The 121,896-nt window shown below is 47.1% G+C and overlaps 3 protein-coding genes and 1 long non-coding RNA gene across 4 annotated transcripts; 1 reads left to right on the top strand and 3 right to left on the bottom strand.

The window, feature by feature from the left end:
* Positions 1–351: 351 nt before the first annotated feature.
* On the bottom strand, positions 352–33,879 carry LOC134517713 (uncharacterized). The gene is made up of 4 exons (XR_010071714.1): positions 33,246–33,879; positions 8,174–9,442; positions 6,950–7,123; positions 352–5,833 (listed from the first exon to the last, which is right to left on the bottom strand). It is a non-coding gene; the product is annotated as an uncharacterized LOC134517713 (long non-coding RNA).
* Positions 33,880–46,160: 12,281 nt separating this feature from the next.
* On the top strand, positions 46,161–80,659 carry SLC7A14 (solute carrier family 7 member 14). The gene is made up of 8 exons (XM_063338740.1): positions 46,161–46,300; positions 60,354–60,757; positions 67,347–67,583; positions 68,375–68,592; positions 70,488–70,634; positions 71,696–71,904; positions 72,461–73,338; positions 75,819–80,659. Exons 2-8 carry the CDS (start codon positions 60,454–60,456, stop codon positions 76,139–76,141), a joined length of 2,316 nt encoding a protein of 771 aa, XP_063194810.1. The 5' UTR covers positions 46,161–46,300; positions 60,354–60,453; the 3' UTR covers positions 76,142–80,659.
* A 2,327-nt stretch (positions 80,660–82,986) lies between these two features.
* On the bottom strand, positions 82,987–94,460 carry CLDN11 (claudin 11). The gene is made up of 3 exons (XM_063339702.1): positions 94,025–94,460; positions 90,635–90,799; positions 82,987–84,169 (listed from the first exon to the last, which is right to left on the bottom strand). Exons 1-3 carry the CDS (start codon positions 94,248–94,250, stop codon positions 83,937–83,939), a joined length of 624 nt encoding a protein of 207 aa, XP_063195772.1. The 5' UTR covers positions 94,251–94,460; the 3' UTR covers positions 82,987–83,936.
* A 6,673-nt stretch (positions 94,461–101,133) lies between these two features.
* SKIL (SKI like proto-oncogene) lies at positions 101,134–116,583 on the bottom strand. The gene is made up of 6 exons (XM_063338934.1): positions 114,824–116,583; positions 109,809–109,906; positions 108,166–108,404; positions 107,717–107,958; positions 106,425–106,649; positions 101,134–103,520 (listed from the first exon to the last, which is right to left on the bottom strand). The coding sequence occupies exons 1-6, from the start codon at positions 115,928–115,930 to the stop codon at positions 103,359–103,361; spliced, it is 2,073 nt and encodes a 690-aa protein (XP_063195004.1). The 5' UTR covers positions 115,931–116,583; the 3' UTR covers positions 101,134–103,358.
* Positions 116,584–121,896: the final 5,313 nt, after the last annotated feature.

Below are 121,896 nucleotides of genomic sequence, written 5' to 3'. Positions count from 1 at the left end.
CCGCCTCTGCTGCAGCCCACTTGGCTCTTTGGAGGAAAAAAAAAACCTTAATTAATATTTGCACGGGACCAACCCGAGCTCAAGTGCAGAGCCCACAGCTGGGCACAGCCCACACCACCATGGCACAGCTATATCAAAACCATATATATTTTATAGATAATTATTAAATACAATAGCTATTATTTATAGTAGTAACGTATACAATATAAAAAAATATAGATAATGTATAAATAAAATATATAGATAATATATAAATAAAATATATATAGATGCAGATTATATGTAAATACTATATATATAGTGTATATGTAAATACTATATACACAGTGTATATACATGTATAATCCCCAGGGAAATTGCCTCTCAGAGGACAGGGGTGACGGCATCAGGGTGCAGACAGCGCAACACCGCGTTCGAGCTTGCAATGAGCGCCGGGACACTGCACGGCTCCAAACACGGTCAGGGGATCTCCATAATTACACACCGCGGCCAGAGAAGTACAATTGCGTATTTGGTGGCAATCCTGAGCACCACACCTTGGCTCCGGGACGAGCCGTATGCACTTGGAGGTTAGCAGGCGGAGGAAATCTGCGTTTTCTCACTGACTTCTGACCTTCAAACCCACCCTGGAAAGCCCAGGAGGGCTCTTTTCCTCTCCCCCAAGCACAATAAAGCGGCACAAAGCGACCGATGTTTTTGCAGGTGCAGAGTTATCTGTTGGGAGAGCGAAACTGCAGAGTTTGCGATACAAAGCTGCAACTTCTCCGCTCACCTTTAGCAGGAGCCTGTTTCTAACATCAGCCCGGTGATCAAAAAAAAAAAAAAAAATCAGTAAAGCCCATGAAACCAGAAACGGGCCAAAAAAACCACCCAGTTTTTATTCCAGCACATTTTGGGAGGGGCTTCTCTGAAGCTCCTTAACAAAGCGATGCCATTAGCAGGGCTGCCCTGGGAGGGGAGACGTTACTGCTGCTGCTTGCCTAATTCCTTTGGGTCTCTTGTGTTGTACGTGGCAAAGTAGAAAGGGTCATGATTATAAGAATATTTATGTGCGTTATACTGAGTTTTGCTGAGCCCCAGGAGCAGCTGGGACGCCTAATTCCCTTTAAAACAAATGGCATTCGTGTGCCAGCCCCCCCCCCCCAGGATATTTTTGCAAATGGAACTTATGGATACGAGCTCAAAAACTGAGTCCTCCAGGGCAGGTACAGCCGGAACCATCATCCTGCCCTGGGGAAAGAGGGAAGATATGAGAGTTTTTGCAGTTCAAGTGCTGATCTCAGACTAGGATGGGCCTGACGGAGGGACGAGTGAATATGGGGTGCGTTTAAGGTCCCCCCCAGTTTGCCCATTGGCCTGGCCTGCAAACCGAGCAAGCTAATGGCAAACCGGTCGCAAACAACCCGTGGAGCGAGAGTTCGTTGCTGAAACGCTTGAGCAAATAACATCAAAGCAACGCACTTGGAGAGTTACAGCGGGCAATCCGGACGAGGCAACAAGGACTGTTAATTCATTATTTACCCCAATATTTGGTTCAGCTCCGTGGTTTATCTTTCTATTTGAAATTCGCTGCAGGAGCGTTTATCTGAACCTGGGAGCAGAGGTTGAGCGATGCTGCACTCGTTTTTCATAAACCTTTTCCTGGGGTGTATCTGATCCATCGCTCATGTCAGGGTGCGATAACAGGAGAGCTCGCTTCCACAGTGTAAAACACAGCGGCAAACGCCATCTCTGCTGCACAGGGGAAAGATCAAGGGGGAAGATCACATTTTGTTCTGAATAGCCACAGCCGTGTCCTGCCCAGGGCACCCCACTGCAGGCAGGAGATGACCCAAATCACCCAGCTCCAGCCTGGATGGGCAAGCAGCCTCCGTGGTCCGATGGTCCAGCTTGTCCCCACCAGCGGCTGAGATCCAGGACTCTTTGTCCTCGCTCGTGTTGCTACTCCACCGCAGCAAAATGTCATCTCGGTTCACACTGGGACACTGATGGGGATGAGACACTGACCGCGACACCTGGGTCCAGCGGAGCGCAATTGCTCTCACCTTCTGCCATCAAATCTACAAAAGCACAAGGTGGGCTGGAAATGTGCGGGAACGATCCAAAATCAGCCCAGCAAAACGAAACCACAAAGAGCAGAGGTTCGGCCAGCAATAAAAATAAAATTCATAACAACAACGCCTGCACCAGGGAGCTCCCTGCACTGGTCAGGTGTAATTACAATTAAATTGGTTATTCTCAGGTCACTGGTGGATTGGGCCACTGCTGTCATCAGTACTAAAAAAAACAGGGCTTGATCAACGTACATGAAAATTTCTCTCCTTTTTCAGTTCCTAAGTGTCGGTGGCAAAGCGCACGGCTCTGACAATGTCTTGCCGATGAGCACAGAAAGATGCTCGTGTTTCCCACGGCGTGTTCACCTGCAGCTGCAGATATCGACGCTAAAATGCTTCAAGACCCTACTATTAATGAGATCCCACTTGGAATCACTGCAGACGCAAAAATAACAACTGAATGAAAACAATAGGCAAGCGAGAAGCAGAGCGAGGATGCAAATTGACATCCGCACCACGGGATGTTGGTCTATTAACTGTGACAGCCCAGACTGACACAGACGGAAGCACAATTACTTTATGCCAAGCCTTTACAAACCAGAATCACATGGAAGAGGTGAGATATGGTGGCGCTACATCCCGAGTGATGTAGTCTAGATCTGAGCAAAATGCTTACCGAGAACACGCTGATGGGATGCTCCAACTCATCTGCAGAAGGTGCTGCCCCAAAGTACCACATTTATGGGAAGAAGCGTGTTAGCACAGCCCAGGAGCAAACGATGGATCTCCAGAACCAAGAGCTGGAGGGAATTGTTGACAGACTATTTCTTGGTTGATTAAGCAAAATCAAAACATTCCTTGGAAACTCCTCAATTTTGGTTAAGTGTTTACATAAGTCGGGGAGGTTTCCTCCCATATCTATTTCCCTGGACAGTTTATCTCACTGATTGGAAATTAATATTTTTCCTAAGGTTTTAAGCACCCAGCAGACACGGGAGTCTTCCCAAGGTGGCTCCTCAAGATGAAGAGGAGGCATGGGAAGAACTGTGATCCGTAGAGGCTGGTCCCAGGCCGGCAGCATCCCGACAGTGCACTAGCCTCAAACACCCAGAATAAGGCACGGGAGTTTTGTTGTCATGTTTGGCAGACTAATTAAATGCCTTGAAAAAGCCTCACAGCTGCAATCAGGACACACCAGCTCTGTTTGCCACCTCACCAGCAGAGACCCCTTGCCCATGTGCCACTCTGTGCCAGCTCCAGGAGGAGCCGCGTCTAGCAAACACCATCATGTCCAGCTCCATGCCTGGAGCTTCCAACTGCCTGGAGTCATGGAAGGTGCACCAAGAACCCCCCCCCTTGACTTTGTGCTGGGAAGCAGTTAAACAACAGCGTTTGTTTATAGTAGGGATATTTAAAACGTCGTGACGAACTTATGCCGGCTAACCCTTTCCCTGAATGAACTTCCCAAGCCTGGTGGGGTCCCATCACAGGAAGGTAAAGAGTGGCATGGAGAGGTCTATGTGATACCCACTTATCCCCCTGGATATAGCAGCACTCCATGGACAGTCACACACAGGTTTCATCGCTAGACCCAGGCTGTATTAAATCCGTTTCTCTAACCTATGTGCTCAACCACTGAAAGAGATGGTTGTGCCTCTCTCCTTTGATCCTGAATCCGAGGGACCAGGACGAATGGAAGATGGTTGATCGCCCAGCAGATGAGAATTCCTAGTGACTGTTGTACCTCTGTGACTCCCTTCAAGGTCTCCGCCAGCACAATTTAGGTGGATGCATTAACATGTACAAACAAAAATGCACCGTGAATTAAGAAGCATTGCCCTGATGAGGGAATATTTGCTGTAATTTGTTTTGCAGGCACTTAGCAAAAGCACAACTGGGAGAAACGGGGAGAGCGCCCAGCAAAGTAATATGAAAATGGAGCCTCTGGCAGCCTCTGAGATGCACAATTTTAATACAATTAGAGCACAGAGTGGATGATGGACCCTGGTCCTGAAGTAGTCAAACTCTAGCTGGGGGTTTTTTATGCTGTGAAAGGAGTACCCACATGTCTGCACTTCTTAGTGTCTTACCTCTTAGCATGTCTTAGCTCTTCTTCCAGCCAGGAAGCCCAATGCCGATCCATGGGGCAGAGGTGAACACCTTCTTTGCCAGCAGCAAACCGTGCCCGGTGCCAGAAGGGAACTCTCCTGTGGTTCCCTGTGTGCAGCCTGGCCCCAGCCCCGGCGGTGGGAATACTCGCGTTAGAATACTCACGTTGGAACACTCATGTTGGTCTGGAGGAGGCAGCTCTCAATGCCCAGCTCTGGCACACGTGTCTGAGCCCACTGAGTTCAGGAAAACCCCTCTGCCTGGGCGCGAGGCCTTGCCCGCAGGTGGAATTATTCCTTAATAGCCATTCTGATCAAAAACCTTTCTCAAAAAAGGACTCATAGGACAAAATAGCTCAATCTGTGTGGCATCTACTTGGACATATTGCTCTGGGACAGGCTGTGCAGCCAGGAGCTGACCTGCCATGCCCGACTTCTGCGCCGGTGCCAGCTCCAGCTCATCTCCTTCTGCCTGCAGTGTCCACATCCAAGGCTCAGCCAGCCCAATCCATGGCAGCCACGTGCGCCACCGGCAAGGGCAGCTTTGCACCACAATATCCCCAGGGAAAGGATAATCCTAGAGCAGGAGCACCCTCCTTGGCTGACCACGAGCCAGGAGCCCACCAGAGACACCTCCAGCACAACAACAACCACCCAACACCTATGGTGGAGCACCTGAACTGCAGTGAGCACTCAAATGCTTTGGACTCAAATGAGCTATAAAAACCCACAAGACAAACAAAACTTGCAGCAGCCTGGACACACCACACTGTGCCGGAGGAAGGAGAGCATCTAGAGCACAGCCTCCACCACCTCCATCCCCCTCTCAGTTGTGTCAGTGGTTAAAGCTGCAGGTCTGAGCACAATCTGTTCCACAAGTGACTGGAAAATACATTACAGCTGTGCTGAAAATGGATTTTTCTTTTCTTCTTCACCTACTGTGAAATATGAATTGGGAATTCATTAGCTATGAGCTGCTGCAAAATAACGTTGCTCTTAAAATATTCAATAGTCTCCTGGCTCCAAAGGACCTTGGTTAACTAGAGATACAGCAGAGGCGTTTTTCATTTTTTAAAACGTCCTGGAAAGGATCATTAGAAATTACTTACCGTTTCTTTCAGAGGCTTTTTTGTTTCCATTCGCAGACCCTAAGTGGAGATGTGGAGAGAGAATCTGCAGCGGCGTTGAGTCACGAAGGAGACGGTGCCACAGGCTCTGCTGCTCGCAGAGGCAGGAGTGGGGAGGCAGAAGGAAAAGCATTGGGGAAAGCGACTTGTGGCTGTGGTTTACCAACATCCCAGCACCCTCCTTCGGGATGCTCAACAGCTTTAGATGCAATGAGCAGCATCGGTCTTTGGGACATGCTCGAGTTCCTGCAGGTCCACCCAAGGGGCAGTAAGACACAAGACTGCATGAGGACAGGCACGTGCAGCCTGGACGTTGTCAAAGATGTGGGGCCGCTGCCTCAGGTGGGGTGTGTGTGCCCCCATGTGGGCTGTGCTCCATCACTGCAACACCCAAGCAAGGTTTTGGAGGTACAGGGACCACAAAGATCCACCAACAATGGACACGGGCAGTAGGGGTGGGATGGATGAATAGGATCCGTGACTTTAAAGCCTTCTTGCTACTAGAAGAGTTTGGTCTTCATGGCTTTGGCAATACTGGATACTCCTGCCAAGAAATCACTTATTATGGTTAAGTCGGCTTTTCAAGCAAATGATGAACAGGTCTGTTACTCCAAGGTCTATTCAGAGACGGTTGTAAGCCATTAAACGTAGGTGGCTATACATCTACCTGCTCCGCCCAAAGTTGGGGCACAGTCTGGCTCCATAGTCAGGTCCCAGCTATGTTTTGCTTCCAAACAACCCAAAACTCCCAGGAGAACAAGGTCTGTGGTTTTGACCCATGCCCCTCGCAGTCACCGTGTTAAAGAGCTGCTGGGGTTGTTATCCAGAGAGCCCAGCGAATCCGATGGGCATGCTTCCAACATCATCATACAGTTGTAATTAAACAGCTGTACGATGAAGTGGACCATGCAGGAGTAACTCAACACCACCAGAGCCAGAGCAGCCTTTGAAGTCAGCACTTATCACCTCCATCCACCGCACGCACAATTAAACCTTTTTTCTTCTTTCCCCCCACAAAACAGCGGATGCCAACACAAACAGAATATCCCCCCATGCCTCTCTGCTAATCATTGAACAAACCCGCTCCAAAGGCGGCCCCAAGCCCTTGTGTGGAGCGGGGACGGGGATGCGCTGGGGCACGCAGGGTCCTGCAGGTGGGAGGACTGCGCCTGGGAATGGCTGCGCTGTGCTCTGCAAAAAAAGGGACGCAGAGGTCCTCTGGTGTGCACCAAGCAGGGCAGGAGACTCCCTTGCCCCAGCCCATCTGCCTCCCACCACACTTCTAACGGGCTTTGAACCTATTTGCCAGTGTTTTTCCAAATTTGGCATGGCAGTAGTGCTCCCAGAGTGTTGCATTTGCTTAGATTTCAAGAAAGTGGTCACGAAAACGAGAAGGAACATGAGGAGAGGTGAGAGAACCTCCTGCCCCCCTGGCTCCATGGCACCAGGGGACACGGCAGGAGCACTGGAGATCCATAGACACCCATGGGGACCCATAGACACCCATGGGGATGTGGGGAGGAAGAGGAGGCAGGGCAGGACAGGGGACCCAGGGGACCAAGCAAACCACAAGCTGTCAGCTCAGCTGCTCACAGAACAATTTCTTTTCAAGGGCTTTGAACAAAACCACAGAGGAGTAACATGATGATTTCACAAGTACCTAAAAGAGGAGCTGTAATCTCCTTTCTCCTGGCTGACGGTGAATTGATTTTCCTTTGGGTTTAGAGGCCAAACAGCTCCAAACGTCCAACACTTCTTGACAAGTAGGAAGCTGTGGGCTGAGAATTAGAAGAAACCTGTGAGGTCTTTTTCAAAGCCAGAAAGATCTTCAAACCTGTAAAAAACAAGATCTCCTTGAGCAAGAGTGGCTCCCACCTCCGCTGTCACTTACCTGACCTTTTTGTTTGGCAAAACTTTGCTGTCTGGAGAGCTGATAAAATTCACATGACGACACCTGCCTGGTGAAAAATCCTGGCTTACAGGTTTTTGGTAGAAACAATACGCTTCCCCCCCAAAAGAAGTTTGAAACCAACCAATTAAAAAAACGTTTTAAATGAATTCAAAATTTGCATTTTGGTTTTTAAAAGTTTTTTCAGCTCTTTCCAAAAGGAAAATACCCCCAAAAATGGTAATTTACATTATTATGGATATTTACTTCTGCTGACGTGGTATCTTCATACCAGTCTTTTGAAAATGGTGAATAAATCCCCATCTGGAGAGCTTACAGTGAGGAAAGGGAGACCCTAAAGGAAAACTAACGCACATAACAATAAAAACAATTTTATTTTTTTTTCCTGTGAAAACGCAAAGTGAAAAAATGCCTTTTCCAGTGGAAAAGCAACTCCAGAAATTCAGTCCCCGTCGAGAAGTTGTCCCTCCCACCCCGGAGCAGGGCCACAGGCGGAGGTGAGCTGAGCACCGCGATGCTCAGCCACCCAACCCAGCTCTTCTGCCTCCCCCTCCCTTCTAAACACCCACTGCCCTCCAGACAGGCTTTTTTCCCTTTTTTTAATTATTATTATTCTTCTTTGCATTTGCCCGGGGCTCACCTCCCAGAAGGACTTATATTTTACACCAGCCTGCTGATGGATATTAAAGTCCCACCAGGTTCTTCCCTGCCAGCTTTTCCCCAGGTCGTTTCCCCACCACCCCTTGCCACCACTGTTTGATTCAATTTTCCCCAGTGCTTTCACTCAGATGCAAAATGCTTAATTTCCAACCCACCCCGTCCACCCACCCACTGACAGGCACCGCCACCACCAGCGCTGAGCTTCCCTTCCCCTTCGGGCATCCTCCCTCCGGGTATCATGCATCTCCAGTAACGAAGAACTGGCGTTATTTTAAATGAAAACCATCTCCCTCATACATATTCATAGCCACCAACCGCGGCAGATGCTGCATCTCTCGACGTATTGGGCGAAGGGAAAGTCTCAGCAGCAGCTTTGACTCTCCAGATGCCAGCGCAGAGGTGCCTCCTCCCGCTCGCTGGCCCCGGCGAAGAGGAATGATTGATTTTACAGAATCCCAGCCAGATCTGCAGTCGCAGATGACAGCTCTGGGGAAGGTTTTACTGCCGACTCCTTGTGAGCTTTGAAAGATGCGTAGTAATTATTTTTCCTTAGGAAAACAGATGAATTAATCTTTCTGCTAGGGTTGCGGTTAGTTTTCCTAAAACCGATGCTTAAAAACGATTTCAGAAAGCAAATAAGGCTGCCTAAACCGATTTTTTTCAAAAGCATTCCCAGTCACGTATTGCAAACACTCCGTCAGATTTTCAGAAGAAAATAGATCAGATTTCCGAAGTGCTCGGTGGGTGCTTGCCGGCTGCTAGGGAAAATGGGGACGTTGTCTTGGTGCCTCAAAGGAGAGCAGCAGATTTTGCACAGACCTAACACGTCGGAGATGGATGCCAAATACGTGCTCTCCCTGAGTTTTAGTCGCATTTTTTTTTCTGAAATGGTCCATTTATAGCTCCAAATATGAAATACGGATAAATGCAGGAAAGAGAACAGGAGAATCAAGCATGGGATGAAGTGTCGTGACATGGTTCCCATCCTCCTGATGCCAACAAAACAAACCACTCTGCTCTAAGCCTCAGGAAAACACGCGAAAAGGTTAAATTTTGCAACATGCAGACCTCACGACGCAACTGAAAAGGTTTGGCAAAGGGGTTTGAGGAGGGAGCGGAGGAAAAGCCTTACCTTTTCAGATGGAAATGCCTTCTGTGAAAGGCACTGTAGAACTAGCTCCCACAAAAATCCCTCTGGTTCCCTACAATTTAGTGTAAATTAGTTTCGCCAGCGACACTTAAGCAGAAATGCAACCTGAAAGACATCAAACCTTTGAAAATCAGGCTTGGGCGTCAGCGATGCAGATGGCTCCTCTCTGCACCTGCTCTGTAGATAATCAAATGGGGTAACCCCCTTTCTGTGTTTATACATGTATAACCCCGCATCTAGATAGCAGTTTATTTATTTAAGCTTCTCCGTTTGACTTTACAAGCACTTACCCTTTGGCAGGGGGAATCGTGGTGAAGTTCAACCCAGCGGAGGTTTGCTCAGCAGCTCCACGCGGCGGCGTTTCACCCGCTGAGCAGAGATAATCTGGGACAGGTCATCAGGGTCTTCATTTAGGGATTTAATCATTTTCTTGCCTGAAATAAGAAAGTACAAGTTTCTTAGGAGAATGGAGAAGTTTAGCTTATTTAGCTGAAAAAAGAAAAAAAAAAAGGGCGGGTTGAGAGAGGATACAATTGCTGTTTACAAGTGTATAAAGAGTCACAGCAGGAAAAGAAAATAATTAAGCTAACAACACAAGAACTACTGGGAATGTGCTGGCCATAAATAATTTAGGATGGAAATGAGAAGAAAGTTCACTCCGTAAGAACATCAATTTTTGCTTCCAATTAGTCTAAAATATCGGGGAGTTGGGGGTGCGTGCTGTTATATTTTCCAGCCATGACCTGAATGCCTCCTCCCAAGCTGCTGAGCACCAGAGGACAGACAGACCTTGGAGACACCCCGGTCCCATCTGAGGCTCATCCGCGTTGGCAAAGGTTGGATGCAGAGCTGGGGACCCTTCCTGGGAAGGGGCAGCCACGTCGGGGCAGGTACCGGCTGGAGGCTGAAAAATGATTGCAATTTCATTCTGAAAGCTTTCAAAGACACTGAAAGGCACACACCTGGCTTGCTTTCTCTAGGTTAAACAACTGAAATTTGTTTGCCAATAAATGGGAGCTGGGAAATATTCATATGTATTTTACAACATGCGTCCTGGCATTTCCCTTTTCGGTCCCAATTTTACCATCCCTTGAGTTGACATTGCATTTTACCACCAAGGGGCCAGGCTGGTAATGAGTGGAAATGAGGCAGTACCTCAACCTATTGTATGTGAACCAGGGTCTAAACTTGTGGCTCAGACTGTTCTGTAATTTATCCTCTGCTCTGACAAACGAAGCTCCTCAACGCAGTAATCACAGAATCAGAGAATCGTTTTGGTTGGAAAAGACCTCTAAGATCATCGAGTCCAACCGTTAACGCAGCACTGCCACAAAATTTTTCTTGAGCGGGTCCTTATTTTGATGATGCCTCAGTCCATAATGCCACCATTAACACATCCAAGCCCCCAGACACCTCATTTGAGCTCCAGGGATGGCCAGACCCCCAGCACAGCAAGGAATACCCCAGGCAGGATCAGACCCTGGCACCTGAAGGTCTGTCAGCAAGCGCAGCAGCAGCAGCAGGGTAAAAGCCTGTTTAGTCAAGGCAGCAAGTACACGAGCACGGCCCAACACACAAATGCTCATGCCATGGACTAACAAATGGTCTTGGGGAAGAAATGGCCAACATCCTTGGCTCCTCTGAGGTTATGATTTCTTTATCACTGCCATTGAGCGTCCTCAGGCGTTTTGTAGGATGGTCCAAGGGCAAATTACAGGATAGTCAGAGTAAAAATAGGTTCATTAAACAAACTGTTATTTTCTTAAGCTGTTCTTTATGAAAAGAAATGTCTCCATGAAACTTTAATAAGACAGCACTGTGGCCCTCATCTAACCCAGGGTCAGGGCACGGGAAAGACTGGGGTGGCCAACTGCAGTCTGAGTCTAATTTAAATGCCAAAAATGGAAGAAAGTGCTTGAGAATGAAGGGTTCATTAGTATAATCTCAGTCACACCGTCTTGAAAGCAGGCAACTCTGGTCACCTGCGATCTTCTGAGCAGAAAAGATTTCTAGAAAGCAGAAAATAAGCATAATTAGCAGGCGGAGGGTGGTTTTGGGCAACGTCCCTTCTGCTATCGTGCTGTGGGCTTGACATTGTCCCCTCCCAGCAGCAGGCTTGAAGGCATCCCCCTCACTCCCAGGGGTCTGGATCCTACCGGCGGGGTTAACAGATACATCTCCCTTTGCTCTTCAGAAAATACAGCATCTGAGCGACAACCGCCAGCAACTTGCAATGTATTCCCAACCTGGTCGACTGTAACTCCTTGAAACTGCAGAACATCTTTAATCGTGGCACTCATCAAAGCAGTTTTTAGATGTTAATTCTCACAAAGCCCTGGTAAGGCTGTTACACCCAGAGAAAGCGAAGCCAGCAGAGATTAACTGATTAGCACAGGGTAAGTGTGTATATATATATATTAGGGACATGGTTTAGAAGTGGCTTTTGTCAGGGTAGGTTAAAGGTTGGACTCGATGATCTTAAAGGTCCCTTCCAACCTCAGCAATTCTATGATTCTAATTCTATGTCCCAGCTCAGCAGAAGGAACCCTGCCCAGTCCCAGGTCAGCTGTGTTGGTATTTTGTAACGAAAAAATGCAAACCCACACCAAGCTAGGCCTGGAATTCCGTGCTCCAGCAGGAAGTGTCGAGCACCAAGCTTTGCAGCTCTCACTCATCGTGCTGCTCAAGAGCAGGTCATTGCAAAAGCAAAAGGGGCAATGCAGGATGGAAAAACCCAGCTGGAAAGGTTTGGAGCTCGCTGTGTCCCTTTCTGAGATCGTTTGGTCCTAAGAAGTTCTACCAACCAGCTCCTGGTTTGGTCCTAATGAGTAATGGTGACCATTTGGAGGTCCCTAAGGACACGGAGGTCCCCTGGGTATACAGTCCCCTCCTTACCACCACAATGAATTCCCCTCTAAAACCAGATTCCCCCAGACAAGCCCACCAGCTTCCCCATGCAGAAAACATGACATGACCAGATTTCTCTACAGCCATCCCAAATTCTTTCTCCTTTAGCCACTGCAAACCCAGAAGGGCTTCATGGCACGTTCCCACCTCCACATGTCACTTGGCAGATGAAGCCCTGATGTTTGGCCACAGAACTTTCACTGATGATAAATCCTTCCCCGCACACCCAGATCATCCTTTAATGAGCTGCTATGGATCAGCCCCTGTCCGGGGTCAGGCGGTGCCGGTTAAGCATGAGCTTGGCAGAGTCGCCTTCATCCACCTCCATGGAGGACCTGGCCCGTAGAAACGCCAGGTTTGCTTAGCTCAGCATATCCCTTATCAGCAAGGACACTCCTCCCAGTGCTTTCCGTCCCTCTTGCCTAAACAAGAAACATTTCTGTGCAAGCCAGGAGATGTGTCCGGGGGAGACGATTCCAGCCCGCAGATAACACGGACACATCCGCCTCTGTTCCCTGGGAAATCTGCTGACGGGAGAGAGGGTCTCACGTTTGGGGAGCTGCTGTTTGTGGCCATTCAAACCGATGTTGCTGATGATTTGATACGAGGCGGCGTGGGCCAGGGTTGCTTTCCCAGTGTGCAGGAGAAGCGAGGCTGCAGGGAGTCAGCGTTCGGTATCGCACCACGCAGAGTTTATCTAAGGAAAAGGCACCAAGGACGGGCTGCAGACGAACAGCGGATGGCGGGAGGAGAAAAGCCAAGCACAATGATATCATAAAACGCTCCCTGAGTCATTAGCTACGACTCATATCTTTGCTCAGGCTAAAGAGACAAGGGGCTGCAAATAGATGCCATGGATAAATGCCAGGAGAAAAAGAGTTTCCATTTTACTCATGAGGCTATTGCTGATTAACAACTCTGCAGCTTGGCCCGTAGCGAGGGCTGGATCTGGGCACAGAAATCCTTGGATTGTTTCCACGTCAAGGATGGGCAGCTGGGGAACCATAAACTTCGTAACAGGGACCTCATCCCTTTCCAAGTCCGTAGTGCCCTGATGCTGGCCAGTGTCTCTCAGGGTTGGGATTGAATGGTTAGAAACACGCACACTGGCGTAGGTACATGTTGACAGGAGCTAATTAGTGCCATAAATACATCCTCCTTCTGAAGATATCTGAACTGGTTAGTGATTTTTCATAGCTAAACGGCTTTGACAGCTTTTTCAAGATAACGAAAATCTGTTTAACCAAGGAGTAAACATGTTTGTGTAGATCTAAGGACAGAAGAGTGAGGATACGTCTTCAAGATGAGCTCCTCCGCAGGCTCAAAACCTGAAAGTTCCAGAACCCATCAAGTAATGAACAATAAAGGAGTAAGTAACAAAAGTAATAATCCATAGAGCAAAATGCTGCATTTCGGCTCTGAAGCAGCCCCAGTGCCCAGCTTGCTGTGCTACCGTACCTGAACACACTTTCTGCTAACACAGGCACTCCCTCCCTCCTTGGGTACCGCACACCGTGACTTTCTCTCCAAATCATTTTCCCCCATCATTGCTTAGCAACTCAGTTCTGCTTATCAATAAATCCAAGCAGTTCATCCTAATGACCATGCTGGGCTTTTCCTTTTCTTTTTTTTCCCCCCCAACTCTTCCCGTGCTGCTTCTTCCAGCGAGGAACAGCAAGCAGTAACGATTTGAAAGCTCTGGGCAGGGACCATGGTCTCTGCAGGTCAACCTGTTCCCTGCTCTCCTTGCTGTGAGTGCAGACCTGCAGGACACTCCTGGGCAACCAGCACGGCTTCCCTGGGCCAAAGCACCCAAAAAGGCTCCATCCTCCTGTAAGGCTCTTCCTCCGCATCACTCCATCATCACCTATCTAAACCTTTCTATAATTTTTAAAAATTGCTTGAGCGCTAAATGCCAAAATGCCTTGCTGGTGGAATCGCGGGCTGCAAAATGAGATCACTCTGTCTGATGCTCCCACCCAGCCCCAGGCGCTGGGAGAGCAGCCCCGCAGGACAGGCAGCAGGTCTCCCGCCTCCGAGGAAGGGCTGCGGCATAGACTGACACACAGGGTCCTCCTTTGTTCCGTGCTATAGCAGGCTTTAATTAACATGCACATGCAAATTATGCTGGAGAATTGTGTGAGAAGAGACTGTCATCCAAAACAGAAGGAAAAGTAGGAGATGTCTCTAATTACATGCATTTATTCCGTCAAAGTGTGCTCCTGGTCAGCTCATTAACTGCAGAGAGACGCTCAGACTGCAATCTCATATTCAGAGGTTTCAATGTCTCATGCCTTCTTGTGCCAGAGGAATATTTCAGCTCCTGCATCAGTCCCTCTCTTTCACCTTCCTCGTCACCGCCACAATGACAAGTCCCTTTTCATGGTTTGTAGCGTCTTGCCAGATTCATCAGGCAGAAAATTTCCCTTTCTGAGTCACGGTAGAATATCGCAGGCTGCAGAGCAGCCAAAGCCTCCCCTCGCTTCCCAACTTGCTGGTTTACAGTTTTACAAAGTCTTTGTCCCAACCTGAGGACAGAATTCAGCCCCGTAAACAGCATAAACATCAGGAAACATCTGCCAAACCCTGCTCTTTGAAAGACACAGGCAAATTTATATATACACTGCTGGTCAAAAGTGTGGTATCTGCATGGGCAAAGGCAGGTCACGAGTGCTGTGGCCTCAGCTGCTGAGTTAAGGAGCCCATATGGCAACGCACATCTTATTTAGGTGGCCTGCAGGTGAACATGTGTGGAGTACGCAATCCTGGCTCCAGACAGATCAAACGTTGAATTTCAGGATGGATCTAGGGTCCTCCGAAACATGAAGGCACCCTGAAACAGGTCACCTCCACCCTGAAACTCAACTTCTCTGAAGCTCAGAGTTTGCACACAAACCCGTTGCTAAAATTTTATTTTACTGGGACGAACAGGTGAAAACAAACAAACCCTACCTATTTTTTGAATGACCCTGCCTGAAATCCACAGGGACGCGGTAAATGAAGCCTGGCTTTTCTGGGCGGGATGCTTGCGGCATCGAGCAAGCAAGGGCTACCCCAGCACCGCCGTCCCCTCCAGGTTGTGTGACCCTGCTCCAGGCCGGGCAGCCTCAGCATCACACGGCAGCCTGTGCCGGGATATGCAATAATTGCTTGTTTAATGCAAAACCAGTGGCACACAGCTGATAAAAATTACACTGGGAGCTTCCACACAGCCCAGCATCGCAGGAATTGAGTGATTAAAACTAGAGATTTCCTTTCTGCAGGTCATCTGGCTCCATTGTGGCATTAAAAGCAGCACATAACATGAAAGGGCGGGTGGGGGGACTCGGCAGCCCAGCCGGGACCCTCAGCAGGACAGTGGCATTCCAACACCAGCAGCTGCTGGTGCTTCCCTGCCCAGCCTTGACCTGCCCCACGCTTCAGTGGGGAGTGATTCTGGGGCAGGATCTGCCTAAGATGTACACGTTGGGGCAAATAACTCGGTTTTCTTGTTTCTGTCAACCTGTAACACCAGCTTCTTGTCTACATCACAGAGGTGTTTTGAGGATGAAGGTAAGAGAAAGGACTCTCAAAGGATACAAGGAGTTTGGTACCCACCTCCCACAGATACTCAAGTATAGCTGGCATCTGGAGACAGAAGTGCAGAGGAAAAGAGCTGAAAATAAAGCCATTTTCCCTTTCTCCTTTAAACAGCATCCTCCTTTGTCTTTTCTTCTATTATATTTCTGCATGTGGAACCTAAAGAAGATGGGGAGCAGCACGACATTAAACCCCTGTACGTGCTCACTGTACCTTGCAGCAGTGACCGCATCGTCCCGGCTGGCAGCGAGCCACGGGTCCCAGCCTGTTCCAGGTCACAAACACCAACCCCTGTACAGAGGGAGGCCAAAATCCAGCTAGAAAGCTGCAGCCATTTGGTGAGTAGCTGCAGTTCGTGGTTATTTCAGCTGATAAAATGGTAATCCTCTCAATGGCTGGTCCAAAAATAGGTTACGATTTTGGAGAGAGATGAAAAGCATTTATCCTGCTTCTCGGGTCATTCCCTGCCCCACAGCTTCACTCTGCTTTCCAAAATAACGAGCTTTGCCAGCAAAATATAGCTGCAAATGCTCAGCTGGAAGGTAATTAGGGCAGGAGACAAATATGCGTGGTGGCCGTCGGTCCCCCGCCATCAGGGGCACCTTGGGACAGCACATCTTTTAGTGTAAAAATATTATTACTGCAATCTCTCCGATCTGCAGCTTAATGCACTAACGTCTCTCTCGAGCAGAGCGCTGGCAGATGCACAGCAGCTAAATGGATTTCGCAGGCTGCACCAGCCACCCAAACAGCAGCAGGAAAAAGCGGCGCCACGGGACTGGCGGAGAAGACGGCAGAGCCCAGCCTGGGAGGCTGGAGGCACGCGGGGAGGGTCGGTGATCGTCGGTCCCTCCATCCTGCACCCTCGGGTGAGGGCAGCACCCCCCCAAGCCAGGAGCTGCCTCCCTCCTTCAGCCTGGGCTCATCTGCTTGACGGCAGACAATGTATAACACAAATCACAGAATCATAGAATGGTTCAAGTTGGAAGGGACCTTAAAGACCATCCAGTGCCACCCCCTGCCCTGGGCAGGGACACCTCCCACCAGCCCAGGTTGCTCCAAGCCCCGTCCAACCTGGCCTTGAACCCCTCCAGGGATGGGGCAGCCACAGCTTCTCTGGGCAACCTGGGCCAGGGGCTCACCACCCTCACATAAAGAATTCCTTCATAAAATATAATCCAAATCTCCCCTCTTTCAGTTTAAAACCATTCCCCCTCATCCTATGGCTCCCCTCCCTGATCCAGAGTCCCTCCCCATCTCTCCTGGAGCCCCTTTAGGGACTGGAAGGGGCTCTAAGGTCTCTCCGGAGCCTTCTCTTCTCCAGGCTGAACCCCCCCAACTCTCTCAGCCCGTCCTCACAGCAGAGGGGCTCCAGCCCTCTGATCATCTTCGTGGCCTCCTCTGGACCCGCTCCAACAGGTCCATGTCCTTCTTTTGCTGAGGGCCCCAGAGCTGGACACAGGGCTCCAGGTGGGGTCTCACCAGAGTGAAGAAATGCATTGCCCTGAGGAATTAATTTAAATTCCTGCAAATTGAGCAAACTGCAGCAGGATGAAGAGCATGAAACAAACCCTGAGCACACACGATATTGCGGCATCACAGCATTTCCTACACGTGGAGACCCCAAACGCAGACCTGCCCCCCGGCTGCGCAAGAGCTGGATCCGCGTTTCACCCTTCTTGTTGCCTCAAGCTTGAGGTGGCTCCTCCAGTCCAAGGCTGGAGGATTGCTAAAGGCTTTACAGCAAGCAAAGAGTATCTTAGAGGGACTCTGAAAATATTAGTCACAGCATTATCCAAAAACGTTAAATGCATTAGGTAATTAAATCATACAACGGAGTAATAATAATTTTAAATGTAAGCTGTAAGACAGTGTCATAGTCTGGATTCCCAAGGCAATGCATCTTTTCCAATCTCAAAACAAAACCTTTCTACATATTGTCATCAGCACAGAACTTAAGACTATTCAAAGTTCTGTTAAGAGCCTCCCATATCCCCCCCCCCACCCCCAAACATCATCCATCGCTTGCATTTTAATTGGGGCCCATCACGACAAAAGGCTGATGCATTTCACTTCTGATCTTCAAAGCAGGCACGCATTGCTCAGACACCCAATTAAACAGGAAACCTGAAAGCTGCCAATACTTCCGGAGACACCGAAATGCGCGGAGGTCAGCAGCGAGGATGAAGAGTTACATCCCATGCAAAAAAAGCGAAGCGAGAGCAGGAGCAGCAGCAGAGACCGAGTGACAGTGGGTACAGCACAGTGACACGTGAAACTACGTTTGAGCCAGCGTCAGGGCACTGAGCAGAGAAGACGCACTCCTGACTTTAAGCAGCAAACTCTTCCACCCCCTTTTCTCCAATAAAATTGTTTTCTCCAAGACCCGCAAAGGTTACAAGCACACTCGTGTTTCAGCGCCAATCCCTCCGTTGGCAGCTCACCTACCCAAGCACAGAGGGGCCACTTGCCGGCTAAATTTTGAGATCCCTTTGTGAGTCTAATTAAAGCTTTCTTTTTTTTTTTTTTCTTTGATGTGAGCAGCAGAGCTGCTAATTAACTGCCGAAAATTATGCTGAGGATCCAGTATCTGCTGTGCAGCCACCTCAGTGCTCATCAGCTTCCCAGGGTGATTGCAGCATGGGCGGAGCGGCAGCGGAGACACAGAGAAAAGGGAGGGGGGGGAAATCCAGCAACTTTTGGAAACAGTATTGGCTTGGGAGTGTCTCTAACCTGAACTTTGCAGATGGGAATAAATATATATATTTATACACACAAATATATAAAAATCGGATATCGATAGTAGAGTGCAACCCGAATCCGCCAAGCGTTACCCTCTCCGCACCCTCTCCAAATGCAGGGGGATGCAAAGGAAGGGGAACAGATGAGATCTACTATTCATTAAATACTTATAAATTCATTACACACAATTCCATTTTTTGTCTGATTCCCCTGCAACTCTCTTCCTTAAAAATGAATAAGGAGCAAGCAATGTCAGATGCTCTCCCTCTTTGCTAAAAGCACTTTTAGTTCTCCTTCCTCTCTGATGGCCCTGGCGTGGTGAAAGAGGGGAAGGCTTGTTTAGATGAAACTTTATATGCCGTGAGATCCATCCTGTCTGCAAGCAATCCCAAATCCCTGGGACCGGGATACTTTATTTCTGATGCAAGGGACTCTTCAATAACAAGATCCCTGTGGGAGTACAGGAAACACACACCAAATCCCCGTGGAATACAGGAAAACGTGCAACGGCAAATGGCCCCTCAAAATGTGCCGCGTTCGTATGATTTGTGTTAATTTCCTGATTTATCATCTCAACTGGGCTTCGTGAGCAGGAGAGGAGAGGGGTCAGGGGTAGCTAATGGCTCATGAAGGGCTGTTGCTTGAGGAGCATTTCGGGAAGAGCTGCAGCCAGGCTGAGGGATGCTTTTAATTAAGCCATATCCCTAAAAGGCTCTTCTTGATGAAATGCCAGAAGTTGGAGCACTAGTTAATGAAGCAAGCAATTCAGGCAAGATGTACACCGTCTAACCAGTGGAAATTACTTAATGAACTGCCCTTAACTCATCAACAGAGCTACTGAGATATCTGCAAGCAGAACAGATGATTGCAAAAATAATACCGTTTTTTTCTTTTCTCCTGGCTCTGATGACCTCCTGGAAATCCCCGTGCGGCCTCACCTGAAGGACCAGGGCTACCAACAAACCTCCTTCTTGCTCCTCGGATGCTGCCCCACTGCTGGGCAGGCTGACCCTTGCTGCCAGCGTGAAGCCTTGCCTTCAGGAGATTTGTTCCCTGATGCTTCTTGTGGGTACATTTCACAGGAGCTTCAAAGAACAAAAAAATTAGAAGATTTGACTGCAGCTAATCAAATAATATCTGCCCAAACAGGAACATGACTGCTCCACCACGTCCCTCCGTAACCCCAAAAGAAACCCAGATGCTGCAGATGAATCTCTGCGGTGACACTTCTTGTGGGTCCTTCCTGGGGAACCAGGGCTTCAGGGTGGTCTTCCAAGGCCAAAGAAAGCCTTTTGGCTTAGCTGAAGTTTTTTAAAAACGCTACTCATTTGGCTTCAATTCTTGTTGCTGAGCTGCTACATGTTGTTTGTGCTTTGCCCACTAAGTGGAGCTGGGGACTCTCCCATGCTTCCCCTCCCGGGACGGTGCCAACACATTTATTCTGCTCCCTGGATGAAGCAGCAGGGTCATCTGCTGGAAACGTGGCTGCAGCTCACACAGACCCACGCCGGCCCGTGGCTCACCCACAGGCAGGCAAGGGCAATACTACCTCGCTTGCTTTCCATTGCAGAAGTTTGAGATCTTTCCCCTTTTCCCATAGAGGACGTGGTTTTGAACCCAACCAGCGTAGCCCTGTGCCAGCGAGCATGTGAATGTCCACGCTTCCAGAGGGTGTGGAGCGCCAGAAGTTCCTGCTTTTAACACTCTCCTGCTTCAGCTTTTTTCCACAAATTCTATTAGTTTACCTTTACAATATCTACAGGTACTGAAAGAAATGTCTATAACACGGAGAATTTTCAGGAGCCTCCTCATAACTTGGTCCTCTATTTTGTTTTTTAAATCTGTTTTGTATAAACCACTTAAAAACACCTATAACATCATATGCCAAGTCAACCACAAAAGTATTCTTATTATCTGCCATGAAGAGCAATTCAACCATTAAAGCAGACTATTTGCTCCGCTACAGTCCACCCAACACCTGTGCCGGTTTATATATTCCCAGAGAGACTTCCCTGGGAATTTGGGAAAGCAGCTGTCAATGAATTCATCCACACACCGCCACCTTTCCTGCTGCCAAAGATCGCATCAGAAATAACCTCAGAGGAGAACAGAGCGCGTCTCTAGAGAAAATAGAGGACACGGAAATAAAGCAGGATAAAATTACAGCTTTACAAAATTCATTGCACTACCCTGCAATGGAAAGATAATTAGGAAATTGTTTTTGTACTAATGATTCATAGCTAGCTGGGCAGGAGCTATGTCAGGAACATGACTTTAGTTTAACCTAATCCTGTGGTACCCAAACATGGTTTGCAATATTTTTATGCCCAGGAATCAGATATCCCCAATGCGCTGCCTCTCCTCTCCCCTCCCCTCCCCTTCTCCGCAAATCGCTGTCTCAGACGAGGGCATTTGGAGATCACCCCCACAACGCGAACCACGGCTAATTGTCCTTAATGTTGTTTGTAACCATGCAGGTTCAAACTGAAATAGTTGGGCTAGTGGGGTGGTTTTCCATGAACCTGATTGTGATCGTTGAGACTCAATTTGTTACCATATGATCTTCTAATTGGTGAGGCTGGATAAAATCCGTAAGATTACTTATACTGAGGCTGGTCCACATGGTGCTCCTACCTGGAGCAGACTCTGAAAAAAAAAAAAAAAAAAAAAAAAAATAACCTCTGATGTTACTGTACATGTTGGATTTTCCTCCCGAATGTCCCCTTCCCGGCGGTCGCGCTTGTAGGAAAAGTTCAAGCCTTTCTATTCAGTTACACCAAACCTTGCCCCATATTAAAGTACTAATTGCATTCAAATTCTGTCAGCGCATCGACAGTGTTGACTGAAATAATAATCTGTAAAACAAGTGCATTTATGCAGCATATGTGTCTTATGGCTGCCTCTACAAGGGTTTTCTTTGCAGACAAAATATTTGGTTGACAAAAATTTACAATTCCTCATGGAAACGTTGTCCATGGAAACCATACTATTGGTATGCAAGGAGACAGAATACGTTACCCATCACTGCACAATAACCTGTGGATAAGCAGTATACAGAGTAGATCGGTGTCTAGTTTTTCAGTTTATGAAACAAAGTCTACTTGTTTTTCAGTGATCACTGCACAGTTACACGGCAAACAATGAGTTCTCTTTATTGTGTAATGAATTTAGAAGTATTTAACGAATAGTAGATTTCATTTTTTTCCCCTTCCTTTGCATCCCAGACTCAAGAATGACCCAATATCTCTTCCAAATTTATAATGGGGGCAGCTTTTTCGATGATGGTCTGGACCAGCAGACAGGTCATAAGGATTGACTTGGAGAAACACAAGTTCCTCATAAACCACGTCTATCGTAAAATGTAAGAGACATATATTGAATATTATGTACTTAAGTAAACTAAAATGAGAAATATCCTTGTAGTCAGTTCCTTTTAATCTAAGCAAAGGGGAAAAGATTTTATAGCGTGGAAAATTTGCTAATATATTGAAACATATTGTCATTATTGCCAGTTATCACAGGGCTCTTATCAGCACATCCACTTGGTAAACGAATAAACCCTTTCCCGCCGCAGCTCTGGCACAGACGCTAACCGCGGGCCGGGATGATGGAGCAGAGCTCCAGGCAAGGCAGAGGATGCCTGTCCTGCCCGTTGGGGACCCACCAGCAGGCACGCGTCCATCTGGGCAGCACTGCCATCCTTGGAAGCTTCACACAAGACATCCAGGACCACATCCAACTACTAAACCCCTGACCAAAACCACGTCAGGAGCTGGTGTCACACCAACCACTGCTGGGGGGGGGGGGATCGAGAGGGGACCCGCACTGCGGCTCTGCTCTCAGGGCACTGATGGGGCTCTTCACCCTGCGTCAGAGACGCACAAGTATGGTACTGGGTAGGATTTGCCTTTAATGGCTTAATTCAGGGAGTGTCTCACTCCTGAGCAGACTTTACACATTTCTGAGATAAAGCACTTAAATCCCCATGGGAGAGGCACAGTGTATAAACGCGCTGCTGCTGGTGGTGGGCTGCGTTTCGGTGACTACGTGGGAGAAACATTTACGTGCGCTTCCAAGATACCTGAAGGGGATGCTCCCAGTTAAATCTATGCCTCTTTCACTCATATGCACACGGATGAAACCATAACACCAGTCTAAACTTTCAACGCGAAGTCAGTTCTGTGCCAAGCGACTGAAAAACCCCTTCACTGCACCAATTTCTGAATTGTTTACATGCAGACTGGTGCTACCTTTCCTGGTAGATAGTGTTCCCATAGCAACATTACTTTTATCACATAAGAGGATTCACCAGATTAAAACAGACGCCTTCAGGTAATTAAAATACATGAAATTTCTTTGTTATTTACATTTCTGCTAGCGAGGAGCCACAATACTCGATTCAAACCAGGATGCTGAGGATCCTCGCGACCGAACAAACAAGAAATAAAGCTGTCAGTGTTTGTCTAGTACAAAATGGGGACTTGCCAGCTGCAGGAGGGATTGCACACAAAAAGCCTCCCAGTTTGGAGCATGCGATGCAGAGAGGGGCAGGCTGTGCAACCTGGTATTTGCATTCGGAGCCGGTGCCAGAGGGTTGGGATGAATGGCCTGGTTTATTTTCTAGAGAGGCAGTTTTCAAGAAAAGACATAATGCACTGGATGCGTAAGAGCTTTAACCCTGGCATCCTGGTCTGAATGATTTGAGGGGTGGATTTAAGTGTGGTCACCTGTTTCCCGGGGGATTTCAGCTGGACGTAGCGTTTGCCACCTCTGCCTTGCAAGGCATCAAACCTCCAGCTTACTGGAGGCTGTGCAAAACTCCTTCTCCCTAAAATTGCAAAATTTGAGTTCTCATTAGAAGAGCTGAAAGATCCAAACCGGTGCATCAAATCCTTTCCATCTTTGTCCAAAGGGTTTCCATTTTGGATTTTCCTTTGCACTTCCAGAGGGAGGGTGCAGAGCTCGCTCCCAGCTTTCCCCGTGCGATGCTTGTGGCTGCCCCAGCCTGTTGCAGGTGAAGGCAAACACAGGATTAAGTCTCTCCTGTAAGGTGACAGGGATTGAAGCAGCTCTGGGAGTGCTACCGGTGGAGCGAAGCAAAAAATAGACTTAGTAGGGATCCTGGAAAGCAGTCTTCCTCTGGGCACTGAAGGGCATTTGGCACAGAGAGCAGGTTTCCTTCTGCTGGTTGATGCGGCCGTCAGGTAAGAGCTGGGAGGCTGGAAGCAGATGTTTGTCCTTAGCAAACAGAGAACCCAACCAGTAAAACAACTTTGGCTAGAGGGCTGAATTAAACCGCTCGTTCCCCTCCATGGTGGTAACAGCAAGGACGGGGTCATTCAGAAAGCTGGATTTCAAGCCGCTTCAGTGTGAAGCTGGATTCAACACCACAGCATTTTTGTGTGGCTTCCAGCAAACTGAAGCGCAGAAAGCCCTTCTTGAGTTAAATCTGTCCTCGGTGCATTTTAAGATCTTTGTTTCTAATTAACATTCAGTTTGAGTAGCTGCTATGGAAAGATTTCTTGTTTGGAAGTATTGGGAATATTAAATCCAGAGTTGTTCTTAACGGTGTGCCTAACTGCACCACTTCTTATTTACTCCACAGCTAGAGGCTGGAGGAGTGAGGACTCAAGCCGCACTGTATAAGAGGTAACTTGGACTTTAGCAGCAGAGACAGTCTGGGCTTCCAGCCTTCTTCATCCCTGCTTTGAGCTCAGGTGATGGCTCAACCCAAGGGTTGAGCATTTGTTGCCTGACCCTTGGCAAGCCTCGACACCCCCCAGCAGCTACCACTGCACAGACCAGTGGTGGATGAAAGCAAAAAGCCATTTAAATGCAGATAGGGGTGGCCTCGTTCTCTTCTCCGAGCTTCTCAACAGTTTCTCATGGAGAAGAGCAGAGCAGCTCACCTTCTCAGAAGTGAGGTTCTCCGTCCCCGCAGTCCACGAAGACCCACCATACGGAGTCACGTTTCAAGCTTCTTTACCAGACATTATAACTAGGAACTTTTTTTCTCAAGTTATGAAAGAAGAGCTAACTTCTATTGTTCGGTATTAAACACCGTGTCCAACTTTGCATGACATGGAATTAGAATGAAAACGTGACTACCTAGTGACAGACAGGAGAGGGTGACATTCAGCTAAAAGTACACCAGCCCCTAGAAATCCTGTCTAGCCCCGGAAGGCTGATCTAGTGCTGTCACAGATATTTCTATTGTAAATGGCCCATGAAGCCCATATGTGACGCTGCTGTGGCCTCGTGGTGTTCATTTTATTGCCCTGGCATATCTTCAAAAAGATACATTTGTGTTTGGGAAGATGAAATGGAAATAAATTTTAATGAAAAATGAGTACAGAAGTGATTACACAGAAGGAAATTAAACCAACACTGTTATGTCTGGCAAGTCTCCTCCACCCTTTGAATAAGGTGGTTGTCTCTTGATTTAAAAAAAAACAACAAAAAACCACAAAGACCTGGAAGACAGGACAGCATCCACAAAACAAAGCTATAACTCCAGCCAACATCCTTCACTCATCTGGAAAAAAAATGTTGATTTTGGGTTATTCGGAGCACGTTTAAATGCTACCATGGAGCTTTAATGATGCTGACGCTGCAGACTAGCCCAGTGGGCTACTCAGCAGCTGCTTGCAAGGCCCTTGGGTTTGCACTGACCGGTGACCTCTTTATGGTGAATCTATCTATTCCTCATTCCAGCCTGGGCTGCAGACTAAACCTAACACCAAAGCGAATGACTCACAGGAAAAGATGGCAGCCTACAGGCTCAGATGACCACCTGAAAATGGTTTTGAATTCATAAACCATTTCTAAATGAACAGGAAGGAATATGACACTCTGTTTGGAGGACGATAAGGATGCCAGGAGCTGCATGTTCGGTTCCTCACTGCCCTAAGACCTTTGGCTCATCCATAAATCCTCTGAGCAGGCTCTGATGACTTTTCAGTCTGTTACAGCAGCATTACACGAGCCTAATACCCAGTAGCTCCAACCTGTAATTATCGCCAAAATACAGACTTTGAGCACAGGACGCTCACAGACTCACAACAACTGTTTGATCTCTGCTCTGGAGGGTAAATTAACCAGCTGACTTTGCTCAGAAGACGCCATATGTGTCCACATGGCTGTGATGACCTGACCACAGAGGCAGTAGCCCAGCAAGGGGCACTAACCAGCCTCCGAGCTGTAACCTGTGAACCCCTTCCAGTTGTTACTAAAACGTTAAATCTACCTAAGGACTCAAATTTACCAATCTTTACAGTGCAGACCTTACCTGCTTGGAGATACTTGGATTAAAACTGCAACCTGCTTATTTTCTAGACATTAAACTTTAGTATAAAATTGCAAACCCCATTGTGAAAACTACCCATTTGATACAATAGCTGAGCAGCACGCACTAATGCCGCTGGCACACGTTCCTGCCAGGCTACACCTAATCATTCCACACTGAGCTGCGGCACAACTACAAAAGCAGGAATTAAGAGAGCTGTTGTAGATCGTAAGTATGTTCAGCTGGGAATTTACTGAGAACGGCGGCCATAAAACGTACAGTTGTCAGAGCACTTGGAAGAGGAGGTGCCTGGACTCTGGTGGCCCTCCAGCAACACATTACTGCTGCCTAAGTGGTCTTTGGACTTCAGCACACTTTGCCCTAAGCATCGCTCCCAGCCCAGTCACTGGCTTCATTTCTGCTTCGACAAAGGGCAGATGCAGAATCATAGAATCATTTAGGTTGGGCCTTTAAGATCATCAAGTCCACCCATGAAGTCCAACCACGGCCAAGTCCACCAGCTTCAGTGTGGCTTCGAGTCACAAAACGAGACGCAGCTACCTGAAAGGTTCCTGTCTAGTCCAAGACCTCCTCCAGGTTCTCTGCAGCCAGTAAGAGATGGTAGCACTTCTTGAGGACAACGCATCTCACCTGCTACAGCCATCTGCCTTACGCTGGCATGAACTCCAGCAATTCCCACAGAAATATCTTGGGTCAAACATGAGTCATGGAGTGATTCAGGTACCTAAACGTAAGTGTCTAGTGACTCAGCTCTTAATTGATTGTACCGGTCATAGCTTATCTGGGTAAATGTTAACGTGAAGGTCATTTTGAATTAAATGAAACATCTTTTTAAGGATGGTTGCTAGCTTTGGTGCTTCCCTATAGATTTTTCTTGTTTCGGAAAATGTAGTGGCAACATACAGTATCTTTGAAACAAAGCCTGACTCATTTATCCGTACAAACATGACAATCAGAGGCAGAGGGTTAAAACAGAGTGGTTTCTTAGTCTGCCTTAGCATTTCCCTTGAGCCCAGGCATGGCCCCTTTGTTCCTGTTATCCTGCCTCTCGTGCTCGTGGTCTGTGTGACTCCGTGCTCTCCTCTTGACTCCCTGCACAACAGCTGCCTTATTTCAATCCATTTTCAAATCAGGCAGTTTCTCACCTTCCCTAACAAGGGAGACTGTTCCCTACCTGGAAAGAGATGTCCATTGTGAGGCAAACAACAGTGGAGAGGAAACCCCAAGTTATCCTGAGGTTATCTTACAGCAAGCAACATCACTGGCAGGAGGCAAAACATCACGCAGTGGTTCCGAACATATTACAAGCATTTTTTTTAATATTTTTTTCCTAGTTAATAAATTTGGATCCAGACCATCAATACCCCAATTCTGAAAGAAGTCCGTATAAACAACAGTTCAACAGCGTCTTTGCTGAGAGACAGCTAATTTCATGCTTCATCAGAAAGAACACATTTCACTCCCAAGAATAATTTTAATCTTGTTCCTAATTCACATACATTAACACTCAGAAGTGATTAGAGTGGCACAACATGAAGTAATCAACTTTAAGCACTGTACATAATGCTCAGCAGTTTCTGCCCAAGGCAGAACATACCATCAAAAATTTGTTAGCAGGGTTGCCCTTTTGAAACTATCTGTAGATTTTCTGTTGACAAAAATATTTCCTTTATCCCCATGGTATTTGCCCAATGTATTCCCTGGAACACCAAAAGAAAGAGGACAATCAAGAGGCTGCCTTCATAATCCTTCATACACAATTTACGGCTTGTATGAGGCGCTCTCAGCCTTTTTCGCTTGGCTTTTTGACTCATCTGAACTAATTTACTTTGGGTCAAATCCAGAAGCCTTTATTGAGGCAAAGATTTACTGCCTCCAAATGGCCAAATGCTGAAAGAATCTTTAGTTCCCCGTAAGCAAACCACCAATTCAATCAGGCTACCTCTCTGCTAATAGATTAATTATGCTTGGGACCATTCTCTTGGATATTGGCCAGCTGGCACAGGATGACCCGTGTCCATAACGCTTAACTCTCTAAACCAGCAAAACAAAAAGGTTGTGAGCAAATTGCCTACGGGAAGGGTCTCTGACCCACACTGACTTCTGCCCCGTGCCCAGGGAGCGCTGCCTGGCACAGGCCAAAAACGTGCCATGGATGGCTCCAGCATCTGAATGGTATCAAAGACTGACCTCCTGCACCATGGAACATGACTCCACACTTGAACGCAAGCATAAATATAGCCTCAAAGTCCAACCTGGGTCTACACTGGTTGCTAGATTTGCATAGTCCTTAATCAGGGAAACTATCATTGAATCTAAACACAAAAAGTGAGACAAGGCTTCAGAGTTTAACCCAAAGAGTGTAATAATTGCCAATCTCGGAAGCTTGAACTTGCTAAGTTTTTCAGTTATAATACCGTCTTGACTCAGTTGATAGGAAAACCTGATTAATTCTTGTATGATCCACCACGTTACTTTATTTATTCACTTAATCCCTCATGGATAAGAGTGAGAGAAAGCATGAACAGAATAGGATTAATTGACACTGACTATTGACAAAACAGTGTTGTGAAATAATCCATCTGATTCAATATGTTCGGTATTGAACATATTGCTGCCCCTGGGCAGCAGCAAGGGAGATCTGGGCTTTGGCTGCCTTTGCGCTGCACAGAAACCATGGCGTGATGCCTTGCTCTGCTTGCCTCCTCCTCCTCGGGCACAGCTCTTGCGTAAGGAATGACTAATGCCACATCCAATTTTTTTAATGTGGCTTTGCATTCTTTATACTGCACTTTTATACTTGAGTCCGAACAGGGCGAACCTGTGCTGAAGAGATGAGAAGGACAGCCAAAGCTAGAGGGACTCTTGGGCTCACCACCAGCTTCTTGCTGGTGGCTCAGAAGTCATCCTCCCTGAAGGGCACCACAGTCCTGTTCAAGAAAGCACCTTTAATTTAAGCCATTTATTTAAAAGTATTCACCGCTTGCTCTAGCGTCTGCTCCCTTCAGAGATCTCACAACAACACCAAGGGGAGGGTTAAACACGGACCCAGAGCTGCGCTTCACAATGTAACCTCTATTTAGCACCATTCCTCTGGTTCTCATCTTACCCATCTAGCCCATCAGTTCTCTGGGCCAAGCACTACGTTAAAGCATATCCCAAAACCTCTGAAGATGGCTTTTCTTCTCTATTGCTTGAAGTTCTTAAAAAACCCCATGACATAACTTCCATTGTCCATGTGATACGGGCAGTATTGTACCATCTGCATTTCACGTTCAGGGGAAGAGAGGTAGAGAGCACCGATATGCTCAAGGAAATGCTATCAAATTAAATGGAGCAATGGGGAAAAAAAGAAAAAAAAAAAAAGAGCAGGATTGAACAGGGATGGGGAGTAAAGCAATTGCATTAGTCAAGGAAGACAGACTTTTTTCTGATTTTTTTAGTGCACTCAATAAAAAAAGGTAACTGCAAGGAGACAGTGTGGATAAGCGATGGGTTACCAACTTAGCAATATGTCCAGATGAAAATCTGTATCATTTTCTTTTGCTCTCAAGAGCTGTGATGGACAAGCTCGATGTTCACATCTTTGCTCTGTTAAACGAAGCCAGCTGGATTTGGCTTGCTCCTCATTTGCCTTGAGCTTTCAGGAAGGAACAGGGTAAATCCCCATGAGGTTTCACAGCAGAGTGTGCAACCAGACTCAGAGCTGCCAGTCTCTCCCCAAACACCCCACGGCCAGGTCAGCACCACCCAAGGGAATGGTCATAGAATGGTTAGAGTTGGAAGGGACCTTAAAGATCACCTAGTTCCAACCCCCCTACCATGGGCAGGGACGCCTCCCACCAGACCACGTTGCTCAAAGCCCCATCCAGCCTGGCCTTGAACCCCTCCAGGGATGGGGCACAATCACCTGAAGTCACTGTCTGATCACCTGAAGCCACCGTCTGTACCTCTGCGAACAAGGTGGAGTCCCACCAACATCAGGCTCCAGGCCCACAGTCAGGGACTGCTGTTCTGCCCGTGGGACAGGAGACCAGTGATCTCCTTCTAATACAGAAACATTCCCTTGAAAAAACACGGCTGGCAGAAACCACAGAGGAAGGTGAGTGTTAAAGGTCCGGGCAAGAAAAAGCAAGATGAAGCTGTTACTCCATAATACAAAACCTGAAAGTGGGACAAAGCACATCCCAGCGCTCTGCTGTTACACAGTGCAAATAAACTGTTTCTGCAAAAGGAACAGTTTGTTTGTGTTTTTTTTTTTTCCCAGCCAAAAGAAAAACAGGGCAGGGACTAATCAAATTCAGTGTTCTTCAGCAATAGCAGGCTAATGTCTCACGTTCCGATGTCATTTCAATCATTTGAAAACAAAAGTGAAACCTTTGACAAGTACCTTGCTTTTCTTGTAAATGTTTTAAAGCCCAGAGGGTCTCAGTACATCGGTATCAAGCCACAAGCGTTACTGAGTTCATCTCCAAAAGCCTCCTGGGACTAATGCAGTAAAAGGTAAAATCATAATTATAAAGACGGTGGAACAGACCTGAAGGTCTGGACCTCAGAAGCCGTGTGCGTCCCCACAGTGTTGGCCCTTCACTTGTTCCTTGCTGATACTGGTACAAGGAACACGCCGGTTACTTTTTGCTGCTGGAGGAAGCGTGGTACCCCCCCACCGGCCGCGGGCAGGGAGCGGATATGTTCAGCTTGGGGAAAAGCAAGCAGAGATTTTCAAATGCTATTTAATCACATTCACTAAGCAATGTGGCGATTTAACTCTGTGTTTGGATTTATTTCTTTATTCCTCCAATCTATACTTACTGCTTCTCTTTCCTTAATTTCTGCCTGCTATTTGGCTGAAGTTTACTCTCTCTGGACGGGGGATCAGCCTCCCGGGGATGAGTGAGGCAGTGGGAAATGTGCATCCAGATCTGGGTCAAGATTTTGCATGCTCAAAGGCTTGGGGAGGTTTCATACAAACACAGCATTTTTAGGGTGTATTTTGCACGCACGGGTTGGACCTGCCCTCCCCTTAGCTCATCCGCTGGGTGCTCAGGCGAGAGTTCAGGAACGGCATTCATTAAATATTAAAAAAAGACAAGAAACTGTGCAAGATGCTGGAAATGCTGCACCTGGGAGGGGAAGAAAAGACCGAACCAAGACTGTTTTGCCCAGAAGCAATTTACCACTGACTAACACATGTTTGGGTTTTTTTAATTTTATGAATTTGCTTCTTGCCATTAAGCACTACTTGCACTGCTAAAATTGACTTCTTTATGCCAGCTCCTCCTGTAATCTGCGACCTCCTTCCTCCCAGAGAAACAAAGCCGTGGTGGATAAAAGCACTGCGGATCTACTAGATAATTGAAATCATCACAGAAAGTGGTGTTATACACTTTGACTTTGCCTTGAGAGCATCAGAGACACTCATATTTACAACATTTAAAAAAAAAAAAAGAGTGAGTTTTTTAAAAAAAAAAAAAATTTACATCTTGGACTAGATTTGTGCCTTTTGATTTTAAAACACAGGCCAACCCTTGCTCACGATGGTGCTGGGCTGGCATAATGACACAGTTTTCCTCCTACAGTTACAAATGGACCACAGCTCCCTTCTGGGAAGATTCCTTTTTTTTTTTTTTTTTTTTTTTTTTAAATAAAGTGCAAACCTGAGCCATTTCTTGAGGCGTATTTGACGATGGCAATATCTACCCCCTCAGAAGGCAGCTGAGCTGTAGCCCTTCCCGCAGCACATTTCGTGCAGACCACAAAAGGGAACATTTGCTTACAAAGCAATTGTTTTAAAGCCAACTCCTGACTTCTTAATTTATGGAATATTTGTTCCCCTTGACTGAAGCTTCAGCTGTCTTTCCCTGCCAGAGCTAATATTTTAAATCGTGTATTTTAACATCATTTGCATAACTTTTCCAAAACATGTTATCACTATCCGTGGCCTCCTGTTTTACATCCTGCCTAATCCCAAGGTCAAGGAACTCAATAGGAGCCCCTTGATTTTTCTGGGCTTTGGACAAGAATTTACAGACCCAACAAGAGATTCTGCCAGCGATGTGCTGCATTTGCCACGGGCTCTTGCCTCTCTCCTGCGTACGCCGGACGCTTGACAGCAGGACCGCGCTTGGTTTGTTTTTATTCACTCCGTGCCATGTATTTTAAACTTTCATCCCTGCTCAAAAAAGCCAACAATTATGCTTGCGGCATTCTTTTGTAAGATCTTTCACAGCTACAATAAAGTCTTCAGTCAAAACCTAAGTAACGGCTAAAATTAGTCTTTTCCGAAACATTCTTTTCTACAGGAATAAAGATGTTATGGAGAAGAATGTCTACAAGCACAACAGCCTTTCTGCTCAAAAAGCTACAGGAAATTATGCAAGCAGGAGTCACTCGCCTGTGAGCCTCAGAAGCAGAGACACACCAAGAGGGATCCTGACCCAAAGCTTGGTGGCATTAATGGAAATGCTCCATCTGGCTCTTCTGAGCCAAAGCCCATCCTGGCTCAGAGCAAGAGGGTCTCATACTGACCCTGCTCTGTCAAACCCAACGGGGTCTTCTGCACCCTTCTACACACCCTGGGCTTCCTCACCCTGCTTACCCCCAGGGCTTTTGGACAAGAGTCCATGTGCGTTTCCCATTATATCTTTGCTAAGGCGGGCCAAGGTGGAAAGGCAAGAAGAACATGGCCAGTTTGCTTCCAACCAACATCGCTTCCATGCAGGCACTTATCTTTCAGTATCATCAGCATGAAAAAGATTGGTTTTGCTGCATGTCTACTGTCCACACAGTCCAACAGCAGTATTTACCAAGATGCCAGATTGACTTATTTTAGTTTTATGAGGTGCCCTGTTGCAACCTCTTCTATAAATAACACAGTTTTTAATTAAGAATCTATAAGCAGCTGGTTGACAAGAAGAGTTGCCACCAGTGGCAGGTGTGTATGAAGCTAGTTTGTATACAACATTACGCAATGACAATTGACCCGTTGGATGTATTATTCAATGGTTCTACTCTGCCCTTGTGCTCCCTCCACGTAAGAGTCCCTCGGTATTTCAGTTCAGGATGGGAAGAAGGCTGAGACCATTCCCCATCAGCAACCAAAGGGTCCCTGTTTGACAACCAACCTGACGGCAATTCTGCTTCTATGTCGGTGTACAGAATTTGTTTTTCATCAGTGATAGTTTTGGGGCAGCTCATCCAGGAGTTGCCTTCTGAGTCACATCCCACCTCCCATACTGGAAGGTGCCCAGCCCAAAGGAAAGCACAGCGCTCCCTGGGTGCCTTTTGTTCAGTAGGGTCTCTAGCCTGTTAGAGGCAATTTTTCCAGCAGAGGATTATTGAGACTGAGTTGCATCATCCATGGGATGCAGTAATCTGACATGATTTAGAGGATGTGAAGGAGAAAACAGCACCCAGCTGAAAGAGCACGGAAAATTATGGCGCGAGTGGACAAAAATACATCGAACAAACTGGAAACCAACAGCAACACCGGGGACAAAAACAAACAAAAAATAAAAATCCTCCTTACACTCTCAATAAAACAGCTGCGGGAAGCTTTGTTTTTCACTTGGTTTTCCCTATGTTTCTGACTGCCATCCTCTTTTAACACTTATAAAGAAAATAAGTTTTATAGACAGCACTTTTGCACCAAGACATTTAGAACAGAAGAGACTTGTTGCAAGCCCTCACAGGCGCATACTAACCATGCCGCTGGACGAGGGGGACTCTCCACACCCTGCTGGGATGGCACCAGGCTGCAGTTGCACACAGGGAGGTTTCCTCTGCTGCTTCCCCAGGACTGGTTGTCCCCTGCACGCTGCTCCCGAGGTGGCATCTACAGCTACCTGCTGATGGGGCGAGGTGCAGCCGAGGCAGCCAGCTACGAAGGATAATCAGGCCATTGCTTTCATGTGTGTCTCCCATTTAAGTGCTGATCAGGCCAAATCCTGTTTCACTGGCTTGATTGGGAAAATTGCAGGGGTATTTGAAAACTGCAGGCCAGAGCTCTTGGTCTTGCACACAGCGTGTTTGCTTTTTCCCCCGATGCTGCCTGGAAATACCCCCACGCCCTTGCTGCAGAAAGCTGACGAGGGTTTTGTTAGCAGAGAACTCTTTTTTTCCCAGCCCTTTAAATTGAGCAGGAAGACGTTTTAAATTTCTCTGCCTCGCCACGAACCTGATGATAGTTCGCACCTCTTATATCAGCTGCCCCGTACTGATGGCGTTTGCCCAGCACAGCCCGCGGTGGGGGGTGCGTGGGAGTGCTGTAGAAGGTGGTGGACCCTCCACCGGGGTGAATCAGCCCAGCCGAGCTGACTCGCGAGGCCCGTCGGCTGATTCCTGCCAGCTGAGCCTCTGCCTTCGCCTCCTGTGACTCATCCTTCTCTGAATTAAACAAAAAGCCCCCAAACTGCAGGCTGAGTCACATCTGCTTTGAAGGTGGGAGTGGGGTGGCTTTTGGCTCGGGAGGGAGTGCCGGGGAGGAGGTTGTCTCTGCGGCAGCGAACCTCCAGTCAGAGCTCTAAAAATAATAGCGGGAGGAACAAGAAAGGTCTCGGAGAACAAGACCCCCCCTTTCAGCCACCTCCCGTAATAGCCCTTCAATCCGCTTCTGCAGGGGCAAGGGGGGACGGTGGATGTGTGATGCAGGGGACGACCGAGTTCCCGAGGACTGTCATTACACAGGATTAAAATGCACAGCTCTGCAGTTACAACTTGACAGAAAATTACAACCTCTACAAGGGAAAATGTTGGGAAAGGGCACCGATAAAGCAGAACACTCAGGGCAAATCCAGCTCTGCTTCAAGCGCGTAGGGCTCCGCTGCTGGATTTGGCCGCTTGGCGCCCACTGACAGCTACGTATTACCCAGCGGTCCTTCCTACCAGAGGCAAAAATCACAAATTTCCTTAGAGACGGCATGGCTCTGGCTCTAGATTTCTGCTTTGGTGTTGGGTATGAATTTATTCCCTCCCCACAGATGTCCGCTGCTTCTCCTGTGGAGAGGAGCCGGCGACGGGTCCCCCAGCTGGGCACAGCCTGCCGGGGCCATCGCTCCCCTCCCGCTCTCCCCCTTCCCCTGCTGCCTGCCTTCAAAATCATTAATTATCATAGGGAAGAACACCTCTAACTGCACAATGTCAAAGGACTCTTCAATTTAAATACTCGTTTGTTTTCATCCATCCAGAGTCGAGCTGCTGCGCTGCTGTGCAGTGAGATCGACTGGTAGTATTCCTCTTGTGAATACGCTCAGACTCGGAAATACTCAAACAATCCACTGCCAGCAGGAAATAATATCTTATAAGTCATGGAAAGCCCATAAAACGTGGAGGATAGACTCGGAGAAGTGCTACGAAGAGGGCCTTGGGAGGGTGGGTAGGGGCTGTCGTCGGTTATCTTTGAGGAACCCGTTAGGCTGAACATGCCTAAATTTCCTGCTGCCTAATTTCTGTTAGGCATTTCCAAGTAGGACTAAACCATCCATCAGGAGACTGGGTTTGCTCAGATGTTGCTTTAATATTCAATTTATTCAGAGTAATTTAGCTTCATTTGGGGAGTTGCAAATGAACTGTTACTTGCTCTGTGTCAACAAAACACTAGGGTTTCTTGCTTAAAAAAAAAAAAAGAAAGAAAGGAAAACACACATCTTGTCAAGCCAGCGTTCCTTGTTCACCATCCCTCTGTCCAAAGACCAGCTGATGAAGAGCCACCTGGGAGAAGTCACCCAGTAGTGGCCGGTGATGCTCCACAGCAACTGTGTTGAAGCGTAACGCACCTCCACGCTGGGGCCCAGCAGGAAAAGGGAAATTACTCTGCTAAACAGCTCTTTCCAGAGCGGAAAGAGTGAAACGCCCAGTAAACCGCATCCTCCTACATCCCCTCCTGGGTGCTGCAACACCAGGAACCTCACAGAAACCCCAGGACCAACTGGTTTTTTGGTCTGGTCTTGTGTCCACACACGAGAGGACACAAATTGCCTGCAGGCGTGCACCTCTAGAATGTATTTCAGGAACTGATGTTGTTGGGTACGGCGTGCCCCGTGCGCAGCACAGAGCCCCAGGCAGCTCATACTCCCCGGTGACCGGGAAAGGGAAGTGGGAATTCAAGCTGGGTGAAGCCTGTTTATACATACGTTAGTCAGCAGGGTGGGAGGGAGGGTCACATAACTGTTAGACACTATAATATGTGCTATCCTACAGCAAAATTTCATTATGCGTAACTCTCCTTACTCTTATCTGTGCAATAAAAACACCCCAGGAAAATCCGTAATGGCAAAATTAGCAGCCAAGTCGCCATTCGGATCTCGCACGAGGAATAATCCCGTACCAGCACAACAAAGTCGTCAGTAGAAGACCTATTTTAATTTCTCCTCAAAGCGCAGATCTGCTATGAGAAGCGCATTGGTTTCAATCCCTTCGGCCGCCGTCGGTGCTGCTGTTCCTCGCTGTGGGGCTGCGTCTGTGCGGGTAGCGGGGAGCAGTGAAAGCCGGGCAGGCACCCGCTGTCCCCTGGGGTGACCGGTGGCATCACACCGGAGCAGCTTGTGGCTCAGCAGCAACCGGTTGCTGTTCCCAGGAAGCGCTGAGCAGCTTTGACCCCCGTCCCTCAGCTTGATGCTTCCCAGTGGGAAGGACTCAGTGGCCAGCCCCAGTTATCCGGGCTGCAGAAAAGCCAGTGTTGCGCCCACCAGCTCCTTGAAATCCACCGGCACAGAGGGAATGGCAATAAGAAACTGGGATTAAAACCATTTTTATTAGGCTGTTGGGAAAATAATGGAGCATTAACGTTTTTTTAATTGCTTGTGATAGTGCCTATGTAAGAGATGATGACGAGCGCTGAGCAGAGGGCTTTTCCTCCTTCCCTTTGTAGCGCTGCACGGTTCCTCTGCTGCTTAGGTTTGTTTGCTTGCTTTCTCGTGCTCCCGTATGGTTAAAAACTACCTGCCATTAGCTTTGCCCACCCCGCCAAGCCCCCAGCATGTGCCGTGTGTCCTGAGCCTGGTTGGGGCACCTGGGGTCCCTGTTGTCCCCAGAGGAGCTGTGGCACATCTCCTTTCCCTGCAGCGAGGCAGCGAGCCCGCAGCCCTGGCTTGTTGTTTGATGCAGGTCGTCAAAACGCAGTTCAAATATTGTATTTTTCACAGGCAAAATCAAACACCGTACCCAAACATGAAGAGTGTGGATGAGGGTGACTGTACCCCGTGGGTCCAGGACATAAATGCCATCTCCAGCGATGGGCGGTGAGGACCACCGAAGGCTTACATCCCCCTCGAGGAGCTGGAGAGGGGATGGAAGGAGGAGTTTTCCCTTGCTTACAGGGATAATTTTATAACCAGCAGTTGTATAAGCCGTGAGAAACATGATTGAATCATATGCTTGGGAGTCCTTGCTAATCTCTGTTCCCATAAATCAAGAAGGTAAATACAGATCAGTTATTGCCCAGGTTTATCAGGGTATATTTGAGCAGAAGCCGGGCTGTCGATGCTTTATGTGGGCAGCGAGGACGCACCCCCCCTAGCATTAATCTGGTTTGTCTAATTGATGTGTTCGTTTCTCTTTTGCCGACTGGATACATTAAGAAATTACTCATTCACTCCTCCTGGTTTTTAATTGAAATTTATTTTACTGTACCCCAAAGCAGGAAACAAAGCATTTCCCCGTGTGCTCTGCACAGAGAAGATGGCACCAGCTCCTTCTCCGGCCCTCGTTCCAGCTCCGCTCAGCGCTGCTTTCGTGAGACTGAAAACATCACCTCAGATTAGGTAAACCTTTTCATAAGGGCCATTAACTCCTCTGTGGAAAAGCCCAGTGGATTTTGCCATGAGATGTAATTTCTGAAAGCCCGTCTTCATAAATGTGCAAAGTTAAGGGCCGGGAAAATAACAATAAATACAATTTTTTAAAAAAGCAGAATGGGTCAACGTAAACAGCATTTTATTTATGTACAATCCACCTGATTTCAAGAGCCACATCATATCTATACCCGGCCCACTCCAAAACCCATTTGGAGCTAAAAAGGTGTAATTTTTAGCGTTAGATCTATCTGAATTAGAAGCAATACTAGTGTTTGTGTTCTCTTCTGGATCGACCTTTTTTTCTGTCTACATAGTAGTGGAAAAACTTATTTTTTCCTCAACCTTCCAATCCTTTCCCTGCTTTGTAAGAGCAGAATCTTTTTGCATACTATCTGGCACATCCGTGATGAAAACCACGCTGTCCTAATATCCTCCCCCAGCGCTGCAGAAGCTTGCTTGAAACCTATTTACTGCTAGGATGTGCATATTAATGTCTTGTCTTATTTGCCTCAACAAACAGAAAGGAGGCTATTTTAAGTTACTAGAAGATACACAAACTAACCGAAATCCAATCTTCCTTCTCGGGAGAAGCCATCTGGTTCGCGTTCCTCCTTCTACCTGGTTTTTAAAGCGTCTTTGGGGTAGTTTGACGGACAGGGCACCCCCCATGTACCAAAGGAGGGTGGTTAAAGGATGGTTGCTCCGTGCCACGGGTGCCGACACCAGAGACCCGACACGCGGCAAGTCATTGCCCCAAAGCCAGCGGAGCCGGCAGCCGCGCGGCTGGAGATCCCATTAGCAGCTCGTAAGCGAGCCTGGACCCTGATCGCTGATAATGACATAATGAATACCAAATTAAAACCTAAAACTATGCTGCCACGGGCTACGATCTTATCAACCTTCCCTGAAAGCTGAGCTGCACCAGGCCCTGCGGGTCTTGCATCGGAGATTTCGACTAATATGCTGCAGGTAATTCAATCCGTGCCACTCTGCTCTTTCAAGCAGCACTCGGCCAAGGCTGCATTACGATATTAAATCCACGGTGACTTCAGAGGTGTAGGCTTTGGCTCGTTGTCCTTCAGCTGAGATACAAAATCAGGTTGAGCAGACCTGGAATGACCTAGCCGAAATATCTTGGCTGAGCTTCAACTGAGAAACGGCGTTTACTCCAAGGAAAACTGCACTGTGGTTTCACCTGGGTAACGTTTTCGCCTTCGGTGTCGACCCTTCCCAACACCGCCCTTTGGCTTTAGCAGTAAGAAATCATCGGGGAATAGCAGATCAATAGAAACGTCAATGACAACAAACTATCAGATCAATATAGTCCTTTTTTTTCCTGCAGTGCTGCCGGTTTCAGAGCAGACGAGCAGTGCTCTCCGGCTGAATAGCTGATGCCACTTAGCCTCAGACCGTGGGATGTTCACAAACCTTTCCTTTCCTGCAAGGCCTGCTCCTGGGATGACGGCAGTTATTCTGGACACGCGAAAAGCTGCATTTTTGCGGGAAACAAACAACAGACAATAAACCCTCTTATTTGCATGCAAAGCAAACACACTCGCACAAACAGCGGCCTCTTTCCAAACCCCGGGATGGGCAAAGCCCCGTCCATTATCAGCAGCAAGATAGATAAATCAAGCAGACAGTTAAAATCCAAGGAAACATTCACATCTTTTTCTCTTCCCCCGCAGAAAAAAAAAAAAACATGGTGGGTTTTTTTTTTTTTTTTTCATTCAAGCAGAAATAGTTCCGTCTCTGGGTAAAATTTGGCAAGCAAACGCTAAAATACTCTGAAGACCGCTAATTTGAACCTGGATCTCTCGGCAGTAGTGTGTAAGCCACCTGTGTACAAACCCAAGCCACTGTGGCCTAATGCTGGTTTTACTGAGGACAACAGAACAGCTTCTCCTGTGGGTGGGCAGCCCAGCAGAGGGTACGCTGGACCTGTCACCGTAGCGTGTCACAGTGGGGACAGATGGCTCATGGATGCCACCAGATGGCTTTGTGGATGGGCCACAAAGATGATCAGAGGGCTGGAGCCCCTCTGCTGTGAGGACGGGCTGAGAGAGTTGGGGGTGTTCAGCCTGGAGAAGAGAAGGCTCCAGGGAGACCTTAGAGCCCCTTCCAGTCCCTAAAGGGGCTCCAGGAGAGATGGGGAGGGACTCTGGATCAGGGAGTGTAATGACAGGACACAGGGTAATGGCCTCACACTGAAAGAGGGGAGATTTAGATTGGATATCAGGAAGAAATTCTTTACTATAAGGGCGGTGAGGCACTGGAACAGGTTGCCCAGGGAAGTTGTCGATGCCCCATCCCTGGAGGGGTTCAAGGCCAGGCTGGACGGGGCTTTGAGCAGCCTGGTCTGGTGGGAGGTGTCCCTGCCCAGGGCAGGGGGGTGGGACTAGATGGCCTTTAAAGCCCCTTCCAACCTGAAACATTGTGTGATTCTGTGATTCGGTGACTCGGTAATGCTCCCCAGCCCCATGTGGAGCACGGGGGTCACCACTGCACCCCCAGAACCCGGCTCTGCCAGCCATGTGCAACAAGGTACAGGTGATGGGGAGCTGAAAGGAGTCCAGGATGGCGGCCATGAGAGGCAACAGGGGAAAGCGATGGAGATCAAACACAGCCTGGTGTGTGCAACATCACAGCAGAGCAAGTCACACCCCCCCCCAACAACCTCCCAGAAGAAGAAGCCCTTGCAGCAACACTTCTTTCCTGACCCCTGCTCGTTGCAGATGAACCGGGCTGCGAGATGCGTCCCCATGCCAAAGCCTTGCTCTCAAAGCAATAGCAGACTTTAACAAAACCATTTACAGCACCTGCTCCTATACCAAAGTAAAAATGTTCTCTCTGAGCTCTTTAGTGACACAGTGAGTTTCTGCCTAAAGCTAGCCCAGCACGGCTCCTGCTACAGCCACAGATTTATTGAGAGGAGTAGGTGGCTATGCCAAGCAATCCTCTTCAGCTGGAGAGGCATCTCTCTCCAGGGCACATGACGGGTGGCAAAGACGGTGACGCACTGCTCCGGAGTAAGCGCTGAAGTGCCAGACCGGGGCAGTGCCGGCAGATACAGCCTGCATGTTGTACGTCACATCAAACCCAAGGTGGCTGGTGGCTTTTGTAGAGCTTAAAGACACCAAATAGGGGCTGCTCTTCTCGGGACCACCCGACAGGAGTCAAACTCATTCCTAACACAGTCAGAGATCTTTCCCAGGGGTGACTCTACATCCAGAGTACCATCCTGCATGTAATGTGCCAATAAATCCATCCAATGTCCCTGTGCTGATATCATTTTTGTGCTACGGTACTTTATCTGTCACTCTTGGAACAGATAACCTAGGCCAAAATCTGACACCAGCTGCATCCCCTGTTACTTTAAGTGAAATCCAGAAGAGCTAAACCCACCTACAGAACAGTGGGAACCGATACCCCGCGATGTATCAAGCTTCACTTGATTAAGACATAATCATCACCGCATACGTGGTGTGACCTGGATGGACGGATCGCACTTATCAACTACACCTTAATGTTAAACCATGGGATGAAGAAAACGAGAAGGCAACAAAGACACTTCTGCCTGGTTTGTTGTTAAACGCGGTCTTCTCTGGATAAGAAAAAAATAGTGTGTGGTCCTTTAAATAAAGCAGCAGCCTCCAAACCCTGAATCGTTTAATCCCCTCTCGCTGGCTGCTGCTTTATCCCAGCGTCCCCCAAAGGCACGTCTGCGGCCCCGCTGCAGCCCCAGCACGGGAAGGGGAGCCCCGCTGGGACTCGCTGTCCCCAAGGTGGGGTGTCCCCACATGCATCCCCACCCCATGCGGCCCCTGACCCCATCACATGGGTCTTTATCTGCCCATGGCCGAGCTTAACGCAGCTCTTTTGGTGCCAGTGGGAACTCCGTGCTGGGGACAGTGCCGGCACAACCAGAGGACATCGCTTCTTTTGTAGGCACCAGCGACAGCCTCCAGCCGGGGGAGAGGCCACAGCTCACGCTGGAACTAGACTTGGACTGTACGTTGGCATATGGCTCTGAAACGGATTTCTTTAATGCTCCGTCACCCCACGTCTATCTGAACAGGGAACGTGTTTGATGGATGCATTACCCGTCTTCTCCGCTCAACCTGACATGAAGGATGCGGAGAAAGAAAGAGCGAGCCTGGGAGAAATCTTAGCTGGATAAAATCAAATGGCAAAGCACCCCCAGGCCTCGCTGCGCTGGGTTTTTACCCCAATTTCTGTTTATTCCTCCACACCATTGAGGTTCCCCTCCCACACAGCGGGGAAGCACCCTGATATTATGAGAAATATCCACACTGCTGTTGCCTTTTAACCTGTCCAAGATGCCACTTGGCAGGGCACATGAACCCTTTCCGGCCCCCTGAGCAGAAATTAAGCCCATGGCCAGTTCCACTACAGAAAAATAATTTAAATAATGAAGAAGGTGCCCCGTGAGCACTGGGCTCATTCCCTGCTGTGCCAGGGCTGCAGTCCCTGCGCATCAGGGTAAGAATTCACGAAGGGGTCAGGGAGGAGGGAGGTACAGCTCACCACTCAAGGGGCTTGCTTTCTTCTGCCCAGCGAATTGCATTTGCCCAGCCACATTGCCCCACTGAGGTCAGGGTCCCATCAAGCACGTAGAGACAGTCCCTCACACAAAGAAATGACAGCCTACGCAGCCAACACGCCCGCCGAGACTGGGCAATATTTTCGCTATCGTTTCCCAGCATTAGGACTGCAAAGAACAGCGAAGCCGGCCCAGGAAACCTGTCGCAGGGTCAGTAACTTGAGTGAGGTTTTCTAAATCTTGAATTGGGGCTTTAATGGCAGGACTACCCTTCCTGGAGCTGGTATTCATCGTACCACCTGCCATCAACAGCAGATGAGACGGCAAGATTAATCCATCTACTTATCCTCCTACATTAATGCCTCCAACACTTTGACCTCTGTAGGGTACTCGCTGAGGTTCCAGCTGATGGAAAAGGAAGAAAAAAAGTGGCCAAGCATTCTGGCCACATTTCTAAAAATACCGGCACTTCCGCAGGGCTCCATCTGGCCTCTGCTCAGAGACACTGTGCACTGAACTTTGAAACTACTGCTCTTCAGTGCGTTATCTTGTGATGCCCTGGACCAAACTGGAGCAAGAACGCTTGCCAAAGCCGTGGACACGAGCTCTTGGACACGCAGAGCGAGCAGGCGGAGGTCTAACCCGCTCCCATCACTGCGTCCTAGTGCCTGCTTCATAGGATGTGCCTGTAAGCAGCCTGGTGCTTGCGGACAAAAGTCGCGCTTTTCCACAAAATATCAATCTTTCCTAAGAGCTGACACTCTCCAACCGCCTTCGCTAAATGATGAGCGTGTGATGGAGACTGTGCCTTCAGCCCCGCTCATCTAACAGGCGCTGGTGGAGGGAGCGCAGCCGGACACGGAAACAGCGAGGAAAAGATGCGGCGGCTTCTCCCTGGTAGTGCCCAGTGGCGTTGGGGAGCGAACATGTGAACATAGATAATAATTTTCAATTCTCGTGCCCATCTCAAATGCACTTCCTGATCGGCATTTGATCTGATTCCAAAATAGTTTTTCCTCCGCAACTTCATTTCTTTCAAATAACTTTTCTCTTTGGAAACATAACCCAAACCAGTGCGCCTTCGCAAAAACCAACAAAAATGTGGTGGGGTGGCCAAGCACACAGGTTGGGAGCCCGACGTAAATCCCAGGGGAACCCAAGCGATCTCTTCTCAACAGCCCATTAGTCAGTTTTGATGATGGCAAACCATTTTGAGAAACAACACTAAGGAAGATTCAGCAAAATAAAGGAATTAGAGATGAGCTTTTCCTTTTTGAGGAGGTTTCATGAAGGGAAAGGGGGCCCATGAGGTGAGGATGCTGGAAGCCCTAGAGGGACTCGGAGGCCAGCAGGTCAAGAGCATGTTGACTATCCTAATGAAAAGATCTGTAGACAAAGAAATAGCCCAGAAAACTGCAGGAATCGTGGTATTTAAATGGCACGATTAATTAGTCACGGATGAGAAAAGTATGAGGGGATTATGAGAGAGGTAAACAAACATATTAATAAAAGGAAGAAAGAAAATCAATCAGAAGACAGCTTCTGTCCGTGTGAATTCAGAGTCACAAAAAATGAAGTTATGATGTCCCACGAAATCAGAAAGGCCGCGTTTGACGCTGATAAGCAAAATAGCCGAGATAATGAGACAGCAGCTGGTGGAGATCCCTGTGATAAGGTGTTATTGAGGCCAAAGCCTTGGTCAAATTCAAAATAGGATTAAGTATTTAAATGACGAGTCAGACAGCCACTTGCTGTTCCAGAAAAAAGGGCAGAAATTATTTTGATCTAGAAACTAGGCAGCGCCGGGGGACAGAGGAAATCCCGCCACAAAAGTGTCATCGTGTGCTTGGCTGCCGTGGGAAATTTCACCCTAATCTGAGGGTGATCTCGCTGACGGGACTTGTCTAGAGGGTACCTTGGCCTCATCCAGATGACAGGCTCACATTTAATCAAATTGAGGAGCACTATCGGAAGGGCAGCTGTAGAAATTCGTCTTCCTGCAAGACTGGAAGTTACAAAGCTCAGGAGGACAGGGTCAGGATTAATGAGACAGAGCTTAAGTGAGCCTCTGACAAAACATTTGCGCCTTTTATTACCCAAGGTGGCGGCGGGGTGTTTCAGGTAGCTAACTGGAGGTACAACAGAGACAAATAAATAAAAAGCAGATAAAGGCTGGACTGCAGCAGGGTCCGGAAAACTACTATACAGCAAGAGGGAAGGTGGAAGGCAGGAGCCGGTTCGTGGCAGCGCACAATGATTTATACAAACTTGGGTGCTACAAGGCTTTGCTAAGAGGACACAAAAGCCCCTCTCTGCAGACACCAACCACACTGAAACAGGCCAGACGTGCTGGCAGCATCAGCCTCAGGGCGTGCGGTCCCAGCCCCAAGGGGTAAATACGCCTCGAATGGCTCTGGACCCACACACACGCAGATAAGTCCCATTAAAACTTGGCCACGCTGACGGTCATTTCAGAAATAACACACGCATACCCGCATCCTTTCCTCGCACACTCCTTTCACTCACTGACAAACGAGATGCAATAGCAAACGGAGAAGCTTTTCTCTTTTGCTCAGATTCAGTCAAAGGGAAGCTCCCGAGATCAGCCATCCGCAGCTGCGTCTGGTGTCCGCGCGCTGGGCAAAAGCAGCTGGGGGAAGGCAGAGAACGAGGAAGAACCAACAACCAAATGGGAAGCATGGGGACTAAGGAGAGAGACAGGAGAGCAGCTGCAGCTCTGAGCGTTGCTTTCAGGCAATCAAAGAATAAAGGAAAGAATAAAAACAGAGGTTTCAAAACTGCTGGTTGCGAGGAGGGTAATCAGCTGGCCGCGCTTTGGCTCTGGCGAGGCTTTTTCTGCTGTGTGGTGTGATGTGTGCTGGCCAGAGCGGCAGGAAGGGAATGGAGCACCGTGTCATCCTGTGGTGACACTTTCTGCTGACCAGCAGTAACCTGGGAGAGGTCTTTTCCGTTCTTGTGTGGGAAGAGAGGGGCTGCAAAGAGACTGCTGCGAGGGAGGGAGGACAGGGAGGTAAAGCTAAGCTGGGGAGAAGGAGGAGCCTGGTAAGAAACTGGGAAAATGATGGCATTTGCCTGGAAAGCCACAAAAAATATCACAGAAATCAGGGCTGGAAAGGAAATCGGAGGTGACGTGGGGTCCTCTATCCCACCCAAAGACAGGGTCATGGACATCCTGGCTGTGTTGGGCTGCGCAGGGTTGCTGTCTGCAGGTGCCCAGAAGGTCACTGCCAGCGATGCCGTTCCTGTCAGGGGTCACTTACATTAGACAAAACATTGGCTTCCCAAACTGACCCGAAGCGGAAGGATTACACCTTCCATTTTTACCAGCAGACATTTGTTCCAGTGTTTAGAGAATTAATAGCTTCTCTCCACTCGAGGCACACGCTGTACCCGGGAATGGGTCCTGTTAGAAGTTACAGCATGCAGCTGTAACGGAGACTGAATCTGACCCTCGCCAGACACCACTGGACATGAAACCGGTTTGAATTTGATGGCAAAATGGTACGAATACAAATAGAGAGAGGGAGTGCTTCCGGAGAGAACCGAATAGGAAGAATCAAGAAAATAAAAATGCAAATATCTTGTATTCCAGCTATTCCAGCTATCCCCCAAATGCAAATACCTTGTATTCCAAATATTCCAGCTATCCTCAAAAGCAGCTTCGGGTATAAAATATATCCCGCACCCGGTATCTAACTCCTCCCAGCCAGACCACGCAGAGGGCTGGACACCACAGCATGCTGCAATGCATGAGGCGTTATTTCAGTCCTAATTCTGCCTGTTCCGGGATTACAGTATTAGCACCCAAACCTCACAGCACGGCTCAAGGGGAAAAAAGAGGGGGAGTCCCCCGCCCCGCGTCCCCGGGGAGAGGAAAACCCTGCTCTGGAGGAGGCAGCCAGGGGAGTTATTTTCCAGCAGCCAGGAGAGTTATTTTCCAGCAGCCAGGCAATCTAGGGGGGGTGCCGCCGGCAGCCCTCAGGACACCTGAGCAGGCAGGGAGGACTCGGTGGGTGGGGAGGTGGCCGTGGGGGTGACAGCCCCGTGGAGGGAGGTCTCCGGGGCCCGGCCCGACCACCGGCTATTGCCGGGCGGTCACATGCGGCAGGCGGGGAGAGCGCGGAGAGGGGGAAGCGCTGAATAATTGAGGAGCTGCAGCGCCCTCCTCCCTCCCTCCATCCCTCCCTCCATCCCTCCTCCCTCCATCCCTCCGCCCTGCCTGCGCGGCCGGCAGCCGGGGCCGGCGGTGCCCAGCGCAACCCCCCTCCCCCCCCCGCCCCCCGACACCGCCGCCGGCTGCAGCAGCGCAGCCGCCCCCGCCGGGGTGCGCGCCCGCGGCGGCTCCGCAGCAGCGCCCGCCCGCTGCCCTCCGCGCCCGGCGGTGAGTGCCCCGCAACACCGGGGAGGGGAACGGGGATGGAGGAAGGGGTGTAGGGGGCGGCGGGGCGGGGGGAGAGGCGCTTCCCGCCCTCCTGCTCGGAGCTTCCCGGGGTGCGGGGGGGCCCGGCTGCGAGGCCGGGAGAGGTCTGGCCCGGCGGCCCCATGGAGGAGGGAGAGGGTGAGCCTTCCCCCCCCGCCTCGCACACGGTGCCGGCTTCTGCCCCCCTCGGTGGCCGGCGCGTCACGGGGAGCACCCCGGCTCCTCCAGGCCACGGGGGACCCCAACCCGCTCGGGCATCCCCGGCCAGGCTGCGGCCCCGTGTTTACAAAGTGTGGGGCCACTCAGGGGCGGAGGAGAGGAGGTGGTGGGGGCGTCAGGGCTGACGGCATGGGATTGATCGGAAACGGGAAGGGGGGTGTGGGGGGGGGGAGAGTGAGAGGGGGAATAGCGGGTGGCCTGACCGAAGAGACAGCTCTCGCAACACGTTACCGCGCAAAACACGCGAGGGGAAGGTCGGGACGCTGCTGGGGGTGTGTGTGGGGGGCGGTAGGGAGAAAAGAGGAGCGGAGAGGGAGGAGGGCACGGACGCGGGGGCAGGATGGGGCGGGGGGGGGGCGACGCGGGGGCGGCGGGGCCGCGGGACGGAGCCGGGTCACGCGTGGGGCCGGGCAGGCGGGAGGGCGCTGTCCGCGGTGCTGAAGCCCCGACGGGGCGGCCCCGGGCACAGGCGGCCCCCGCCGAGGCCTCCCCCCCTCACGCCCCGACGGAGGCGGCCTGGCCGGCGCACACGGACCCCGTTAAACGGCTCCGTGCTCCCGCCGGCGCCGGCAAAACTCCCTCTGACTTCCAGGCTGGTAATGGAGTTGGTTTCCTCTTTACGTCACCCCCCGAGTCGGTGCCGTTTATTGATTCCGCACGGGTATTTTCGAACTGCCTAATACCAACCGTCTGCCCGCCTCAGCCCCGGGTGGGTGTGCTTCAGCATCGCTGTATTGAAAAGCCTAATCTCTTTTCTCAGAATTGCTTTCCAGCTCACGTTTTGTGGCCTATTAAATGCTAGTTTATACAGATTGACTTGGTGCCTTCCTGTCAGAGGCTGTATGGAGAGAGCTCTAGTATAGGGCTTCCTACATCAACTCAGGCTCGGGGAGGCGGGGGGTGGGTAGGAAGCAGTATTGCTGTGGTCAACCCTAGAGAAGACTTTTAGCTCAAAAGGGCCATGTCTGATTTAATCTACCATATTAACTAATTAATCTTCCCCGTGTCCCTAAGTAGTAGGCAAGTAGATTTGAGCATGCCAAGGCATTTGTTTAATTGCCCAAAAACTGTCATGAGACTGAAAGTCTGATTGCTAAAGATATTTACATGTGTTTATTTTATTGGTACACATTGCTGAGGCATATGACTTACCATAGTTGAACAACATACTGTAAACAAACAAAAAAAAAACTCAAACAAGCCAAAACCAATACTGGAGTGAAAAGTTACCTAGATTAAACTGACTAATTGTGTGTTCTTAAAAGAAACTGCTCCATGGGGAGCCCTTGTTGTATGAGAACTGAGAAGTAAGGGGTTCTCGCGGGGATGCAAGGCCCAAGTGCTGTTTCCCATTTTCATCGGTTAAAGGTGCTGAACTTTACGAACAAAACAAAGACTGATGAGTAGTAAATTATGTCAACCAAGAATCTTGGGTCCTCTCAAAGTAAAGCCAAACATACAGTACATATCTGAGAAGACAGGATGGAGGCAATATCTGCAATAGGAAAAGCTGTTGAAGACGACTAAAGGAAAAAAACCCAACCTTTGTTCAATTTCTGCTCAGTAAGGGGAGATGTAGGAAGAAAATTTTATCTTAGCCCTTGGAAACTGAGACTGCTAGAATACAGTAGACATAAAATGACAATAAAATTGGAAGTAAGTAAAAAGAAAAAAGAAAAGCCTAAGTAAATAAAAAGAACAAAGAAAAGCCGAAGTCTGTCAAGGAGTGGAGAAAGGCCCTTACAATGGAGGAGCTACAGCACCTGAGCAACTCATTTCATTAAAAAGAAGGGTGGGAGGCAACTTGGTTCTTATATCTAAGAGCCTCTACAAAAGGAAATTACTAAGCACTGAGTTATTCCTCTGTCTGCCAAAGAAAGGCACAGCATGAGCTAGTGCCGAGATGCTAAAGCCAAAACATTCTGATTTAAGTGAGGGATCGCATTTTTGAACAGTGGAGGGCTGATGACCTGATGAAGGAGCTATCAGAAAATCTGCTGGATTCTCCATCTGTTTATGTCAAGACTTGATGTCCTCCCAAAAGATGCAACTTAGCCAAAGCAAGTCACTGGGCTCCCTGCAGGAGTAATTGCCTAAAAGCTAATGGCCTGCGATTCAGACAAAATGAATTTGGTGGAATTAATGGTACCTTTGATCCTCAATTCCCCAAGTTAGGCACAGAGATGTACAACTTTGCTCCCAGGTGCCCCAGCCTTCCCTCTAGACAGCTACAACATTCCCAACGGATGGGATATTTGGCCGCATACCAAAAGCAGAACAAATGACTGTCCAACTCATATTTCGAATCCCCCAGTTTTCCAACTTCTTTCATTAACTCTCCCTAAAAAGAATTTCTTTCTTTGTGCATATTGCGGTAAAGTGAAGCAATTTAAAACATAAATCATTCTCCTTAGTGAGTCAGTCATGACTCCCAAGTCAAGACATATCTTACCCTTCTCTAATTTTTTACGATCATATGAAAATAACGAGAATTCATTCTTTATGGAACTTCAGAGTCTCAGATGGGATCATATCAGAAAGGATTCCAGCCCAAAATATTTTAAAGCATATATTTATAGGCTGACTTGACACTACTTCCTTCTTGAACACAAGACAGTCTGTTTTCCCAGTTCTGAAATCACACACATATAATAAGATTTCATCCATCTTCCCTTGAAGGCAACAGGAGTTTTTCTAGAAAATTCAGTGAGAACAGGATAATCTCTCAATGACTGAATTAATGGTTTTCCTGTGAAGCCCTGTAACATTCAAGCAAATAGGATGGCAAGAATTTACACAAACATAAATACAAACCTAGGCTCTTCATAAAAAAAAAATAAATAGAAAGGATAACAGAGTCTGTAACAGAATATACTTAGTCCCTCTGACTTCTTAGCCCCCAAATAATCAAAACTTTGCTTTCGGGGCACCTGAGCTATTAAGATCATCATAATGTATATGTTTAAGCAACATATAGTCATTGGATTATTAAGACGTTTTAAAAATAAGAATGTAAAAAAGAACCAAATACCTCTTCATCTGTGTGTGGTAGTGGGATCCCTAAGTCACACAAAAAAAACCCCACTAGCAGGTGGGTAGCATTTCTGTCTTTCACGTTGATTAAAAAAAAAAATTAAAAAAAGAAATCGCTTCCAGATAGTTGCTCTCTATAAAGTATAAACCTATGGTTGGGCCTCAACTTGTCATTCTTGTGAGAGACAGTAGATAGAGGGATGCAAAAGGATCCAGAGTCATCGAACACAGTAGGCATTTTTAAGCTACTTCCTATGGATGTGAAGAGCTGGGCAGAGTCTCGCCTCACTCCAGAGTGAATCTGCTGAACTCATTAAGCCTCCCACACTGTAAATGGGAGCAGATTCTAACATAGATCCACGAGCCACAGAGATTCCTAAAACATTTTTCGTTTACAAGCAATGAGATGTAGCTAAGCTGCAGTTGTCAACTGGAAACTGCCTTCTAGTACCGAGCAATTTTTCTCTTGTATATGTTTCCTCGGCTCATGGAACAGCAGCCCTGCCTCCAGACTGTGCGGTCATCGGCACGGGGCTGGGCGTTCCAGCTAGCGTTGACTCTGCCGCCACAGCCCATCCCTTTCTGTCACCAGGCTGGAACATGCCTAGGAGAAAACTATTTTTTCCCTGCAATAAAACTGTCAGAGCGAAGCCCAGGCACTTAGAAAACAAAACCAGCGAGGTGGAGCCACCCAGCACGTGACTCCATTGTTTCTGTTCCTCTGCACGGTGACTGTATCAATAATTTACTGAAATACGTGATACCATAAATTAAATCTACCTGGCAGGCGAACAGAAGAAGAGCTTTTGCGGCGCAGGTTTTTCAAGTACCATGTCCTAATTTTGAGAGGACAGAGTTACAGGATCAAGTGGTTTGCCGCCTGTAGGGAAATGGGTTACTGCAAGTGCCTAGGGGGGTATCTGCGTCAAAACTTTAGGTAAGCATGTAAAAAAACCAAATGTGTGGGTTTGAGGGCAGCCCCTCTCAGCAGCCACTGACTCGGGCTTGTTGGGGACCGTGACTTGAGTTGGTGGCTTGGTCCACTCCTCCTGCAGGTCCTCAGCTCCCTGTGTGTGGCTGGGTATTGCTCCACGAAGTTTTTTAAACAAACATGAGGATGGAGGCAGCCCCCTGTGTTTAGATGCCGCTTGCACATCTGGGCACCTTCCACCTGCAGCAGCACAATTAAAGTTTATCTTTAAGCCGTGCTTAAGAATATTATTGAAATGGGTCTTAACGAAGAACCTCTTAAGTAGTACTAAATGAGCAACTGTTCGCAGGTGCCCAGCAATATCGGGGTGGCCTCCAGGTAGGATCTGAACACTCTGGTCTGGTAGTGAAGGAAACGTATGCTTCTCCTGCCTGTCCTCCATCCTTGGCTGGGAACAGGCAGAAAGCACCGGTGTCGGGTCTCGCACCACTCCGGCCCTGCAGCGAGATGCTCCAGAAGCATCTGGGTACACCAGTGCCTCGTCTAAGGCACCTGGGCAATAGCAGGTGCGTTCCACTCATTAACCGGCTGTGGGAGCAACAGGGACCAGGAGATGCACAATTAATAACTAGGGTCACCAGCTCTGCACAAGGTAAATTAAGACAGAAAGAAGGGATATGCCAAGTTCCTTTGGCTGAGAGCTCCGGCACAAATAAGAACTACAGCAATAACGTTTCAGCAACTCGACTCTCCGCTCTTAATTGCGTGCGGGCACCTCAGTTGAGTTACACTTGCCAGGCGGGGCACCTCGCCGTGGGGAGACTCAACTGTAGCAGGGAGACAAAATGTGTTGCCTCTGTGGAAGAGGTTGGGTTTGGGGGTCTCACCGGTAAGGGAGGCTAAAAGCAAGTATGCAATTAGCTGCCAGGTCTTCAACGGCAAGCAAATTTTAAGCTAAAGGTAATCATGTTGGCTCGTGCTGCTTCCCATGCCACACAAGGGCATCTCCGGCCAGCGTATGTGCAACACTCAGGAATATTCTAATACCTTAATTTTTATGCTATTAGCACTCTTAAGGACTTATAATTCTTCGGTTAATTCTGCTTCACTAGTACCATCCTGGATGCTGATTTAGTCTTAGACGTGCGTTCATAACTAACTCACTGGGAAAGGTCAAAAAGCCCGCACGCCACAACGCCGGGTATTACTCACGCTACAGACCGCTTAGGTGTTGCAGGGCATTTGCCTGACTGCTGATGATAAATGACTAAGCACAGAAACTATTCTAAATCATCTTCTTTGATCGACTTGTGCTCACATTACTCATATAATCGGTTGTGTTGAGATGCAGGAGGATTACTCATGCAAGGCAAGGATTTTTTTGTCCTAGCAAATAAGAAGAATAAATAGCCGAACATGCCATAAGAGCAGCAGGAGCTGCTGTTCACTTCCTTGGAAGTGCGTTGAATCTACCTCACACTTCTGCTGAGGAATTTAGCGACACAGGCTACAAGCAGCCAAATTATTCCGCAGCTCTGGGCTCCCTTTTTCATATGCAAAAAAAACCCCCCCCCGTTGATTTGCATATACTACTATCGCTTCTTCTGGAGTCTTTAGTAGGCTGGGGATTGAAGAATGTGTCTTCCCAGCTTGTTCTGAGGGAAGTATTTCTTTGAGAACCTGTCCTGCATTAATTAGCTGACAACCAAAATCCTGGAAATGGGGCAGCGAGGCATAATCAATTACATTTGTATAACCGCTGATGGAACACGATAACTAATTAATGAGACCATGTGCACACACAAAAGAGAAATGCATTTGAAACCCGGCAAGAGCTGAACTGCATTTGTAAGCCTGATGTGTTTACAGCGTAAAAGACCAGTTCAGACTCCTATTAAATTATTACAAAAAAAAAGGAAAGACTGCTGGTAAGTGAGAGTCAGCATTGAGAGGAAAAAAACAAACAGTTTCTCAGTGGGGAATTAAGGATATCTAGATATAAACATCAATCTTCAAAATAAAAGTAGAGGCTTAAAAATACTGAATTTTCAGATCCTGTACTTGATACATAAGTAATTTTTTTTTTCTGGTTTGGACAACAAAGCCAAAGTGCTAGAACGGTACTTTACTAAAAGGTTTAATTTGTGTTTTTGCCGCTGAAATTCAAAATGCTACCCAGAAATGAAATAAGTTGTCATAATGATGCATCGGCCCGACTCTCGCAACAGTAAAAATCCATTTTGTTTAGAAAGGCTCACACATTAATAAATAACCCGTTCTGCCTGGAGCAAACTGTAATGGCTTTCATTCTGTGGTGTAAAAGTATGGATCCATGGAGGAAGAAAAAGAAAGCTCAACCCGGTAATTACAGAGATTTCCTCCTGCACGTTGTCAAAGCAAAGACAGTTTTTAAATGAGCATAATTCTAGAAGAGACTGTCTGGTAACCCGGGTCTAAACATTTCAGTGATACAAAGGCAGCCCTTGTCCACTCCGACTGTGAGAATCATTACAGAAAATGTGTATCTCATCAAAGCAGTAATTACTGAAAGTATAATCCACTGCCTAAAAATAGGAGAAAGGCCAGAGTAGCAAACACGAGGCGGCAACCACCCCGCTGATGCCAACGGCCATCGTACTGCTAGAACAATATATACCTAGCATTGCAAACAGGCAACTCGCTACGATCCAGAGGAGATATCATACTACCAGGAAGATGCTTTTTCCTCTTGTAACAGCTCGGGGTCTGGAGCTGCTGCTATCAAAACCAGAGGGAAGGTTGCAGAAGTGTGTGCCAGCATACGAGATGAATCTCTGTTCCTGGGCACCCGGCTCGCAGTGTTTTAAACGCCTGAATTTCAGATGTCGGCACATTAGTCCTTGAAACAGCCTGAGCACCCAGACCTGTGCCCCCAAAACTTCCTTTAGGAGTTTCATGTGTTCGACCGTGCCATGGCTCGTGACTGCAGAAGGATGGAGGAAGCCACATCCCATAGCCATAAGCATCGATATCAACATCTGTATTTCAAATGTAAAATCATGCAGCCGCCACAAATGAGCGCTTGAAGGTGCAGAGAGCCACAAGGGTCCTTCTGCAGGTGCCCATGGGCAGGTACAAAAGCAATATTGTTTTCAACAAGGTACATCTAGGGGAGTACTAATAGTTTTTAGCGTGGTTTCTCTTCCACTTCCTTAGAAAGCCCAACTGAATTAACCACTCGTGCACTCTGTAAGGTAGCTGCCTTGTCCATTTCACTGATGGAGGAACAAATTTACTCATTTCATGTGGTTTCACCACTGTCCTAGAGGGAGCCTGACAGAGCAGTTCCAAGAAGTTCCTGGTTCCCCATCTCCTGCTCAGCTCACCCATTGATTTGTCATTTCCCTGCATTAACAGTATCATTACGGGTTTTTAAGGCTTTTACTTTGCCATCTCAAGATAACAATGACAAACTAGACCTTTTTGGAAATGTGCAAATTGATTATACCTCTTTCTCCATAATTCTCTGTTGTTTTTTTTTTTTTTTTTTTTCCTTTCTGGTGATTAAGTAGCTTTTTTGCAAACACAAATGGAACACTTCATGCATATTGCATTATTTACAGCTCGGCACTCACAGACTGTTGTATCTGTCATAAGTACCCTGCACTCAGCCCTGAGCCGCTCTGCATCATGAGGAATTGTTGGTGCCTGGACAAAAAAGGCAGAAAACAAGTGGAAAACCCAAATGCCAGGCGTAGGACTGCACAAGGGAGGAGGACAGCAGAAAACCTGATGTCCTGGGGAGGTGGATTTACTGTCTAAGGGGAGGGGACACACCTGCAGGGATGCCCATGAGCATCTCAGAAAGGATTAGATGGATGAGATGATCTCCAGAGGTCCCTTCCAACCTTATGATTCTATGATTAAAAGGTCCCCATCCCCTGCAGGCTATAAGTGCTACCTCCAAATGCATCCAGGAGGAGGAAAACATTGCTCTCTCCATCCCCGGAGCTGTTTCTTACTAGTCTGACACTGCAGAGGATCCCAAGGAACCCTGGCAGCCTGGACTGCCAGCTTGCGAGATTGGCGTGTAATTAACCTTGGCAAAGTTTAGAACAACCCAGTACCAAGGGATCTGCTGGCCTTCACCACGACCGGCTCCAATTTCATCCCCATGGCACTTCAGTTCCCATTTGTTCCTCGGGCAGGCGAGCACCGGGCCACCCAAACCTCCTCATTGCTCACCTCCACGAGCATGGTACCCAAAGAGTGGTGCTCAAATACTGGCTTGGGTATTTAGCTTTGGAAACAGGACCCACCGGCTGGAGGTTTAACACCTCTCCCATCCTTCTCTCCACCTTTTCTCCCCTTATTCAGGCAGTCCAGTCTCTCCCCAGAGATGGCAGCAGTTAAACCAATGCACTGTATCACCCCTCTGAAGGCTGGAGAAGGGCAAGAAGAGTCATCTCTTTGTACGTGCTAATTATTTTACTGGATTACATGTCTATGCTCTTTTGACTCTTGCACGAGAGACTAGAATACAAAGTTTAAGGACTCCTGAGGGCTGGCTCTGGATGCATGGCACTCTTGCCTTATGTCTTTGGTCAAATTAAGTATTTCCTCTTTTATTTTGCTTATTTGTCAAAAGAAGATAGTGATGTTTAGCCATATTACAGCAGTGCTAACCATTGGTAAAGCACATAAAGTAACCCAGATGGAAGTAATACAGAAAAATGCTGTTCAAGCCCTCCACTTCCATTTTGCTGTGAAGACAGAGAAAAAAAATCCCTGAATCCATTTTTTGAGTTGATGCAGCATAGAAAAATCGGTCTTAAACCTGAGATGCATCGCTAGTTTAATTTAGCAAGAATTTCGGTTTAAATTAACCACAGCTCCACTTGCATGGCTCAAGCAGAGGTAAAAATGGAAAGATTAAAAATAAAGGAGCCCAAAATTAACAGTGGAGGCCCAAGGCCAGATTGCTGAAGCTGGACCCACGTGAGCAGCGCCGGGACTGGCAGGGACCAGCTCTCGCTGTCGGCTCCATGCCTGGCCTCTAAATCCCTTTAAGGAGGGCTGATGATGGAGACGGAGCCAGCTTTTGCGGTGGCAGCCCGGCTGGGGATCAACCCTGTAAAAACAAGCACGTAAAAATTCCGAATCAAATTCCGCTCGCAATGAAAACATGTGACGTGACGAGCAGCCCCGGCAGAAGGCAACCCTCTGGTCCGGCGGCCGCCGGAGCCGCTGCCCGACTCCCGCTGCGCCGCATCGCGCCGCTGACGTCATTTCTCTGCCTGCTGTCGGGGCCGTAATGAAATTCAGTAGCTCGGGTCTCTTCGTACAAGTCTGCCTTGCCATTACTGAGCTGGTGATTAAAAGAAAAAGAGGGGAGCGAGCGGGGAAGTCAGACCAGCATCTTTCTTTCTCTTTCTCTTGTCCTTCATCTGGGATTGCAGCGGGTTTGCTGCCAGGAGCCGCCTCTTGCATCGTCTTGAGCTGCATCTCGCATCCCCTTGAGTCTTCGGGGCTCCCTTTGCCCATGGGGGATGCTGCAGCCCAGCTCCGCACGCAGCCCCCCCGCAGAGCGGGCAGGGGCTCTGAGGGCTGCCGCTCCTGCGCTGTCAACATCTGTATTACTATTTCTGAGGTCCGCAGCAGGCACCGCCTCGCGGTTTGATCAGAACCTGCTTCGACCCTACGTTTCTGGGGCACATCTGGGGGCCCTGGGCAAGGAGGAAAGGGCTTTCCCCATAAAAACCCCTACAGCAAACCGGGCGCTGCTGTCCCCTGTGCCAGGGCCATCCCCACCCAGCTGCTACCAGGGCATCAGCAAGTTTTTCTCTATAATAATTACCTCTGTGAGCCAGGAAAACCAGAGGAAGCCAAACCTTTTCCTCTTTAATGAGCGCCCCTGCCTGGTTTCCATCAATGCACCGACAGGAGCTCTCTTTTTTCAGTTATCACCATCGATGTTCTGCCTCTTGCTGCATTGCCAGCATTTTTTAATAGAGGTCTTTGCTTAAGCATACTCCTGTGGGCTCCTGGACGGAGGGGAGTCATTAACAGAAAAATCAAATAAGCCATCCCAAAGCACAGATGAGGCTTTGGGAAGCTCCCCTAGCTGGAGCCGCAGGGGGTGACGAGGATGGGCGATGCTGGGGGGCATTGCGCTGGCACGGGGCAGCTGGCAGAAAGCAGCTTTGATTTGGAATCAAATCAACCCACCCAGACACTACGGAAGGTCTACGCCTGTAAATACCTAGGCTTCTCCTTCCGACTTGATTGCTGTTTTAGTTAATTTACCCTAATGAAGGAGAGTGTTTCGGTACAAACAGCGGTTGCTAACAAGCGTGCGGTGGCAGCAGCAAGCGGCAGTCGGGGAAAACCGACCCAGGCTGCCGGATGATGGAGAGCTGCGCAGCTCCGAAACCCGGCTGCAGCTTCCCGAGCCGGGCTCGCCCCCTCCGAACCACAGCTCCCTTGGGTTTCATGGGTTTATAATGAAGAGAGCAGGTAAAAACCACAAGTAAAAACTCTCCTTCCCTCTGGCTGCGTGCTTCTAGCTAGCCAAGGTTAGTGGAGCAGAGCAGAAACGAACCATCTCTCCCCCATGCAAATCATTGCCATCCATGAGGTATTCTTTTTTTTTATGGCTTTAAGTGGAGTGAAAAGATGTTTTCCAAGCTACAGAGCAGCAATATGCTGATCCCGCTTAAACATCTGGAATAGTTTCGAGTGATTGCTTTAATTGAATATAGCGGCAATTATAGAGTCATTTCGTTTCAGATGTTTTGGAGGTTTTTTCCCCTTGGTGCCTCAGGAGGGGTTATGTGAATGCCAGGGCTGTGCTGGGCAGCCCCATGGCAATGGGCAGCCACGCAGGAGGACCTGGCCCCAGCCGAGCCTCAGGCAGCCGGAACAGCTCAGCAACCTAAATCTGGGCACATCACAGATCCACCAGCCAGTTCCTCCTTTAAACCATTTAAAATATCTAAGTTTTTTATTATTTTAGCAGTTTAAAAGTATTCCTGGACAAGGATGCCATGTCTTCCCTCGAGGTGGTTTGCAATGCTGGTGAGGAAGTCATTTCTGTACCCTGACATGCCTTAAGAGAGAACTGAAATCAGTCATGTTCAACTTCCTTCAGTTTGAGGGACGCACTAATTTTTCCAGTGTGGATGTGGATCCCTCCAGTGAGACTGGAGCATACACCACCTTTCCCAAACCCTTCGTCGGCCTCCCATGGACACCACAGACAAGATGATGAAGAATTGCTGACCTCAAAGCCCATCAGTCCCAGCCCCTCTAGAACACAGGGCAGGTCTTCCCATGCCAAAGCACAAAGCTGGTGATGGGACCAAGGACCATCCTGCAGCCTCAGCAACTCCATCCCACCTCGTCTGGTGGCCCAGCAACTCCTCTGTGACAAGCGCAGACTTCTCAAAAACATCCGGTAATGGTATAAAGACATCAAGAGACACAAATCAGTTCTTCCCAGTGTCCATCTCTTCCCATAGTTACTCGCCCAACTTTTATTTGTCCAGCCTCAACTTCCGCCTATTGATTCTGATTATGCTTTTCCTTACAAGAGTTAAGAGCTGACTCTTCAGTATCTATTATTTTCACCTTGCGACAGGTTTTTCGCATGAGTAAACCAAGGACAGGTTCGCTTGGGAAAGATATTTTCTTGCAGTACAAAATACGTAAGAAAACTGTGCAGAGATCAGAACGTCTAAGTTGTAACAGTTAAAAACCCAGACAGACACTTCTGCCCGGCTTCTTGGCTAGCTTAAGTCAATTTGGCCCAAACCTAAGCATAGGAACCTGAGTCTTTCAAACTCAACTAGGGGCATCCATAACGTCCAAGGAAAATAATTAAATAAAGGATGGGAAGGGATTGGGGGAAGTACAAGATGACCTCTTTGCCTGCCCATGCTTCAGAGGTGCCGTGCTTTGGATAAAAGGAGGATGAATTTTGGGTGGTGATCACTTTGCTTAGAGGAGTTGTTTCCCCCGTGGCTAAAACACAGCCCTGGCAAAGCAGAGCCACCCTGGAGGTGCCAGCACACGGACACGCTGCCCCGAGGGCTGCTCTGCTTCATCCCGGCCGGCACAGACCTGCTGAGCCCTGGCTCAGGTGCCCCCTTCCAACACAAACCTTCATCCAAACCAGAAAGTAAAACCAGAAAGATCCGGCCCACGCCGCAAACCAGCTGACTCCTTGAGCAGCCCAAAAGCCAAACCCAAAGATGCGTATTTGCTCAAGAGCGGTAACAATTTTGCCTTATTATTCTTCTTAGCTAGAACATCCAGCCTTTCAGCTTGTGGTCGCTCGAGGTAAAAAATTAGCACAATTTGAACTGTGATCAACCAAAACATGAAATGAATCCTGTGTTTTATTTAATAAACTCCGGCAACACAAGGCTGCCTGGTAGACACAATGTAATTTGTTTTGGATGTAAAGATGGAAAAATAATTGTTTTGTCTTCAAGGCAATTAAAAAAAAAAAGAGAGAGATTTCTGTATTAACAGGAAAGAAGCTGCCAGGCTAAAATTCATATTTAATAAACTATTTTTCCTGTTCCCTTATATTACCATGCAGAGATCATCAATTCTTGTTATTTTGCTCAAAGTCAAGTAGTCATCACATGTCAGTAGGAAGCCATTGCTGCTGGTATTAGGAGCTCGCCTGAGAACTACGCAGTTCGCTAAAAACAAGCGGAAAAGGACCGGGGGAAATGGCAGTTGCTGGATAGTTCTTAAAAATATGACCCAAGATGAAAAAGCACAGAGAAAGAACAAACCAAGATAATTTCATGATTTTTAAGACAACCTCATGATTTGGAATCGTAAGACAATTTTAAGACAGTCTTAAATCTGCCGAGCTCCTCTTTCAGCTTGGCTTAACTACTCAGAAGTTGGACCCCAAAGCTCGTTGCAGTTACTCGAGAAAAACACTACCTCTTAATTTAAAAAAAATAAACAAATTCCTAAAAGGGTATATAAATAACTACAAAAACAATGTGATAAATTGAAGGGAGAAACCACACCAAGGGCTTTTTTTAACGACAGGGTTCATTGGGACCTGAACAAGCAGCATCCTTTAAAACTTTCTCCTTTAGGGTTCACCAGGATGATGGTAGCACGCAGAAAGGAAAAACAACTGGGGTAGCCAGAGAGCTCTAAGGGTCAACTTCTATAGCACCAAAAAAATCACCTGTCCCTGTATTGGCTAATTCGTGGTGTTTGTGCCCCGGAGCCACACGCAGCCCTGCACAGGCAGACAGCAGTCTCCACACGCTGGATACAGGAGCAAAGCTATGGTCCCAGATGTTCTTCTGCAGCGCAGGTGGAGCACAGCGATGTCCTGCAGAAGGTCCCATGTGGCTGGGCACGGCAATGGTGGGTGGTACCAGCAGGAGCATCCCTGTGGTGCCGCCAAGCTTGGGGCTGGGCTTGGCCCCCACCAGGACACCATGGTGGCCACCATCACCTTGCAGATACCTAGCCATCATCGCTTTTGGTAGCAATTAAGCCACGTGGTGGGCACTCAAAGGGTATCAGGTTCCTGCTGCTTATGGGGCCGTATTAAAATAATGCAGACAAACACAAAGCGGGGCAGAGCATCTCTGTTGTACAAACAATTGGGATGGAGAAAGGAGATTTCTATTGAGCAGCAGCATTGGTGAAAGCAAAGCTCTCCTTGGCCCCCAGGGCTCTCCCAGCACTAGAGCCCAGCCAGAAACTGGCTCGGGGGCTCCTTTCAATTCTGCCACACCGAGCACATCCCTCTTTCTTTGCTATTTCAGTTAAAAACCATGTTACAAGCACTGTTCCTCTCCCTTGCAGCCGGGCCGCCAGCGCAGAAGGGAGCTGGGGTGTGGGGATGCGGCCACAGCCCTGAGCTGAAACCATCCGTGACTCACCTCCGGGGAGCCCAGCACCAGCCATGAGCGGCTTCTTCTCACGCCTGGACCCACGGCGGGTGCCATGGGGGGCAGCGGGCTATGCCCTGCGCACTCGCGTCCTGCGCACCAAGCCCGTGGAGTCGATGCTGGAGGGCACGGGGACCGCCACCGCCCAGGGCGCCAGGCTGGCCAAGGTCCTCACCACCCTCGACCTCATCTCCCTCGGCGTCGGGAGCTGCGTGGGCACCGGCATGTACGTGGTGTCCGGCCTGGTGGCCAAGGAGATGGCGGGACCCGGGGTCATCGTTTCCTTCATCATCGCTGCTGTCGCCTCTATCTTATCAGGTGAGTCGTGCGGGTGGGTTTTTTGAGGAACACACCGTCCTCTGGCTCCGTTCATGGGTGGCCACCTGGCAGGACCCACGCTCAGCAGCACAAGCTACGAGGGGGCAATAACTTCCCCATAGCCTAAAATACCATTTCACCCTGGGCTTACCCAGCTCATGGGGTGCACGGTCTCTCATTGCCCAAGTATCAGACCAAACCCTGTACTGGGAGCCAGCAGCCCAAGCGTAAGTACCCCTGATGAGCCGCTGAGGGCTTCTTCAAGGATGGAGCCTGTGACCGCTACATTTTAAAACACCAGCGAGAGTTTTGCAGTGTGTGGCCCAGGCAGAGAGTGCGGCCGAGCCACAGATTGGAGCAAGAGCTCCATGTGGCTTGTGGGACCCTTTGTTTCAATAGGAAGGATATCGGTGGCCTGGGTAGCACCAGGGCCATGTGTGTTTGCTGTGGACGTTGCTAAGAGTTAAACAATTCCTCAATTAGTGTCAGAGTTGATTTTATTGGCCGGATCACTCTTTGAATTTCCAAACAAAAAAAGCCAACAAACAAATGTGCGGAGAGAGGGGAATTATGTATTTTAGTGAAAAGTCGGTGAATTCCATCTCCTCCGTAGGAACCCAGCTGAGCATATGGCTCAAGCTGCGGTTTCCACATGAAGCCAGTACTGCTGGCATTTGTCCTTTCCAGATCAGTGCTAACACGATGATGTGATGTTCCTGCTCTCCCTGCTCAGAGGACTTTGCATGCTGTGTCAGTCTGGTATCCAGCTTTTATCCGCGGGTTGGATAAGGAAACTTGAGTAAATGGCAAAGGGCTTTGATAGAAGACAGGAAGAGCAAACACAGCAAAATGACCTGGCTCAGCTTTTCAAGTCTCTGGATTTTTGTAGGGGGAGGTAGAAGCACATCATGCACTTTCCCTGGAGGTTGCAGTGCTGCTCCATGGAGATGCCACCAAAGTTCGTGTCACTTTGAACGCCCTACACACCTGCAGCCCCAAGGCACAGCCCTGGCACAGCACGGGGATGGGCGTCACGCTCTCCCCAAAGCCATGCCAGGGAAAGAGCCCAGCGATGCTGGCTGGGGACCACCACACTGACAGTCCTGCCTCCCCGCTCCCCAGTTGAACCCCAGTGACAAGGCAGCTCAGTCACGTTTAGCACAGAACAAGGGCTGTTCTGAGATCCGATGCTTATTTGAGATCCCAGCACAACAAATGAACAAAAATGCCCATTTTTTTTAACCGAGGCAGTAGACAGCATCAGTGTCTTTATCACAGAATCACACAATGGTTCGGGTTAGAAGGGACCTTGAAGACCATCTAGTTCCACCCCCTGCCCTGGGCAGGGACACCTCCCACCAGCCCAGGTGGCTCCAAGCCCCGTCCAGCCTGGCCTTGAACCCCTCCAGGGATGGGGCAGCCACAGCTTCTCTGGGCAACCTGGGCCAGGGGCTCACCACCCCCACAGCCAAGAATTTCTTCCTGATATCTCATCTAAATCTCCCCTCTTTCAGTGTGAGGCCATTACCCTGTGTCCTGTCATTACACTCCCTGATCCAGAGTCCCTCCCCATCTCTCCTGGAGCCCCTTTAGGGAGTGGAAGGGGCTCTAAGGTCTCCCCGGAGCCTTCTCTTCTCCAGGCTGAACACCCCCAACTCTCTCAGCCTGTCCTCACAGCAGAGGGGCTCCAGCCCTCTGATCATCTTTGTGGCCTTCCGCTGGACCCGTTCCAACAGGTCCATGTCCTTCTTATGTTGAGGACTCCAGAGCTGGACACAGGGCTCCAGGTGGGGTCTCACCAGAGCAGAGTAGAGGGACACAATCCTTTCCCACTGCCCGCTTTCTCTCCTCTGCAAGGGTTTTACTGGCCGTGATGCAAACCAAGAGCGAACAGAGCTTGGGTGGGTCTCATCTAACAAAAACACGCTGTCCTCCAAAAGGGGCTTTTTCACCCCAGACGCGAGCCCTGCCCCGCAGCGGGGAGCTCCTCCCGTCTTCGCCCACGGGATCCTGCACCGCTTCCCCACCAGCTTTCATCTCCGCTTGCTTTTGTAGCCCTGGGAAAGTGTTTTGTGAAGGATGCAGTGTTTTGATAGTTTCCTTGGCCGCTTCCTCACTTCGCCGTTGACGCTGCTCTTGTTTATAACAGAAACAACGTTTTTGGCAAGTAGAACCAAGCCAGGGTTCAGGAGCCAAACGGGCTATCGGGCTCTCAGGGGAGGTGATTTCAGCTCTTGCATCATGGTCACTCCTGGTCTGCCAGTAACTGAGATCAGGCAAGTGTGCACGGACAGATTTTAAGGAGTTTCTCGCAGTTTTGAGGCCAGATGTGGCCACTAGGTCACCCGCTTTCCCTTGAAGATCACAGAGTCAGATCCCACTGCCTGCAACGTGAGCCCAGGAGGGTTTTGGCTAAAAAAATCCCCTTCCAGAAAGCCATTCGGCTTCCCTGGGCAAGCCCTGGCGGTCAGGTCCCACCTGTGGGAAATCCCTAAATCCCTCTGTGCTGTTTAGCCCAGTTTCAGATAGGGATTTCTCCAATTTCATGATTTCATCTACTCAACAAATTCCAGTTGTGCCTTCCCTTAGGTTTAAGCAACATGTGCCCTGTCAGGGTACTTACAGACGGAGCTTCATTGGTGAAACCGGTAAATTAAATCAACCTCTTTCATTCCCTCAATAGAAAGCCTTTTATTTGGCTCTCAAACGGAAATGTTTGCCCAAATTTCCTCCACAAAGCCTCCAGCGCAGGGGACACCGCGGGATCCCTCCGTCAGCTGCAGCCGCCGGGACTCCCCACTCTCACCCCAACTCTAACCAAAAACCCTTCTCGGTGAAAATCAGCAGTTTGCATCTTACCCAACCCCGTTACCCTCACCACAGCCTCTTCCACCAGCTCTTGCTCGTCCCTTTAGTGGTCTCCTACCCTGAAGTAATACAACCTTGTTGATCACATTTTGCAAACTCCTTACTGCGAGCTCAGGAAGGCTCAGGTCCTTCCCCATGGCGGTTACTGGTGTGGGAGAATTTTCTCTGCCACGCAACCCCACAGGCTTTGGTGCCAGGCTGTTCAAGAAGAGAAGAGACTCTCTCTCCCACAGGAACCGCTCTGCAACCCCAGCAACCTTCAATGGGGGTTTCAAACAACAAGCCACACAGTTCTGGAGAACACCGTCGTGTTCTTACCTGGTACCCGTGTGGGAGCAGGCTCAGCGACAGCCAGGGCACACGATGGAGCAGGGGGGAGATGAGCATGTGCTTCAGGTGCTGCCTGGCTGCAGGACAAGGACTGGGATGAGGGGCTCCAGCTGCAGCTGATCATGGGCTGCTTGGGAGGCGGTAGAGAAACAGGAGTCTTTTTTCTGAGGAAACTTTCTTTATGGAGCTGCCTTTTATAGATCTGCATGCAATGATCATGAAACACAATGGATGGGCTCAGTGGCCTGCTGAAAATAGGACTTTGCCATATACCTGCTTCAATAAATTGGCTGCTCTTGTTTAACGGAGGATGGTCCCTCTGGATTTCTTGCGTGGTAGCATGAATTAATTGGTGTTACCTCCAGCGTTGCTGAAAGGCCCCTCCCCGAAGGCTTGTTTCACCTGAAACATCACTCCCATCGTGCCAGTGCCCCATGGGATGTCTCATGGTGCCTGTGTGTCCTCGTGCCCAAGCCACTGCTAACACAAAAACGTCTGAGATAGATAGATACATGCGCTGCATGGAAAGCTGCAGCTGCCTCGCCTCCTTTCCCCAGACAAGATAAACCAGGGAACGGAGAGGTCAATTAAATCTGAAAAATGGGGGGTTGTAGATGGGCTCTTGGAAGGGACAATGTCATGGATCAAACAGCTCAGCTGTGTTTCTGTCCTTCTGAATAATGTCAATAACTGTATAATTACACCAGCATAATGACTGTCATGCCAATTACACTGTGTAGCTGATACTCAAGGAAAAGACATGGTCTTCCGTAAAAAAGGCTGCTCTTCCAAACAACCACTCTGTTGGCTTGTTTTCTGCAGAAGCTTGCAATCACTCTTGGTTGGGGGGAAAAACAGAAATCTGTCCCCAAATTCAAAGAGTCCTGGTGGGTAGAGCGTGCCCAGCCTCCGCCTGCGCTGCCGGAGCAGGGACGCCAGGAGAGCTGCGTCTCTCCGGGCACCGCGGAATAGCCGGAGCTGCCAAGGAGAAACTGAGTAACAGTTTTATTATGCAGTTGTATTGCAACGATAGTAATATAATCATAATAATCATGCAGAGATTAGTGAGATAAAAGCTGCACCCTAATAAACTAAAATGTTATCTGCACCCAGATAACATCTGCACCCTAATAAACTATGGTGCCACCTTCCTTATTAAGCAGAGGGGGAAGTGCTGTGAACCCCGTTTCTGAGGGAGGACCTGCAGCACCCCAAAGCAGAGTGGTTTGATTAATGCCGTCCAATACGGCCAGTGGCAATCAGGGATGGACGGCAGATCTTGCATCTTGCGTCCCCTGGGCTGGATACGGCATGCTACGATAAAAAATAGTTTATTTTCTTAATATATGCCGATACCTAATGCAGATACCCACAAGGTGTTTCTGTATGCGACGCAGAGCGAAAGACTACTCTTCTGTCTTGGGATCCTAGTAGAGTAATTGAAAACTCAAACATTTTATACATACTGATGTCTTTGCTTTGCCGTTATCATTCTGTATCAATAACAATCCCCTTTAAGCCTTATCTTGTCATTGGCTAAAAGCGGAGCTGCCTCCAAGAAAGATTATATGATTTTTAAGGCCATCAAAGAGAGAAACTAGATACTTGTCCCCCTCAGAGCACCTGTTTCATAAATCATTCAGGCCTCTAGTTATCTGCGAATGTCTTACGTTTGCCGAGTGCATGCATTTTTCATCAGCTTTGAATAATGACTGTCTGTAGGGCCGGATGAGGGGGATGTCTCGCTGCTCCTGCGGTTGGGCCTGTTTTACAGAAAGCAAGTTTGGACGAGTCCCATTGCAAAAGACTGCCAGCACCATGCCTGCGAGCTGAACAGGGAGTGGAATATCAAAACCCTCCAATACCAACAAAAGAAGCACCACCAAATCCAGCTTAGGGATTCAATAATTCTGCCTCCGTACGGTGTAAAAACTGCATTTACGGCAAGAGCAGCGACCTCATAACATTTTTATAATTTATTCATTCCTCTCTCTGTACTGAACTGATTGCAATTTCGAAGCAATTGTTATCTTCTAAATAGAGAGATGTAGTTGATAAAGAACTCAATACTTACTACGTGTTTACACAAGGCTAATAACAGCCCTAACCCGTTCACCCGTACAAGCTGAACTGGGGTCTTCGGGGCAGGGGTTTAACCGGCGTTACAGAAGCAGGATGCAGCGTGCCCTCCCAGCGCTTGTTCTGACTGATATTTGGGGAATTTATGACTAAGTCCGTCCATTCCTTTTAAATAGAAGATAATGATTGTTTTAAGACAGCAATGTGTCAGGGTCAGGTTTTTATTGAAAAGTGTCCTGACATAGTATGTACACAAGGAGTTTGGAAAGTATTAAAGTCCTCTGAAATCTCCTTCCAAACAGTTCCAGTTAAATACTTCTTTTTGCTTTTCTTCTCTTCTTCTACAAAGTTAGTTTTGCAATTAATTCTTCAGAACGAGACTTATATGTAACATTTTTAAGTGGTAAAATAACTTGCGTTCTCTAGGCAAGGTGGGTTCAAACTCCTCTAGCATGGGTAGGAATGAGAGCAGGGATGGTCGGGACAGTGCTCGTGCCTGGGTCTGCTTAGCAATAACCCAAGATAAGCGTTTGGAGATCACACCTTCGGGGCAGGGAGAGGTATAGCCTTGTGTGAGCCCTCCTGTGGCTTCTTACTGTAGGATGAGGCTGGCCAGCCCTGGGCCAGGATCCCAGGCAATGGCTATAACCATCCCTGATCCACAGTGCCCCACAGTGCTCCGGAGAAACCCGAACGCCATCTTCCAGCAGGTCTCACCATAACCACGTTTCCCTGGCAAACCCCAGGGTTTCTGCAGCCAAAAGTCTTGGGAGTTTGTCAGAATATTGATACCGCAAATAAAACATTTGATAAAATCCCAGGATAAATGGCAAAAATCCTATTATAGTGTCACTTGTGGGATGGGGAAGAAGAGGTATCTATCACTATCAAAGCTACCGCAGAGAAACCGGGCTCCAAGGACCGCACCACCAGCGCCGCCCAGTTCTGCTCCTTGTGCATGAATTCACCCCCAGCTTTGGTTTTGTGTCTGTTGGCCATGCCAGAAAGTCCTACATCAGGGGCACGCACCTGTGAGAAGGTTCTTCTAAAACCATTTGGCTAGTTTGAACTGTGTATCCTCAAAAAAAATCCCTCACGGCTTGATTTTAACAGGAAAATGGGCTGCTTCTTAAGCCAAGTGACGGGGGAAGAAGGGTCACCATGGGCCCCTGTGATGTCCCTGGGCTCCTCCTGATGCTGGTTACAGCCCTGGGCACCTCCTGGCACCTCCAGGCAGGTGGGACCAAGGCGGTTTTACTTTTTCCTTTTCCAAGCACACTTTCCTTACGTTACTTCGTATTTTTCGAAACAGGCGTTTGCTACGCTGAGTTTGGCGTGCGGGTCCCCAAGACCACGGGCTCTGCCTACACCTACAGCTATGTGACGGTGGGGGAGTTCGTGGCGTTCTTCATCGGCTGGAACCTCATCCTGGAGTACCTGATCGGCACAGCCGCGGGCGCCAGCGCCCTCAGCAGCATGTTCGACTCTCTGGCCAACCACACCATCAGCCACTGGATGATCAACAGCGTCGGGACATTGAACGGACTAGGTGCGTCAACGCCACGCGTAGCTACCTGCATTAATTAGGGCCTGAAAAGTAATTGGAAGCTCCTTCAGAAGTCAGACATGGATATTAGTCTTCATTCATTATTCACCATCCGTCTGGCCTCTGGTACTTTGCCTTTGCAGCCTGGTTCACAGGCGGGATATGGGGTGATGGGATACACGATACTTTGAGCCCCTTTGGGATAAGTTGGCATTTAGCAGAATAATTAGATGAATTATTCTGAACCCAGAAAAATTAGATGAATGTCAGAGGCTAGTGACAGCACACGAGCACCTCACCCAATGCAAGCACTCTGCTCGGTCCCGTTAAAGCACATGCAGAACCTCGTTAGAGAGTCCAAGCTGGTGTCTGCAGTGCTGCCATGTCGAAACTCAGGGCTGTGGCGGTCCTGTATGACCAGCACTTCCAGCAACAGTCCGTGGTTCCTACCAGTAAGTAAAACAGCTAGCTGTCCTGTACCTGTGTCATGAAAACTTAATGTTTGATTGATTTTTAATCTTGGCAGATGTTATGCAAACTGGGACCTGATCGTTTGTTTGCTCCCCTCCCAAAATTCCTGAAAGTGTCTTGAGGCGTCAAGATTCATCACCTTAATAAAACAACTTTAGCTAGCAGAGGCAGGGGCATCTGGTGTGACCATCTTTGCAATGTGACCAAGGAATTCTGCAAAGCCTCGGGATCTGAAAAGTGTTTTAAAAAGCCCCCACAGAGTTTCTGGAAATGCTGTCTGCAGCTATGGATGGAGAGTTACACTCCTCTTTTCTCTTGCCTAGGGAAAGGAGAGGAGTCGTACCCTGACCTTCTTGCTCTGGTCATTGCTGTCATTGTCACCATCATCGTGGCCATGGGGGTGAAGAACTCGGTGGGGCTGAACAACGTGCTCAATGTCATTAACCTGGCAGTCTGGATCTTCATCATGATTGCTGGTCTCTTCTATGTCAAAGGTGACAACTGGTCTGAAGGCCAATTCCTGCCATTTGGATGGCCGGGGGTAAGTCCTGGGCGCATGGAGGGACACGCAGCACCTAAGCGGTGCCACCCACCTGCCACCCACTCAGCTTTGCCCATGGTATACGCACCCTACTTCCACTGCACTCCCCAAATCTCGACCCTGCTAAACCTGCCTTTGGCCAGGGACCTCCAACTTCCAGCACTGCAGGCTTGGATCCAGACCTCCTCGCTCCAGCAAACCCAAAGGGTACGGCAATACTTTGTCCATATCTCCCGCCGCCTCTTAGAATAAACCCAGAACATTTCCAACACGTCCTCCTGGAGAGCCAAACTCCATGTGAAAGTATTACCCCAGGAAGATGCCACTAGTTGCCAGGCGGTGGAGCAAAATTCAGTGGCCACTGAAGTCAGGGCGGTCAGGAAGAGACGGCTCAGCTCTGCGGAGGGGGAGATACTTGCGCTGGCTGGTTTTCAACAACAATGTTCTCAAGCATTTGTTTTGAGCACTTCATAATGCCACCTGCCAGTGCTTATTTTATGGACGTTCCCTCAAAGCTTACTGAGAATTTGGACATATTTGGCTTTTTTATCTTGCTTGCACTGGTTTTTATCCAAGGATGAACAGAGACTGAAAATATCTCAGCTGGCCTAAACCCAAGATAATTTCTCAGATTTACACTGCTCGACTCCATCGGAGTTTTGTGCAGAAAAATAAGCAATGAAGTAAAGTAAACTAAGAATCTTGATTATTGAAAGGTTCCCAAGCTGCCATACAGTCCCTGCACCTCCCTGCAGTAAATAATACCTCTCTGCCAGAGAACAACAGTGAGGAGAAGAGCACTGAGGCCCTTTTGAGAGCAGAGGTCATAGTTACCTTTGGATTGTGCTTGGCTTTTTACGCCGTACGATAGGAATGAGAAAGAGAAAATAGAAAATAGCTGTTTTGCTCTAACTCACCCCTCCCAAATACCTCCTGGCGAAAACACAGGTTTTTAAAAGGTACATATCGGAAGCACACCAAAATCAATAGGGTCTTCCCATCATTTTCAGCTAGATGGTTGTCTCCCAAAGAGTTTGTAAAAGTAAATCCACCACAGCACAAGCATGAGCTCCCCGAGAGCAGAGGGGATACTTTAAAAAGATAATTATATATAGTTTCCCTGAAATAGGTGAATTTTACTGTCTGCTCCATCACTAGGCAGCTGAGATGACAGAGATGTGATGGGCACGTGGGTAGGTGAGGGCTTTACAACTGCAAATTAGCTCACTCACAGCCACACAGTCTTTAGCCTGCTTCAGCGTCTCAATCCTATAAATGTCCTTCCTAATATTGTATATTTTTTTAAAAATCACATTAAAAAATAACTAAACAGTACAAACAACTCCTCATCCAAGTGGTCCAACGTGCGCTCCTAACCCGTCTGCAGCTTCCAAGCAAAACAGAGGTTGTTTGGAAGGCGGCGCACATCTGGCTGTTGCTGCTCTCTTCGGCTTCCTCCGCTAGCGGATCTTGCTGCCGCGTGAGACACCTTGCTCAGATGGAACGTGTAAACATGCTACAAATCCCTACTAATACAAACGGATTTAAGGTGGGGTATTGTGAGAGCAAGCCTGAAATTGGTTAATTGTCTCCGCTGTCGCCGCCAGGATCAGGTTTGTGGTGCACCATGAGTGAGCTGCAGACGCTCTCAGTGCCTCGGGCCACACGTTGAAATCTTTTCCCTAGACCAGACCTCCGGGTTATGGGGGTTCCCAGGGTCAGTGCCCAGATGGGAACACCCAACTCGACGTGTGCCCCCCCCCGCCCCGATCTGCCCCACTCACCCTTTAGCTCCAACAAGGCAGAACTGGGCTCCTTCATTTTCCCTCAGTTCCCTCTCCCTGCTTGGGTGCCGGTGTTTCTCCTGGCACTGAGATACTCCGTCCTCCACACAGGTGCTCAAAGGGGCTGCGACGTGTTTCTACGCCTTCATCGGCTTCGACATCATCGCTACCACGGGAGAAGAAGCGAAGAGTCCCAACACCTCCATCCCCTATGCCATCACGGCCTCGCTCGTCACGTGCTTGACAGCATATGTGTCCGTAAGTACTAGCTATAAGTACATAAACGTACATAAATATATGTGTATGCATATATATAAACACATATATAGAGAGAGAATGTGTATATATATATATACACACATTAAAAAAAATTATATATATGTATATAGCGTGTCCCTTCTGGGCATCTGCACGGCTCCCCTCCCCGTGCGCCAGGGTTCCAGTCTGACCCTCAGACAAGGTCCCTTTCTTTGGTGGGAACTGAGCCATCAGCTGTGTTTCCGTGTGACTGCAGAGTCCTGCCAAGCCTCCCCTCACCCCCATCCCGGTTTGCCCCCAGGGTCCTGTCACCCTGCCGAGATCCCTCTGATGGCCGCAGGGAGATGGTGGCAGCCATTTGTTTTCTCCATACCTCATCCCCATCCGCAGCTATTTTTGCATCCAGAAGTGCAGCAAAGGTGAAGGAGCAGCAGCATTGCAGGAACCTTTCTCCATGCTTTGGGGAAAAGCAGCACTGCCTCCACCAGAGATGTGGGAGAGGGTCCAAGTGAGGAAGAGGATGGTCAGGGATGGCCACGCGAGAGAGGTCCAGCTGCTCTGCACCCCAAGAAATGCATGTCTGTACTCAGGGATTTTCCCTGTAAAAGAGCAAAATTGAGCCACCAAGAAGAAAAAAAATATTGCTCTGATCCTTTTGAAGAAACTCACCCACCGCCTGTCCTGCAGCACGGTGGGCTTCCCTCAAAACCAGTTTCTCTTTGGCTCAAATCAGATCAGTGTTGCCCCAAGCAAGGCCATCTTGGGTTTTGGGCCTGTCCCATGGGGAGGGCATGACTCAGGCAGTGCTATCCCCGCACAGGAACGTGGCCAACGCAAGTGTCACTAAACCCCACCAAGTCCCACCAGCCTCCTGAATCAAGGTATCACCTTGTTTCCTTCAGAGGCCTTACCTCCAGCATTTTACATCCCCTCCACAGGGGACAAAGGGATATAAACCCAATCAGACTTGAAATTTTTTTCTTTCCACTTTCAAGAAGCAGCCCCTGTGCCCCGCGAGTTCCCAGCTGACACCGGTGTCCTGCTCCTCTCTCCTTCCCCAGGTGAGCATCATCCTCACACTGATGGTGCCATACGACGCCATCGACACCGAGTCCCCGCTGATGGAAATGTTTGTGGTCCACGGCTTCTACGCAGCCAAGTTCATCGTTGCCATTGGGTCTGTGGCCGGCCTGACTGTCAGCTTGCTGGGCTCCCTCTTCCCAATGCCGAGAGTCATTTACGCCATGGCTGGTGACGGGCTGCTCTTCAGGTCAGTCATGCCCGTGATGGCGTTTATGGGATGATATAATGCACCCTTGGGACCGGGAGGGGAAGTGTGCTGGGGGGGATGGGGACTGTCCCACACCCAGACAGGGTCCGCAGGGAGCACAGGACACAGATCAGTGCTTGCAGAACAGGGCACACACCAAAGAAAAATCCTAGGGGAAAAAAAATCAGGAGAGATCTACGCAGAAGTTTAATTTGGTGCTGGTACCTAGAAATTCATCTATGGGAGGATGAGCATTTAATTCAAGAGTTACTTGCAAAGGAGAGCAGCTTAGATGCATAAAATTTTGGCACTTATTTGCAAGGGTCGCAGTCCTCATTTCAGATTGCACGGAGCTGGTTAGACCTAGATCTAACTCCAGATCCAGCCCCAGCAGTATTTCCAGCCTCTGGCTGTCTGAAGTCTAAAGTCCAAAAAGCAATAAGACCTGAAGGGCTCACATCTCTGAGAGCGGTCCCTCCAGCCAGATAAGGGTTATGGCAACAGAAAACCACTGCCATCTGCAATTTTAACTTTCTGCAACTGTTTGGCACTCCAGATTTTTATCCCACATCAGTTCCTACACGGAAACTCCCGTAGTGGCTTGTATTGTCTCCGGATTCCTCGCAGCTTTGCTCTCCTTGCTGGTCAGCCTGCGGGACCTGATAGAAATGATGTCCATCGGCACGCTGCTCGCTTATACACTGGTCTCCGTCTGCGTCCTGCTCCTCCGATACCAGCCCGAGAGTGACATCGATGGCTTCGTCAAATTCCTCTCCGAGGAGCACACCAAGAAGAAGGAGGGCATCCTGGCCGACTGCGAGAAGGAAGCTTGCTCCCCGGGGAGCGAAGGAGAAGAGTTTGCTGGCCCACCGACCAACACATGTGGGGCAAAAAACCTGCCATCGCTGGGGGATAACGAGATGCTAATTGGGAAATCCGATAAATCCACCTACAACGTGAATCACCCCAATTATGGCACGGTTGACATGACCTCAGGGATAGAGGCGGATGAGTCTGAGAACATCTACCTTATCAAGCTGAAGAAGTTGATCGGCCCTCGCTACTACACCATGAGGATCCACCTCGGACTGCCAGGGAAAATGGACCGCCCCACGGCGGCCACCGGCCACACGGTCACCACCTGCGTGATCCTGCTTTTTGTCCTGATGTTCATCTTCTGCTCCTTCATCATTTTCGGGGCAGACTACATCTACGAGCAGAGCTGGTGGGCTGTCCTCCTCGTCGTGCTGATGGTCCTGCTCATCGTCGTGCTGGTGTTTGTGATCTTGCAGCAGCCAGAAAACCCCAAGAAGCTGCCCTACATGGCACCTTGTCTGCCCTTCGTCCCTGCCTTTGCTATGCTGGTGAATATCTATCTCATGCTGAAGCTCTCCACGGTCACGTGGATCCGATTTGCCGTCTGGTGTTTTGTGGGTGAGTCCCAGATTCATTTATTTTAATTTTTTAACTGACGCTCTTTTGAAAGGATGTTAATAATAACTTCCCTAATTAGAGTGCTTAGGCTGATGCTTCTTCAGCTGGGGCATAGCCAGTCCTTTGCATTTGCCCCCCGTCATCCTGAAGTTCTTAGAAACCCCAGTTAATCAAGCCCCCAAACTACAGCTAAATCGAAAATTACACCTCCAGAAGATGTCAGTTTGATGGAAGTAAACTGCTCCACGCAAAGGTGACTATTTTGATGAGTCTTTTGATGCGAAGTAGGTGGGTTCTGGAAATTGCCTTGCAGGCAGGTTTCCTACAGAAATCTGCCTGCTTTCTTGCTGTTTCACCCACTTGAGCTCTTCAGCAGCCCACACCAAAATCTCAGCACTATGTTTCCAAAGCCCAGAGCTGCCCAAGCCCAACAGCCCTGGGAGAGACAGAGCCAAGGGAACTGTGGACTCTATCTCCTTTTCTTGGTCTAAGTCCTTAACTTCGTGGCAGGGGGATCTTGGGACTCATGGGATCTGTTGTGGACCTTTTTTGCCAAACTTAGGCTTCCTGACACATAGCCAGGAGCCTGGCATGTCCGTAGTTTCCCTTGCTTGACATTGCAACCCACTTACTCCACAAACCCAAGAGAAAAAAGAGCGTTTCTCATAGCTCCTCCTGAAGGCTCCCAAGTCTGGAGCATAGAGAACTGAAGCAACAAGACAGCATCAAAGCCAGGGACTCCTTAGAGAGAAATAATAACCCTATGGATAAACATATATATTGCAGCAGCCCACAGGAGCCCCAGTTGCAGACAACAGACCCTGAGCATGGTGCCAGCACCCAAAAGGACAATCTCTGGCCAAGTATCCCACCAGCAGCCCTCCCTTTTGGGAACAGGCTCCTGGGTTCAGAGGGAGAAAGTGGTGGGGAAAGAAAATGAGGACTGATGCAAAGGCCATAGTCAGCGATGACCTCCCATAAAGGCAGGAATTGCCTCTCGTGAAGGAGAGGTGAGCAGGTACAGGCCGCCACACTGGGCTCACCAATCTTCGTGCTTTTCTCAGGTGCCTCCTGATGTTTGACCTCAGTTGGCAGAACCAGGAGATGACATGAACAGACCGTGGATCTCCCTTTGGCATCTCAGAGAGTTTAGAGTAATCTCATGGTTTCCATCCTTCAGGGGGAGGTTGCTACCACCTTTTTTCCTCCATTTTGCCATTCCCACTTTTGCTTCATGGTGAGGACATCAGCTATCCTGAGTCAGTCCTGCAAGACTGAGGTCCCATAGCAAAGCTCTACCCCTGAGAGTCCCAAACCCCAAGCGAAGCCATTGGGCAGAAGCTGCCACACGCACCCCTTGGGCCGGAAAAGACACGGACAGTGGGTTTTTGGCCCTCAAAGGCAATAGATGAAGCTGTAAACGCAAGGAAAGCCGTTCTACCTGGAAGCAAAGTAACTCCAAAATTTCAAAGTAATCCACTGTGATTAAATACTTTCCCCTGTGGGTACATCTAACACCTCTTCAGCTGCTAGCAGTGGCAATGAATCAATTAAGCTGCTCCATTAAGGTGTGATGGACTCCACCAGCCCCATCCATGGCTGCTCACCAGCTGGGGGAGGCACGTCCCATTTGTTTTTCCGGCAGAGATGTGCGGTCCTGCCGTACGGGCTCTGGATTTAACCACACAAGCAGTCCCCCATGGCCAGTCCACAGCATGTGGAAAAGTCTGGGTTTCTCTAAGCGCATGTCTGGGTAGGTTAATCCCAGGTTCCAATGGAAATTGGATCTCCTGATACATTTGCTTCCAGGAAAAGCATTAGTTCAGGAAGGTGAGATCAGGTAGGGCTAGAAGGAGAAGATGAATTTAAACTCCTGAAGGGAGAAAGACAGGATTTCAGAGCTGTTTTGATACCAAATTTGCTCATCCTGACAACCCTGGGGCACGCGAGGCTGCAAGCACCAGCAGGAGAGAGACTGAGTGCATAAGAAAACTCCAGAGAGAAAAGGATATCTGGGAGGGTAACAGGGTGGAGGTGTGGGTTGTTGGCATTTGGGAGCCTCCACAGGTCTGCTGGGAGCTGCCGTCCCACCAAAGCTGCAGATGGCACGATCACGTGGCCAGCAGCGATCCCAGCTGATGTTTAAAACGTACAGCCCTCGGGTCACAGCTGGCAGCCCGAAAACACAAACTCAGGGGATTTGAAGAGCAGACATCAACTACAATACACTGGCTTAAAATAGTTATGTTTAGACACACTTAACCTTCACCAGCTGCTGCCAGCCCGGCTCTGGGTGGGACGATGCTGACGGTGAGCAGGGCTCGATCCCCCACCCACCCCTGATGTGTGTTTTGGGGGTCAGGTGCTGTTTTGGGGCATAGCGTGTTTGTAGTGTTTGGGATAAAACCCATGTTTTATCCAGGGTCACGGAGCCAGCGCGGGCAGTCGGGGTCCAACCCTCTCCCTCTCACCCACCGCAGGTCTGCTCATCTACTTTGGCTACGGGATGTGGAACAGCACGCTGGAGATCAGCGCCCGGGAGGAGGCCCTCCACCAGAGCACCTACCAGCGCTACGACGTGGACGTCGACCCCTTCTCCGTGGATGACGGCTTCTCCTACGCCACCGAGGGTGAGGGCTACCCGGGCTGGGGTCCCTCCGAGGACAAGAGCTTCTCGTACCAGCAAATGGCGGGAGCAAAGGAAAGCCATCGGACGAGTAGCAGGTCGAAAAGCAAAGGCAGGCACAAACCGCCATCGGAGGCTCTCATCGCCAACGACGAGTTGGACTACTCTCCTGAGTAGCGGGGCAGGCAGCAGGGTGCTGCACCACCCAGCCGGTGAGGAAGGGTGCCCGCGGCTCCCCTGTCCTGTCCCATCCTCCCCGGGTCCTCCACCACCACCCCACTCACCTCTGGTCCTCGGGACACGCTCTGCGATTGACGTTGACCACGAACCAAACACACCCGTGGCCTGTCCCGGCTCCACCAGTCAGGTCCCACTCTGGTGAATGCTGGCCGACCCCCTGGCACCGGTTGATCTCCCAGCACTGGCCGCGCCAGCGGAGGTGGTGGAGTGGGAGACGTGCCAAACTGGGAGGGCGTTGAGAGGTGGAAGGAGCTGCATGAAGGGATGTGATGAGTTGTCCCCCAGGGAATGTCCACCCGATGGCCACAGCAGTGGGATGCCACTCTTAACATTTTTGGCACTTTCTTCTGTGTTTTCTTCTTTGAACCACCTGGAAGTAGTAGCTGAGCCAGAGGGACAGACGGGTAGGCAGGTATGAAATGGAGATGGACAAACCCCTTTCAAGGGAGTAGCTCAGAGGTGGATCCAGGGATGTTGGTCCCATCACACAGCGTTTCCATGGCCTGTTCTGGTGCAAAGGGACTCGGTGCACACAGCAGTGTAACCCCCTTGTCCATCCCCACACCCCAAATCCAAGCATTGCAAATACCAGGAGTCAAAATTAGTCCATGTCTCAATCAAACCTTGAAATCCCAGCAGGGCCAAACATCCCAAATCGGTGGTTGGGAGCTTGGTCCCATTTCTGGTCACGGTGAGGGCTGTGAGTCATTCTTGGCTCAACCCAGCTTGTGTGAATGGTCAATGAGAACCACACGCCGTTTCTCTGAGCATCACCCGTCTGAGGCTGGGTGCTGTTTCCACCACGTTGTGTCTTTTACAAAAATGACTCCGTTGTAATTCCCTCACTATGGTGGGCACATTTCAGCGCTCGCTCTGGCCTCGGTGCTTCAGGGATGTGTCCATGCCCCCACAAAATAACAACGGCCGTGGGTCAGCCACGTCTTGGCAGGGCTGGGCCATGTGTGGCAAGTGGAGAGGACTCAGCTGCTGAATTCTCCCTCCTGCTGCCGTCTCCACCTTGTACCATTTTCTCTGTTTCTGACCCTGGCTTGGTGGACGCTGTATGAAAAAACACTGAAATGCTGCTCGTTCCGTAAGTGTCCATGTTTCAATCTGAAACCAAACAGAGCTGGCGGCTCGCAGGGCAGAGAGGGTCAGCAGGTGGACTTTTCTCACAGTTAAACCCTCTGCTATGGCCTGAGCGTGGCCATGACCCCGGCAGTGCCATCAGGTTCCCTGTCACCAGCGTCCCCGCAGCACCACTGGTGCCACCATCTCCCCCAGCACAGACAGCTGCTGAGTCAGCGATTGTCTGGAGGCCATCACCAACATGCTTGGTTTAAAAGTCTGCAATGGAGGAACGGCTTCTTGAATAAATAATAACCAAGGAAACACCCCATCAGACAGCAACACCCATCCTCCTCCTGGCTGCTGAAGGCTGCAGCTGGATCCATCCCCAGGGCTCCTCTGGAACAGCCCAGACCAACCCCTGGCACCAGGGGCTGTTGCTGGCATCCCAGGGGACAGTTTAACGTCGACGGGGGCATGAGGCAGGATTTCCAATGCGTGATGCTGAGAACCGTTAACACTTCGGTTCGCTGGATGAGGCTCGCCCCCCCGAAACACAGCGCAGAGCTGGCCTGGCACCCTTTGCGGGCAAGCGGGCAGCTGGGTGCAGAGGGTCCCTGGACCCACACCCGTCCCCATCACTTCCAGGGCTCAAGGACTCCAAGGAGAGGCTGACCATGGCTGCAAAAGTTTCCCACCTGCAGCTCTTCTCCCAAACGATCACTAATGACAGCCCTTTCCCCAGTGGAGAAGAGCATCTGATGCTGCAGATCATAACTCGGAGCGTCCCGGCTAAGCCAAGGGAAGTTTGACCTCCACGAGGACTTCAGGATGGGAGCGAGGATTTGGCAAAAGGACCCGTAAGCTTCACTCTGGCGTCCCCTCCCGCTGCCCGCCCCTACCACGCTTCTACAAGCAGAAATCCTGAGTGTGTCCCACCGAAAAGCTGTTTGCAATGTGCGCACCGCTCACGGGCCAGCTCGGGAAACCTTTCCAAGCAGTGCCAAGCCGTTCTCGCAAAGGTCACCTCTCGCTCGCGCTTGGCTGCTCTCGTCCTCGATGCCTTAGAAGCACCCAAGAGAGATGGCACCTCGCAGGTCTGGCTTTACATTTTCAGGGAGAGAGATTGATGCTATTTATTTTCCTACCAGCTCTTGTACTATACCATATCTGAGGTAGTCGTCTTCGTCCTGCTTCCGCACGGTATTTAGGCATCTGCCGAACCACAAACTCATGCCCAAGTACCCTGTTGAATCGAAGCCTGTTATTCCTTTCGCAGCCTTAATCTCTTGCTACAGAGCAGTTACCAGTACCAATGTCTGTTGTCATGTCCGCTCTAGTTATGCTGTATAATTTGGCAAGGGCTTGATCCCTTGCTCTTTGGCATCTGTAGGAACCTCTCGGTTGGATCCATGCATCAAGTGAAGCCCTTTGGCTGCTCTTGTTCCAATTCACCCATTCTCCTTCCTCTTCCTGGGAAGGACCAGGGCAGGATGGCTGCACCATGTCCCCGGGACTGCCGGGAAACAGCATTTGATGCCACCGTCCGGTGTGGACAGATTGCCGGCAGCCCTTGCCGTGGTGGTGGGTGGGAGCCGTACCCTCCTCCCAAGCCCACCACATCCACCTAACGTGGGAGCGTAAGGAGAAGGCAGCTGAGCCGCAGGCTGGGTCTTGCCTGGGTCCCCCCACCCGGCTCCGAGCGGCAGTGCCTGGGGGACACGCGGGTCCCACCTCCGTTTGGGAGCTTGGACGCTTTCCCTTGTAGCGGGCGTTGGGGTCTTCAATGGGCACAAGCAAAAGAGCAAAAGCCGCAAAGGCCAAAACGTTCAGGCGCGTCCATCACCTCCGGGCACCGCTGGCCCCGGGGGGTGGTTTTGGATGTTGGGAGGAGATGCAAGTGCTTGATTTGCCGTAACCCCAAAATCCAGCCTTTCCCCCTGGGTGCCCTCAGGGAGGTTCTCACACCCCTGACCAATCAGGAGGACACAGGCGGAGCGGTCCCACCACCGGTGAGAGGTGCCCAGCCCCACCACCCCTGACCGCCCCCCACAGGGCATGAACCCAGGGGCCCAATGCATGATACGGACGGAGCATAAATACCTCAAACCTTCCAGACCGACTCTATACGATCTCAGTCCCTCCGCAAATTCACTCCGCACAGTTAGGACCACTCGATACAAGACCCGGCACGCCGGCATCCTCCACGCGGCAGAAAAATCACGCCCTGAACGACATCGGATGTTGTAAATCCAGCTTGTAAATGATCTTCACTTCGTTTTGTTCGGTCTTTCTGATGTATATCTTGCTTTTTTTTTTTGCGGATGGTACTTTCTGGTGTAACAATTCTCTGCAGTTCTGGTATGAAATTGATGTATTTGTTAAAAAAAGTTTGTTCTTTTTTATTTTTTTTTTTTTTGTGGTTTCCAAAAGCCCATTGGTGCATTGTACAATGGGATCCTGTAGTGTGTCATGAGAAAGAAAAAACATATGCAGATATGTTATGGAGTGATTTTTATTTTCAAATGATTGTGTTGTTGACAACTATACATATAGTATATATATATATTATCAAGATACTAAGAAAAAAATCTAAATTTACCAAAATCTGTATATTTTAATAAATGCATAAAGCTTTATTGTGTGCCTTTACATTTAACAATCAAACAGGAACTAATGGATTTTTAAAGAAAGCCAGAGACAAACATGTCTTAGTATCAGTTTCCATAGTAATGTAAATCTTTTAAATGAAAGACTAAACCAAAAAATAAAAATAAAAAAAAAAATTCCCATGTAAATTCTGTTAAGCCAATCAGTAGCTGAAGGTCTGATATTTTTTTCAATGCTAAATTGAAGCTAGAGATGAACAAACCTTGCCTTAAGTACTTCAAAATTTCCTCTGTGGAAGATCCATTTCAATGGGCTGACTTGGGTATTTACTTGCACTGTTGTGAAAAAAAGTGGTTATCAGTTTACCCAATAAAAATAAAAAAAAAAGAAAAAAGAACCCAAAGCCAATGACCACAGGTTGACTGTTGCAGTGCGAAGCCCCAGGGAGCGCCGACATCTTCCCATCTGCTCACGGTGCTACCAGCACCCCCCTTTCCCCAGGGTAACTGGCGTGCCATGACTGCTTCTCCTCTTCGGGATGCTCAGGGCCACCAGTGTCCCCTCCCTCCTGTTATTCCTATTATCTGGGGAACGGGGGGGCTGCCAGGAGAATTCCCCACGATGGGGAACCATAGCTGGTCCTGGTGGGGCCGTGGAGGGCTCCACTGGGCCATCAAGGACCACCACGGCTCACACCCACCACTCCACAGCTGATATTAGGCATGGCGTGGAGCAGTTTTTCCTTTAAGGAGAATTATATTTGACTCTATTTTGAGGCTTTGGGTCAGGACACGAGCGCCAAAAGCCTTCAAGAGCCAACAGCGCCATGGCCAACCCAGCCCAGGAGAACCCCGTGGGGGAGCGGGGCGTTTTGGGGCAGCGCCAAGCAGGTATTTCAGCTTTGATGCATTAAAAACTATGAAAGTTTAATGTTCTTTGTGCTTCCTCCAAACGCTTCCCCTCTGCGGTGCCAGCACTAATATCCTGTCCCATTCTTGGCCCCATCTCCTCGCGTCCCATGGTCGCAGATGTCCGTTTTCCCCGCGGCTGCTCCAGAGTTGTTTTGCTTTGTTTGGATTTTTCTTCTCTTCCCTGAAATAAAGCGTCTTCCTTCCTCCGAGCAGCTTGCCCAGAGCCTTTTAAAGGTTGGATTTGGGATTGGCTGCCGGTAACCTGTGACTGTGGGCAGGGTGAGCAGAGCCCTGCTGAGGGTCCCCGGCCTCGCGTGCCTGAAGATGTCAAGGTGCAGACCAAGGGTGTGGGCAGCAAAAAACCCATAAGCGCTGCCTGGCAGTGCTCATTCCTCGCTGGATCGTGCACCGCTGCTCCAGCCTCTCCAGCAGCACCAACACCTTGCCAAAAAACCCGCCTCGAGCATCCAGGGCACCCCCCTCGGCCTTCCGGTACCTAAAGGGAGCCTCAGGAAAGGTGGAGAAGGACTCTTTTTCAGGGAGTGCAGAGATAAGATGAGGGGGAATGGTTTTAAACTGAAAGAGGGGAGATTTAGATGAGATATCAGGAAGAAATTCTTGACTGTGAGGGCAGTGAGCCCCTGGCCCCGGTTGCCCAGGGAAGCTGTGGCTGCCCCATCCCTGGAGGGGTTCAAGGCCAGGCTGGACGGGGCTTGGAGCAACCTGGGCTGGTGGGAGGTGTCCCTGCCCAGGGCAGGGGGTGGGACTGGATGGTCTTTAAGGTCCCTTCCAACCTAAACGATTCTATGATTATATGATCTCAGAGAGGTTTTCCTGTGCTTTTCCCTCCCGGTTTGCTCCAGGGCCGTTTGCAGGGCAGCGTTCCAGCAGCTTTCTGCTCTGAGGTCTCCCACGCCGCCGTCGGCCCCGGGTTTAACTGGCAGAGCCGCTGCTCGGCTAAAGCCACGGGCAGCGGGGCACAATCCACAATCCCCGGGCAGCCTGCACAAGCTGGCACGTCTGTGCGCCGCCCCCTCGCCCGTGGCACCCGCGCATCAATGGCAGCACTTGTAGCGTCTCCCCGGGGCATACAAGAACTGCCTGTGCCCTGCCCGTGATGTAATGGGCACAAGTGTCCTGCCGCCGGCCCCGCGCCGCTGCCCGCCTCGGGTACATTGTATGGGACGGCAGCGTTGCGAAGCCTGCACAACAGAGACGCGTTCAAGACCGCTCGGTCTTAAAGGCAGAGGCTGGGGTTGCGTGTCGGAGCTGGAGGGGGATGCACAACCAGCCCGGGACATGACCAGCCCCTCCTGACACCTCCTTGTTCACTCCTTTTAAATGCTCCCACCTTGGCTTCCCACATGGAAGAGGCAAGGTGTGGGAGCCACAGCACCTTTGCCCATGGCTGAGTCGCCCACTTTGAATTCTCCAACTGAAGAAGACCAACACGAAAGGACAGTCCCTAATCCCACCTAGCAGCCTTGGTTTCAAATTCTTCTCCATCACCCCAAATAATTTGGTTGGGCCTCTCCTCTGCTTTTTCTCCTACACACAACACCTGGGCTCTCCCCCTTGTCCACGCCTGAGCAGCGGCTCTTCCCCTTTTCCCGCTCCTGAAGCCTGGCTTACACAAATTATTTGAACTAACATCTCCAGGAACAGATGGGATTTTGTATCAACGTAATTAAATTCCTACAGCCTCTGGTAAGGACAGAGTTAGATCTTGATCTTACACAGTTTTAATCAAAGAGAGCGATGACCCCAGATCAGACTCTTATTTTAGTTGAAAGCACTTCCAGCAACACGACTTCCCAACTTCAGCACGCCCAAGCTGTGCTGGGATGCATCTCCACCGCCCCAGTGGGTTTCTAAGTCTCCTCGATGTGAAGAGTACCACGAATCGGTGCCACTGGTGCCAGCTGCTATCAGTAATATTAAAAGAACAAATGGATAAGACAGTGGTTAGTTCCACGCCGGAAGATTACTCATATTTTAAATATTCAAAAAAAAAAAAAAAAAAAAAAAACACAAAAAGGCCCACTAAATTCCACAGCAGAGCAGAATCTCTCATCCTGAACTGCTATTAAAAAAAATAATAATCTTCAAGATCATTGGGAAACCCCTGGCATGGAAAAGCTAGCTATGGAAACACACGGGAGGGAAGGAAAAAAAGAAGCCGGTGGTTGCAGGTACTCTGTTATTTATTGTACAGTATTTCACTGAAAGTACAAAGGCATCATCAGTATTCACCAGAATTGTATTGTAACAGGTACGTTATACTGCGTGTTAAAATGCGCTACTTTAACGATGCGAGACAGAACGCAAATTTAGAGGAAGAAAGCATGGAGTTTAAAAAAAATGTAAAAATACATTTTTAGTAACTGACCTGTACAAAGGAAAACAAAAGAAACCAAACAAGAATGCGGGGATTAGAGCCCCCAAAGTCATTTAAAACTATATAAAAAAGGCACCGTTATCTACCGTGTAATCAGGACCTTTGGGTTCCGTTTCCTTCATACTGATGACTGTGGGGGTGGGGGAAATACTGTTACTAAAATGATCGGACTCGTACAAAAGTATTTACACAGAAAGGCAGAAAAAAATTCCCCTACTCTTGTTCCAAAAAGAGAAACATTTGCCCGGTTGGAGAGTAGAGCCTTCCTCCCTACCCTCTCGCCCACACCGTGCCAAAGCGGTGACCTTCAACAGGGGAAAGCAAATAGTGACGGGGTGGGAGAAGCTGCCAGAGTCCTTCTAACAACGGGGAAGTGTCTCTCTCGTTTCTGTTTTATTGCTTTAAACTCTCCCATAAGCAGGGGAGCTAGAAAATAAAATAAAAACCCTAAAACCCACATGACAACCCCAAACCATCTGAGTCATCCTGGCTGCAAGAAGATGGGGCAGGTGGTCAGGAGAAACGGGGGAGGACCAAGAGGTAGGGCTGGCTGGAGCTTTCTTTCTAGAAAGGGCGGGGGGAGAGATGGGGAGAATAACGCTTCGAACTACCAGACATTTGTGCTGCTTTTCTAAATCTTCCCCTGGGAGCCTGACAGCGGTGTGTGTCAGTAGAAGCAAACCCAGGGCACACAAACCCACCAGCCAAAGCATCGGACGGCAGCCGTGGGACGTCCCCAGGACGCTTACACGTGAGCGCTCTTTGCGTGGGTAGGGGAGCTGGATCCCGAGGCATAGTAGAAACGGTTTTCACCGAACGTCTGGGCATCTCCCGAGCAGCAGACGATGACGCAGCCGCCGAAGAGGCAGAGGGCAGAGCCGATCCAGCCCGTGTACAGGGAGTAGCCGAAGCTCATAATGGTGGTCTCGCGGTGGGCGCACACGGGAAACCAGATGGTCGCAACGACGCCGCACATGGCTGGGGAGAGATGGAAAGGAAAGGTAACTCCAGCACGTAACCCCACCGCGGGGACGCAGAGCTCACCAAAGGGGAGGGAAGGCTCTGCAGGACGGGGGACAGGGAGGAAACCCATCCCTCCTGCCTTGCAGTCCCACGGTGGGACCCAGGAGCATCAGCATCAGGGCTCGGTCCAGGAGATCTCTGAGCAGGAGGCAGCGTGGGAGCCTCGTGGGGAGAGAGATCACGAGAGAACAGCCATCTCTCTCAGGCACCAACAAACAAAAAAGGAAAAACAACTGCTGCTTGACACAATCTGATATATTTATTACAAGGGAAACAGATTTGTTCCCTAGAAATAGCCTTAAGGGGGAAGAATGAAAGTCATTCCTGAAACTAATGCTCTGGAGAGCTGCAGAATTAGGAATACATTAGATACTAAGCAAGACCACAAAAGCCGTCTGCATCAGTCGCTAAAAGTATGCTAAAATCGGTGGCCCGAAGTCAACTGGTTTAAATCACTATTTCTGCATGAACTCGTGTCAATCAGCATCACCGAATGGTCACGCAAACGTTAACAAAATATCCCAGCACTTAACGAGACAGAGCAGGGTCTACAAAACACAAGCAGAAAAGGGGCAGGGACAAAACAAGCAGCAGTACAGCATGGCTGGGGGTTTTTTTTTTAGGGACAAGAACAGGTCTCACAACTCTGGAAAGCAGATTCTACTTCCCTGGGGAAAATATATCAAGTGATGGAGACAAACCCAGCAAGGCTCCCCAGAAACCTATCGAATTGAATAGAAGGGAAAGCGGTATTTTACCCAGAGTTTACAGGCATGTAAAATGTTATCGCTCTCTGCAGCTCCCTGAAAGGAGGGTGTAGCGAGGTGGGGGTCGGTCCCTCCTCCCTAGTAGTAAGTGGTAGGACAAGAGGAAACTGTCTCAGGTTGCGCCAGAGAAGCCTTAGGATGAATATTAGGACAAATTTCTTCACCGAAAGGGTTATCAAGCATTGGAACAGGCTGCCCAGGGAAGTGGTGGAATCACCATCCCTGGGGGTATTTAAAAGCCGGGCAGACGTGGTGCTGAGGGACATGGGTTAGTGGTGGGTTTGGCAGTGTTAGGTTGATGGTTGGACTTGATGATCTGAAAGGTCCCTTCCAACCTCAATGATTCTATGATCCTATGACTGAGGACTTCAAATTTTGCTTCAAATTCCATAGTTTTTTTCCACGAACAGCAGGAAGGCTGCCGCGGCGGTGCTGTGAGGACTGCTAGGCGGGTGCCATGGGAAGCAGATGCCCTCAGGACAGTAAAGCGGGTTCAAATGCAGCACTTTTTGCAGGCAGCCAGGCTGGAAATCACAATGTTCTCCGTGTGCAGCACACAGGCGTGGTTTGCTCCGAGCAGGGAGAAAACGCGTGGCCCGCATTCTCCTTGTGCTGCACAAGGTCACACTCGCCACCTTCATGAAGGGTCCTACCTCCATCCTGCAAAGTCCACACATGCACCGAGGGCAACAGGAGTTGATGGCGTTAATCACCTCACAGGAGCCGGTCCTAAAACAACACTCCTTTACGGCCCGTACATCTGAGAAGAATTAATCTGTCAATATTTACTTGCCTCCGGGACAAGCTGTGCAGGAGTCCATCCTTGTGGCTATCAGAGAATCAGAGCAAAACAATAACAGGACCGTGGCAGCGTTACAGATTTCCACCGACCGCGTTAAAAGGTATCTGGAGGCAGTGTCAAAAAGTTAAGGTTGCAAGAGGGGAAAAAAAGGGGGTGAGATTAAAAATAAAATTGTTTGGTTAAAGAGGAGAACAAACCATAGCTCCTGGCCGGACAGCAGAAAACCCATCCCCAATAGCTGCAGTTATTGTGAGAGAAAATATTTTCTTATGGAAAAGAGAAGAACATTTGAAGGATGCTAATAAAGCCAGTAATAATTTTGGGCCTCCTCAAAGCAAGGGCCCCGCGGCTTTGGAAGAAACCTTCGGAGAAGGCAGGGAGGGGAGAACAGCATTTCTCCTGCGGGTGCATCAGTCCCGCAAACAGCTCATGAGCTTTAAAACAAAAATGTATCAGTTGGGAATACGCAAAGCATTCTAATGGGCTCGGGGGGAAAAAAAAGCTTCTTTGTTGCCCGAAAAGACACAATCATCTTTTCTTTTTCTGTCAGCAGAAAAAATAGATATATATATATATTTATGTCCATAGACTGTAAGAGCCTTATCTATCCAGACCCTCCCCCACCACACAGGACCGAAGAAAACACTCGCGCTGGGGTGAGAGGAGCTCTCAGGGCCACCAACACAATAGCACCCCTTGTGCGTGTGGCTGAACGACATGTAGAACCACCTTATTTTAATGCTGACAATACTAGAAAGCTGTGAAACACAAGCCAAGGACTTTGCACGGGTTAGTTTGACCTCTCTGTCTTCGGAGGCTACCAGCTGCCGTCAGTCACCAGTCACCCCCGCCGCTCAGCAAGAGGAACGCCCCGAAACAGGACTGGATTTCATCGCCCTGCAGAGATTAGAGCGGGGCTGTAAATCCTCTGAGAAGATGCGAAAAGGGCGGTCTGCAATGGCAATATCTCTCGGCGAACTCAAATTTTCGTCCCGCTGTATCGCAGAGCAAGGCTGAAGAAAAGTGGATTTGCCAAGAAACCCAAAGGGATCGGAAAAGACATTTTAGGGCAAGTTTCACGCACTGAAATAGCTGCCTACAAGGACGAACTCTTTGAATAGAAATTATTACCCCTTTTTTTTTTTGTGCTGACCCTGAGAAATTCTTTGCCTCTCCCTAAATATGAAAGACTTCAGATAGAAGAGCTGCTGTAGTCAATATGGTCTGGCAAAAAAGTAAAAGAAGGCCTGCAAACGGCATATTTTCTATTAGATCAACTATGTTGGCTGCAAAAACAGGCGTGTTTCGGAGCACACAGATACCGGAAAGCTTGCCTGCGTTTTGCAGCTAGAGTAGGCGGTCCTGTAAAAGCCTCTAACCTGCAAAATTCACCTCAGTAATAGATGGTGAGGTCGTCCTTGCTCCGTCAGACCGCTGTGAATCCACAGGGACGCATCCCAGGCTCCCAGCATTTCTAAGTCCTTTTTGACTATGGACTTGCAGCGGCCCAATCCGTTTAGCTGAAACTCTTAATATTCCACATTACGGGCATATTTTAATCAGATGGAAGCACACGTAGACAAGAAGCACAGAAGGTGCTCGGGGAGGTGGGGGGATAGAGCAGGATTACACTAACTCCAGGGACAGTGAGTCCCTGCCAAATTCCTTAACAGTAACTTAAAGGCTTTCTGCAGAAGAAAGACTACTTCTCTTTCACGGCTGAATTTAATCATTCTGAGTTGCTGAGTCAAAGTCACACAGATTTCCCTTTCAAAGCATTTCGTTGAAATAATAGATACGCATGATTCTTTTTTTTCTGTGTTCAAGGCAATCTTTTTATCTTGGTATCGGTGGTCTTCCAAGTAAGTCTCACGCGGTGTCCAGAAAAAAAAATATTTAATATCCTTTATTTAGTATACAATAGCTAATACGCTCATTTTGCAGCAGTAACTGCTAATAACTAATGTATTTTTCATCTGTGTTTTCCAGTATCTCGAGTCCCTCACCTCCGTTAGGAAAATGCCCACTCGGTTACCAGCACGGGGTCCCCCGAATTAGTATCAACAACACAGGATGGGTCAGGGTTTTTCCATCCACGCTGGCGTACGCAATGTTTTCCTACTGGCTCGGAGCAAACCTCTGCTGATGGTTGTTTTCGGCAATAAATCAATCCTCTCGGACAGATAGGATCAAGCAAAGACATAAATACATCAGCGGGCGGGATAGGAGGGTGCGCACACAGGTTGCACGCTCTGCAGCCTGCTATTATCAGCGGACAGAGAAATCAATGGAATATCTGAGCCCGTTGTTTTCCTGGCAAATTTTCAACTTCTATTCTTTTTTTTTTTTTCCTGTTTGGGTTTTTTTTCCGCACCGTTTCAAGCCCTGTTTTCCTTTTTAATAAATCTCAGTGACAAACTGCCGTCCCTTCCCCGAGCAACAAGCGAAGTTTGCCATGGGGCCAGCTCCCCTGATCGCATCTCAAATATCTATTTCTGCTACATTAGTGAGCGTTTGGGGGTTTGTTTTCTTTTATCCCAGAGCTCTGGGAGCTGGTCTCCACTTGGAGGAAAAGGCTTGAACCCGTGCGGTCGGGGAAAACCACGAACACTGGTTCAGTGGCCAGAAGGTAAATAAGACCAGTCCAAGGCATATTACATCTAGAATATAATTAATTTTACATCAGTATTATGATTCTTGAGGCCTGATTCATGCTTATTAAATGCCCTGAAATGGTAACACCTCATTTTGCAAATAACGGATCATTAATCAGCTTAAATAATGACAAAGTCCCAAGCTCTGTACATTATTCTTCTTCCAAAGGGACTGCCTTGCTAAGCAGCCCAGAAAAATTTGGGGTTTATAAAAATAAGCGTGGCTTGGTTGTTTTTTCTTTTTAAAAAAAAAAAAAACTAACTTAAGAGCAAACTTATTTATTCTTTATTTGTGATCTGACGAAAAGATTATTATTGTAATTGTGACTAAAACATTGTGACCGGGCCGCTGTTTCCAGCCCAGGTCGTTCAGGACATCGGCGACGTGAGCAAACCACTTCACCTGCCCGTGCTTCGGAACCCACAGGGGTAAAAATCAGTAAGAAGTCCAAATCCGACCCAAAGAGCACTCGCCGGCCAATGCCTGTGCAAATACACATTTTCTTTCCTCACAGGATCTACTTAGTGGGAAAACCGTGTTCTGAGGCAGAGAGGGGCCTGACTTAGGGAGCACCGCAACCCGCCTCCGCCGCCCTCTTACATCTCATCTCCTCCCTGGTGTCACACCGCAGCAAGACCTGGATGGGACAGTGGCACGCTAGACCCCAAACCCCTGGTGCGACACTGCAATGTACGGGATTTCACTTATTTTAATGCAGCGTCACCCAATACTGCCACTGCAACGCGTTTTCGGCGCGTGCCGGTCCTGTAATCCTGTCGCCCTTCAGCAAAGCAGATTTAAGGACAATACTCTCGCCTCCGGGTCTGCAGCCACGCAAAGGGGGCTGATCTACAGCACGGTTCTCCTTGACTGGGACCGAAAACTCGTGTTTGTTTGTGAGGAAGTGCAGCTCTGCTGGGCCTCCCCCATGCCGGGCAGGGGAAATCCGGCAGAGCAGACTCCTCCGGCACTAAAATGTCATTCACGGGCAGAAAAAAAACACCTCCACTTTTTCTTTCACTTTGCCAAGCCCAAATACATGACTTACGGTTTTGGGATAGGGATGAAGGCCACATTCCAACAGCTCGCTAACATGTCTGTTCATGATCGGGATGTCCTAAACAGGCCCTGTAAAGCTTATTTTAGGATTTCCAGCTGTGGCAACATGGCCTTAAACCCCACAGACGTTGAAAGGGCTCCTTGGTCTCAGTCCCTTAGATTTGGGATGTACTGACTCATATTATCTGCTTCTCACCAACGCACTGGAGGAGGGACCGCTTGCAAGGAAGGAGCGTCCAGAGGACAGCCCCTCGGAGCGTGCAGCTTTATCCAGTGCCCACTTGAAAAAAATAAGGAGAAGAAGAAGAAAGAAGATGGGCATGATGTCAGCGCAGGCTGCCAGCGACCAGCAGAGCCACACAAAGAGGCCACTTTCCCTCACCCCTCCTCCTCTGCCACACAGACGGGTAAAAACAAGGCACCGCAGCCTGTTGTTGAGATGACGAGGCTTCAAGAACATGCAGGTGTTGCATTGGGGACAATGAGCTCCACAGTCTGCGCTGCTCAAAACAATCTATTCCACAGGCACGGAGGACGGGAAGAAATTCCCAAGGGAACTTGGAGGTCAAGGGCAAGGCTGGGCAGAGGGGGCTGGGAGGCACAGGGGACATGTCACCCCTCTTCCCAGGTCCATGCCACCTCCTTGCTCGCTCCCCTGCTGTCCCCGCAGCACCAGCGCCCCCTCAGCCGCAGGATTCCCCTCTCACACACCTCAGCTTACTTTGACCTGGCTGCATCTGGGATGCCCAGGGAAATTTGGAGGCTATCCATTCCCTGTAAGCAGCTTGGGAGCTTAGACACTTTTCCAAAAATAGCATCACTTCCACAGCGAACCAGCAAAACCAGCTGCCTGTGTGCAACTGCTATTGCCTTCCTGCAGACAGGTGGGGGTCGTGCCCGAGGACTCCACAAGAGCTCCCCTCTTCACCCTGCTTCACTCCCTGCCTCCTGTTTTTGTCCGCGCACTCCTGTACATGCCTTTTATTCACCCCACAGACTGTGGCGATGCTGGAGAGCTTCAGGGTCAGCCCAGCCTGGACAACCACCCGTTCAGGTGAACACTCTCAACCAACTTGCACCGCAAGATCCTGGAGCAGAGGAAGACCTCCGGCTCTCCACACGCGGCGGGCGCCTTACCCAGGAGGATGATGAGGATCCCTCCCAGCTGGGACCGCCGGTACTTGGCAGCTCCAGGTTCATGGCCCATCCGGATGCAGGGCAAGACCGTTATCAGCAAGAAGATAGCGGGAAGACCCAGGACAGAAGCGGCAATCATCAGTGCTCGACATGCTTGGACATACCCTGTTGGCAAGGCAAGGAAAGAGGATTTTGATTATTTGGCACAAGAGAATCATAGAATGGTTTGGGTTGGAAGGGACCTTAAAGATCATCTAGTTCCAGCCCCCTACCATTGGAAGGGACACCTCCCATTAAACCAGGTTGCTCAGGGATGAGGCATCCACAACTTCTCTGGAAAACCTGTTCCAGTGCCTCACCACCCTCACAGCGAAAAATTTCTTCCTCGTATCTAATCTAAATTTACCCTCTTCCAGTTTGAAGCCATTAACCCTCGTCTGATCTCTACACTCCCTGATAAAAAGTCGCTCTCCAGATTTCTTCCAGGCCCCCTTTAGATACTGGGAGGTTGCTATAGGAGGCTTCAGCCTTCTCTTCTCCAGGCTGAACACCCCCAACTCTCTCAGCCTGTCCTCACAGCAGAGGGGCTCCAGCCCTCCCAGCATCTTTGTGGCCTCCTCTGGACCCTCTCCAACAGGTCCACGTCCTTCTTGTGTTGAGGACACTTTTTTGAGAACCTTTGGACAAAGGGTCATTTTGATTAGCTCCCAACACTTGCATGGAGTACAGGAGAGAGGTTCAATCCTTTGTGTAAACAATTAAGATGGGGAGACTGCAGTACCACAGTTAGTGCATGAACATGGGATATGCACGCTCAAAATTTTCCAACAATCAAGCAGCACTGCCTGGAAAACGCAAGCTCTTCCTAGGAAAACACTGAAAAACCATGGGGCTGGGAAATATGGGAAGAGAAAGTAGGAGAAACAGCTAGGAAGGAGTTTTCCTATAACTTTTCATAGAGAGAGCTTTGATTAAATAACAAGAATTTCAAGTCTTGAAGAGCAGCTTGCTGTGAGCAGAGGAAGTCCGCAGTCATCCAGAGGAGGGCTGAATAGTTGAAGACCCATTACTGAAACATGCAGGTCCATCAGATACGACCACCATCTGCCCTGAGGAGCTGAGGACTGTTGGCCTGGGAGGAGGAGGAGGCGGCTCAGCAATTCCAGCCCCATCCCGATGCTGCACCTCCGGAGTCCAGGCTGGTAGTGGGGTTTCAGAGGAGACCTGTGGCTTAAGGTGACCACTGGCACAGCTCTTCCTTAAGGAGAAGAAATGACTGCACCTTGCAGAGCTGCTTGAGTTGCCATAACCAAGGGCCGTGTTATTCCTCTGGGTCCCTACGGACATCATGGGATTCCCTGGCATTTCACCAGTTGCCATCTCTCTCCTGCCTGCCCCTGTGCAGCACCAGCAGCTCAACACAAGGCAGCGAGGAACGAGAGGGGATGGGGACTGCGGGTCTGCTGGGCAGGGATGTGACATTTCTACCACTCTGTGAGGGTCTATGTACAATAATGTCTCAAAAATTACATTTTTTTAATATATTATGTATATATAATTTTCCTATGTATATTTTATATAAAAATTAGGTATAATATATAGGATTTATACATTAAAAAAACCACGCCCAGGTCATTACTGGCACGCCAAAGAAAAAGAACAAGTGTCAGATTTGCTCCAGTGCCTGGTGAGCCTCCACCAGCTCTTGGGACAGTCCTAGCAGAGTGAATACACTGCCCCTCTTCCCCCTCCTATTAACAAAATGAAGCTACCTCGCGCAGGTTTGGAGTTCCGTGATGTCTCAAACAATATCAGCAAAAAGGGTCTCAAGCAAGTCCCACTAACATACAGATGAGACACCAGGAATGAGGATTTTACTGTTTCTGGAAATGCGGACTCTGTGCGTATCGAACATCTGCTTGATTTTTCAAGAGGAAACTTAACAAAAAAGTTACCTGGGGAGTTCAGGGAGAAAAAATGAGACCTTAAACAAAGGAGATGGCAGTGCCCAGTGTGGTGTCTGTGGAATCAGTCCCGATGAAATGAGAATACAAACACATTTCTTTTAAAGACATGACTCAGGCAATGAAAGACTCTGAACATATTTCAGCTATCGGGAACACCAGGATAAATTTTCCTCTCATGGAAAGCTGTGGGTATCAAAAAGGTTACAAGCAGAAGCATCGTGTTTTGTGATTTGTTTCTGCTGGCGAGAAGCGTTGCTTTCTGCTGCTGAAAGACCTATTTACCTATTTATTAAACTTCATTCAATAATGTTTCTTCGGGGCAAGTCTTTTCCCCTTCTTCTGTGCTGGATCATATTGAACAATAGCAGCAATAAGGAAGGTAAACCCACTAAAATAAAAGTATACACACACAGAAAGGGAGAATAGGAGCTAGTCTGAGAGATTCAGTACTGCTAAGCACTACGTGACACAGACTAGGCTCTGTAACAGAGAGAAATTCGGGAATAATCTTTCTTCGTGAAATTATTTTCACCACAGTTTTAAAATAAATAAATAAGGACACACGAAAGAAAACTACAAGGAACGGTTATTTCTACCCTGTCAGCTTTGGAAAAGGCACCTCCGACATGCTAGAGGAGGTGCAATCTAAAACACGGCAGAACAGAGAAGTGCTACAGAGTTAACAGGGATTGAAACAGGTAAGATCATTAACTAAACTTACAAGGGCAAGACCACACAAGACTTTGGTAGGCTTAATTAGCTCAAAAGATGTATTAATACTGATGAAACACCTTGCTTAATTTTTGCTTTGCAGTAAACTAGATGAAAATTACTAAATCATCAGAAAATATCAGCCAAGTTAAATGTCGTTACATCTGTTTGCCATGTAAAAGTTCCGTCTTGCCTTAGAACATGTGGGAAGCACAAGACCATCAAGACTAATGATGATCTTCCCAAAGATTAAAAGCCATAGCAGCATTAATAATAGATGCTGAAAGATTCATTATACTCCAAATCATTTTAAGGAACAGAACCTTAACATATGTAATAGATCATCATTATCTCAAAGCAAACCTCGCAAAACTCTATTATCCCTCAATATACTAGGTGTGTTTTGCAACGCAACCTAGAGACAAGATGTGAAAGGAACAGCGAGCATTTACTAAGAGCAATGATTAAACATTAACCAGACTTTAACAGCCACAGATAACACATGATACCTGGGTACGATTCAAACCAGGTATAATTTAATGAGAAGCACGTCAAGAGCCATCATGCACATTCTTTAGCGTATTTCATGGACCATCTCCTGCCCTGAGGAAGTTGAAGGAGCTTCGCCATCAATTCAGCCCGCAGCAGGACCTGCCCCGCTCAGAGCACGGCTTGGCTCCTCACCTCCAGGTGGGAAGGGGAGGACACATACCTGGCAGTATGAGGATGTCCACGAGGGGCTTGCAATGATAGAGACCTGTGGCCATCACGCAGTCTGCCCACAGCCCCTTGGATCCCAGCTCATCCATTTTCCTGCAGGTGGTAATGGTGTAGCCACAAGTCACCACCCAGTCGTTGGTGGCCGTTGCCACAACCACCCCGATCCACCCTATAAAACTGCAGACAAATCCGGCCAGGTGCAGGCAGGTGGCCACCATGGCGATCCCTTGGTGGGGCAAGCTGGACAGGAGAGCGGCCGCAGGGGTTCAGTGACGCCGGCCGGCGAGCTCCCTGCTGCGGATCCCGGCTGCTGGGACCTTCTGCGAGCTGCGAGCAGGAGGGACGAGGGTTTGGTAGGACGAGGTCCCTGGGCAGGCACTGCTGCAGGCACTCGGCTGCCGCTGCCCAGCTCCCTCCCTGGGAGGGGTTAGAGCTGCCTCCAGCCCCACAGCTCATGGGAGGAGCGAGCCGGGAGCCCCAACTTCGGCCAGTTCATCAAGAGTCGGAGGGGATGGACGGTGTGGAGAGGAGGAGACGCAGAATTACACCCACCCGTGCCTGAAAAACAAACCAGACTGCTTTATTCGAATGCAAACAGCCTGACTATTCAAAACCTATCATTAAGGGAGAAAAATTAAGGCAGTGTTTCCAAGCTGATGGTAAATGATCACACCGGTACCTCTTCATGGAAGAAGGGCAAGAAACGTGGTGGACAGAGTTACTCAAGAGGTGGAATTGATCATCTCATCAAAGCCACCAACACGGCTGCAACAAACAGACAAAGTCCGTCTTGGGTCTGTCCTGATGTTTTCAGTAACTGCAAAAACATAAAAGAATAAAAGACCCATCGCTGCATTCTCTGCTTGCGCCTGGGTTTTCAAAAGTATTAATTAACTAACACTCAACGAGCCTTAAATATCTGTTTAACGTATTTGTTTCCACTTTGGAATGATAAAATTAAGATGAGCAGCTTTTTACCCAGACTCATTACGGGCGTAAATTTTAGTCTGCATCAAAACGTGAAAATAAATGAAAAAAAAAAAAAAAAAAGAAAAAGAAAGAAAAAAAAAAACCCGCAACACCTTCCCAGCCTGTTCTTCGTCAAGAGAAACAGGCAGGCAGGACGTTGTCTTAATTTTACTTTGTATTGACCCAAACAGAAGTTACCGGGTGCCGACCCATCCCTGACGAAGTTCGCTCGTTGCGGGGAATGTCGGATCGCCCCGATCCAACGTGCCTGGAGAGACCACTAGCGGGGAGCTGCCCGCACTGCACCGGGACGGGAAAACCGGGCAAAACCGACCCAACCGCCAATTCGATTCATTCCCAGAGCTGGCAGTCAAAAAAAAGTACTGGAAGCTACACAGGGATTAAGGTGCCGGGAATGAAATATATCCAGCTCTTCATCCAACAGTATTTTTTCCCGTTCTTTAGCAAAAAAAAGTGGGAAAAAAAATAATTAACAAGACCATCCTAAGCTTCATTTGTCACATGTTCCTTAGATCCAAAATTCAAGGACACGAGGCCACTTTTCCTTTGTCAAAGCTTCACCCGAACACTGCAACTACTACATAAATTGTTGAAAATTACCTTTGAAGAGGAGCTTTTATAATAAATAGAAATTTAATTGTTGTTTTCACATTTGTTTTATATTGTTGGTTACTCCTTGGGTTTTTTCTGTCCGTGGTTTACGGTATATTTGTGAAGCCACACTTCCATCAACTTTCACGATGTGATTCCACCTTTCTACATAGTTTATTCGTCTACTGCACCCACTTCAGGTGGAGCAAGCTGTTACCTACATCCAACCACCACGTTCATGTTGTCTAGGGTTTGGTTCTAGATGGATTTAATCTTTCCCCAAACAATATCCCTGCTTATTCATTATTCAGGAGATAAACTTGTCATCTCTCGAGCAAAACTAGTGTTGTTCCACTTCTTGGGCCACCCAATTGCGCTGGACAGATCATGCGTCACCTCCCGAATTTGGAAGGAGACGAGCTGACAAATGAACACGCTCTCGCCTCTCCCTTTCGCTGACTCAGTTTGCATTTTTTTCAGTCTAGCATTTCCTCCATCTAATTTTGTAGCATTCCGTAAATTAAGCATCTGATCTGTTTGTATCAAGTATAAATGCAATTAGTTTAATACTGCTTTTTGATGAATACCAGGTGTAAGGAGGATACTTAACCACTTTGGGATGACTGATCCCAACCTCTGTTGCCTAACGATGCTTCACCACGCAGTCCTTTGGAGTTTAAAAAACATGTATATTCTCTAAATTGCACTAATACTTAGATTTCTAATGTACTTCAAGTATTTCATTTTTCTTCAAAGTACCAGAAAATTTTGCAACATCTTGATATCCCTTTTCATCCCAAAACCGAGATTAGAAGCATTTTACATGGTGATAGTGCAGGCGCGTCCTAATGCCCAAACCCCAACTTTTTAAAAAGGATATAATTTGCCAGCTGGGTACACATCCTACCGTAATTCAGTCTCCTACAGTTACGGCTTCCTTAACTACAAAAAGTTCTTACACTGCCACATTTTCCTTCATGAATGCGTTTCTCAAAGAGTGTGCGGCAGCTCAACTGACAAGAAGTAAATTTTACCTTTCAGTAACTGGCACAGTTTGAATTATTTCATTAATGCCGCCAGGGACAAGAAAGATTTACTGTTTTGTCACTGTTACAAATAACACTACCAACACGTAGGTGAATGCGTCAGTATGCTACAAGCGAACAATGATTCACAAGATCAATAAGAAACAAAGAATGACTTCCCAGCTATATACTAAACGAACGGATACATTTAGGGCAATATTCTTAAAATTTGCCATTTTTAAAGCAAGTGCTACACGTGCACCTATTTCAACAGTGCGCACACCTTAAAAATCAGCCTTTTTACCTTGTCACTCAAGCAGTTTTTCCTTCATCAGCATTGTTTCCTCTGACAAATGATGTATGTCGTAATTAGTCACCCTTACACAAGCGATCGACACCCTAGGACTTTTTCTTCTCCGAGTGACTCACCTTAAACTTTTTCTTTGCAGGGTTTTTCAGCCCAATAGCTTCCCCTTTGCTTGGAAATACAGCAGGACAAAAGCCCACCAGGGGATGCAGAAACAAACAGCGTTAACTCTGTCAGTGGTACAGTCAGTCGATCATTTTCTTCCATACTAAAGGCTGAGCTCATCAAAATATTATATATTTCATCTTCATCCTGGTTAATACCGCTCACTTCTCTCGTCAGCTGTAAAATACAGGCAAGCGCATGGTAGCATTAAGCATTTGCAATAATCTGAAAAATAATCCGGATTTCCTATACGCAAGACCAATACCTTAAAATACGGACAAACCATTTTTGCTCTGGTTTAAGGGGAAGGAAAAAGATACATCTGATGTGTACGTGTGGCCACTCTTGCTTATTTGACAAAAAAACCCCAACCCTCAGTATGAATAAAATCACCTACAAAATCTCCAAAACACTCATAGCAAAAGTTGTGTATTTTCAACTACAATTATTATTTTTAACTACAATTATTAAAGTGACCAACAGACTATGGCTTATTGTTGCAAGTGGGTTGTAAGTGGGGAAACGCAACCTAAATGGAAGACCCGTTCACATCCAGTTTACAGAAACAGCTCCCTCTTTTCTTCGTGCCTCCTTCTTCTCTCTTCTATTCTGAATTTTTTGCTATTTAAGCTCCCTGATGGTAGACAGAAATGTTAAACAATGTTAATAATGAGCTTTACAGACAGTAAGAACTCCTGAAAGTCACTGTAGGGGATATCTTCCATCAGCAAAAAAAGCATAATTCTCATTTCTGATTTTAACTTTTCATAAATCTCAGCATTTTATACGGTGGTGTGTGATTTTTATTTTGTTCATTACTAACCTCTTAAGGAGGGGCGTGAACAACTCAAACACTGCTCAAGTAGCCAATACCAACAGAAGCCGTGCACCGGAGAACATGCCAAATGCACAAGTGGTGGTATTTACACATACAAACACCAACTTTTTGTGAAGATACACAGAAATCAGTGTCAACAAAATCTTCACGGAGACGTAAGAGCTTTAGAAAATGAACTTACGGTGAGGGAGGGCTATCGAGCTTGTAGTGCTAAAAATGCCCTTTGGAAGACCGGGGACCTGCTGCCGACAGCGGGAGTCCTGCTAACAGGATTCAGTGTAATCAGGTTTTAATTCTGTGGAATCAAAGCAAGGAAGGCTCTCTCCTCCTTAGAAAAGCACCGTTGTTAAACACCTTCCAAAAAGTCAAGTTTAGAAGTCAGTGTTCAAAAATAGGACGAAGACAAGCGTTCGGACATTACAGTTCTTTATTTGTTTTTGAATCCACAATCTATACAGGTATTTACAAGGCATGAAAATGGAGAACAGCACAAAATACAATTGAGGTATAAGCTAAGAGCACAGTATGTCATGTTTCAATAAATATAATTCAAAATTTGTAAACTAAGTGACCAGATAGATGCATCTTGTTTACTAAAACCATATAAAATATCTGTTAAATCTCACGTGAGGTAGAGGACAGTATTGTGTGTCATGTAATGCAACCACAGCAACTCTAACGATAAGACTGTACATCATTGGCAAAGTATTAAAAATTGTTGAATGCACTGATCATTTTTTCACAGGCTTTTACTGTGGTTTCAGAATAGTCATTCAACCTGTTGCCTTCAGCTAACACAGACTCTGTTGTTTTGCAGCTACTTTCTGTAATTTAGTAACATAATTATACTGGCATGTCAACATCAATAAATACTTTGGAGAGTGAGTATGAAAACACAAAAACAGATTTTGTCAATCACAGAAAGCAACGCAATGGCAACAAAATATTTCAGACCAACTTTTTATTATTTTCTAGAATTAGTTTAAATACAGTACAGCTGTGCTTTCCTTTAAGTGAGGTATCTATATTTGAAGAAAAAAAATGCAATTGATATCGTTACATTTCATCGACTTTCAAATAGCAAAATTTTATACCATTTGTTTGCTGTGCTTGAAGTGCTTAAAACCCATTTTTCAAGCATTTTCCAACCGAACCACTAACCCTGAAAAAAAAATTTTCTAAGCAATGCAGACACACTACAAAATCGTCGTGCAATCTGTAAGCAATAACTGCTGACTTTCAAAAAAGCTAAAAAAATTTATGTCCTTTTGTAATAGAGATATGCAACAAATAGAAAATTCTACAAGCCTTCTGTAATGAAAACTGGTGAATACTCGCGCTACAAAGGTAATCAGCAAAAAGAAAATTGAAATTTGCAGCTTTCTGCTGCGTACTATTGACAGCTTACACAAAATTACTGAAATATTGCAAGCACAGATTAACAGGTAGGTGTAATTATTTCTTTTGTCAGCTTCCATGTTCTAGAAAACTCCGTTGTGTGGATTAATTACATGAATTAAGTGCAGAAAAAATACAAAGTTGTTATCTTTACTGACAATCAAAATATATACTCTACAAACGAGTGAATTCTAGGAAGCTGACCACGACAGCACGTCACGGCCAACTTCACGACTAATGCTAGGAAAGTTTTCCAAAGATTTCATAACACATTCTAGCTATCCCCTCCCCCAGTATAAAACAAGAATGTATGAATAGAACCTTGTGACTTCTAAAATATGGGCCAAGCCTTATTTTTTCAGGCCACCGGTAGCTTTATGCTCCCACTCAACTTCTCCTACTTCACTAATTGCATTATGCCTTTACTATATACAAATGATTTTACACCTAAGCTATTAATATATTAAATATAGAATAAAATCGGTTTAAGAATGTGAAACATAACTACCGTTATCTAAATACTCAAGCTAAATGATATGCTTCACAAAAACTGAAACACAGACTTAAAGTTTGGAGATTTAGATAAAAATCTCTTTCGTCTAGGGACACGTGGCTACGCTGTGAACGACGGTGCTTTCAGACTGCCAGAATCACAAGAGTTTTACTCTCTAAGCTCTTGAATTTTCTTGTTTATTAGAGCACACAAAGCACGTGAAAGTTCTCTTTTAAAGAAGTATAGGAGCAAACTAGATGTTCGCCTTGAATCCCACTTACTTTGTTCCGAAAGGTGCACTAGGCAACTTTGATCTTGGTCTAGGTGTTATCGTGCAACTCGCAAAATCATGGCCAATTTTAGGATTTTTTCCTAAAGGTTTCACGTCACAACTATCTGGGAAAACGACTTCCTGCCTGAAAGATCAGCAAGCAATAACTGAAGGCAAAACAAATAATACATAAAATGAGCATGCTGTGACTAAAAGCGAGGATTTAACGACAGAATTAGTTTCTACCATTAAGTGTGCACTTAAGTGAGGGCCCTTAAGTGTGCATTCCAAGTTCCTATATTAGGCTGTAAAATAAACCATTCGATATAACTAGTCTAAGGTAGTGAAAAAAGGTCAACATATATTTGTTCTAGAACTTACGCAGGATTATTTACAATTTACTAAAAAACCATCTTTCAAAGACTGTGAACACACAAAATCTATGGCACATTTATGTATACATTATTACTTAAAATCAGTATAAAATTAAGTCTACACATACGAAAATTATTTATGTTACGTAAAGAGCCTGAAAGTATTATTTAAGAATTTTAAGAGGATTACAAGAATTTAAAATGCATTCTAACTTTAGACGAGCTAAATGGACTATTTACAAAGCTACTTGAAAAGTCATTGTAATGAACGTTCCGTTAGCTTTGTCAGCCAGGTGTTTTAAAACAACTCGGAGGCCTGATCTGCAGCTGGAATTGCTAAAACTTCATACAGCTGGCTTGAGTTCTTGCAACAGGGAAAATATTAGTACAAACCATGGCCACCAGCGGTTTAATAGTCTACAGCTGGTTGAGAGGTGGCTGAAGTGCTGGCTGAGGCAGGGGAACCCAGGCTACTCTAGTCCTCCACCACAACTGCCACCGCCAAAGATCAACCGGTGGCAAAGGGGGAAATTTTATCTGAAGTCATGTAACATAGACGAGACCTGAATGAAAATGGAATATACAGTATTCTACTATAATAATCCCTTGAGGATTCCATACATTCAACGGCTAAGCTATAAATACTGTGGTAAATTAGTTACTGCGGCTGTATTATATGAGTCCGTACGGCCTTATCTACACTGACAATCGAACAAGTCTGGTTCAAAACATTGACACTGAAAAGCAACTAGAAATGGTATCTTTTGATTCTTTAATAATACCTGGATGAAACGTTTCAGTTTCCCAGGACGGTGTTTTCTTACTTGCCCATCTAGCTGATCCAACGTAGGTTCTGTCCATCAAGTTGGACTACTTCAAGCTCCATTCCCTAATAATCACACTTTCATCAACATTTTTCCCCACTCTCCCTATAACCATGTTTTCGGTGGTTGTTACAATAAAACATTCCTTGTGTTTTTAGAAGCAAGTGGTGCACACACAACCAGAATCATTTATAGTCAGCACCTTTCCTTCCAAACCACGCTGCAACGACAGGCTTTTTCCTTTTGGTTTTTTGTTGTTTTTTTTTTTTTTTTAAAGCAAAAATTTGGAGACAGAGTTGAAGAAGGGAAAAATGTCATCTGGGTCTTCTGATCAACACTGACAAAGAAAATTTTTTGATATTTTTCATCTAACCTGCTTTAATCGTCAGTGTAAATATGACACAGTTCTTAAACAAAATTGTACACGGCTATAAAAGAATCATCCTGTGACTCCATGACATTTAATTTACCACCTCATTTCTCATTCAACTTAAGGATACGTGCAAGTTTATCTTTCTCTGTGATATTCAGTCATGTTATACCATTAAAAGAGAAACAAAAAAAGAAATAAAAAGTTTTCAGCTTTACTAGTTCAGGAAAAAAAATAAATCAATGTAGGCTTTTACTAGTGGTTTAACCTAAAATTAACTGAATTATTAAAAGAAGAAAAAACCTAAGTACCTCAAAACCAGAAGCTGAAGGAAAGGTTAAAATTATGTAGTGAAATACTAGAACTATTAAAATATTCCTATTCACTCACAACTAACATCGGTCAGCTGTATCAAACTTTTTGGAGAGAAGTGCAAAAAAGTATTTCTTCATCCAACTTTGTAGTCATGCTTTTAATCCACTAGGAACCAGACTTCTGAAGTACTCAAACATTATATATACATAAAACAGTAATTCTGTACAATTACACATTTTAAAACGTTATAGCTTAACAAACATGCTGTATTTCTTAATTCATGGTAACATTACCATGTCATTCAAATACAGAGACTATCAAAATGATTTTCAAAGTGCCGTATCTCAGAATTTTATTTTTTAAGCTATTATCGCAATGTCAGTTAAGGCTTGTTCTATGTAATGAAAGAAAAATCCACAAGCTGGCAATAAGCTCAAAGTGTGGAGGCTTAGGGTACTAAAGAAACTAACGTATTTTTTAATATTATTTTTCTTGAAAGCATGAGTATCTGAAAAACCAGTTAAGTCAAGCTTTCTCTCTTTCTAGACGGAAAAGCCCCACCTTTAAGCCTTTTATTAACGTTTCTTTCATACTTACTATATAGAAAAAAACAAAAGAAAATATGTGAATTTTTGATTTCCAAACATTCCATTGCAATTGTAATTTTTTTAATTTACAAAACAACCCTAACGTTTTCTTCTGCCAGCACGGCAAGCAAATGCTGGCTCTAAAAATCTTTAGACTGATAATGAGTTGTTAAATAGAAAATACTGAAAAGATCAGCTTGACTTCACACAATGAAATTATGGGAAAAATGCTGGTAAATCACTTTTGATGATCAATTATCTATCATTGTGGCGATTTTGAGTATTACCTTACAGATGAAACGTTGCCCTTACTTCCCCCAGTTTGAGAACACATAATTCTCACTGAAACCCAAACTATTTTTGACCTTGAAGAACTCAGAATGATTTTAATGTACTTTTATAACTGGATGTGCAATTGATAGCAAAATAAAGATCACCACATATATTTTAACAGACAAAGTTTAAAGGTATAGAGTCCTCAAGACTCCATTAGAAATAGACGGAAACTGGTCACTCTCAACCAAGAGTTTCATATTTTTCATTGTTTGAGAAAAACACCAGTACAAACAAAGGCAGATTTTCACTGGTTAGGAAAATCTAAAAATGGATACCTATCTATCTCTATTTATTTATATATATGTATATCTTCATCTGGACTTGTCTGGCAAATAGAAATCTGTAGAGAATATTTTTTCTCATCACACAGAAACTGCTCACCATTCATTAAAAACCAAAACACCCTGTTTGAAGGACGTAGTCACACTTCCTCTTCCAAGTTCTATTTTCCTTTCCCATTTTTTGAAGACTTCAAGATCTGTAGCTTCAATTCCTTTATCATCATCTCTAACTTTTCCCTTGCCTCCCGTTCTTGTCTCAGTTCATCTTGAAGCTCTTGTCTATCTGCCTCCGCATGATCCAATCGCTGTCTCAATTCTGCTAGCTGTAAAAGAGAGGAGAGACAGAGAGGCAGAGCAAATTTTAGCAAACTTAATGTCAGCTATTCACTTCCAGACGCCATTGATGAGAATTACGCAGTTACCTACCACACCACTGGCAAATTACATCAATACACAAAGTTGCATAAACATCATACTATAAACAAAAAATGAGAAAGTCTAATCTTTACATACATATAAATTGTAGTTGTATGAACTGTCACACTAGACCATGTCACTAATACACATAATCTGTTAGGAAGACTGTGATGACGTCTGCATCACATGTTTCACAAATCACAGAATAAATAGCACTTTTTCATTTCCCAGGTTCACTTCTCTTCCCCGACAAAATACTACTTCTTTATTTCAGAGCCTGAATGCATTTCTGTAACAAATAAAACCACCACCAGTTTTCTGATACACTTTAGTATAAATGAAACAGAATTACCAGCAATAACGTCCAGAAAATTTTGAACATAACCACCTGTGCATTTATGTGTGTGCACATAAACATGAGTCCACCCTAATTTTTTGGTGAAATATTTTGTGTTTAAACACAGAAATTAAACAATTTTTTCATCTACAGTACAGTAAAACTGAAACTTGCTAGAGTGTCATCAAAACTTATTTACAGTGAGATCTGGAAACATCTGATGAATTTTTCAAGTGTGGGAAAGTTACTGTCAAATTGCTTATAGGTATACTACCAGCAGTTAAAACAGGGAGGAGACTGGAAACCAGTTATCTTCTCTACCGTTGACTTAAAAGGTTATTTCTTACAAAAAGACCTCACTGAATCTAAAAAAAATCATCTGCCTTTATAATGACAGGTATCTACCTGATTTAAATCATCACTAAGAATACATCTCACTGAAAACAAGGAAGACAGTTCAAGAGAAAGAGCAGGAGCACACAGGATCCCTGGGGTTCACCAATTGCTATAAAATGTACCGGGCAAAGGAACTCCTGTGCTGATTTTAGAGGAACATCACATCCAGTGGACTTCCATCTCCACTTGTATAATCAGAAATTAAATTTAAATGGTTTTTCCTACAATCAGAGATATTTAAGCAGTTCTTAGACGGCAATAGGCTATTAATGTAAGTCTCCCGACTCCACTACTTTGATGAAGTAAGCTGTTGCAGTACAATATGCCCACTGCCTGCATGTTGCAGCACGTACTGCGTAAGCACTTCTCTGGTTGAGTTTTGATTTCCAGCTCTAAGGAAAGGTTCCAGTACTGGTTATACTGCCCCTCTGTGACTGACAGGGTAAAGCAACAATTAAACTAGACAATTCCAGAAATAAGTCAAAAAGGGGGAGAAGACACTCAGCGCATCTCCAGGCAGGCCTAGAAAGAGGAACAGATAATTAAGCAAGCTGCAAATCCCAAATTGCTGATTTTATTTAATGTACAAAGAGGGTTCCTCCCAGTCCACAGTTCTCACAAAGAAAAGGGCAGCCTGGGCAACTGCTTCAAGATGAACTAAGGCTTTTTTTAATTCCTGTATACACAGCTTAGGAAAGTTACTGGTTGCCAGGACCTCTGTTTAACTCAGGTACTTTTGACAACTGCTTGGAACCTAGGGTCCAAAATCTATTCTAAGATGCGGTAAATGGAGAAAAAGGTTCAAATTGTATGTTGCGAACAGCCCTACCACACAGGTAATAACAGAGTAAACTTTCATGCAAGGAATGTGTTTAGTTTTCAAAGTCTAACTTCAAAAGAAACAACCAACCAGTCTCCTTGGGGAACAATCTATGGTTTTTACCCTCTAAAGTAAGCAAGCTACACAAGCCATATAAAACATGCTATACATGATTATCTTCATAAATTAGAACATGTTGTTACTTGCAGTAATAGGGCTTGTACCAGATGTTTAGTAAATCAGGCCTTAGTCAGAGAGGATTATTTCTGGCAGCAAAGGCTCGGAATCTGTGGAGTGGGATGTCATGAAATTAAATTCATGAGAAGGATTTATGATGCTAGTCTCTGCCCTGCTCCCCAAAAATACCAAAACCTGTCTCTCAAGTACTGCCTGTTTCTTAGTTTGAGACAATAAGAACAGGAAACATATGCAGCTATGTTCAAATGACCACAAAGCTCTACTGAGCTTAAGTTTCAGATTTTGTTTACTTTAAAAAAACTGTGAAGACTAGTTTTCTGTGACACAGTACAAAATACATCACATCTAATCATAACCGCAACTGATTTTGAAAAGGGGCATTCCAAGGCTCCCTTTGCCATTAACTATATTTTTCCTACTAGAATGACACGAATAACGTCCAACATAAAAAAGCAATAGTAAAAGTTAAAAGGAAAGTGAAAGAAAAATATCTCCATAGGTTTCGACATATGAACCCAAGAGGCAAGAATGAGAGACAAAAATATGATTTTAATTTCCAAGAGAAGTCTTGACCTAATGCTTTGATACAACACAGATAGCGCAGAAGATCCTACCACCAAGGGACAGAAAGAGCAGTGAGGTATGCAACTAATCTGACAAAAAGGTGGTTGAGAGGTTTGAGTTCTTTTTTTTAACATAACAAGAAGAAAAAGAGGAATAGCTTACTTCTATAACTAAAATTAGAATGTCTAATTCTGTAACCTGGGCGAGCCTATATACATTAAAAACATGATTTGTTTTAAATGAGGATGTAACAGACCTTGTGTTTATGATTCCTATTTCTTCAATAACTTTGTGTGTTCTGTAAGTTGCGTTCTACCTCAGTTTCAATCAAGGAACAGGGAAATAAATACTGATGTCACTGTGATCTATTTTGGTGTTCGTCTATGGTATCAGAACACATGGAGAAGATGAAACCTTAAGTTGGCTGAGCAACAGCTTGACCATTTCCTGATAGACTAAATATCGTTTGGTTTGAAACCAACTTTCCCTTCTCACCTGTGCTGCATATTCAGCTTCTTTGTCTTTTTCCAAATTGGAGTCACAGCTACACTTTTGCTTCATCACTTGGTCCAGTTTCTTCTCCAAGTCTCTCTGCTCAAAATAAAACTCTTCCATTCTTTGAGCATGCTCCGTTTGCAAACATTCAAGTTCTTTTTGTAAATTCTGCTGCTCTTCTGTTAGTTCTTTCATTGCTTTAGAATTGCTTAACATTTCCACTTCCTGTCAAGAAAAATCAGGGTCACACACACCTTGCTTCTAAACCAGAAAAGTAGAACACTGAATTTATGTGTCTAGCTGGAAACACTGAGGCCAAAAAGAGCACATTTATCTACTGGTAACAACAGCCTGACAATGGTATTTACCCACTTATCAATGACAGCCTGGAATTCTGTAGCAAGCATTTAATTTTTATACTTTTAAATATTTATACTTTCAAGTACACGGAGCTTACAAAAACAGATTCACAACTTTCAGTACTGGAACTCAGAAAGCAGCAGCACTGATTTAATAAATATACTCTGAAGATGTAAGAAGTGCATCATCAGAAAACAGAATAAATGTGTTTGATTTCTTTTTCCACTAGCATTTTGGTATTTTTTAAAGTCTTTTTTTTTTTTAAACTCATCTACAACCTCTCCAACAGCAGAGCAACTTAAAAGTAGCAGCTCTAGGGCCTATCTGAGCTCACAGATTCTGAGCTTAACATTAAATGAACTAAAGTAAAATAAAATACTATGTTCTATGAACGTGAGAAGCAAAAACATTGTTTACCTTGTTCGGAAAACAGACATGAGGCAAAATCACAAGTGAACACTAGCTTCTAATGTCATCCGTTATTTTAAAAGACTAATAAAATCCCCCTAAAAACAAGGGCTTATCAAACAGAAATAGGAAGGTGGTACTCTTTTTTATACAGGGCATTGATAAGACCATTCCTAGAATACTGATGTCTGCATCTTTAAAATCCTGAAAACTGAGAAATTTTAGAGAAACTATAATTGCCAAAATGTTTGGAAAACATTTTAAAGTGAAAGAAGTAGTTTTAATTTGGGTAAAACAAAAGGAGAAGCTGCTTGAACACAGTTGTTGCAAACTGAAGAGACACCAATCTTTAGCGGACTCAAACCTAATGAGCAGAAGAGTGTCTGGGTTCAAGCTGGGGGGAAATTATCTGTGTGTTTCGGTGTTCCTAAATGAATGTAACCTGTGAGACTGATTCTAGAACCAACAAGCTAACATCAGTCTTCTGATGCCAAAAGTGAAATGCACTCAGATTAGCACTGTACCATTTGAAGCTGCTGTTTCCTCCGCAAAATAGTATTTAGTTTTTCTTGCTGTTTGATATAGGTTTTCATTACTTCTTCCATGATCCTTCCCTTGTCATCTTCACAACTGATGTCTTTCATGAGAGTGGGGGACAAGGTTCGCACATCGTTACCTACTTCAACACGGCCAAAGTCTCTAGTGATTTTGGAAGAAACATGTTCAGGTTTTGCACCTCTTGCAGAACGAGTTGACGCAGGCGGATCTACAAAGAAAAGAAGAACACAGCATAATAATCACAGAAAATTAAACTTCCAGAGTGGAAAAAAAAGGCAAAGAAAACTGAAGATTATAAAAAGGTGAGAAGAATTTTTGGAAAACTGAAGCGACATCACAAAACACCAGCTTAGTGTTGAGCTTTCCAAAATTATACGATAAAAAAATAGACTTCAACATAATTTTCACTACTCACCCAAATGTTTATGCTGCTCCACACCAGTTTTCAAGTCAATTTTTTCCTGTTCTTCAAGAGAAAGCTCTGGATAGGAGGCAGCTTTTTTGTGCTTTCCACTACTGAGCTTCTTCTCTGACTGTCCAGGTGAGGATTTAATTACTTCTGAAGCTTTCGCTGTTGTTTTTGCAACATCCTTATATTGTGATGCAAGAGATACATTTGGGGCAACCACTTTATCACACATATAAAGGTAGTAACTGAAACAACAGAACAGTAAAATTAAGAATGAAAGGTAAGCATAATAAACAATGACTGGTACAGAGCAGTAAGTTTAATTTCATGTGATTTTACACTGTGAAAGTTTCGATGGGAAATAAGCACGTCCTTTTTAAATTTTTCCTATGCAAAAGGAAATCCTAATGACCCACTTAAATCTTTACTGAGTAGATTATCCAGATAAGGTTTTGAGGCTATCAAACAAGAGGATTTTTCAAACATGGCTGATTAAAAAAATCATACAGAAAATCATATGAAGACTTCATTTAAATGCAGAGTGAAATTAGAATGCCACTGAATCCAGATTCTCTAGCATTTTCATAATCCTTATATTAGCAATGGAGGATGGGGGAAGTGATCAGTGCAGTGGGAACGAGCAGATCGTTCTTTACAAAGCAAAGCTGTGCACTGAGAGTGCGGGGGCACATCTGAGACCAACGCTGGACCTTCTTTCCCACATACACTGAGCAATCCATCTGGATTTTCACAGCTCCTGGACTCCTGGGAGCATCCTTCCGTACCGCCCTAACCTAGCCCCTCCGCTTTTGTCTAATACAGAAGGAAAAGAGTGCCAGATGTGTTAAGGTCAGTGCCAAGATAATCAGTGTCACGACACTGGAGTCAAGGTTGCTGTCTTCAACACTTTCCCTTCTCCTAGTTCGGAAGGCGCCGACAGAAACAGCAAACCGAGGGACCATCACATTCATGTGTTTGCGTGGGAACTAGTTTGATGCGTGTCTTGCTTTGACACACGCTGCTAGCCAAAAGACTCTGATCTCACCCATATACGGTAAATGCATAATCACACGGGGAAGAGGTACGTCAAGAAAAACTGTTTCCTTCGCTGATGCAGATGATAAACTGTGTACTACGTTAAGGAAATACACTTGGTTTCTAAAACCAGGAAACTAATCAACAGACAATTCAGCCGTAGCCATTGCTCCAGTGTGGAAGAAAGCCTTCAAACACCTTTTACAAGTCTTTTTTGAAAGTAAATTAAGTTACACTCGTGGTAAACAGGCCCTATGCAACTTTCCACATGCATGCATTATATTATAATAAGATTAAAAATTACCTTCTGTCATTCCTACTCTGAAAAGGGAAATTGTAATTACATTTCAATTGTATTGCCTACTGAAGAACACTCACGGATCACAGCTTGAGTTCTGTACCAAAACCCACTCATAAGCAGTTCATTAACATTTACACTAAGAAATGCATTAAAAAGTTAGGGTTCAATTATTCCTGTGCGATCCCTTAGAGTTCTCCTGACAGTTCAGGTTGCAAATACATTTTTTTTCAGTTTAAATACTTTTGGCTATTTAAAGATAATTCAAATATTTGTACATACAGTGCTTACAGATCTACACAGGAAATTCAGTTACCTGGGATGGAAAAAGGAGGGTGGTTGAGGATCGGTTTCTGCTTCTTGCTTTATAACTGGATACCACTGCGACAATTCCAGGCTCTGCTGTGAATCTGCCTGAAGAAAAGAAAAAATAAAAGGTAATTGGAACATGGATACATGTTATTCACATTTTAATAAACACTCCTCAGTGGAATGGCATTTACACCATTAATACGTACACACCAGAGAAACTGGGGTACTGGAAAATGGAGTGGTTTTGGCAGCGATGCAGGGTGATGCAAGCCACAGAAGTTTCTTCAATCTCCAGATTCCCATTACGGGCAAAGCAGAAACAAAATTAAAAGAAAATCTCTTTACAAACCTACATAAAAGCTCTGCTGAGTTTCCAGAACTCTGCCAGAGGCATGCTAAAAATGTCTGGGAGAAAGAGAAAGCAGAAACTAGGATTCCCAAAAGGTTGTAGGAGCCTTTTACAATAAAGTATCCACATCATAGTAAGCACTTGCCAGATACTTTATTACAAAATAAAACCTGTGAATAAAATGGAAACATTACTGGTAATTCCAGAGACAGAACTTTCTTTAGTTGTTACAAATTTTTATTGCAAAAGTGGGCAAAGCTGCTGCACTAACATGATTAACTCCATTTCCTTTGCAGTAACAAATAAAATTAATTCAAGAGCATCAGAATAGATAATCTTAAAACTTCTGTGCATTCTGCATTTGGGTAACAATTGTTGTTCTGTTCGTCTCAAGAAACATTTTTGGAATTACTCTTTTCGTCACAAAGTTATCTGGCATACTTGCTGCTCCACTGCAAAGGTACTATTAATTTCAAGTGAAAGGTGTCTCATCATATATTTAAACAAGACTTAAAGCTAAGAAATTGGTTCTTAATTTCTTTGTATTAAAATAGCCTTGGGAAGCGGGTTTTTGGTGTGGTCGGTTGATCCCAGCCAGCATCCAAGCACCCATGCAGAGGCTCCCTCACCACCATCCCCAGCGGGATAGGGACAAAAGCAAGAAAGCTCACACATCAAGATAAAGACAGTTGAATAGGTGAAGTAAAGAGAAAAAAAAACAACAAGGGAAGCAAAGGATATCCCTCACCACCTCCCACAGGCAGACTGATGCCCAGCCAGTCTCCAAACAACGTCCACCTCGGATGCCAAACCCCCCTTTCTTCTCCTTCTGTCCCAGTTTTTATTGCTGAGCATGACATTATAAAGTACGGAGTATCTCTTTGGCCACTGCCAGTCTCTTGCCCACGCCCAGCCTACTCGCTGCAGGGGCCAAGTACGAAACCAAGAAAGCCTTGACACTGCCTAAGTGCTGTTCAGCAGCAGCCGAAACACTGGTGTGTTACCAACACTCTTTTAGCCACAAACCCAAAGCACAGCACCATACAGGCTGCTACGAAGAAAGTTAACACCATTCCAGCCAGACCCAGTACCTTCCGAAAGTTGCTCTATTTAAAAAAAAAAAACAAAAAAACAACCTATAAAGCTAAAAAAATCCTAATGTACCAAAAGCTTCACCTAGCATTCTAACATCTTCACAATTTCTTGTGCACATGATATATTATCAGAAAAGTTTATATTTACACACCCTGCAATCAACTGTTGCAGAACTTCATCCCTGGCAGTCAAGAGAGTACCCAATTACACCTTGTACCGAAGTCTGCAGAATCAAATGTCACTTGACCATGACAGACCAAATCCCACCTACAATATTCTGGTCAAAACTTCCTGCCCACTAAATTCAGCTCTAGCAACGAAACTGAAATTTAACTCCACCCCTGTTCCTCAACCCAGTCCCAAGACAGATACAAAGGAGGGAGGGTACAAGGAAGCTGAGCTACAGAATAGTAAATTCATAATCAAGCCTTTAAATAATAAAGATTTGAAATATAGCAAATAATCTCTACAAAAACAGCCTCATCCTGACACTGGTCAAGTTTTTTCTACTTATCCAGATCATTCTAATAATTTAAATAATGTACTTATATTCTTCTACTTACACTACAGCTAGGACACACTGTGCTAGTACCAATTTTAACTTCTGATTCACATCTTGTCCGTGTTTTAGGACTCACATTTTAACATGTTCATGTATTTACATATGAAATTATTTATCAGGTAATCTGTATTTTCAAGTTATTAGGTCAGATTTTTACGTTCCCAGTATTTCAAATGGAAAACAACTGTAGCGTTTACTCATTACTGTGCATTTTGCAAATGAATTACATAACTTGCCATCAAATTTTTACTTAGAAAAGGAAAACAAAGGTAATTGTAAATGAACATAAGTCTTTTTCTAACACAATTCCTTCCTCATCATCTAGGTTAATAAAATAGTGATAAAGCATCTACTTCAATATCTATGTGCATTTCATTACCTAACAATCTGTTTAGTTTAGATGCTCTTAAATAATTCTATAAACGCAATATATCCAAGTAAACCTAAAACTGAATTACTTCTATCTAAAGTGTTTGAAAGGGCTACAAGAAAAATATGTCTTATTTTTCTTCTAAAGCTAGTTGTGCAAAGCTGTTCTTTAAGAAAAAATATACAGATAAGTAGCAGTTTCAGCCTAATCATTAAGACGGTAGCTTTAGCAGAGATGGGATTTACAAAGATATTCAGAAGAAATGTTAACTCTCCACATTGCAAGCCTTTCCCCACTCTCAGTGACCAACTCAGGGAATTAGTCTGAGAAGCCGAAGTTTTAGTGCAGAGCGATTATCAGGAACTGTCGCAAAGTCAAAGGGAATGAGGATCTGACAGCACAGAGATCAGCAGAGACTTTAGCGACAGCTGTTCCCAGGAAAAGCAGGTGGATGTGACACTGCAGTCTAGAACTCAACAGAAAATGAGAAACTCGGTGACAATAAAATATACAGCTTACAGCTTTCTTATTAGCACAAAGAACAGAAAGGAATTAACCTTGTGAGTACACTGCTCTTAAAACATCCAAGGCAAAAGCATATTTGCGCTGTGAGGTGAATAAAGTCAGTGAAAGGCTAAGGAGAAAGGCAATGCACAGGCTCTATGATGCTCCAAAGACTATGGGATTTAATTAATAATTTGTTATGACTGGCTGGACAAAGATCTAGCCAAGGGCAACCGTTCTTCCTGGGCCCTCCAAGATAACGTCAAAGATGTGCCGACACTTCTGAAGGCTGACTCAGCAAAGGTGGTAAGGAGGTGACAGAACAGCAAATGGAACATCCTGCAAATAATTTTCCCTGGGAGTGTAAGAAACGGGAATGTCTACACATTGTACCTAATACCTCTCTCACACCACAGAAATGAGGGAAAGAAAAGGCTAGTGAAGCAGCACAAGCTTCCCCAGGACAAGGAAACGGAGGCTGAGCTGCAACACTCCCCTATTAAACTCTTCTATCTTTTGTACTTTCCAGATGAATATCTATGAGACCAAAAAAAATAAAAGAACCCTCCCCTGCCATTTTATCTTTGTTCGAGTTTGCATGGTTTCTCTCTCATTCTGATTTCAGATGCTGCTTTGTAAGAGAAAAGCTATACAGGTCTGCAACGGAAGACTCCGCAAAGCTTTTCTACTTAATTTGCACCAGTCCAGTCCAAATTACTGTTACTGCTAATTTCAGCTGGTTTTTTTCATCTGTACACATGAAACGGAAAGCCCTTTTGGTCTGAAATCTGCTACTGTGAAAAGGGAAGCAGTATTAGAGGTATGAATACGGAAGACTATTTCCACTGATGCACCCACCATCCTGTAGTTCATTACCCACACTGGCATTGCAAGGATAGAGACTGCCATGTCTTTACCAGATGAAAAGCGAAGCCTCCTTGCTATGAACTTAACCCGCACCTTCAACTAATTCATCACGCGTAAGCATGCCATATTGCAGACTTTCATGGAAATTTTCTGCTAAAACCCCTTACTATAGACCGGCACAACTGTAAAAATACCTGTTACTGCAGTAAGCCTTTCTGCAGTACTAACTTTTCAGAAGTTTATGCTGAAAGGCGTCGACTTAGAACACACCTTTTTGGGCTCAACCATCTGGACTGCTCTCGCTGCTATTTTGAAATCCACCACAAAACATCCAACAGGCAAAATGGATATACAGTCAAACCAGTAGCCATTAAACAGACATATAAATGACAAATACACTGAAAAGAAAGATAGTCATGGGGCAGGAACCATTTAAAAACCTCTCACATTTAAATTATACCCCAAAACCTCTACCTTCTCTGAATGGAAACATCTATGATGTTCAATATTTATCTGGTGCTTGGCTTACTATTTAAAGTAGAAGCTCTCTAAGGGAAAAATAAGCTCTGTATTTTTGAACCACAGTGTGGACTTGCAGCAGTATTTTAGGAAAAAATACAACATCTATTATTAACCATTGTCAAGATACCGGCCTACAGCTCATTACTTGGGCTGCTAAAAACCCCCTCTTTTTGGCATATTTCTCTATACAACTGGTTTAAACAGAAAGCTATTGCTGAACAAGCAGACTTTGGGATTCTAAATAGCAACCTATCAATGCATCATCACCCTGCACGCAAAGTCATGAGATGGGTGGTTGGCAAGCCAGGTCGCCATACACCACACATGTGTGTGCTGGAGTAAAAATAACAAATGAAGAATTAATTTGTAATACTTGATTTTCAAGGTCTTTTCTGCTTTGCTCAGCTGCTGCAACGCACACTGCATAAAACACATTCAAAGGTCAAATGGGAGAATGACAACTTCCACAGTATCTCCGAATTTTCCGTAGACTGTAAACCTTAGAACAGAACAAGAACCAACAAAGCCAAACCAGCCCAAATGAAGTGACTTACAGCCGAAAGAGGAAAGAGATTACCACACCTTTTAATGAGAAATGTATTTCCATGGTGAAGCTCTCTCACAAATTTAACTTAGGCTTGATTTGACAAGCATTCCCATTTACAAAAGGCAAGCAACGCGCTTCCAAAACAAGTATTTACGTGTAAGCTGAAAGAAACTTGGGAGTTTTACAAGAGTAGGTGAACTTACTTTGGACCGCGTTCTTTTCTGGTTTTTCTCGCTAAATTTCTCCTTCATTTCCTCCAAGAGATGCTTCAGTTCCCGCTCCTCCGACGTTCCTAAGTATTTTTGGTTAATATGCAGGTAGCAGTGCCACTTGGCCGATTCAAACCCCCAGTGGCAGGTCCTCTTGTCGGGGGATCTGTGCGAATGCATCACAAACGTCTGGGGCGAGAACATCCCGTAGCACTCCAAACACTGGATACATGGGTCATCCGGCGCAAGGTAGAACTGAGGTGCAAACAACCCCTGGCACTTGCCCAGGCATTCGTGCTCTACTTCAAAGGCACTGCCAGTCTCTTTCAACTGGGCCAACGTGTTCTTACCAGGGAGAAAACTGCCATTTTGCGGAAAAGTGCGAGGACGTAGTAAAGCATTGCATAGTCTCTGAGCATCAGTCAGTGTAATCAGCCCACAGGACGGAGCATTGAATGGAAGAATTCCCAAAACCTTCAGAATATGAAGCTGGTCGGAAGTGCACCTTGAGCAGTATATATACAGTTCGTCACACACCGTGTTGATCTGTTGCAGCGAAAAGTCTCGGAGAACCGAATTCAACACTTGAGGCAGGCAAAGTCTTTTTTCTCCTCCGACTTTAAAACAAGAGATAGATTCCCCCTCCAGTATGGTCTGGGTGAGTTCTGTGGAGCTGTCTGGAGGAATAAGCAGCGGACCAGAAAGTATCTGCGGTGATGGAAGAGGCAAGAAGACAGTGGGTGACATACTGTCCTGGGAATAACGAGCCGAAAAAGCTGCCGGTCCACCCAGTGAACTCTGGCTGCTCAAGTGGAACTGTGCCAACGTATGTTTCAAACCTGGATTTAAATTCAAAGGCTCAGATAGCGAAGCGTTGTTTGGCTTGGCGGTTTCCCCATCAGCCTCCACAGGAGTTTCGTCATATTCATCCAAGTTTTCCTTCTTTATTGTTGGCAATTTATTTATTACAACTCGTACTTTGTTATTTACATGCATTTCTGTCATTGCTTTTTTTAACGGAGGACTCCCATCCTCTCGGATCCCACTCCTTTTTTGGTCCGAAACTAGACCTAGGGGGAAGTTTATTTGCGGGCTTTCCATTGCTGAACACCAGAACTTTAATTAAGTCAGTGTTGAATGTGCATTTTCCTGCTTCTTCATACAAAAAAACAATTTCAAGCGATCTTGATTACCTCAGGCAAACCGAGTTTTGCACTCCTTTCAGTAAAATGTTACTTCTTCAGCCTCTAACAGTAAAAATGTAACCCATTTTGCATGTAATACCATAAAATTAATAATGGCAAGGTTACACAATTTTTTCTTTTATAGTTATTTGTTCGATTTTCTTGTATAAAAAACCCGCTGCAGTTGGTATACAAAAGGCTTTTCTTCACACCCTACACGCTATTTTACACAATAGTCTTATACAGTGATTTAGTAAAAATTGGTGAGTTGATGCAAGACTGTCCACCCTTGATCATTTTTTTCCTTAAAAAATATACTGTCTTTTCAAATAAGTCTCTATTTAAATATTAAAATAGAAAAATGGTCTCAGTTTGAAGAACACTGATCTTAACGTAACTGATCCAAAAACGTAGTTTAAGTTGTATGAAAATTTTATTCAGCACTTTCAGTTCTCGGAGATCAAACAACCTTCAGGGCTTGCTTTACTGCACTGCCAACTTTATGATTTCACCACCACCACGAGAGTTACTATGGCAGCTCACAAATAAACCCCCAAATTAAAGGCTGATCCAGCAAGCCGGCAAAAAAACGAGACGTCCCTGGAGAGTCACCTTTCGCACAGATGTCACCGGTGTGTGTCACAATTTTCCCACCCCGAGTTATTAGTAAGAGAGGTAAGATCCAGGCCATCGGCTGAATTATGTCTGGTGCTAACGCAGTCCTGTCAGCCTTTCCTGTGAGGGGAGAAAGAGGACGGACATGAGCGACCCCAAAAATGTGAGTTTTCTGCGTGAAAAGGATGGGATGCCTTTCCCGATTAATTAGAGCTGTCCCTGGCCACCGCCAGCCCCACCACGGCCCCGGCAGACGGGCGATGCCGGCGGCACCAGACACCTCCCCAAGGCGGGGCGGCACCGCGGCGGCTTCCCCCACACACACACCCGCCGTGCCCACCGGGGAAGGACGGGCTCTCCCGGGAGCCGGCCGGGCCGCTCTCCGTCCCCTCCGCCCGGGGACCGGCCACCTCGCCCCGCAGCCCCTTCCCGGAAGGGCCCGGGACGCCGCATCCTCCCTCCCTCCCCCGCCGTGACTCACCTCAGCCCCGCCGGCACCGCTCCGAGCTGGGCTCACCCCCGCCGCCCCTTGCCCGCCTCCCCGGCGGCGCAGCCGGCCCCACGCCGCCCCCCCGCCACCGCGCTTCCCTCAGCCCGCCGCCGCCGCCGCCGCTCCCTCCCCCCGGGGACGGCGCGCCCCTCCCCCGCCTCAGACCCATTCCCCCCATCCCTCCCTCCCCGGTAACTCCCCGGCTGCTCACCCGGCGCCGCGGGGGCTCCCGGCAGCCCGGGGAGCGGAACAGGCGCCGGGGACGCGCCGCCCACCCGGTGACCTCACTGCAGAGACGGCGGCGGCGACAAGACACCGAGACGGCGGCGGCGGCGGCGCGCGGGCACGAACCCGCCGGCGGCGCGCGCCGCCGCCGCCGCAGCCCCGCCCACTGTCTGGGGCAGCGGCGGCAGCGGCAGCGGCCGCCCTTCCCCCGCCCGCCGCCGCCGCCGCCTCAGCGCCGGGAAACCCTGCCCTCCCCCCGCCCGGAAAAGGGGTGGAAAAAAATAAAAAAACACAGTAAAATAAAATAAAAAATAATTAAAAAAAAAAGAAGGTGTTATTTCTGCTCGTCCTCCCGCCGCCTCCCCTCAGCCCACCACTGTCAGAGCCAGCCCCGCCACCGCTTCGCCGCCGTTGAGGGCCTGCGGGGCCGGGAGAGGCGGCGGGCAGCAACCGGGCGGCGCCGCCGACGCGGCCGGCGAAGCGCTGAGGGCCGGGGCGGGGGGGGTAAAGCAGCCATGGCGGAAAGGGAGAGGGCAGGCAGCAGGCACCGCGGGAGGGCAGGGAGGAGGCCCGGGCGCTGACAGGGGGCTGTCGGGCGCATCGCTCTCCTGAGGCTCGGCGGCCAGAGCGGCCCTCATCGGCCAGCGGCCCTCAGAGAGTGTCCCTCAACGGCCATTCCTCAGTGGGTGTCCCTCAATGACCATCCCTCAGCGAGGGTCCCTCTATTAGTGTTCCTCAGTGAGTATCCCTCAGTGAGGGTCCCCTCAGTGACGGTCCCTCAGTGACTGTCCCCTTAATAAGGGTCCCCGTGGGGGTCCCTCAGCGACTGTCCCTCAGTGAGGGTCTCTCAATGAGTGCCCATCAGTAACTGTCCCCTCAAGTGAGATTCCGTCAGTGAATATCCCTCAGTGAGTGTCCCTTAGTGACAATCCCTCAGGGAGGGCCCTTCAGTGACTGTCCCCCAGCCAGGGTCCCCATACGAGGTGGGCTCCGCTGTAAGACCCTGCTACCGGGGGACAGGGAGACATGGGGAAGGCGGGAGAGTGTGATGGTGTCTGTCCCCAAGGTGGTTTCACAGACCTCTGCTTCCAGTCACAGGCTCGTGGTGCGGCACCCGGAGCGAGGAGATGCTGAAGCGCAGGAGAAGGTGTCGGACTCAGTCATGGAGCCCGGCTGGGAAGCGGGACGATCACCTCTGCGGAGAGGGGGTTATGTGAGGGGCTTCTCCTGCTTCGGACTTGTTGCTGCAAGGGGAGGGTGCTCTTCAGGGACTGCTCAGTCTTTGTACAGCTAATTTATGTATTACAACTTCCTTCTGTCTGTAAAGAGCCTAAAGCTTTTTGGTTTACATCTTTGTCAAGACAGCTGAGATTAAGGCACAATCCAATTTGCCGCTGCCTTTCATCCTGTACAGTTACATATTTTGATGCAACGCGAGTATAAAAGCGTAACTCCTGAAAATGGGGCAGTTGTACAACCACCAGGCACCGCTTAACACCGACCGGGCTCCCTTCCATGTCATCTCCTAGCGCCACACCAGGAGGATTAGCACAGAGCAAACAAAACCTGCTCCGCTGCCGTGCAGCTGATCAACAGAGGGGTTTGACGCACTTTAATCCTCCACTTTGCACCTTTGGTATGCTCCCATCTCCTCCGGGCTGGCAGGGCTCGCTGGTGGAGGGGCCCCTGAGAATCACGGCAAAGTTGCTTGGCGAGTCGCCTCGTTAATCGCTTTTAAAACACCGCATCAGTTGCAATATCTACGACCAGATCTGCAACATTTCCTTCTTCTGACGGCTGGGCAGAGAGTGATCTGGGATTATTGATACCGTTTTGCGTGCAGGTTTTGCCCTTGATGTTAACCTCAGATGGGCACATCTGCAGGCAGCAGCTATCCTACTCTATGTTTGCACAGCAGTTAGTGCAATCTTTGGGACCCGTGGCACTTTATATTGCAAAAATAATAAATTGCTGACAGTTCAAGTACCAGAATAGGGTTTAGAATAACTGTATAAATAGCAGTGCCTGGGCTTTTAACGGTAACTCTGTAATAACAAAGACAATAATGGTTGTATTTATTTTTTAAAACCTAGAGAAAACCACTTGACCTTCCTATTATTAAAGAATTCAGGTACAGATGAAGGAATCGTAAAACTGAAACAGAGCACGACCTCAATTTTTCTATTCAGTGGACGGTGTCGTAACAAGGATCATTGTTTTACTGTTGCCATATTGCAGCACTCTCAGGCTTTCCTACGTACAAAAGGATACCAAAAAGAAGCCTTAATTTTGGCGAGGGATGTAAACCTCCAAATTACTTGAAATTAAGCGTGCTTTTTCTTACAGCTGCTTGAAATAGACATTCTGCAGAGTGCCTATGGAAAACCATAACTTCTCTTTTCACAGGCTAGAGAAAACCGAGAAGGAAAGGAAAGCATAATTCAATTCCATGTAGGCCAAAGCAGAGATAAAAGCTTCCTAAAAACTGGAACCAAGATTTAATCTTGGAGAACACCACAAGTATTGGAGAAATTTAATTCACAAAAACACGCACTTTAATACTCTACTATTTGTCCTTTTCCAGCCTCATTTTTTTTCCCCTTTATGTTTATTGTAAATCACTAGAGGTTGACTCAGCCTTTCCTCAGGGAGCATTTATTGTAGTAACTACTACCATTATGGGGAGGGCATTTTTCCTTACTTAGATTTTTCCTGCAACTTTTCTAGCTGCTTTTGCCAGACTTCATCTCCGGAACTCCTCCAAAGCAGCAGAGTCACAGCTGAAACATAGAGGTACAAAACCATCAGGCTTTACGCGTTATTTGAGTTTCATCAACTGAAGGACGATCAGGACTAGCACCTCCGTACTTGAGATTCACCACAAATCAGATTTGTGCATTTAAGGAAATTTCATGGATGCGGGACCCTAAACCTACTCTTGGCTAATCTTTGCATCCAACAGCATTTGATCTAACTTAGCAACACACAGTGGTTAATAAATACCAGTCATTCCACCTCAGTATGCAGGTTTATACCCAAGATAGTACTTTTCGAAGCAGGGAAGTGTTTAAAAGAATTCCAGCATTGTGGAGCGATGTGGAGTGCCCTGGTGCTTCTCGTAAAGGCTGTTCTTTAGCCTGCAGCAACACAATTACATAGGACTGTGCAAGCATCATCTCACTGCGGCTGCTACATCAAATGCTTCTGCAGCATTTCCAGCCCTAGACGGAAAAGAGGATTCCTTCATGTAATGATTCCGCAGAAGGAGCTTATAAATATTGGTATTTTTCCCTCCATTTACAGTTAAGCAAACAACACGAGGCAAAGCAGTTGCTGGAGAACAATTGCTAGCCTCACAGGGAGAACGTGAACTGCTTCTGTGCGGGGCAGGGAGCCTGAGGGAAGCCATGGAGAACACGCAGAAGCGCATTCGCATTTGATCTCAATTGCCTGTTTAAATTCCGTTTCTTTATTCTTTGGCAATAAAATGTTTGAAGGTAGGACAACAAATAGGTTTATGAAAAAGTAAACACATTTGTGAAGAACACTAATACTCTGTACTTTGCTTAAAAGCCACGACAATGCAGCAGAATAAAACAAGATTTCTGAATCTACCAGCTTTTAGAGCTGATCTTGGAAGACATGGACCTGCGATACGATTTTCCAGACATTCAGGACATTCCTGTCTTCTCCACCCTCTAGGAGTTTAGGATCCGATTAAAAAAATTCTCTTCAAATACCAGTCAGTGAAACGCACTATGTCGTATTTTCCATTTTAAATTTACCGAAGAAAATGCAAGATTTCTAACACCAGAGCTGGACTGCTCTAAGGATGGAAGGAAAGGGATTTATGTAGGCAGATATTACATCTTTTATTAGACCTGCTGCTGTCATGGAAGCTTAGGAATTCGGTGTCCTTGCTTAATTGGGGTTTTTCAAGTTCTGCTGCACATTTTCCATTTCAGGTTGCAAATTGTGGTAACCATTGTGCTGTAATCATAGTGTTGCTATAGAGCTACAATGATCAGGCAATGAAAGACAAAGTTTGTAGGTAGAGGATTGTCTAAAAAAAGATGTTAACTCTGCCTACAACTTCTACTGTCGACTGTGAAAAGCAGTTCCAAAGACACTAAAACCTGAGTTACAGACCTTTGCAAGATGTAATAAATTGCATTAACAGAGCATAGGGGGAATCCTTCTTTTCTTATTAACTCCTCTGAATTTTCAAGAAGTGCTGAAGCCCTTTGGAAGCTTGCGAAATCAACATTTAAGGTTGTCTGAAAACGTAATTCACAAGTAGCACCTTCACTGCTTGGTTTCAACACCTTAAGTTTAAAACTAAGGCAGCCCCTAAGGAATTTTTGTCTTTACTCGTCTAAGTCAGCTCTAAGAAGGAAAATTATTATTTAAGAAATACATTTTTTACTTTACAATTAAACAGCAACTCCAAAAGTTTCATTTTCAATTAAAATAAAAAATGAGGGAAATATATGGGAAACCAAGCAGCTCCCTAGAAAGTATGTCATTTTTATATCATGTATTTCTAAAATAAT

The sequence above is a fragment of the Chroicocephalus ridibundus genome, chromosome 6 (genome assembly GCF_963924245.1).
Source record: "Chroicocephalus ridibundus chromosome 6, bChrRid1.1, whole genome shotgun sequence".
Taxonomy (NCBI): domain Eukaryota; kingdom Metazoa; phylum Chordata; class Aves; order Charadriiformes; family Laridae; genus Chroicocephalus; species Chroicocephalus ridibundus.
This window is presented reverse-complemented; position numbering and strand designations above follow the sequence as displayed.

What these genes read in the sequence shown, in the direction of transcription:
- SKIL (XM_063338934.1), bottom strand. Translation starts at nt 115,930, where the DNA reads ATGGAAAGCCCGCAAATAAACTTCCCCCTAGGTCTAGTTTCGGACCAA. An exon ending in GGAGCAGCATAAACATTTGG is followed by an intron (nt 107,959 to 108,165) that starts GTGAGTAGTGAA and finishes TTTTCTTTGTAG; the next exon opens with ATCCGCCTGCGTCAACTCGT. An exon ending in GGAAACAGCAGCTTCAAATG is followed by an intron (nt 106,650 to 107,716) that starts GTACAGTGCTAA and finishes TTTTCTTGACAG; the next exon opens with GAAGTGGAAATGTTAAGCAA.
- SLC7A14 (XM_063338740.1), top strand. Translation starts at nt 60,454, where the DNA reads ATGAGCGGCTTCTTCTCACGCCTGGACCCACGGCGGGTGCCATGGGGG. An exon ending in GGTGACGGGCTGCTCTTCAG is followed by an intron (nt 71,905 to 72,460) that starts GTCAGTCATGCC and finishes TTGGCACTCCAG; the next exon opens with ATTTTTATCCCACATCAGTT. An exon ending in TGCCGTCTGGTGTTTTGTGG is followed by an intron (nt 73,339 to 75,818) that starts GTGAGTCCCAGA and finishes CACCCACCGCAG; the next exon opens with GTCTGCTCATCTACTTTGGC.
- CLDN11 (XM_063339702.1), bottom strand. Translation starts at nt 94,250, where the DNA reads ATGGTGGCCACCTGCCTGCACCTGGCCGGATTTGTCTGCAGTTTTATA. An exon ending in GGACATCCTCATACTGCCAG is followed by an intron (nt 90,800 to 94,024) that starts GTATGTGTCCTC and finishes CCTTGCCAACAG; the next exon opens with GGTATGTCCAAGCATGTCGA. An exon ending in GATCCTCATCATCCTCCTGG is followed by an intron (nt 84,170 to 90,634) that starts GTAAGGCGCCCG and finishes ATCTCTCCCCAG; the next exon opens with CCATGTGCGGCGTCGTTGCG.